The sequence below is a fragment of the Pimephales promelas genome, chromosome 3 (genome assembly GCF_988280905.1).
Source record: "Pimephales promelas chromosome 3, fPimPro1.hap1.1, whole genome shotgun sequence".
Lineage (NCBI taxonomy): Eukaryota > Metazoa > Chordata > Actinopteri > Cypriniformes > Leuciscidae > Pimephales > Pimephales promelas.
In genome coordinates, this window is record NC_142771.1 from 40470579 (window position 1) to 40614262 (window position 143684).

The 143684-nt window shown below is 39.5% G+C and overlaps 8 protein-coding genes and 1 long non-coding RNA gene across 15 annotated transcripts in view; 4 read left to right on the plus strand and 5 right to left on the minus strand.

Moving 5' to 3' along the window:
• Positions 1-13906: 13906 nt before the first annotated feature.
• cenpx (centromere protein X) lies at positions 13907-21156 on the minus strand. 3 transcript variants are annotated; one of them, XM_039667201.2, is made up of 5 exons: positions 21019-21156; positions 20817-20868; positions 19836-19889; positions 19657-19745; positions 13907-14072 (listed from the first exon to the last, which is right to left on the minus strand). In XM_039667201.2, the coding sequence occupies exons 1-5, from the start codon at positions 21052-21054 to the stop codon at positions 14058-14060; spliced, it is 246 nt and encodes an 81-aa protein (XP_039523135.2). In that variant the 5' UTR covers positions 21055-21156; the 3' UTR covers positions 13907-14057. The 3 variants fall into 3 exon arrangements, with proteins under 3 accessions (XP_039523135.2, XP_088985037.1, XP_088985036.1); XM_089128911.1 differs by having other exon boundaries at positions 19836-19901; XM_089128910.1 differs by having other exon boundaries at positions 19836-19916.
• A 1474-nt stretch (positions 21157-22630) lies between these two features.
• LOC120476224 (uncharacterized) lies at positions 22631-26965 on the minus strand. Of its 2 annotated transcripts, none has more exons than XM_039667200.2 (5): positions 26889-26965; positions 26627-26713; positions 26008-26103; positions 24068-24214; positions 22631-22932 (listed from the first exon to the last, which is right to left on the minus strand). In XM_039667200.2, exons 2-5 carry the CDS (start codon positions 26696-26698, stop codon positions 22879-22881), a joined length of 369 nt encoding a protein of 122 aa, XP_039523134.1. In that variant the 5' UTR covers positions 26699-26713; positions 26889-26965; the 3' UTR covers positions 22631-22878. The 2 variants fall into 2 exon arrangements, with proteins under 2 accessions (XP_039523134.1, XP_039523133.2); XM_039667199.2 differs by having other exon boundaries at positions 22631-22900; positions 26889-26959.
• A 110-nt stretch (positions 26966-27075) lies between these two features.
• Positions 27076-54740, minus strand: tmc6a (transmembrane channel-like 6a). The gene is made up of 20 exons (XM_039667183.2): positions 54612-54740; positions 52690-52807; positions 52458-52595; positions 48985-49128; positions 47052-47160; positions 46847-46934; positions 44824-45075; positions 44521-44687; positions 44293-44437; positions 39021-39188; positions 38235-38383; positions 36605-36686; positions 35658-35764; positions 35493-35588; positions 35333-35408; positions 29676-29809; positions 29283-29459; positions 29126-29204; positions 28915-28984; positions 27076-27823 (listed from the first exon to the last, which is right to left on the minus strand). Exons 2-20 carry the CDS (start codon positions 52787-52789, stop codon positions 27777-27779), a joined length of 2328 nt encoding a protein of 775 aa, XP_039523117.2. The 5' UTR covers positions 52790-52807; positions 54612-54740; the 3' UTR covers positions 27076-27776.
• A 9131-nt stretch (positions 54741-63871) lies between these two features.
• On the plus strand, positions 63872-74782 carry syngr2a (synaptogyrin 2a). The gene is made up of 4 exons (XM_039667198.2): positions 63872-64090; positions 65819-66056; positions 68324-68457; positions 72843-74782. The coding sequence occupies exons 1-4, from the start codon at positions 63992-63994 to the stop codon at positions 73035-73037; spliced, it is 666 nt and encodes a 221-aa protein (XP_039523132.2). The 5' UTR covers positions 63872-63991; the 3' UTR covers positions 73038-74782.
• Positions 74783-76090: 1308 nt separating this feature from the next.
• cant1a (calcium activated nucleotidase 1a) lies at positions 76091-87668 on the plus strand. Of its 3 annotated transcripts, none has more exons than XM_039667196.2 (5): positions 76102-76232; positions 77705-77898; positions 79995-80650; positions 86004-86207; positions 86921-87668. In XM_039667196.2, the coding sequence occupies exons 3-5, from the start codon at positions 80017-80019 to the stop codon at positions 87289-87291; spliced, it is 1209 nt and encodes a 402-aa protein (XP_039523130.1). In that variant the 5' UTR covers positions 76102-76232; positions 77705-77898; positions 79995-80016; the 3' UTR covers positions 87292-87668. The 3 variants fall into 3 exon arrangements, with proteins under 3 accessions (XP_039523128.1, XP_039523130.1, XP_088985028.1); XM_089128902.1 differs by having other exon boundaries at positions 77705-77854; XM_039667194.2 differs by lacking the exon at positions 77705-77898 and having other exon boundaries at positions 76091-76232.
• A 2871-nt stretch (positions 87669-90539) lies between these two features.
• On the minus strand, positions 90540-95140 carry LOC120476215 (galectin-3-binding protein A). Its single transcript, XM_089128904.1, has 5 exons — positions 95008-95140; positions 94533-94739; positions 94316-94447; positions 93968-94229; positions 90540-91786 (listed from the first exon to the last, which is right to left on the minus strand). Exons 1-5 carry the CDS (start codon positions 95078-95080, stop codon positions 90727-90729), a joined length of 1734 nt encoding a protein of 577 aa, XP_088985030.1. The 5' UTR covers positions 95081-95140; the 3' UTR covers positions 90540-90726.
• Positions 95141-104147: 9007 nt separating this feature from the next.
• Positions 104148-111689, plus strand: LOC148982096 (uncharacterized). The gene is made up of 4 exons (XM_089128886.1): positions 104148-104319; positions 104415-104468; positions 104586-104702; positions 106511-111689. The coding sequence occupies exons 1-4, from the start codon at positions 104262-104264 to the stop codon at positions 111673-111675; spliced, it is 5394 nt and encodes a 1797-aa protein (XP_088985012.1). The 5' UTR covers positions 104148-104261; the 3' UTR covers positions 111676-111689.
• A 14631-nt stretch (positions 111690-126320) lies between these two features.
• Positions 126321-132571, plus strand: LOC120476218 (galectin-3-binding protein A). 2 transcript variants are annotated; one of them, XM_039667188.2, is made up of 6 exons: positions 126321-126479; positions 126633-126779; positions 129987-130193; positions 130690-130821; positions 130910-131171; positions 131316-132571. In XM_039667188.2, the coding sequence occupies exons 2-6, from the start codon at positions 126707-126709 to the stop codon at positions 132355-132357; spliced, it is 1716 nt and encodes a 571-aa protein (XP_039523122.2). In that variant the 5' UTR covers positions 126321-126479; positions 126633-126706; the 3' UTR covers positions 132358-132571. The 2 variants fall into 2 exon arrangements, with proteins under 2 accessions (XP_039523122.2, XP_039523124.2); XM_039667190.2 differs by having other exon boundaries at positions 126328-126479; positions 126706-126779.
• A 10670-nt stretch (positions 132572-143241) lies between these two features.
• The window catches only part of LOC148982097 (uncharacterized), a 2458-nt gene continuing 2015 nt past the window's right edge, over positions 143242-143684 (minus strand). The window contains exon 2 of the long non-coding RNA XR_016155227.1: positions 143242-143684. This exon is cut by the window's right edge and continues 1083 nt beyond it. This is a non-coding gene — a long non-coding RNA (uncharacterized LOC148982097).

Genomic DNA, 143684 nt, shown 5'->3' on the forward strand with positions numbered 1-143684 from the left:
AAATCTTTATATCCAATACACTTTAATAACACAACAGGTGTACATACTAACCACAATAAGGCAAAACATTAGTCACTAATATTAATGTAGAGCATTCACGTGTCCAGTATTACACATCTTTTTGTGAAATAAGTTTATGATCACCATTTTATATAAAAAGCCATTTGGCGGGAGTGTGTTTCAGCTCAGCAGGCAGATAAATTTGTCGCAAGGAAAATCTCTGCTTCAAATAAAACACCTGTGAGTGGTCCAGTAAAAACAGCGAATCCCATCCTCAGTTGGTGTCTCGTATATATGATCATGGCAGTCTAAACTGAGTAAAACGTTTGCACTGGCCTCCTTTAGGCTGACCAAGGACAGTTCATGTCAATCTAAATGTATAAAGCACCATAAAAGTATATAAAAATGCTATATTCCAAGTCTTTGTGTAATGAACAGATCAAAAAGAATTGGTATGCACTGAAAATCTTGCAATTCTCAAATCAAATTGTGATGTTTAATGACAAGAACCAATGGCATTTGACCCTATCATTTTGTTGTCCATTTCAGAGCTTCAGCAGTGAAAGATGTAGAGTATATCTGATTAAAGGATTAGTTCACTTTTGAAAAAACTTTTGCTGATAATTTACTCACCCCCATGTCATCCAAGATGTCCATGTCTTTCTTTCCTCAGTTGAAAAGAAATTTAGGTTTTTGATGAAAACATTCCAGGATTTTTCTCCATATAATGGACTTCAATGGGAACCGGATGGTTCAAGTATGAAAAGACGGTTAAAAACTGTTTCAGATGCAGCTTCAAATGTCGTTAAACGACACCAGACGATGAATAAGGGTCTTATCATGCGAAACGATCGGTTATTTCAAAACTTATTCCAAAAATGTAACTTTTATAAGGACAAATGCTAGTCTTGCTCTATTCTGTGAGGCGCGTTTGCAACGTCACGTAATACGTAATTACGTTCAAAAGGTCACGGGCGACGTAGCCGAAAGTACAGAGTCAGTGTTTACAAGTTGAACGCATAGGTTGAACGTGCAAACTTACTCAAACACCGTTTACAAAAAAAGGAATTAAAAGGAAAAAAAACGATGTCGGACGATTTTGATTCTGTACTTCCGGCTACGTCGCCCGTGACCTTTTGAACGTAATTACGCATTACGTGACGTTACAAACGCGCCTCAGAGAATATAGCAAGACTAACATTTGTCCTTAGAAAAGTTACATTTTTGGAATAAGTTTTGAAATAACCGATCGTTTCGCATGATAAGACCCTTATTCATCGTCAGGTGTCGTTTAAAGACATTTGAAGCTGCATCTGAAACAGTTTTTAACCGTCTTTTGATACTTGAACCATCCGGTTCCCATTGAAGTCCATTATATGGAGAAAAATCCTGGAATGTTTTCATCAAAAACCTACATTTCTTTTCGACTGAGGAAAGAAAGACATGGACATCTTGGATGACATGGGGGTGAGTAAATTATCAGCAAAAGTTTTTTCAAAAGTGAACTAATCCTTTAACTCTTATGTATTTGTTTTACGAGTGAATTAAAAACATTTCTGAATCATTTGGAGAGTTTACCGAGACTTGGGATCAGTACCAGAATCAACCACTCAAATCGTCGATTCCCATCCCTAGTGAATTAAGGCTTCAATTTTGGTCATAGTGAGGCATTGTGGTTTGACCTCATATCTGGGTGACCTTTTCCTCCAGAATTCCTCATTTACCAACTGCGATGCATCACCTAACAAAAATACTATGAATGCAGGAAACAGTTCCAATCCAACACTTTCTCAAACAATGCAGCGGTAACCTTTGCTCTAATGGATGAGGTCTAACTATGGTGTGACGCCATACTGTGTTCACCACAAGCTCCCTGCGGGCTCCTAAAGAGATTTCAGTCATTAGTTGCTACTTTTCAAATATCACCAGGCCGTCGCCCTTTCATGATCTGGAGCACATGACATTATGATGCACTAGGTCTACTAAGCTTTGGACAAGTACATACAGGGCCTCTACAGTGGTGTTTTCAACCTTTGAAGGGCCTAAAAATAGAGTGCTCTGCTAACCTCCAGTCAAATCACTTCTAATTTGGGTTACCCGTCGCCCCAGTCACTCCTAACCTTCTGACGTCACTCAAGTCAATGCAGCTCTTTATTTTTAGAGGCCTTCGCAAAACTAATTGAAAGACGGGCACTCACAGGCTGGTGTTATGTAAGGGGATTACCTTGTTACTGCATGTGCCTCGGGCGTCTATTGGGACTTGCTCAGTGGTTACTAGCAAAGGAAAGGGCAGAGTGCCTCCAGAAATAGCCCAGTCTACAGCTTAATTGTTCATCTTTTTTCCCCTCCTCAGCTGCAAGCCAAGGTCGGTGACCCCATCATCCACCTCGCTTGTTCCGGAAGAGTCTTTTCCGCCCCCAATGGCTTCAAGAGTACCAGCCAATAGGTAGAGCACAGCAGAGGTCCGACCTCAGCCCCAGACAAACAGCCAAGCGCCAAAAGCACTTAGCAGTGATCCCAGCAAAGTGCCCTACTGTCAGAAGCTGCCAGGTATGTTCTTATTAGCACAAACACAGAGCCCGAGGCTCCCCATTGAAGCCGAGCCAGTCTTCGGAGGAAGGCCCCTCAGAGGCCAGGTCATACAGGCTTGCTCGTTGCCCCAGGTCAGGTCACAAAGGCAAACAGTGAACTATAGAAGATTTTATGTAGGTCTTTCCAAATTCATGAGATTTTCTCATCTTCGGTCATACTGTGTTCCACACTCTGTTCTCTTGGTCCGGACCAAAACTGCATCCGAAATCTTCCCTACTATACAGTAGGTGAAAACCAGAATGTCATGTCAGAATTCAAAGAACTCAGAAAAGAGTAGGGAAAAATTACCCAGATGAGCTACTTCTTCTGATGAGACACATAAGATGAACACTTTACTAGCGCATCATGCCGCGGAAGAGGATTTGTGAATGACAGTGAAGCACTGGTCCTGTACGTCACATGATAATGACAACATGGTGGATGTAGTACTTCCAGATACAATATGCAGGATTTTTGCAGTAAAATATCCAAAAACCACTAGGCCAATGTTATATATTTTGTTTAGTTGATTACTTACAATATCGCAAATGTTTCCAACTATTTGTAAATCGTGAGAAAATTGCGATTTTAACCAAGGAAACGGGGCGTGTGAGCAGGGGTGAGGAGTCGCCAGTCAATGACGTCATATCAGCGTTACCCCGGTTTCCGCCAGGTTTGACCTCGAACTGCAATAGTAACCATGGCGACAGAAGTGGACAACTGGGTCGGTTATGCCCGTTATGCGTTCTCAACAGCGTGAGCGTCCCTAGCAGGGTTTTGTTCAAACATTATGGACCATGGCAAGCAAACTTTGAGACAAAAAGAGGACTAAAACGAAGATCAACATCTTTCGAGATGCCGAGAGCTCCACGTCCGCGACTAACTTCGACTTGACAGAGACGTAAGACGTGGGGTGTTACTTGAGCAATCAGGTGAGCAAATCAATGTATATAAAACTAATTAATGTTATGTTGTTCAACATGATGAAAAGTTAGAATATGATCTGTATGTTATTCTCTAATGTTAATCTATCTTAGTCTCATAAAGCCAACAAACAACCTAACTAACTGTTAAAAACATCAGTGTATTCACTCATCCATAAAAGATCCCTCAGCTTGACGACAAGATCCATAATTCCGCTTAATGTGGAATATACGTCATTAATATACGCCTTTGTTATTGTAAGAGGTTAGCGACCCCTGGTGGCGAAACAATCTTGCATATTGAACCTTTAATCAAAATAAGTGCCTACTCAAGAGATTATGCGATTTCTGATGCATCCTTAGTCCTGGTTAGTATACACACTGTCATTTTTTACATCGAATCTAATGAACTGCTTTTATGACGTATATTTTGCAACGGAACTTGTCAATCATTCAAAACAATCCCCATGTTATCATATGCTTGTACATGGTATGTGATGGAGCTGATAACTCGTGAAGAGCTTATAAAATGTGTAGAGGAGTCAAAACAGGGGCAGGGATTCCTCCATCACACACACAAACCAAGATCTGCTGCGAGGAGACATGGCTCTGGTATGCTTGAGATTCTTTTTAGGGTCACATCTTGTGACATTATATCCTGTTTTTGGTTCATTTAGATGTCTTTGGTCTGTGTTCGTGTTGTGTTCAATTTTCACCAGGGTTGAATTTATTCCATCCTAACCTGTCAAGTGTGAACGCACCCTAAATTATGCAAAACTGAACACATGACCTGCCAATAAAGAAAGCAATTGTAGAATTCAATTTTGTCTTATTTTATTTGATTGATTTGCTTCTGATTGATTCTGCGAGAGTGAGGGTGGGGCCTCGATTTCACCGCTTTACTTCCTGCTCGCTACTGCGCGTGCTGGTCCCAAGATCGCTTCTGCGCAGACTCAAGTCCCAAGATGTCAGCGCCATATCATGATACTGGCGGCCTCACTTATGACCAATGGAAGAGAGCGAAGGGGCGTCGTCCATCTTTTTTTTACAGTCTATGGTCAAGACAGAGACCGGAAGATGGTCTGAATGATTCAAACAGTGTAAATATGCTTTTCTTTGGAGTAAATGAATCCAGGTTTCACATCAGTGTCACATGAACCTCCACAGCATGGATCCAAAGATACGACAGCACATAGCGAAGCATATGCACTACAGAACGTATCCACGGTATAGACCTTATTCAGAGCAGCGCCATGACAGGTATGAAAGTGAGGCTGTGAGGGATAGACTTACCGTGTTTCCAATGGCATCCGCTGTAAAAAGCTGAATAAAGCGGCTAGATTACTTACAATTTTCCACAGCTTACATTGTCGGGAGTTTTTTGTCAACTGACATTTCTTGGAAAGATATTTTTCCAGTGTTTCATGAGCAAAACAATCCAAAAACACATTAAATAACAGTACAGCCCATTGAAGAGATGCATGACTATCCCTCACAGCCTCGCTTTCATTCTCATTAAAAATCAAAGATGGCGCTGCCATGAATAAGGCGTATTGTAAAACTCGAGACGAGACCAAATCAAGTCTGAGAACAAATGCACAGGAGTTCCTGAAAATATGGTCTTGGCACAGACTCAAGACTGAGTCCTGTCTCAAAAACTACAACACTGTCAATAGTGTTAGTGCTAAATGCAGTGCAGTCTCATTCCAAGACGTCATAACTGACGTCTTGGGACGCGTTTTGACCATACGTCAACATCCGCCTTTTTAGGGTACCCTTAAACGTCGGTTAGATGACGTTATCAGATCCTAACCCTACCCCAGACCTAAACCTACCCCTAAACCTACCCCGTCACCTAACTGACGTTAAAGGTAACGTAATACGTAATGCCCCAACATGACATCATGACTTTTGCGCAGCATGACTTTCGAGTCAAGTGCCGTGTTATCTCTACGCATTTCTACATCTCTACGAGCTATCCACGTGTATGCGTGTATGTCTACGCCATTAACGTCCGAGTGATTCCGCGTGTCTGTACACGGCGTCAAATGTCCGCGCGAAACGAAGCAAAATGTAGATCTACATCTCTTTTTTTCCCTAGGATGGTAAGGGAACAGTCATAAATGCCATTAACCCCAGTGACGGTTGGGTTTAGGGATGGGGTTGACGTAAGTCATATATTTATACAGTAATGTAATGTTAAGTCAACGGCGTTCATAAACACGCTGAAAAGCGATTATGCGTCTTGATAGCGCGCCAAAAATGGAAATACGAATTGGCGTGTCATACACGCGCTACTTCATGAGATCAGTCAGGACGGCCCGGGATTGTCATGTAACCGACGTTTAAGGGTACCCTAAAAAGGCGGATGTTGACGTATGGTCAAAAGACGTCCCAAGACGTCAGTTATATGACTTCTTGGGATGAGACTGTGTTACTAAATGCAAAGAAAATGACCGATTGTTTCGCTAGATAAGACCCTATTCCTCAGCTGGCTTCATGCAGAGCCCTTTTGAAACTGCATTGATTTGGACTTCAACGATTTGGTTACCATTGAAGTCCATTGTGTGGAGAAAAATCCTGAAATGTTTTCCTCAAAAAAACGTAATTTCTTTTCGGTAACACTTTATTTCGATAGTCCACTTTAAACATTCTATTAACTATAAGTAATTTTCGACTGTCTACTACAGCCTACTCTAATGAAAGTTAGACATGTAGTTGAAAAGTTACTTATAGTTAGGATGTCTAAAGTGACTATCGAAATAAAGTGTAACCTTCTTTTCCACTGAAGAAAGAAAGACATGAACATCTTGGATGGCATTGGGGTGAGTAAATTTTTTAGGAGATTTTAATTCTAAGGTGAACTACTCCTTTAATGTTTTACTCAACTACAGATACCGCTTTAACGAAACCTTTTCTTCTATTGTAACTGCATTACTGTAAATTAAAGGGGAACTCCGGCGAACAATGAACCTTTGGTCTAATAAAACATCGGTACCTAGTCGACTGTTCTCTGAGATTTGTTTTCATGATAATCGAATGTAAAGAGTTTTATCTCTAAAAACTGTTTAGCGTATAATGCTAGTAATGGGGGCATTGACTAAGTAAAAAGAAATCGCTAGTTTATACCACTAACAAGGCTCAAAATAGCCCCACACTCACACAGTAACATGATAAGGCTCCATACATGCAAAATGAAGCATTGAGAACTTTGTAAGTGTACAGACCGTTTAATAAGAAGATACTTTATGAAGACAGTTCACTTCGCGCATACAGACAGGAGCCACCTTAAGAGCCATCTTACAGTTCAGAAGTTCGTTGAACTTCATAGAGTTCTGATCACTCAGCACGACGTTCGTGGTTTGACTTATCGAGACTATTTTTTAAGATGGCTCCTGTCTGTATACGCGAAATGAACCGTCTTCATAAAATATCTTCTTATTAAACGGTCTGTACACTTACAAAGTTCTCAATGCTTCGTTTTGCATGTATGGAGCCTCATTATGTTACTGCGTTAGTGTGGGGCTATTTTGAGCCTTGTTAGTGGTATAAACTAGCGATTTCTTTTTACTTAGTCAATGCCCCCATTACTAGCATTATACGCTAAACAGTTTTTAGAGATAAAACTCTTTACATTCGATTGTCATGAAAACAAAACTCAGAGAACGGTTGACTATTTACCGATGTTTTATTAGATCAAAGGTTCATTGTTCGCCGGAGTTCTCCTTTAAGTTCTCGCTTTAAGAAATGTAAGGGAGGAGTTGAATTTTTTGGTTTTTTAGTAGTCAACAGCACCACAAATGGAACCTGCATCTGTCCAACTATTCCAGTCGATAATGTTTTTGCCAGAAGTGACAAAACGATCAAGATGTTCTCTGTGTTATGTTTTTAATGAGATTTACGCATATATCCAAGGGAAACTTTTGGGTGAAATCCCATGGAGCTACTGTAGAAGATTGATCTCCCGACAAGTCAGAATGCCACGCCGCTGTAACTCCTGCGTCCATAACATCATATCTAATTCACTGCTCACAAACCACAGACCTGAATACTAACTTATGTGTAGACCCATCCAAGCTCTACTGCCGAATTGGAGACGGATCAGTCTCTGTCTCGCTCAGAGCTTCTCCAAAGAGTCTGACACTCCCAGTCTTTAATGTAGGATCAAGAAAAGCTTTCAGTCATTACTCTTTTCAACCCACCCCTCCATTCTTGTCTTAACTACTTTCAAATGTTTAATAATGCTGCCTTCAGAGGTAATTTGTTCCACTAAGATGCACAGAGTTGCATTGATCATATATGCCACTAAAACGGACTGGCTACAATTTGGTTCTCTCAATAGACACATGCCATGAAGATGTGGAAAGTGATCAATTTCGATGAATTCAGTGCCTTCATAACATTAAGCAATCAACATTACCAAGACTGCAGATGAGTGGTACTGAACAAAAATCTGTAACGGAATCAGAAATTTGTTTTTAATCCAGCATAATTAACAGTCTTTTAGAATAATCAGTTGTTTGAATTGACTCCCAATGACTCATATAAGTAAGCAAAGCTGTTCTTGAAAGACAGAACCACCCAAGGTAATTAAACTAAGATGTTTTTGCTATTAAATGGAGCTTTTTTTCCACAAATTGTAAATAAGCTATATACGCATGTACTGATGGATCTCTTTAATGATTTCCAGTGTAAGTATTTTTCATCCGAGGTAAAAAGTAGTTTTTTTCTCTGACACGTTTGGACAAACCTAAAAAAAAAAAAAGGTTAATTCTAAGTTCATGGGAATAATGAATGCAAGATAGGTCAAATAAGGGCAATTATGCTCTTAGTGAGATATAATTCCGATAAAAAAAATAGGTAAAAAAAATAATAATTACGGTAGGTAACAATCATCATCATTATCATCATCATCAAAGCTTTATTAAGGACACACATGGTCCAACCACAAACAGGTACAAAACATAAAGTAACATGCAAATACAAAAGAAGAAAAAAAAAAAAAAGGATACAATGTCACAGGTTTACATATAGGCTAAAACGCCAACGGCTCCACATACTAGAGGAGTACATGACTGAACTTAGGGCCGGATACGTCAACGTTGAAATTATGCTGTTTGCAGAGTCTGATAACCTGCACATACATCTGTACATGATTGGGCAAAGCAGCAGAACAGGTGGGTACGCCAACACTGACAAACAATTGACGTATGGCTAAGCCACGCCCCCAAACGTGATGAGCCAATCACAGTCGGACATTCTCTGCTTCCACGGATTGCAGTTAGTCGGTTTTCATTCGTTTTTTTCGTGTCATTTTAAGTTTAAAATGGTCAAACGGTATGTATGGGGTACATGCAACTTGGAAACTAGTTTCCCAAGCCACATCTCAACCATAGACAGTAAAAGAAATGGACAGAGCGATCACATTGGAACTCCATTGAGGCGATTGAAGCCCGTTTTTGGCGATTTTTTAGCACTTCCGTCCCTGACGCGCAGACTCAAACAGAGCTTGACTACGTAATGTGACGAGAGCAACCCGTCTGTCTTCTAGTGCAGTGGCATGAGAAATCTGAATCATTCCCTTCCGAAACATGCAGAGGCGAAGAGTGTGAGTAGGAGCTGTCCATGAGCTAGGAGAAGGAGACAATTTTGCTAGGTGTTCTGATTAATTATTTTGTCATTTTGCCTCCACGTTTCCCTGATTGCGTGCGAGCTTCTTCTCATGTCCATACGGTAATCTCTCTACTGTGCGACAGAGAGTCGTGTGGGTATGACGCAATCGTTAGCCTACTTTCACTAAAACTGCTTCTACGGGGCCATAACATAAGCTACAAGGTAATGGAGCATTTTATACATTGTCGTGTTTCTTTAGAAACAAATAAAGGGCAAATGGAGTCTTCAAACGCCTCAGATGTAAAGTTATTCGCTGTCAAAGTGACGCCAAAATGAATGGGAGTCAATGGGAATGCTAACGCAAGTGAAGTTCTGCTACAAGATGGCAGCTCCCGCGAGGCTTCAACTTCCGGTCGATGGATTACCCCCTTGATCTCAACCGAGATATGTGTCTGCGCTGGATTAAGTTATGTGGTAGACGACAACAGCAACTAAACGTGGTTAAATCAAACAAGAATGTCTACATCTGACAAGAAAGTCAACAACGTATTTGAACGTTATCTTTAAAATCTTTCGGTCTCCAAAAATCACCAATTGCCTCCTGTGCAGACTGATCTCATGAAGTAGCGCGTGTATGCCACGCCAATTGCCACGCCACGCGTATTTCCATTTTTGGCGTGCTATCAAGACGCATAATCGCCTTTCAGCGTGTTTATGAACGCCGTTGACTTAACGTTATATAAATATATGACTTACCTCAACCCCGTCCCTAAACCTAACCGTCACTGGGGTTAATGGCATTTATGACTGGAGATTTGACTGCGTGTACAGACACGCGGAATGACGCGGACGTTAATGGCGTAGACATACACGCATACACGCGGATAGCTCGAAATGCGTAGAGATAACACGCCACCTGACTCGAAAGTGGCGTGTATGTTTACGCAAAAGTCATGATGTCATGTTGTACTGTGAAATGTCAGCTGCCATAGCGCCTGTTCCCGAATGTTGACACTTTTTCCGAATAAGTGGAGGGGGCGTGGCTTAGCCATAGGTCAATTGACTTGATAATGAACACATGACTCCGTCATGGCACCTTAAGCCGTAGCCTCGTTCCATAAGCTATTGAGCTTCTGCATGCTGCTCTTTCTGTAGCGCCGCCACAAATGGCCAGCATACATCGGAGTGCAGTATGCATATGCACTAAAAAGTGGCATCTTTACAGCTCCAGGGCACATACAAAATTTGCGAATCAAAGTATTAGCTTGTGCATACATCATACGACACTGTCTATAAATATCCCTATCATCAGACAGATCCTCAGTTATATAATGTCTCAGAAATTTAACCTCACCGCATACCTTCAGGTTAATACCAGACAGAGAAAATTCAGGAAATAACAGTTTCCTGTCCTCCTTACTCCTAACAATCATAACATTACTGTTCTCCGCATTATATTTAATGTCAAAATTAGGGTTGGGTATCGAGAATCAAGTATCGATTGGAACCGAGACTAACTTTTAGTTTTTCCCGGAATCGTTCAAAAGTTAAAATTTCGATTCCTAGTTTCGATATTCACAGTCCGCCGAGCGGAAGAAGAAACCGCTGAACAACACCAACGAAGAAGCGTCTACCGGAAGTGTTGGCATAACCACGCGAGTCGAACATGAGTAGCTTATGTCGTCGGTCCAAAGTGTGGCTTCACTTTTCTAAAAATAAAGAAATCTCGGCAAAATGCAAAATTTGTGACAAAAGGAGTATTTTTACAGAAGGAGTATTTCCTTCAGAAAGGCCGTTGGTTAGCAAGGTTAGCTAAACTTTTTTGACCCTGCCTCTTAAAAGAATCGGAATCGAGAATCGTTAGGAACCGGAATCGAAACAAGGAATCGGAATCAGAATCGTTCAAATTCAAACGATACCCAACCCTAGTCAAAATCGGAGCCAGATCCTCATAACTGTTGAAGGCCAGCACTATATGGACTGAAGATAACCAACCAACATGAAGTGGTTGAGGATAGTGTTACTGACCATACAAACAGTTCCACAGCTGTTTGGCAATTTCGATAAATCATCCGTATAAACATTAAAGAGAAAGGGGGACAGAATGCTTCCATGTCTGACTCCATTGCATACATTAAATGGAACAGACACAAAATTACGCCATTTCACATGCATTGACTGATGAGCGTCCCAAAAAGCCAAAATTCTCACTAGGAATTCGGAAACTCCTCTATTGAGTAACTAATAATTGCCCATGATTTACACGATCAAAGAGGCATTAATAAAACGTACAATTTGTAGAATTATGCCTTTTGTAAATCTAGAATCTAAAGTCTCTTGAACACACAGTACATGTCTCCAGAAGTTTATCCACCACAAAGCGGCTGCCTCACTATGCCCAACATGCAAACCTCGTGTATTATATTACACAATATTGATATTCATTTATTTTGGATGGCTTTTGCTCATTTAAAGCTACAGGTGTAATTATAGATATCCACAATAAAGGCTAGATGTCTCGTCCGCGCTTCTCGCCAATGGAGGTCGACGTCTGCACCGGGCGGCCATCTTGCCACAGGCAGCTCGCAACGCTCACTCAAAACATTGTGTTTTAATGGTGCGTGTACTTTCTAACTAACCATAACTTGCTCAATTTTCTACCGATTTTCAAACGGTTTGGTTTGTTATAAACGTCAGCGATAAAAAGGACTTTGGCTTCACTCAGCTATCATGACACCCCTGACAACCACTCTTAGCAACGTAAACATTTGTTTGTTCTCATTGATATTGTTCATTGAAGCTTATAGAGTACTACAGAACTGTGAGAGATCGAATAAGTGAGTGTATCTGCATTTAGAGTAGAGATGCATTTTCCTTCAGGTCGGTCCTATATTTGTAATAAAAATCTGCTTGAATGTTCGCTGCAATACCTTGTCCTTTTAACAGGGGTTTTCCGTGCCCTGACATTTGTCATTTGTATATTGCTTTTCAATGTTCACAAGTTATAGTCCTCTCAATAAAAAAGTCCTCACTACTGACTGACTCATAAAGACAGTCTTTGTCTCCATCTAATGGAGAAATACTGTAACTTCTGTTAGACTGATCTCATGAAATGGCGTGTGTATGACACGCCAATTCGTATTTCCATTTTTGGCGTGCTATTAACACGCATAATCTCTTTTCAGCGTGTTTATGAACGCCGTTGACGTAACGTTACATTACTGTATATACAATGACCTACCCCAACCCCGTCACTGGGGTTAATAGCATTTATGAGTCTTCCCCTCCCAGATAGCAAACTGACATTGAATCAACGTGGAAATATGACATCGAAACGTTGATCTGACATTGTTTTGCTCATCGAATTAACGTTGAACCAACGTCAGACGCGTCATTCTTTCAAAACTAACGGAAAATCAACTTGAAATCAACGCGTTGTTTCAACGTTATGAAAGCAAACCAATTTTCGATTTTCATTTAGCTTTGAAGAATGCCGCGTCTGACGTTGGTTCAACGTTAATTCGATGAGCAAAATCAACGTTGCTTCAATGTCATGAGAGACGTCGTTTCCACGTTGATTCAATGTCGGTTTGCTGTCTGGGCTACCATCCTAGGAAAAAAAAAATATCGCTCCCCAGCTGTAGATTTACATTTTGCTTCGTTTCGCTCGGAGATTGAACGGCGTGTACATACACGCGGAATCACTCGGACATTTCACGGCGTAGACATGCATAGATAGCTCAAAATGCGTATAGATAACACGGCACTTGACTTGAAAGTGGCGTGTATGTTTACGCAAAAGTCATGATGCCATGTTGATCAGGGACTATTTTTTTTAAGGAAGGCTTTTATAATAATTTTACTTAATGAAATTTAAATTTATATATATATATATATATATATTATAAAACCAAGGTACTCCAGCTAGTGGTGTATTCACGACAACTGTGCTACTTACATAGCTGAACATAACTAGAAAAAAAGTATATTCACTAAAGAAATGGATTTTTTCACACCTGTAAACCACAATTATGAAATATCCCAGTATTTTGAGCCTTTCCATTAATATAGAAACCCCAATGTAAGCAAACAGGCTTGTATCCAACATAAAAGTAATATTTTGTTGCTGTTGTCCTTAACTACAGGATCTAACAAAATCCAACATGTTGATCTTTCCTTGTGCTCTGCTTACCCAACAACAAACCCATGCCAAGCAAACCCCTCATTCACTACTGGAAACTCTCTGGCGGCAGGTTAGCGCAATTATCAGAGCAACACGATGAAAGACCGGGAGCCCCCTTGAGCGACTCGACGTCTTGTTTATTTACCCTCAAAATTACACCCCTCTCTTCCTGTGTCATGTTCCTCGGTTCCAATTTGTTTTGTTATGCTTCCACTAAAACTGAACAACTATGCGTGTGGTCGCCATAATTTTAACAGGCTGACACTCTCTCTCCACACACACACACACACATTCCGGCCCGTTGCCCTCTCACCCCTGTGACACCTTTAACCGCAGCACTATGCAGGACAGCGAGGGGAAGGACGGGAACTTCAAAGTGGCCGGAGGGGGTGCTTCTTTTTCCTGCCACTTGTCATCATCTAAGGGTCTTTGCTGCCTCCCTTATTACTTTAATCAATTCCAACTGCTTGGAGAGGCTTTGATGGGGGCCGGAGCAGAGCATGCTGGGAGCACCTGCCGCTGAGCGGAGCACAGGTGGCCCACAGAGACTCCAGACCATAATAAAAGCGCTGTTACCCAGCGATTCATGCACAGAAATAAACCGCTAAACAATATCAACGTTTAACAGATTGAAGCATTTTATTAGTCATACATGTAATACATACACACAGTCAAAATAATTCTGTAAATATGCAAAAGTGAAGTCCAGGATGAGTGTTTAGCAGAACTGGGTTGCGTCGCCATCTGCTGGTGTCTCCACAGCGAGACTAGAAGTCAAGGAGCTGCAAAGGAAAATGAGACGTGCTCAGAAATCATGATAGTTTTGCTAGTATGTAACACACAAAATGAAGCAATATGACAGATTGAGGGGATTTTAAGGTTTAGGAAAAGCACAGAAACACGGACAACTGTCCAGAACTGTGATGTTTTTAAAAGTACGATTTTAAGAAAGTCAGCTTTTAGAGAAACAACTGTCCATTGTTTGTTCAATAATTCAATATTAATGACGTGAATATACAGGACGGGTTTTGAAAACATTACAATTGTTTTCTGTTTTTGAAAGAAGTCTCTGCTGCTCACCAAGGCTGATATTTTTTAATCAAAACTCCAGTGAAAAAGTAATAGTGAATTAATATATTTTTTTATGTGAACATATAGCTAAATGTAATGTATCGCTGTGATCGAAGCTGAGTTTTCAGCATCATTACGCCAGTCTTCAGTGTCACATGATCCTTCAGAAATCCTTATATTATGATCAAGAAACATTGTTTATCAGGTGAAATATGTTTTTTATAGCTTAACAATTATGTGGAAACAATGATACCATTCAAACATTTGTGGAAAGATTTAAAAAAAAGAGAATTTAATACTTGTATGCATTAAGCTGCCTTTCCACTGCACGCGACATTTGCATACGATTGTCGCATTTCGCCCCCTAGTGTCAGTCGCACGCAACTTTGCAATTGTTCGTGAAGCAACCGTTACCCTCGGACAGTGGCGTAGACAGGGGAGGGGCCATGGGGGCACTGGCCCCTCCTGAAAACTGATTGGCCCCCCAGTGTGCCCCCACCCTTCTACTTGTCTGTCGCTCAAAAATTAAAATCATAATCTTTCAGTTTGTAGTACAATCCGCGTCACGATGCTCCTCAACGAAGATCAAGAATAGAGAGCCAATTGGTTTCCAACTGAAAAAAGTACACAGTAAGTTGCTCTATTTTATACAGCTTAAGTTACTTTTTTCGATTAGCGAGTTGTTGCAGTGCAAGAGTTTGGTCCCGTCTAGAGCCCGACCGATAAAGGATTTTGAAGGGCGATACAGATACAAATATTTTTGGGTTTTAAAATCCGATATATCGGCCGATATTTTATTTATTTACTTTTTTATTTTTTAAACTGGACATGATAAGTCACAATTTTTGTCATGCTTATTTGAGTTAAGAGAACTGATGGGGATGTTCTTTTAATTGTTATTCAAGCAATGTATGTATCGTGACCAACTCAACGAGTGTTGTCAATAGGGACGGTGTAGAGTGCCCTCTGGTGGACAAACTATACAACTCCAACACTCAAGACATGGTTCAAGTGTGTTTCGTCCGTTTTTATTTTATTTTTGAAATATTCATTTATCGGCCATTATAACTGCCGATACCGATAGTGTGGAAAATGCCTAATATCGGCCGATAATATCGGTCTGCCGATATATCGGTCTGGCTCTAGTACCGTCCGTCTTTCAGTGTTAGGAGTGCGACCAGACTCGATGTACCGGTATTCTCTTAGAGCAGACGAAGATGCTAATCATTACATTTATTATGCTCCTGTCCTGAGGCTGAATGTAACAAGGTTCTCCGTCACTACGACGGATTTACGTTAATTTCTGCGAGTCTATGACGGCAGACGGATACCCATCAATTGCAGGGTTCCCGTCTGTCCTTATGTCTTAAATTACCTTTTCATAATTTTAAGGCCGTAAATAGACTTTCATTTCTCAAACAGTGGGATAAATGTCTTAATTTTAGTTTGAATAGGTCTTAAATTAAATGGTAACTAAACCCCTGGTCAGAGCCTGACTCCACCCACTGGCTATATTTGAAAATGCTGAAAAAGTGGGCAGACCCCAGCGGAGATTGAGGGGACAAAATAGATGCTAAAACACTCTATCCTGATCGTTTTCAATACTCGCAATTCCAATTCCTGACTCGCTACAGTGGTTTTGACGACACAAGATGTTTTTTATACTGCCAAGGGCGTAGCTCGCGTGGTGAGATAAAACCTGCGTACGTCACGAAGTGCAGAACATCCAATAGGAAAATTCAACTGCAGTAGCCACCGTTCAACCCGAATAGGGCAGCACTAACACGTTTTTACACTATATATTGTAGAAATAGAACACTTTATAAACAAATGTCAAAAAAGTTACTCGAATCAATGACTAAAGATCCATTCTTACAGATCATTAACTAAAAAAAAAGTTGGTTTAGACTTTAGTCACTCTTTAAGGAAAGACGATGTGTATTCACCCTGGAGTGGAGCGAAAGCACGTTTCTCTCTCCACTCAAAGCATTCTGTAATCACTTCGCTCTGGTCCACTCCGGTTTTTCAATTCCCGCTCACGGGAAAAAGTGCTCCATGTTCACTCAATTAATCTTAGTTTTTGAGAAGTGCATGTCAGACTAAAGCTCGTTTGCTGCGGTGCGGTCCCATGATAGAAAACAGAACGCGGATCAATATTGGTAGTTTCTCACCAAGTACGCAAACTTCGGACTTGCCAAGTTCGACTCGGGAGAATGAATTCCCGAGGACGAGAGGCTCTTGCCTTCTGGCAGAAGGTTCAGAATGAACCGTTACAAATACTCTTTCATACCGAACTACATCAAAATTTGAAATCAAAATTTTTAGATCTGTACGAGGAGGAATGAGAAGTGTGCAATAACTTGGTGTTCTGCTTGTTGTTTTAGTATTGTATGTTATTTTATTTCATTTATTCTTTAGTTTTTCATTATATGTGTCTTGAGTGTGTGTGTAGTCTACATGTACGTCTTTAGTTGGTATTTGTTTTACTATGTGTATTATTGTTTCTAATGGCAGCTACTACTTTGCACCACGCACTTTGAGTCCATGACAAATTTCCCCTATGCTTGCAGACATTTCTCTCTTCCAAATGCACAATCATCTGTTTTCTCATCCACAACTGCCTTTTCCAACTGGAAAAAAGCCTTGTGTAAGGAGAGGGGCTTTAAAGCTCACTCTAAATCAGAGCACCATCATAATGCAATGTATGCATGGAAGCAGCACCAGCATGTTGTTAAAACTAAATCTTGCTAAAGTCTTACTAAATCTTACTACAGTAAATATTAGATTACTAAATCTTACTAAATATTAGATTCCATCAACAGAAAATCAGTTGTATATCAAAACAATTGCTGATGTTCTTCTACTGACAGCCACACAGAATATTTCTCAGAGAGGCCATAGAGAGTCTGAGGACTCAAACAACAAAGGGAACTTCATTGCCATTTTGGAAGAGATAGCCAAACATGATCCTCTTATAAAGAAGCGAATGAGTGCTTATGGGATTTCTAAATACACTAGCCGTGGGATTCAAAACGAAATATTGGAATGCTTGGCAGAGATGGTACAGACTGAAATAATCAAAGAAGTTAAAGAAAGTGAAGTGTTCAGTGTCATCGCTGATGAAACAAAAGATCTAGGGAAAAAGGAGCAGGTGTCTCTGGTTTTAAGATATTATTACAATGGCACTGTACATGAAAGTTTTTTAAAGAGCCTAGATGCAGCAGGGTTAAGCAGCATGATAATCAAGTGCCTTGAAAAGTATGGCCTCGAATATCGGACCAATCTAGTGGGGCAGGGTTATGATGGTGCTGCCGTTATGAGTGGGAGACACTCAGGTGTTTCCAAAAGGATCCAAGATGTGGCAAAATATGCCTTTTACGTACACTGCACTGCCCACTGTTTAAATCTAGTACTTGTAGACAGTGTTAAGTCTGTACCTGAAGCAGATACATTCTTTGCAGTTCTTCAGAGGCTTTACACTTTCATATCTGGCTCATATGTACATAAAAGGTGGCTTGAAATTCAGCAGGACATGTACAGTGGCCAACTTTAAAAATTAAGTGACACAAGGTGGGCGTGTAGGTATTCAGCCTGTCGCAATTTGACAGATAGGCTCCCTGCTGTATTTCGTCTTCTTCGGGAGATTATTTGTGACAGTAGTGGGGATCGCTCAGTGGAAGCACGAGGCTTACTAGCACAACTTGATCTAACATTTATCGGGCTTTTGGCAACCTTCAACACAATACAATACTTGGCCAGTCAAAATTTTTGTCCGATATGCTCCAGTCACCTTCAGTGGATTTGGGAACAGCTGTTAATTTGGTTGAAGCATTGCTCGACACACTGCAGCAGTACAGGGATGTTTTTTTGAGAAAATGTGGAAAGAGGTGGAGGAAATGGCTGTAAAGTGCCAATATTATTGTTTGATATATTATTTTAATGCTTTCTGACCCCAAGACTCAAACTAATCCCTGCAATCTCCATCTGTGATCCTTGAAGAGTCTTTGGCCACTCAAACTGTCCTCCTCACCGTCCATTAAGGCAATATAGACACACATCCTCTTCCTGGCAGATTCCTAACATCTTTAGTTGATTTGAACTTCTTAATAATTGCCCTGATGGTCAAAGCGGGGATTTTCAATTATTGAGATATTTTCTTACAGCCACTTTGTATTTTGTGAAGCTCAACAATCTTTTGCTGCACATCAGAACCATATTCTCTGGTTTTACTTATTGTGATGGATGATCAGTGTCGGGCAAGTTACTTTTAAAAAGTTATTAGTTAAAGTTACTAGTTACTTCTTCCAAAAACTAACTAAATTAGTTACTCAGTTACAAATGTTAAAAGCAACTAGTTACTTAAGAAAGTAACTATTGCGTAAAATTCAATTTTAAATGCTCAAATGTGACCCCACCTCTACCCCTCTTTAACTGAACTTAAAATACATGTGTATGTTCAATTATTTATGATAAATCAGAATTTTATAATGAAATGTACACTTAATACAATACATTACTAACAGAAACATGAAACATTGTACACACATCTATCGTTATTCCCATCACTGTGGATGATTAAGGGGATTTGGCATTTGTGTTTCCTCATATTTAAACTTGTAAAACAAGAAGTCATGACTGGACGATTTCATGTTCCAAGTCCCCCTAGTGTGTTAAAGAAGGTAAACATTAACGGGAATATACATCACAGATACTTAACTCATAAAAAAAAATCTAGTGGTGCCAATAATTGTGGCCAATGCGTTTTGGAGAAAAACATTGATTTCATAACATGATTTCATATTTTCATAACGTGATTTCCCCACTTCGCTTTTTGCTATTTTTTTTAGAATGAAAGATCAATCATCTTTTATCCTTAAGTGTTTTTTCTTTAATTGCTAAAGCTCTTTTTACACACAAACTAAACAACATTAAGCATTGTTTGGTAATTGGTTGATCTAAACTGGTATTATCTAATTGTGTAGTTAAAATTTAACAGCTGACAGATATTCAACATAATTCATCTGTGAGAGTCTAATATCCACTGATTTAATAACTCATAATGTATTACCATTTTCTAAACTAGCAAATAAAATGTTTTACTGTGAGAATGAGGTCTGAATAAAGTCTGGTTTGAGTGTAAATCAGGAGACTATGAGCTTTGTAACTCTGCAGATTGTATACAGGCACAAACAGATCCACGACACACACTGAAGGAAAACATTAAAGAGCATCATACGGCCCCTTTAAAAATAACAACAGATATCTCAAACACAAGTAAAAACAGACAAAACTCACCAATTGTGGCAGAATCTTCTCAAAGTGCTCAATATCGACGGTGTCACAGTCTTCATTGCTGGCCTGTTTAACAGCTCTGCGCGTCGCCTCTGTGACACACACACACACACACACCGTCCTCCCATTAATACTGGGCGAAACCAAACCACACAGTATCCGTGAAAGTTAAAGTCTCTCACCTTCAACAAACACCTTCAGCATCTCCGTCACGAGGATGACAGCATCACTACTGACTGAAAGAAAACCTTCATGACCCAACGCTGACATGAGAACAAGTAGCTGCAATGTGTCTGTCTGTATCCGACTCCTCACACACACACCAAAACCAGTTCAGTGAAAGTGAACTGGAACCGGCTGCAAGTGATCACACTGCTTTCGGAGATTTCACAAATACACCAAAATGACCAGAGAAACTGAACTCAGAACACTTCCTGAGAGTTTATTTATATAAACGCCTCATTCCAACACAGAATTAAAGAACAATAGTAAAAAAGGTTATTACGGTCTGCAATACGTCTATAGGACGTTTCCTGTCAGATGTCAAATAGACGTTTAGAAGATGTCTTTAAGATGTAACAATTTAGAATGTATGTTAAACTGACATCTTCTAAACATCTATTTAACATCTGACAGGAAACGACCTATAGATGTCTTGCAGATGAGCAAACACTCTTAAAAATACGTCTTCCGGATGTAAACATCACATCTTGTGCTATCTTGCGTCTTTAAGATGTCAGTTTTACTGTATTCTAAATCACAAACATCTTAAAGACATCTTCTAAACGTCTATTTGACATCTGACAGGAAACGTCCTAAGGACGTGTTGCAGATAAGAAAAAAAATAAAAATAAAATACTTCTTCCAGATGTGAACAGGCACATCAAATATACGTCACTGATGTACGTGTGCTGTCAGATGTTCAGCTGGGAACACTAAAGGTTTGGTTTTTGTTTCATTTTCGTATTAATGTAAGTAGCACTCCAGGCCACAATCAAAATTAAGAACAATAATGATGCGTTTCGTTATGACAGGTTTTCTAATCAAAAGACGACGAGGAAGAAAGAAACAAAACTTAATTTGACGTGCAGGGACGTTTTAAACGCATAACGTCAACAGCTTCTCTCATTTCACCACATTGACAGGTGAACCCCGTTTCTCACCTTTGGTTTTGTCCTCCTTAAAAGAGCGAGTCAACAGTTTGGCAATAGTCTCCTAAAACAGAGGGATACATAGGAATCAATGCAAAGCCGTGGCGTCATGGAAAACGCTCGTGACCTAAATGTGTTCGACTTGCTATTGTATTATGAGATGTATGTTAACGACCCGAAGACGTAAATAGATAAATGTGTCGTTGAAATATACCTTTTTAAACGCGATTTCATTTCCCGCGTTTGCCATTCTTCCCCGCTGTCGTCATCAAGGCTCGGGAACGTCACTGGTGGAATCGGCTTCTTCTTCGTTTGCTGGATGGTGTATGTAAATGAGGCGGTTGCCCTCTAGCGCACAAGCACAGCACCAAATCACACAACGTTTATACTATTTGATGGGGAATTTTGGTTTAAATATCAGCTTACTTAAAATCAAATGTTATCCAACTCTGCTGCTGCATTTGTAAGCCTGGTGAATATTGACATTGTCATCCTGAAATTTGGCCATGATTTCATTTTCGTTTATCATTCTAATTTTTCCCCATCATGGTATATCCATAGACATCATAGTCTATATGATACATCAGTCTCTATATGATATCTATAGACCATTTCACAAGATGTAAACAACACTGGTCCAGAAGCACTTCCTGTTTCAGTTTGTAACTGTTTTCTTTATTTCACATGTAAAGAAAACATCTTAAAGATGTTTGTTTAACTTTTTGATTCAGTTTTAAATGTTCTGTAGGTTGTATTTTATCCCAGCATGTATGTAGTGTTAAAAAACTGAAACAGGAAGTGCTTCTGGACCAGTGTTGTTTACATCTTGTGAAATGGTCTATGGGTATATCCATAAACGTTTGAAGGCCACGTTCATTCTTACACGATTAAGACATGAAAATCCATCAATTAGGGTAAGTGTTGGAATAACTTTTGTATTTATTTTACTTGTTCAAAATGACACAAGCTATGGAAACGCTTTTGTGTTTTGACAGGAATGTCATGAATTTAAGGGGATAGTTCACTTTGAAAATAATTTTTGATACGTTTTATACATCAAGGGCATCCAAGATGTAGGTGTCTTTGTTTCCACAGTATTTTCAATTTTGATATTTTTAGGTCAAACTGTGATTTTATGAATGTTTAAGATTTGGTTTGTTTTGCACCAATTGCACACACACACACACCCATCTTACTCTAGGTGGCACTATAATATGAAATATGGCGATAAGCAATGTAATTTTTCCTCAGAACAGGCTCTACAAAATACCCATGTCATTCCACCTCTAGTTTTTTTTACTGCCATTCTGCCTAGAAACACACGCAAGCCTATGTCTTTGTTTTCGTTTTTAGGGGGAAACGTGCAAGAGTAAATACTTTATCAACTAAATATGAAAACATCTTTATTTACATAAGCAAACGATAACTGGGCTAAGCAAGGTGATGCCCCTAAAAACCTTTTAACAGGCTTTTCAATAATTATTTATGTGAGAATAACATTATCTGAAGAGGATACTTTAATACAAACTGAAACGAAATGCTCCCACTGGTAGAATACATTTTTTAACTGCAAAGACTGAGCTAAGATTAACAATCCCATTTTAAGTCATTTTAATCTTCACAAATTCAGAGGAAATTGCCATAAAAAAAGACTTTTCACAGAAGCACTCATATGTATCAAAATAATTATGACACTGTTCTAAATTATTATAGTTCCCATTATTATCACATTCAAACTCGAATTAAAATCTCACTGCGTTGTAAAAGCTGAAAATAACCCTCAAGTCTATATAGGTATATCTTTCTCAACAAAAAGACACCAGAACTGCTCTGAGGACACATTTATTCAACATCTCAGGCATACATAAAAAGGCCATTTTCCAGACAAAATCAAACAGTATAAAATTAAACTCGTATAATGAACGTATAAAATTAAACTCTTTACATTGAATTACAGAAACATTTAGTTCACATTTCTTCCAGTATAAGTGCAAATCAGTCCTTCAATCAGTGCTTATATTCCTCTTCTAGTTCACACACAGGTCTGGCTGAACGGATCGGTGTTGAGGAGTCTTTAACTGCATGTCAAACCGGTTCTGCACAAACACATACTTAAGTAACTTGATTCCTGCCGAGTCAATTTCACAAATGATTACAAAGAAACAGCAAGTAACACATTGAACTAAATGAGACATTTTAAAGTCTGAAATAGTATTTTCTTGTTTTATTTACTTGACTTTTCAGTGGTCTCTACTACTTGGAAATAACAACAATCCCTTTGTTATTTATCCATTTTTTTCCCCTTTCATCTCAATGGCAGTTGCAGAAATATGTGCTATGAAATCTGCTCATGGCTACTCAGAGATGTACAATTCTGCTGCTAGGTTGATTTGAGCCAATCACCTGAACATAAAATGTCATGTGACCAGGGGTGTGGCTAGTGTGTGCGGCGGGAACTATAGAATTCCACAATAAAGGCTAGATGTCTCGTCCGCGCTGCTGGCCAATGGAGATCGACGTCCGCACCTGGCGGCCATCTTGTCACAGGCAGCTCGCTCACTCATGACATTGTGTTTTAGTGTTATGACACTGCATAATTATGAATAATAAGTGTATAAATAAATAATCATCCAAAATTATAGCCACGGTAATAATGTCTGTAAGAAACCAAACCATTTGTAAATCCGTCAAGATTTCAACGAGATAAGAGTGTTTGTGTTCTCAGCTTGCCTGTGACAAGATGGCCGCCAGTGATGACGATAGAAACTCCGCCGTAAGACATCCTTTATTGTGGATATCTATGGGGGGAATGGCCCATAACAATCTCTCCTGATCGTCCCCGCAATCTCCACCAATTTTCTACCCCATACCATAATTTCTTCTGATGGTTCCCAATGCAATAAACTGTACAGGGGTTGACGTAGCCTACTGTACTGACCTAGTTAACGTTGTGATGCCACTGCATGGGACTACAGATTCATGACAACACGAATAAACCCAAAGAGTCCTGAACCCTTACTTTTACAGCTCAAATAACGGGCAACTGCCGTTGAGATGAATGGATGTTATTGTATTGGGAAGCTGGTGTCCCTACATGCTAAGCTAGCTTAATTAGCAGGCTTCCTTTTGTCAACCTGATTAATCAGAAATACCATTTTTAGCTGGTGATGGATATGGTCCAACTAACCGAGCCAATCTGGACCGTAATGGAGGTCTAATCAAGTAGTCTACGCCCCCATGCAACAAACAGTATTTTGACTCACTTTTGGCGTAACAATTTTGTTGATCAATATCGGAAAACCTCCCAGTTTTGGTGACTCGTCGGCTTCGGCTGCTTCAGCTTCCTCTGAGGACGAATACATCACAAAGCCCACACCCTTCGGCCATCCTGAAGACATGTCAATCGTGATCTGTTCATTGAGAAAAGTATGCAAACACATTTAAACATTACACTAAAGATACAAGATAATGAAGAGAAGGGTGGCAAAGTATTCTACACACTAAAAAAAAAAGCTGTGTTAAAAACACAATTTTGAGCCATGTACTGGGTCAAAAACGGACAAGGTCCGACATTACATAAAGCGCACCGTGCAGGAGATTCTGTCAAATATACTGAATTTAATAATATTTTGGAGAACACAACCATAAAACAGAGATGATATCGGACACAGAACAAAGGAAACTCATGGCTTAAAGTCCCCCTGTGGTGAAAATAAAGCTTTTATTGTATATATGTCTATGTGGCGTTATTAATACGCTTTAAGACAACCCATTGCTGAGTATTTTCTGCTTAAAACTGCAGTGAACCAAAGACAGTCTCAAAAACACGGTAAATCGCTGGTGTTTCTGACGTCACACATTTCATTGTAACCAATCAGATCAACGTGTGATCGTCCACCAGTGGATCTCTGAGCTGACTGAGTGAGTGGAGGCGAGGCTCATTTGCATATTCATAAAACCGCGCATACTAAATGAAGCAAGGGTGTCGAGTTACACACAAGATATTTTAAGGCACGAAGACATTTGATTAAAGGAAGAAACAGAAAATAGACGTGACGGACTAATTAACAATCAAGGAAAACAACTACGAACTCAGGAAAAGAGAGCAGTGAAACGAAACCAAAAGTGAACATGAACGTTACACTAGGTTGTTTTGACGCAACTGGATGGGTTGAATGTTTGACCCAATACTGAGTTCAGCTAGTGTTTTTTTTTTTTTTTTTTTTTTTTAACTCAACTATAAAACTCCGCTAGTTTTCTGAAGACAATTAATTTGGTCTGTTTTTGCTAAAGCAACAACCCAGCTAACAGGGAACGTTCCCAGAACATTCACTAACGTTCTTTAAAAGTTGTGTAAATGTTAGGACAAAACGTTATTAAAATAATGTTTTCGGAACGTTCATATAACGTTATTAACGTTCTTGTAACGTTGAGAGAAAACGTTCTTAGAACAACGTTCTTGGAACGTCTTTATCACGTTATTTGTATTTGATGAACGTTCTCATTACGTTGATAAAAAACGTTCTTAGAACAACGTTATCGGAACGTCTTTATCACGTTATTTGTGTTTGATAAACGTTCTCATAACGTTCCAGCAACATTATGCTAACCTTAGGATAACGTTCTAACAACATTATGCTAACGTTCCAGCAACGTTCTGCAAACATTAAGACACCGTTCCAGCAACGTTCTGCAAACATTAAGACACCGTTCCAGCAACGTTAAGCAAACTGGACATTTCCACGTTTTTAGAACATTTTAAATTAACGTTCCCACAACCAAAATGGAACGTTAGAAAAACGTTCTCAGAACCTAACTTTGTTAGCTGGGAAGAACCAATCTACCGAATGAGACTAACGCACAGGCAGACCCGAACCAGGGAGAGGCAGATCTAAATGCAGGGAGACTTTAATGATATAAATTATGATGGTAACAGTGTTTTGTAACTATTTCCATGCCCGGAAAGTCTCTAAATGTCGCTAGATGATGTAATTCGCCGCTTTTTGGACACACAGATGGGAATAATGAGGACTAGTCATCAACAAACAAGACAACTAAAATCAGGGGCACACGCTACAACAAAGTCCAACGCACATACTGTATAATAGAGACAAGTTGTTTAGAGTTTGTGGGGGTGTACGTATGCACATTTGGCCATGTAACATATCAGGTCTGTTAAAAGTGCCCGATTATAAGTACTTACATCAGATTCTATAATTGTCCCGAACTTTTGAAAGTAGGTGTGAAGATCATCTTTGGTCACGTGTGGATTCAGATCTGTAACAACAATCCCATGGTCCTGTGAGGAAAGGTGGAAAAGATGGTATCAATCAAATTGCATGGCCTACTTTCATCCATTTGCAAAATCACGTATAGCATTATTTAAGCATCTCAGGTAAAATCTTAAACTTGCACTCCAAAAAGACTGAAAGTCAATGACAGTTTAAGACGTTGTAAGCCATTGTTTATGGAATGGCACTCAGATAATATCCATTTAACCCGAAATTGATCAATGCTTTGGCCGTCCTAACATATCACACCTATCTGTGCAGCCTTCAACTGCAAAACAAATGTGATTGCGGTCCGTTTCTTTGTTTTATTTGTATAAGACAACGCTGAGTCTTGTTGTTTTGTGAGTTATTTATGCCTAGTTTACTACTGTTGAGTTAATTATAGGATTAACAGGCATTTTAATAGACATTTATTTAACATTATTGAGTGTCACTCTAAATTTTAATGTGGTAAATGTCCTCATAAAGGTAAAAATGGCTCTGAAAATCCTTTTTTTATTATTTAATTTTTTTTTCAGTTCTTCAGCTTACCCATTCTCCAGATTTTAGAAATTCCTTGTATTCTTCTGGAAGGCGGATGTATACGCGTTTTCTGGATTCCATTATTAAACTCTATATCTATACAGAATGAATACAGTACAATACCATTTTTAAGCTTATTAACAGATGAATCATGAAATTATTTAAAATAAAAACAGCAGAATTAACCAAATTAATAACATATGCAGAAAATGTAAAAAGTAGTGGGAAAGGGCTAAATTACGAGAGGAAAATAAACTCACACTGCACATACCTGTATACGCTCCTCAGATGCCTGAACACCTTTCAAAGTAGCTTATCAGAGTAGCTGTTTGCAAAGCTTTTTATAAGGAGGATGTCAGAGATGTAACTTGAGAAACTCCTCCCACATAACTTCTGAGCATGTGACAATTCTTCAGAATTTAGTCAAAACTTCCTCTACAGTGTAGGTTTACTACATACTACCGCATTCTATACATCACAATGTCCTCAGTTTTCGTGAAAATGAAATATAGCAACAACAACAAAAAAAAGAGATGTAGATGGAATGCCACATTTGACCAATCAGACACACGTATTCCAGAAAGTCATGTGATAAACAAGAATAGTAATCAGTAATTCATAAATAATTTCCATTTACAGATATGTTGCATTTATTGATTGACCTCCAAAAGGCGGTCTCAATACACCAAGTAAATCTCAATACACCAAAATCTATTTAAAATACATTTATTTCATGCTAAATATACTTCAAATAACAAATATCACTTAAGACCAAAAGTACAATTGCAGGGCATTTAAATTAGGCACATAAATATGTTAGCGTATCTGTAGTATACTTAGCACACTTTTTAGTATATTGTTTTTTACTACATTGTATTCATAGCCTGTCTGAAAAAGTTCTCCAAATTATTAAAAATTATCATTACATTTTCAACCACACAAAAAAAAATAGATATAGAACTGACAAAAACATTTCCATAAGCAAACATTTCCATGTAGTGGCACTATTAAATATCAGTGTCATTTGCTAACTCCAAAATGCAGCGGTAATCTGATTTCCTTCTATATAAGCTGCACCAGTTTTTCAGGTTTTATGTTTGGTTTATTGGTGGGGGGTTACAATGTACTCTTCCAAATTCTTTTCTGTAGAATCCAGCCTTCATTGGTAATACAAGTAATCAGCAGGTGATAGGGTCATTGAAACACCTGTTCACAAGGAGGAAATCAACCGCAAGAAAAGTTGTGGAATTTGTCTTCATGTGTCAAACATGCACAGTAAAATCTACAGAGGTAAATGAACTCTGATCAGAGAACATTTGGTCCATTGAGAATGAGACTGAATCAGAGTTAAAATTAATGAAATACTTGGGAGTTGTTCACTTTTGAAAAAAACTTTGCTGATAATTTACTCACCCCCATGTCAGCCAAGATGTCCATGTCATTCTTTCTTCAGTCGAAAAGAAATTAAGGTTTTTGATGAAAACATTCCAGGATTTTTCTCCATATAAAGGACTTCAATGGGAACCAAACGGTTCAAGGTCCAAAAGACAGTTTCAGTACAAACTGAAAACTGTTCAAAGGGCTTTAAACGATTCCAGACGATGAATAAGGGTCTTATCAAGCGAAACGATCGCTCATTTTAAAAATAAATAAAAAAACGTTTAAGTTTTATAAGCACAAATGGTCGCCTTGCTCTGTTCTGTGATGCACGTTCGTGACTCTCCTGTTCAAACTCGTTTATCAAAATGAACAAATATTTTTTCGTGTCATTTGGTTCATTCAACGTACGAAACGAACAAATTGACTCAGAAAAAGATTCATTCATTTTGATGAACGAGTTTGAACAGGAGAGTCACGAACGCGCATCACAGAATAGAACAAGGCGAGCATTTGAGCTTATAAAACTTAAACTTTGTTATTTATTTATTAAATGAGTGATCGTTTCGCTTGATAAGACCCTTATTCATCGTCTGGAATCGTTTAAAGCCCTTTGAACAGTTTGCAGTTTGCAGTGAAACTGTCTTTTGGACCTTGAACCGTTTGGTTCCCATTGAAGTCCATTATATGGAGAAAAATCCTGGAATGTTTTCATCAAAAACCTTCATTTCTTTTCGACTGAAGAAAGAAAGACATGGACATCTTCAATGACATGGGGGTGAGTAAATTATCAGCAAATTTTTTTTTCAAAAGTGAACTACTCCTTTAATTGATTAATTAAGTGATGATTGGGCATTAATGATGAACACCAAGCAGAATAAGAAAAAAATTTGATTTAAAAGGAAGGACTGAAAGCTCACCTTTCTGATGAGCAATTGCCTCATTGAGGGCCTGTAGTTTAGCTATGAGGAACTTCTTATCTTCACCCTCCTAAGAAGACAGAAGAGATGTTAGCAAGAAATCATTAGGCTGTGAAAACCCTAACCCCAAAAACATTATATTCAGTTCACAAAATATTCCCATAATATTTACTCTTAAAATGTACTTTTCCACAAGGGTCATTATACTCACATGGTCTATCTGTTTTTGTAACCTTCCAATGTTTAACTTCTGGCCATCTAAAACTTGCATGTGAATGTATATAAGGGTTCTGGAAAGAGATGGAGATGGCAGGTTAAAAAAAATGACCAAATCTCACCCAGTAGTCCCATAAGCAAGGAAAACTCACAGGAACAGGCCTGCAAAAATGAAGAGGAACAAAGGGTTGTCCACCAAGTGAATATATGCCCTGCCGAGCCAGTACAAACTGGAATTCGAGTTCCCCAGCTCGATGAACCAATGCTTGGCTAAGAGGAGCATGTTGTGGAAGCTCCTGAAGGGCCCACAATGTAAGGAGGGCTTGATCCTAAGAAAACAGATCAATCACACAAAACACACTGTCTCTAATGTCTCTTTATTATTGAAATCAATTGCTTTGTGTTCAGGACATATGGCATGAATGATGCAAGCGAATTCTAAATTAAATTAGTTTTTGCTTAAAACAAGAAAAAATTCCCGCCAATTTATTGAAAGTGATAGTTTTTTTTCAGTGAAGAGTGAATGTAATTCTGAAGAGACAAACCTCCACATTGTATATATGACACACATAAGGGCTCCAATGAAGGAGGGTAAAAACAGGAGGCTGACGAAGAGAGTGCTCATCTGAGTGGCCCCCCAGTGTTTCCTTGGTGCTTGGAAGTTCTTCATCAAACTTGTCTATAAAGGAGGTGACACATGCCATTACTGTAACTGACAGAAGATATCCTAACAGAATCAAACATATCTAATAAATGATTACACAAGTTAGTTTCTACATTGCAGGAAAGGGAATAGTTTAACCAAAATATGACACTGCAATTGCAACTCTGTATTGTTCCCCCCTTATTTTCTTTCTTCAGTGAAACACAAAATGAAATGCTTATCAGTATGTCTGAGCTACGCTTTTCCATATTTCGAAATTGGATGTTGAAATGTTCAAGATTATTTATTACACAAAGGTATAACAGCCTGTCACTGGGGCAGTACCCTTGAAGGGACAACTTTGTATCTTATCAAACTCTAATTATTAGTGTCTAAACGATCTGAAGAGAAAACGCAAAAGTGGCGTTGCATTATCACATTTTATTCTGCATTTAGACGAGCGTTATGGGTGGGAAATCCACGTGCATATGGTGAAGCAAAAGTGTGAGAAATTCGATGTAGTATGCACTCCAGGCAGCTAGGTGGCGATGTAAAGCACTGCCACACAACAACACCAAGTCCGTGTGCCTGCGTACAACCTTCACTGTCAAGCAGACTTTTGCGTTTTTTCACCGTTTACACGGGAACGCGACAGTGGAGCGTTTTTAAGATTTCCACTCTGGAGGGTGGTTTCACTTTTTTGCGTTTTCAAAAACGCCGTCACCATGTAAACGGAAGGCACATCCGATAAAATATTTTTACATTTTCACCCGCGAGCGTTCTCGTGTACACAAAGCCGGGTATTTAGCAAAACTAATATTTTCACCCTCTCCGTTTTCAAAAATAACATCGTTTACACACCCCCATAAATACACCATCGAGCGCCATCATAACTATGCCAAACCTATTGGCGGCAGTGTAGGGGTTAAGGATAAAGCCATTTAAGCCAATCAGAATCCTCAGAAACGACAAGAGAGAACTGTTTCTCCCAGTTCACACGACAACACATAACCGGCGTTTTCAGAAATCTCCACGTTGGCCGGAGTTTTTAGAAATAATCGTTTTCAGTGATAAAAACTGTCTTTTCGTGTAAATGAGAGGGCAAAATGCAGAGAAATATCTGCGTTTTCCCATCAGGTAAACGGGGCCTGAGTGTCATGATCCCGGCCTGTGTTTGCTGTCCCTTGTTTGTTGCCATAGTTACCCTAGTAGGTTTCCATAGTAACTAATCACTTACACCTGTTCCTCATCAGCCCCTCCTTACCTTGCGTGTATTTAAACCCCAGTATTGCTCATAACCTGTCTGGTGATGGATGTATCATGTATCAACTTGGATGTATCATGTGTGTTTGTTTTAGTTCTGGTTGTTCTTTGGCTGGTCTCATGTTTTCCGCCTGGATTTACTCGTTATTTTGAGAAATAAACCCTTAAATTGCATCTGAATCCAACATGGTGAATCCACCATTTTCTAAAATAGCCATGTTACATTTTATACCTTAGAGTATTAATATGTACGCTTAAGCCAAGGTTCCCAATGAACCAATATCACAATTGATTGATTATAATTAATAATTGCACAAAAAATATCTTTGTCTTTGTAAAAAAAACGTCAGAATATTGATAGGAATAAAACTGTAAAGTCTGGTGTATGTAAGTGAAGTGAAGTGGAGATTTGTTATAGGGAGACTCGCCTGCTTAGCCTGGGAAAACCCAGACAACTTCCGGCAAATTTAGATTTGCTCTGAAAGTTAGTCTGGCAAAGAGCTCATTCAAGCCCATTTCCAATCCGTTGAACAATCCTTTACACGTCGTTGAACAATCCAATCCTTTACACGATGACGACAGTGCTGGGATTTTGAAGCAGAGTTTGTAGCCTACATTACAAAGATGGACAAAGATGGGCCCAACAAGTTTCTCCCTCAAGTGGTCCAGTAGCAAAAGACTAGTGTGGAGACCCTGTCCTAGTGATGTTACATATGACATTGAAGCTTCAAAGCGCAAATTGAGTTCGAAATGCAATTTCTCATAAAGCTCTGTGCCGGAGCCGGTATTGTTTTTAGAGAAAAACGAGATCAACGAAAAACGTAGCCTCACTGTCTTTCCAGTCGCGTGAATGTGTCCACTACTCTACGGGTTTTTAGTTTAAAGGTACATTATGCAGGATTTTTGCAGTAAAATATCCAAAAACCACTAGGCCAGTGTTATATATTTTGTTTAGTTGATTACTTACAACCCCGGAACCTCCGATTCAGGAGGAACAGTGCGGTTTTCGTCCGGTCCGTGGAACACTGGACCAGCTCTATACTCTCTACAGGGTCCTGGAGGGTTCATGGGAGTTTGCCCAACCAGTCCACATGTGTTTTGTGGATTTGGAGAAGGCATTCGACTGTGTGCCCCGAGGCGGCCTGTGGAGGGTGCTCCGGGAATATGGGGTCCGGGGTCCTTTGCTAAGGGCTGTCCGGTCCCTGTATGACCGGAGCAGGAGCTTGGTCTGCATTGCCGGTAATAAGTCAGACTTCTTCCCGGTGCATGTTGGACTCCGGCAGGGCTGCCCTTTGTCGCCGGCTCTGTTCATAATTTTTATGTACAGAATTTCTAGGCGCAGCCAGGGGCCGGAGGGTGTCAGGCTTGGGGACCACACGATTTCGTCTCTGCTCTTTGCCGATGATGTTGTCGTGTTGGCCCCTTCACACCAGGACCTTCAGCATGCACTGGGACGGTTTGCAGCCGAGTGTGAAGCGGCTGGGATGAAAATCAGCACCTCCAAATCTGAGGCCATGGTCCTCAGCCGGAAAAGGGTGGCTTGCTCACTTCAGGTTGGTGGAGAAATCCTTCCTCAAGTGGAGGAGTTTAAGTATCTTGGGGTTTTGTTCATGAGTGAGAGAAGGATGGAACGGGAAATTGACAGGCGTATCGGTGCAGCTTCAGCAGTAAAGCGGTCGATGTACCGGTCTGTTGTGGTGAAGAAGGAGCTGAGCCGTAAGGCAAAGCTCTCGATTTACCGGTCAATCTACGTTCCTACTCTCACCTATGGTCATGAGCTTTGGGTCATGAGCGAAAGGACAAGATCCCGGATACAGTCGGCCGAAATTAGCTTTCTCCGCAGGGTGGCTGGGCGATCCCTTAGAGAGTAGCTCAGAGTAGAGCCGCTGCTCCTCCACATCGAGAGGGGTCAGCTGAGGTGGCTCGGGCATCTGTTCCGGATGCCTCCTGGACGCCTATCTGGGGAGGTGTTCCAGGCACGTCCCACTGGGCGGAGGCCCCGGGGAAGACCTAGGACACACTGGAGAGACTATGTCTCCCGGCTGGCCTGGGAACGCCTCGGTATCCCCCCAGAAGAGCTGGAGGAAGTGTCTAGGGAGAGGGAAGTCTGGGCATCTCTGCTTAGACTGCTGCCCCCGCGACCCGGCCCCGGATGAGCGGAATAAGATGGATGGATGGATTACTTACAATATCCCAAATGTTTCCAACTATTTGTAAATCGTGAGAAAATTGCGATTTTTAACCAAGGAAACGGGGCATGTGAGCAGGGGTGAGGAGTCGCCAGTCAATGACGTCATATCAGCGTTATCCCCGGTTTCCGCCAGGTTTGACCTCGTACTGCAATAGTAACCATGGCGACAGACGTGGACAACTGGGTCGGTAATGCCCGTTATGCCTAGAAGGACGCTCAACAAATGTTGTTGTTGTTCAAACATTATGGACCATGGCAAGCAGACTTTGAGACAAAAAGAGGACTAAAACGAAGATCAACATCTTTCCAGATGCCGAGAGCTCCACGTCCGCGACTAACTTCGACTTGACAGAGACGTGAGTGTTGCATGTTACCTCAGCAATCAGGTGAGCATATCACCTGTATATAAAACTAATTCATGTTATATAGTTCAACATGATGAAAAGTTAGAATATGATCTGTATGTTATTCATGTTAATCTATCTTAGTCTCATAAAACACACAACCTAACTAACAACATTCAACACACTCAAATGCCGTTTAGTGTGATAGTGAAACTGTTAGAGCAAGTGAAGCAGCGCTGCGTTACCTCAAGTTTAATTCCTGTAATAAACTGACCTGTGTGAGTATTAATTCAGCACTTGTGTGTAATTCGGCAGAACGAAATGTCCTTATTTTTTTAACTTATATCCGCAGGACTCGCGTTGCGTGTGGCGCTGGTATACGTCTAGCAATCGCGTCCTGCTTTATACTACAGTCATGTTAAAAACATCAGTGTATTATTCACTCATCCATAAAAGATCCCTCAGCTTGACGACAAGATCCATAATTCCGCTTAATGTGGAATATACAGGGGTTGGACAAAAAAACTGAAACACCTGGTTTTACTACACAATAATTTGTTAGAATGGTGAGGGCCTCATTTTGCATCCAAATACAGCACCAATTGACAGAAAGAAGTCCTTCACAGTGACCAGAGGGATTATGAGCCGTTCCTCTTCCAGAACAGTGTCCAGGTCACCATATGATGCTGGTGGACTCGCTCATCCAAAACACCTCAATAATATTCAGATCTGGTGACTGTCAGACCATGGGAGATGTTCAACGTCACTTTCATCTTCATCAAACCCTTCTGTCACAAGTCTTGCTGTGTGTGTTGGTGCATGATCATACTGATACACGGTTTGAGCATCAGGTGCTCATGATCCTCCAGAAGGGTTTGGTAGTCCTCGGCAGTGTCGTGTCCATCAAATACAATCAGGATTGTCATGATATTGGAGCTCAAACCATCACTGATCCACCCGTGCTTCACTCTGAAGATTGGCCGCCAGGCATATAGATGTGAAACCTCCAACATTGGCCAGTGTTTCAGTTTCATTGTCCAACCCCTGTACGTCATCAATATATGCCTTTGTTATTGTAAGAGGTTAGCAACCCCTGGTGGCGAATCAGCCCCTCAGTTATTTGTTTGAATTACAGATTTGCACATTTAGCTCCAGTTGTGCTCACTGTCGTTTAGCAATCGAAAACAAAATTGTAAAAATCCCATTCTCGCAAAGAGTAGGGGTGAACAAGCAGGAAGAGATTTAGGATGAGGAAGAGCAGGTGTGGAGAATGTTGTCAATGCTGACTCTGCTTTAGGGTTTTTCCCTTTTCCTCAGAGATGACAGTGTGTGTGATGTGGAGAAACTCCTCCGGACCAACATGAAGACACGATGCTGAAGCAGAATCAATCTCTCTCACTGACCGTGATTCTGCAGTCGCACAACTCTTCTGACTGTACATGCTTTTCATTCAGAGTTTTGAACTGCAACCTTTTTGGCTTTTGCAAGTGGTGAATTTATAGGCATTCGATAGGCCTACTATTCAATATTCACTACAATACTTTACTTGCAGTGGATTACTCCACTTGTGCACTCGGGTTAATGGCTACTATACATTTGACCTGACTAGGCTCTTCTCCTTTTTCTACTTTCAATATAATATAATGTTATAAAAAAACGACTGAACGAATGACACACGGATTCAATTCAGCCTATCATCTCCTTTTGTGTTTCACTAAAGAGGGGGGGGGGGGGGGACTAAAATACTAAGATGATCTTGACCTTTTTGAAGTAGAACAAGAGGAACAGTTTCACAATTTGTACTGCAGGCAACAGGGGTGAAAACAGCACACCAAACCTAGAGAAAGAGAGCACAGACAAGACGATAGTGTCAAGGCATCAGGACACAATGTAATGTTTCTTCATGAGAAGGTGACCGTACCACACAAGCGTTTGACCATAGATGAGCTCCAGAACATCTCGTGCAATATCAAACTCCAGTTTCCTGCTTCTCAGGGAGAAGTTTCTAACACAAAACCTGAAGGGGCAGAAAGAGTCAATAAACCTGGCTAAACATCATACGGGATCACGTTATATGGGAACTTACCCCCACAGAAACTCTGCAAAGATGATGTGCACAACTGCAACTATTAGATCCATTAAAACCAAACGATAAAGCTCTTGACCAACAAATGTCTCCCAGCACAGCAAGTCCTGCACACAAACAATCCTGCTTTATTTCATATTCAACTAATAAGCACATATCTAAAATATGTTTTTTATTATTATTAAATGTTCTAAATTATCATTCATTCTCATAAACCCCACTGTAATTTTTTTATTTATGGGAAAAAAAACTGGCAGCTGTGGTTACCAGAGTTTTCCTGTTTAAAATACGAGGAGCAACATTTTAGCTTTTACAGACATTTAACCGTATATAATTTACATTTTACAGTATTAAACCGTATTTCATTATATGATATGTTCATTTACTGACCATTGTAATACATTGACAGCCAACAATCACAGCATTGATCACATGATCAATCAAAGCTCCACTGTAAAAAATAATCCTGTAAAAAAAACTGTAAACTACTGGCAGCTGTGGATGCTAGCATTATACCGTAATTATACGGTCTGTTACTGTTTTTGTGTTAGAGCATCTGTTAAGTTGAAGTTTAATACTGTAGCTGTAGCTGACATTACAGTATTTAGCTGTTAGTTTCAAAAACAGTAACAATTTACATTTTTCACTGTAAATTATACAATGATTTTTTTTTTCACTTCTAAAAACTGTAAATTTAACGCTATTTTACAGTAAAATTACATGAAACGTACCATTACATATATATCACAGATATTTACTGTATATAGTAAGGAAACTTTCTGTTAACCAATTAACAGTTTTTCACTGTAGCATTTTACCGTAAAAATCACAATCAATTTTTACACTGAGGATTGGCTACTTGATCAATATTGCTTTGTATGATTTTGCCGAAAAACAACATTACTGGATTTTTAAAAGAGGTCTTCAGGCTTCATGATTTTGGTCACCTTTTTGGCTTTATTCCTTTCATCAATTTGGAGCCAATAGTGACACAGCATAATAAAAATGCAACCCTTCAACAACAGGTTCCTGTGAAAGAAGAAACCGAAAGGTTGTTAATGAACACTCAGATATTTGATTCTGATAATAACAACTTTGAACTTTTGTGAACTGAACAAATATGTTATTTGACATCGGTTTAGATATTAACATACTTAAATGACAAATAAGTAAGTCAAAAATATTTTGAGATTTTAAAGCGAGATTTTACCGAAATCTAGTTTCAAATGCAAGATTCTTACACGAAATCTCTGTATTCATGCATTTAAATGATAAAGTATTACATATTTTAGCAACATAATGGTAACACAAACTACAACAAACATAAGCACATTTTTTGGCACAACTGCTTATGTAGAAAATGCAGATTCAATTTTATATAGGCTAGTAAATTAAATATCTTAAATGTTTGGTTGTATGACTTTCTCGCTTATTAAACATACAAATAGCCTAGCCCCAGTGTTAAATTAACACTGAGAGTGTGAATTGTATAAACTCTGAGCAGAGTGTTAAATAAACACTGAAGCAGTGTTAAAGTTAATGAGATAATTAGGTGAATAATTGAGTGATGATTGAGCATTATTGAAGACACCTGATGATAACAAGCAGAATATCGGAAGGAGAAAAAAATTTAATTTTTAAGTCACCTTTATGTGATCAGTGTTTGGTTTATTTGGGCTTTTGACCCTTAAATCATTAACTTTAGATTTTGTTTGGCTGCTGTATGTGACTTATAACAGCTAGAAGAACAAATAGAAAATGTGATTTGATGGTGTTGGTTGTGTTCTAACATAATCATTAATTGACCTGAATTGCTCATCAAGAACATAAATTCTGAGTTAAATTTACCTTATGGATTTTAGCAGCATAGTCATTTTAGAACATACCATTTTTAGCCTTTTCAATGAAATCCAAACGATCAAATAAAAAATCCAAATAATATTTTACATAGGCACACACAGACATCAAGAATTAGCGTATGAATCTCAGCAATGGTGACAAACATATCACCTCTGAACATAAGCTCATTATTTATTCACACAGCAATGCATGATGGGAGCCATGAATGCGTTTTGATTGGTGGCACCCAGAATGCACTCCAATATGCTTTATAAGTCACCATTGTTGAGACTCATAGGCTAATAATTTTTGTCTGTTTGTCTTAAAAAATGTAAAATATTGTATATGAGAAACTTTTAAGAAATGTATTGTAAATGTTAAAAATAGAGATTCCGCTTGTTGAGATCATTAACTTTAACACTACTTCAGTGTTCATTTAACACTCTGCTCAGAGTTTATACAATTCACACTTTTACGTGTTAATTTAACACTGGGGATTTTGCTGTGTAATGTGTCTAAAAGGTTTGGAGTAATTTTCAAGATAAGAGTCACGCAAGACAGCATTACAATGTCACACTAGAGTGAGCAGCAAATATAAAGAGATTTAAAGGCAATCAAATGAAGCATGTTAAAGTTGCTTCCTGCTGCACTGAAAGGAAACGCTCATAGCTCACAGACAGGAAGTGAATAAATAGTTAGTGAAAGAATGATAAGCAAATAAGTAATTGCTTCCCTGACCTTACAATGGACACGTAAATGCGAACACTTGGGGAGTTGTAATCTTCCCCTCTCGATAAAGTGTCGAAGAAACCAGGCAGTAGTTGACTGAGGCACGACACGATCAAAGGCAGGACCAGCAAACGGACTGGGTCATTTTCCTGAACAGACTTGATAAAGACATGCACACCCAATATATCAGATAAAGTATTCAAACACAATATGGCATTTCATATATCAAGCCCATTCTAAGGAAATGCCATTTCAGACTGAACATTTTAGTTTTAAACGTCACAGCATGGGGTTTAGCAAAGAATTCAGAAATGCTTATAGCATTTTAGAGGGGAAATCTGTGAGCATTTCAATGACATTAAAGTTTTCTAAATAACCCATAAAAATGTCACTTGGTGAATGAAGACATTTCTGCAGATTTACATTTATAATTTAAAGAGTTTTATTTTATGACTTATTTTGCATTTCACACTGAACAGAGAACTTTATCAATTGTAGTAAATGGGATTCTTTCTTGAGAATGAGCGCAGAATTTCTGTCAAATTTGCAAAGGCTAAACTAAAACACCCCAAAAACAAGTTGCGTATCAGTAAGGCGTGATATCCCAATGATATCTGAAGAAAACAGTTACCTAGAGAATACAGATGAAGGACCAATGTAATGAAGCAGCAAAAATAACTGGTGTGTGAGGTGAACAGGATGTGACTTGTCTTTTCCGCCATTATTTGTGTGAATTAATAAGCATTAAGTTTCCTGTTTGCCTCCCTGTTGTATATTCGAAACTATGACCCTTACCAATAGTTGGACCTTCTCAATGTAAGGGGGGAGGTAGTAAACAGCCACCATGCAGACACCAATGCAAAGTAGGCAAATGAACCATACGATTAAGTGTACACTCAACCAGCCCAACGTTGAATACAAGTTCCTCTTCTGTTTTCCGCAGCCGAGCTCTGACAGCATTTCCTAAGACACAAAAATTCAGCAGAGTGACTCAAATATATGGTAAGGGTCAACAAATTAGTATGCATTGATAAAGCTGAAGTGTGAATTATGCACCACTGGTGTTTCCAAACAGACCTGTCAAACCTGTCTATCATTATTTGGACAAACACGTTGTCCTGCTTCAGACTTTCCATCAGTGGTTTTGCTGATGACGCCAAGTTAACAGTGTTGATTGTGCTACAGTGTTTTAACTTTCACAAAGTCTTGTGCAATGGGCTCAGAGGAAGTATTTTCCATTAAAAAAATGACAATAGCACTTTATACTGGTCCGTAATAAATGAATAACTACACAGGAACTAATGAGTAACACAATATTAACATTCTTACTATCAAGAAACCCTGATTAATGAATAAATAACTAATAGCACTCTGCTGAATCAAAAAACACACATTTTTATTGGAAACCAAAACCACACAACACTAAAACCAGCATAAGATTGTTGGTGGTTTTTGGAACATCTGACGTGGTTTCTGGGTGGATAAAGTAGCTGACCAGACTGAGACATAGGGAGACCTTAAACCTAATCCTAAAAGCCTAAGGCCGTGTGTCCACAAAAGCATTTTTCCACGCGCCTGGCGTATGTTTTCAATTGTTTTCAATGGGAGCGCCGCGTTTTTTAAACGCCATGAGCGTACCGAGGCGCTAAGCCTTTTTTTTTCGATGAAGCGCAGAGCGCCCAGCGTTTTTACTGGTCGCTGGGAATTGAAAAATGTTCAACTTTGGATAAAACGCAGCGCTCATCACTGTCACTTTTTACCCAGCCGTCCAATCACAGTGGAGGAGGGGCGGGACTAATACCACACCGACCAACTGTCAACATTCAAACTGCTGCGGATATTCTGTATCATAGCAACGAAACGTCTCAACTGAAAAAAAAAAACGCTGCGCTGCCAAAACGCTCTCAAGCGCCCAAAGCACGGCATCTTCAGCAGAGCCTCTTCAGCAGAGCGTCTAGCGTTTTCAGCTGGCTAAAAACGCTTTGGTGGACACACGGCCTAACCCCAAAAGCTCCGTAATTTCCCTCCGTCACTGTAAAGAGCACAAATAATTCAAGGTACACTCCATTGAAAACCTCATTGGTTCTTGCGACTCAAACGTGCTGTGTAACATGAGAGTAATCTTCATTGGTTCTCAAAAGTCAAGTGAACATGCTTGTGCTTACGTTTCTCATATCTGATTTGTGTGATGACGAATGTTTATATGTAAATAAAAGTCTGTTTCAAGTCTTGACTTGATCAGAGACTTGATCTGTTCATCATATAAAGCAATCAAGTCTCTTCAGAAATTTGTATAGACTAAGGCCCTGTTTACACGAGAACGCTCGCGGGTGAAAACGTAAAAAATTGTATTTTATCGGATGTGCCTTTCGTTTACACGGCGACGGCGTTTTTGAGGCTTAAAAACACAAAAAAAGTGAAACCACCCTCCAGAGTGGAAATCTTAAAAACGCTCCACCGCCGCGTTCCCGCGTAAACGGTAAAAACGCAAAAGTCTGCTTGACAGTGAAGGTTGTACGCAGGCGCGTGGACTTGGTGTTGTTGTAGTATGCAATCCTAGCCGCCTGGAGTGCATACTAAATTGAATTTCACACACTTTTGCGTCAACCTTTTGCACGCGGCTTTCCCACTCAAAACGCTCGTCTAAACGCAGAATAAAAAGTGACGAAGCAACGCCACTTTTGCGTTTTCTCTTCAGAATCGTTTCCGTGTAAACATAGCCTAAACTACTCGATTCATGTGGATTCATTTTACAATTTCTTTTTTGACGAGTCAAATTTGTAATTGCATGGACTGTCAATGGAGGGATAGATATATTTCAGATTTAATAAAAAATATATTGATCTGTGTTCCGGAGATTAAAAAAAAAGTTTTACGGGTTTGGAACGACATGAGGATGAGTAAATGACGACAGAATTTTACTGACTCTTTAAGGATACATATGAACTATTCTGAGGAACTAATCAGTCCCTCCAGGATTTCACGATTTTTTTTTTTGTGATTTTTGCGATCAAAATGACTGATTTTGTGGTGATAATTTCCAAAAATTTGTAAAAAAATTTGCGATTTATATATAACATTTACCATAATAGTATTCAGTCCTTCCAGAAAAACGCAGAGTTTTTATGTGATTGTTGCGGGCAAAAATTGATTGATTACGCGGCCCGTTTTCTTTAAAAATGCGATGGAATATGCGGGATATTTATGAAATTTTATGAAATGAAATTGCAGGAATTTGCAAAAATTGAGGGAACTTGCAAAAATTGCGGTTTGATGAAAAAGAGAAAAAAAGTGATTCCCCCAACATCCTGTTCTCACTAGGCTAATGTAAGTGTCATTTCTTATTACTTCCTTTGATAAGCAAGCATTCTACATCATAGAAAGTGCTGGGAATATTTAATTTCTCATCTTGTTTTATTTCAGACTGTAACGAGTGTAAATAAGGTGTGGCCCCTTTAAGAGCTGCGCGCTCCCTGTTGAACTCTCTGCAGTGTTATATGTGCGCCTCGAACACCCCATGTGTGTGGGTAATTTCTGTTTGATGCTACTTCTTTTATCTTATGTTGTTTATTAAGTAACGATGTGACGGTAGAACGTGTGACAGACAGTTATACGAGTTAGATTTGTGAGATGTCAATCGCCTCCGTGAGTCTGTCTGGCGTCGCGTAATTGCGTCACTTCATAACGTTCCCATGGAAACAGGGAGAAATGGCTGCTCTTGTGTGAAGAAAATGCAGCATTTTTCAACTTTCTGCTAAGATACATGTGACTTTTTTTGCAACAAAAATGCGAGGATTATGAAATCATGCAAACCCCGCATATTTTGCACGGAAATCGGCAATTTATGCGACGAAAGTGCGACGTATTTGAAAAAATGCGGCCCCCGCATAAATATGCAGATTTGGCTGATTTTGCATTGAATTCAGCGATCGCATAATCGCGTTTTTCTGGAGGGACTGACTAATATGCAGCAAAATCCCCAGATTTAAATGAACTCTGCTAAGAGAACATTTGGTACCTTTTGGAGTCAAAGTTAATGAGATTAATTAAGTGATGATTGCGCATCAATGATGAACACCTGCTGTCAACAAGCAGAATCACTGAAGGAAAGAGAAACAACGAGAACAGAAAAAAGAGAAACACAAGAACTACAACTGACTTCCAGCCACAGCCTTTGATGAAATCAACTAAAGACAAAAAACGAACTTGAATCTCTCAAGATCTCTCAGCAAGATCTCAGCAGAGCATCACCAGCTTCACGTATTACTAACCAGACTGACTTTAATTCTGTCAGATGTCTACAGAAATTCTTATTTTGGAATTAACAGAGGTTTAGATGTTGACTATTTATTGAAAATGTTTGGTCACCATTATGGTGACCAGTTTTTCCTTTAGTTGGGCAGTTCATGAGTGGTTATTGTAACAGTTTTTACATATAACATGGTAAATATTAACTATAAGGAACAAATAAGCATCTTCTAGGGGTAGATTAGGTAAAAAGTTGTGCCTTCAATATTACTTCCCCAGTAATAAGCTGTTGTACCCCTAAATAGGGTTGGGTATCGAGAATCGAGTATCGATTGTAGGGCTGGGTATTGAGACAAATTTCACAATTCGATTCGATTTCGATTCACAAGCTTGCAATTCGATTCGATTCGATTCAATATCGATTATTTTGGATATCAGTTACAATAAATGGCAATTTTTCTCAAGGGAATCAAATCTCTTAAATGCTGTAAACTATGGTCTATAGTCTAGTTGTAGCCAATAGGCTTCATTAGCCTAATATGAAGGTAATAATGAACTGTTTTGTAGCTATACAAACACTTAAATTACACTTTTATTTATTTTTATAATAAGAAGATTATATGAAATATAAACATTTAAATGGTGGCTGTCATAAAAACTTGCCAGATTTATTCAAATATGCATTAAATATTGAAGAACACTAACGAGTGTGGACTAACGAGTTTATGTGGGTTTTCTGAGGTAAATATGACGATACATGACATTGATTACAAGCTGTTTAACTGACGTCTTTCCACGGTTGAAACGCAGTTTGAGCGAATCAATGTGACATGATACGAATTTCGATAAGTTGTACTCTATCTTTAACACACTTTCAGATGCTCATTCATGTTTATTTGGCGCTGTGACTGATATTATTAAGCCGGAAGAGAGATCAGCGCTGCTGCTTCTCCAGAGCGATCTCACGCCACAGCGCCAAAACGCTATTTATGTTTTTGAATTTCTAAAGAAAATGGACGTAATTTGAAAATTGAGACTTTGTTTCATATCAATAGTAAAAAAGGACAAAGATTATTGCGATTTGTTGGATGCGCGCAGCCGCGATACAATGTCTCATTCATTCAAATGAAACAGGATGACTAATCGATTCTTGAGATTTAAGAATCGATATCGGTTTGTAAAAATAAGAATCGATTAATATCGAGAAATCGATATTTATTACCCAGCCCTAATCGATTGGAACCGGGACTAACTTTTCGTTTTCCCGGAATCGTTCAAAAGTTAAAATTTCGATTCCTAGTTTCGATATTCACAGTCCGCCGAGTGGAAGAAGAAACCGCTGGACAACACCAACGAAGAAGCGTCTACCGGAAGTGTTGGCATAACCGCGCGACTCGAACATGAGTACCTTACGTCGGCGGTCCAAAGTGTGGCTTCACTTTTCTAAAAATTAACGAAATCTCGGCAAAATGCAAAATTTGTGACAAGTATTTGTGACAGAAGAAGTATTTCCTTCAGAAAGACCGTTGGTTAACAAGGTTAGTTAAACTTTTTTGACCCTGCCTCTTAAAAGAATCGAAATCGAGAACCGTTAGGAACCGGAATCGAAACAAGGAATCGGAATCGGAATCAGAATCGTTCAAATTCAAACGCTACCCAACCCTACCCCTAAAGGTATGATTTTGCACATTTATAATTTTCTGACAGTGCAGAATAGAACATGTCTTCAAATATCCCAACATTTGTGTATGACATAATGTAATTTAATCATTGCTGTGGAGGATAAAGTAGATTTAACATGAGTCATATTTCCACAAACCTTCAGCTGAGTGCATATGTTCACCTTCTGCATTTTAACAGATCTTTTCCTGCAGACTTTAAAATCCCAAGAGCAGAAAACCTTTAAAGATAGGTTACCAGTAGTCCTGAATGTGCAGAAACTCTTTTCGAATGATTTGGACATCCTGAAAGGAAAAAGAATATCTGGTTTAATCGAGCTAATGATGTGAAAATGAATTAAAACGATGAGTACGGAAAATAGACAAACCTGTAAACAAGCAATACACATGTAACAAACATGCCTGTTCCAATAGTAAAAATATATGCCAGGGGTATGTTGTAATTGTGAGGACATGTTTTAGTTTGAGCTTGGCAATCTCCAATTGTGGCGTTGGTATAGTGGCCATAAAACATCACAGAGTCTGTGAGAATACCCTGTTGAGGAACAGAAAACAATCGCATTTGGTAAGTAATAATAAGCAGGGCATTTAGATGTCCTTTCCCCTTGACAATGAATCATCTATACCAGAAAGAATCCACTGTAAAGAACTTTGTTTTTATTTATCCTCACCGTGCCAGTAAGCATCCAGAAGTAAGTGGGTTTATCTTCTGACGGTAGAGGTGGATTTGAGATTTGTGGCAGGACCAGGAAAGGGCCGTTGACGAGGAAGAAGAGGATGTTGTAGAGTAACAGTCTTCTGAGGAAGATGAAATAGGACAGGATCCCGGTGCCAAAGCGAGCGCTGATTTTTTTAAGCACTTTCTGCCAAAGCTGAAAGGATTTCTGCAGTGACAGTCTACCTAACCAGCAACCAGACAAAACCTATCAAAGAGAAGTGCAGGCAGGTTTTCAATATTCAACCTCCAAAAATATACATTTAAAATGTTTAAAAATGTCATTTATATACAAATTTGTGCCCCCCTTTCATTGTTAAAGCATTGAAGATATAAAATCTGTCTTATTCAGAGACAACTGAAGAGTGACTTTGCCTTGTTGTTAAAATATATTGATTGATAGTTAATTTAGTTTTTTTTACATACATATTTATACACTGTAAAAAAAATATTTTCAAGATTTGTTATCACAACCTATTTTCTTTTGTCAAATCAACTTTATAATAATTTATTTAGTTGAGATAACTTATTATTTTGAGTTTCTGATGATTAAATTAATCTCCTTTATTGTATTAACTCACTTTTTTCCAGTTCAATCAACTTAAAATTTTAAGACAACCCAGGTTACTTACTTTTTTAAGTTAAACCAACAATATTTTTTTACAGTGTAGTAATCACAACATTTTTTCTTTTGTCAAATCAACTTAAATTATTTATTTAGTTCAGATAACATATAATTTTGAGTTTCTGATGATTAAATCATTCTCCTTTATTGCATTAACTCACTTTTTCCAGTTCAATGAACTTAAAATTTTAAGGCAACCAGGTTACTTACTTTTTTTAAGTTAAACCATCAATTTTTTTTACAATGTACATATACATATGTATATTAGGCCTGTGCAAGGATTAATTGCGATGAATCGCATCCAAAATAAAAGTTTGTGTTTACATAATATATTTGTGTGAGCTGTGTAATTATTTTGTATAAATACACACATATGCCTATATTTAAGAAACTGTGTAATTAGTATATATATATATATATATATATATATATGAAGAGTTCAGATGCAAAAGCCTCTAAGTGCCATTTAAATTTTTCTTCTAAAATGATCATTTTATCAAGCTTGTATATTTAAGTTCAGTGATTTCACTTAAATTGCAATGAGGATTACCTATTAATTGTCATTTAAGTGAAATTACTAAACTTGAATATACTGTATAAGCTTGATAAAAATTATCATTTTAGAAGAAAATTTCCAATGGCACTTAGAGGCTTTTGCATCTGAACTCTTCATATATACACACACACAGTATTTACTTGCAAATAATTCTTAAATATACATGATTGCATATGTATTTATATATACAAAATAATTATACACAGCACACACACACACACATATTATGTAAACACAAACTTTTATTTTGGGTGCAATTAATCGCAATTAATATTTGGACAGCCCTAATATATATATCATTATTTATTTTATTTTATTTTTTACTAAACATCATTTGTATTTGTCTTTAGTATATCCTTTTCATTTAGTTTCTAGTTAGTTAATTTCCTTAAATTAACTATTTTACATAACAATGTACTAAAAACAGAAACGTTTTTCCTTCGCGTTTTTCGTCAAAACGATCCCCGTTCACACTGATCCGTGGAAACTAAATAAAACACTGTATTATTCGTGCCAGGCCAGTAGTTGATGATGTCACTTTGTAAAGAAACACTATGCGCCTATAGACTGAACACGTAACACACATGTGCATGACACCACGCTTTTTACAAATGCATGTTTTTGTAGTTCACACAGAGATAATAGCGGTATCGGTCAGAATGCAAAGTATTTCCATGCCTCCGTGTACACTCATCACATGTCATCAGCAAGTTTCAAATCATGTTAATTTAAACACTGTTTATGGAAATTACCAGATGTAATAGATATAAATAAATGTGTTACTGTGCAAAAAGTCACCTTCAGGAAACAAGCTTTAAACTGATGGCAGCACGGGGCTCTGTTTTCAGAGAGAGGCTGTTCAAGCTCCCAGCCGAAGCATAAAGCTCTGAAAAGACACATTTAGATAAGGTCAAACAGAGACTTGTACAAAGAAATGAACAATTTTCACACAAAGAATAAATTATTGTTTCTATCAAATTCAGTACTATAATGAATTCTGTACCTGATCTCACGCTTTTCAGAGACACTAAGAGGCATTTCACGCAACAGACGTACACATTCTCCAGCAGGCAAATCTTGTAGTTTATTCAGCAGCTCCTCATTTTGGGTGACTAGGACCAGGACACAGAAACAAAGTCGGTGTCATTTTACCAATGTCCACTTTAATGTGAATAAACTTGAAACATTTGCACATTTTCCTCTCTCTTTCTTGTTGCTATACAAAGTTCTGTCATGAAACTCAAGATGGCGCAGGCTGGTCGCTCCTTAACTCAATCTGCTTGGAATCACATCATTCTCTATAGGGCACAGCCGATTGGTTACTGCTGTATGAGCAGCCAATGAGCTTGCTGAATAACAGCAGTCAGCATTTGCTGTAGAAATGCAGCACGCTTTCAGAAACCCTCCACCTTCCCCAGCTCCACCTGTATAGATCTACTCCTGGATTTGTCCATTGCCATGTCAAACAATGAGAGAGTTGTCATGACAGAACTTATACACTCACCTAAAGGATTATTAGGAACACCATACTAACACTGTGTTTGACCCCCTTTCGCCTTCAGAACTGCCTTAATTCTACGTGACATTGATTCAACAAGGTGCTGAAAGCATTCTTTAGAAATGTTGGCCCATATTGATAGGATAGCATCTTGTAGTTGATGGAGATTTGTGGGATGCACATCCAGGGCACGAAGCTCCCGTTCCACCACATCCCAAAGATGCTCTATTGGGTTGAGATCTGGTGACTGTGGGGCCATTTTAGTACAGTCAACTCATTGACATGTTCAAGAAACCAATTTAAAATGATTCGAGCTTTGTGACATGGAGCATTATCCTGCTGGAAGTAGCCATCAGAGGATGGGGACATGGTGGCCATAAAGGGATGGACATGGTCAGAAACAATGCTCAGGTCGTGGCATTTAAACGATGCCCAATTGGCACTAAGGGGCCTAAAGTGTGCCAAGAAAACATCCCCCACACCATTACATCATCACCACCACCAGCCTGCACAGTGGTAACAAGGCATGATGGATCATGTTCTCATTCTGTTTATGCCAAATTCTGACTCTACCATCTGAATGTCTCAACAGAAATCGAGACTCATCAGACCAGGCAACATTTTTCCAGTCTTCAACTGTCCAATTTTGGTGAGCTCTTGCAAATTGTTGCCTCTTTTTCCTATTTGTAGTGGAGATGAGTGGTACCCGGTGGGGTCTTCTGCTGTTGTAGCCCATCCGCCTCAAGGTTGTGTGTGTTGTGGCTCCACAAATGCTTTGCTGCATACCTCGGTTGTAACGAGTGGTTATTTCAGTCAAAGTTGCTCTTCTATCAGCTTGAATCAGTCGGCCCATTCTCCTCTGACCTCTAGCATCAACAAGGCATTTTCGCCCACAGGACTGCCACATACTGGATGTGTTTCCCTTTTCACACCATTCTTTGTAAACCCTAGAAATGGTTGTGTGTGAAAATCCCAGTAACTGAGATCAGATTGTGAAATACTCAGACCGGCCCGTCTCGCACCAGCAACCATGCCACGCTCAAAACTGCTTAAATTACCTTTCTTTCCCATTCTGACATTCAGTTTGAACTTCAGGAGATTGTCTTGACCAGGACAATGCACACCCCTAAATTCATTGAAGCAACTGCCATGTGATTGGTTGATTAGATAATTGCATTATGAGACATTGAACAGGTTTTCATAATAATCCTTTAGGCGAGTGTATATAAGAGTGACAATTGCAGAGGTTTCGTACGAGTCGTCTTTCCAGTTCAGTAACATTAAACTTTTTCACTGGGGTCGAAGTTCTGAAAGTTATAGTGTTTTGCATCGGATCAAATTATTCTATCTTAAAAGATCAAGGAAAGGTGATTCCTCGTGATATGAGCCCTGTTTGATTTTAAAAGATCGGCTTTGTGAGTGTTTAACTGCTGCAAACCGTCATGAGCGCAGTCCTTCCGCCCTCTAAACACATGCAGGTTTGCGGCGCTGGAAGTGCTGGGGACAGGGTTAGGCACTTGTCTTCTTCTCGTTTTGGTGGATCGGCTCTGGTTCTGGGAGAGCACAGCGGTCTGATTCCATCCTGAGAAAAGACACTGTACACTTACTAACTGTGGAAGCTTGTTTCCGTCACAGAATAAAACATTTAAAAAGATAACTGCGACCTTTTATCTCACAATTGCGTGATATAAAGTCGCAATTACGTGTAATAAAGTCAGAATTGCGGGAAATGAATGAGCAATTCTAACTTGTTTTCTCGCAATTTTATGGTGCAATTCTGGTTTTATAACATGCATCTGCAACTTTAAAGCACACAATTTTGACTTTATAAATCCCAATTTCGCGAGATATAAACATGCAATTCTGAGAAAAAAAATCGAGTATGTTTCTCGCAATTGCAAGTTTGTGTCTTTATATCACGCAATTTTATATCACAGAATTTTGGGTCCCACTTTATATTAAGTGGCTTTAAGTACTATGTAATTACATTGAAATTAATAATTTGATACAATGGACTTATTGTGTACATACATGTTTTTACATTGTACTTATATTTTAAAATTCCAACATGTAATTACAGCTATAATTAAGTTATGTAATTACATTTGTAATTACACAGTTGACCCTCCCCTCACACCTTAACCTACCCTTAAACCAACCCATACCACCACACCTGTCCCTAACCTTACCCATAGCACACCTCAATAGCAGCAAATGTGTTTTAAAATACAACAGGAACACAATATTACAATGTACTTATTGTTCAATGTAAGTACATAGTACTTAAAGCCACTTAATATAAAGTGGGACCGAATTTTGTTATAAGAACGTACTCTAAATATTCAGTGTTGGTTCTGGGAACGTGAAAAATGTCCAGTTTTCTTGACGTTAGAGGAACGTGTTTTAAAAGGTCTAATGTTCCTCAAACATTCATTAAACATTATTTTCAAATAAAAATTCAACATGATAGTGATGTTGATTTCTAACATTCCAAGAACATAAAAATGTCCAGATTCCTGAATGCTACTGCACAGCAAAAACTCAAGAGTGTTGAAGTGTTAAAATTTGAGTGTTAAATAAACACTGAAGAGCGTTAAAGTTAATGTGATATTTAAGTTATTGGTTGAGTGATGATTGAGCATTATTGAAGACACCTGATGATAACAAGCAGAATCACTGAAGAAGAAAACTTAAAGGGGGGGTTGACTGCGATTTCACTTTTTTTATTTTAAATAGTGTGTAATGTTGCTGTTGATGCATGAACAGTATCTGCAAAGTTGCAGCGCTGAAAGTTCAATGTAAGCAGAGATATCGTCTTTTTAAAATCAGGAAGTATATTACCTACAAAAACGACTCGATTGGGACTACAACGGGTTTTAGACGCCACTAACCCACACATTTACATCAACCCTCCCTCCGGAAAATGTAGAAAAGGGCATGCGCATATTTCAGCAGCTCCAGCTCGTCGAGTGTGTTGTTCATCCAGCAGTCAGGTCTTCTGTGTTTCGGGCTTCCCACGGACGCTATATTTCGTCAACAATGGATACAATTTATGTTTGATTATGATCCTGAAAATGACGATCGTAATCTAGCTCTCTGTGCTGCGCATTTTACGGAAGACAGCTTCCAGAATCTCCACGAGTTCAACACCGGATTCAACAAGAAACTGTTACTAAAACATGACGCAGTTTCAACTTTAAAACCAGAGGCAGCAGTTGTTGGGCCACAACCTGTAAGTAGGCTAAGACTTCATCATTTTAAATGTATTTGCATGTATAATTTCAGATGTGATGTTTTAGTTTTGTCAAATGCCAGCGCTGGCTTTATATCCACTTAGTTATGCTATTTTGTGTCTACGACAAATGCGTACAAACATTTTGGACCTGAATTTGTATATACTCATTTTATAAATGTATTGTTCATGTATATATACTTTATCATCACTTTGTGATGTAAGAACAGGTTCGTTATGTGTGGGTGATGAAAGGAGACGCAGGGTCGGAGAATACTGGGACTCGTGCACTTTTATTTACACTCTTTTTACAGCGCGATATCGCGCTCAAATATAGTTAACTCAGAATATCAAAGGCAAAAATAAATAATAGGTGATAATACTCTTCCCACTGAACACAGCTTTGCCGAACACGGTTGCAGTGAAAACTCTTCCCGCTGAATACAGCTTTCAAATGTCACGCGTTCGGTAACAGAACTCCATAGGATACATGCACGAGCTGCCAGTCTCTCTCTCAAACTGTTGTCCGCACGGCCCGCTTAAATGCGCTCTCCTCACGCCAATCACTGAAATCACAGACAGGTGTTTGTCATTTGAACTTGGCCCACTTATTCACCGCTCGGCTCCGTCCGTCCCCGCTCTCCCACAGTCCCACTACAGGACCTGTACATCTGGACCGGAGCGCAGGCACATTTTGCCCGTAAAGGTAATGGGCGTTAACCTTCCGGACAACGTGAGCGACAGTTTAGCCAATCACAACACACCGGCCCAAACTAACCAATCTGAGCCCACTGCCTGTTTCTGAGGGAGTGGTTTCATAGACTCATAGGTTTCATAGACTTATATTGCACCCCATAAACACAATCATGCAAAGAAAAAAAGCAGTCAAACCCCCCTTTAAATTTTAGTCACCATTATGGTGATCAGTGTTTGGTGTAGTTGGGCAGTTGACCTTTCTTTATATGTTTAACTTTACATTTTGTTTGGCTGCTGTACTTGAGTTATGACAGCCACATGAACTAAGAGAAAAGGTGATCTGATGGTGTTGGTTATGTTATAATATAATCATTATCTCACAATCATATGACCTGAATCACTGAACTCAAGTAGTCCTAATCTCTGATTAGAATGTATATTGGTCATTACAGAATCAAATTGATTTAACCGTATAAGTTCCAGGTTGTGCAATATAAACGATTTCTTAAAAGTTGTTCTGATAAAAAAGACATATAGATTGAGTGTATGAATCTCCACAATGGTGACAAAAAGAATATTCGATTAGGAAAATGAGATTCGTAAGACAATTTAGATCATAATTTATTCATATATATGATGGGAGCTATGAATGAGTTTTGATTTGTGGCACGCACTGCAACATGCTTTATTATTGTCACCATTGTTGAGAATCACAGGCTGATTATTGATATCTGTGTGTCCAAAACAATTCAATTTTTAATGACTTTTGATCAGAACAACTTTAAAGAAATCTTTTGGATTATATAAAAAAAAATGGGATTTTATGTAAAATGAGCCTATTTCCAAAAAAAAGTGGAATATCCCTTTAAGTAGTAAGTTTATTATGTTTTGTAGTAAAACAGCCATGGTTTGTGAATATGATATTTTGAATATTTAAAATGAATTAAAGTTCTTTGGGAAAGCGTATGGAGGCATTTTCTCACTGATAGAGCGACTGGGCATGGAGGACAGGACCTTCTGTGTTGAAGAGGACCAGCTGTTCCTCTGCAGGGTATTTGTGTGTTTGGGCTCATGGTAATGCTGTGCCTCTAGGTCTTCTCCATCCCCATGAGTCAGATCAACTGCAAGACAAAAACATTTAGTTAATACTTCCCTCCAGCCTTTTATGAATGGGATTTACACCAGGCGGTCTGTATGGTGTGTGTGTGTGCCCACATCTCACTGATCGGTGTGATCTCCCAACAGCTTCCAGCTCAATCATGTCTTTATCTTCATATCCGCTGGGAATCGTCTCCATGATCAGGGATGTAGCCATCCTGACTGTCTATAAGATCTGTGTGCATCAGAGCAGAAACTTAGAAAAAATCTTCCTTATTAAAGGGATAGTTCACACAAAAATGAAAATTAGCCCATGATTTACTCGACCTGAAGTCATCCTGTGTGTTTATGACTTTCTTCTTTCAATCTGCCGGAAGCTAGTTATTTTAGTCGATAAAGTTTTAAATATGGATATTTTTTCTATCCACTTTTATGATGGAGAGATGCACTTTTATGACGGAGAGATGCACTTTTATGATGGACAAATGCACTTTTATGATGGATAGATACTCTTTCATGTGAGATGGATGCACTTTTTTGATGGATAGATGCACTTTTATGATGGATAGATGCATTTTTATGATGGATAGATACACTTTTATGGACTTCAAAACAGAAACAGCCATTCACTGCCATTATAAAGCTTAAAAAAGAGCCAGGACATTTTTTTAATATAACTATAATTGTATTCGTCTGAAAGTAGGATGTCATAAACACATGGGATGACTTAATCCTAGTCATGGTGAGTAAATCATTGGCTGATTTTGCTTTTTGTGTGAACTATCCATTTAAGGTGTAATATTTGCATGGGATATATTTCCCAGACCCTTTCTTAATTAATTAAACTACATTGATAAAGCAAAAAAAATAAATACAAATAATAATAAAAAATAAAAATAAATACACAAGCTTTTATAACTGTTACATATATGGTCTATCTCCATTGTCTCTTAGTGTTTTCCTGGTAACTCTCTTATTAAGTTCCTTTTGTTTGCTCTGTGTATTTAGACTCTGTGCACTCCCTTATAATTGTTCTTGTTCGTCTTCGTGCCCGTTTTCACTACACATTACGTAAAAACAACATGCCGGTAATAACTGCTCCTCCAGATATTTTTAATAATTGAGCATTCATTATGTTTGACTATAAGAAATGTTTCTCATTGTAGGCTATTGAATGGACACTTAGTTTATTAAAACGTAAATGCATGTTTTGTATGTACTTGCAGACAAGGCTCGACATTAAATGATTAGTTCACTTAAAAATTCAAATTCTGTCATTTACTCAAGTTGTTTCAAACCTGTATGAGTTTCTTACTTACGGCCGAGCACAAAACAAGATGTTTTGAGGAAGGTAACCAGACATCAGTTGGAAAATGAGTGAGTAAATTATGACAGAATTTTAATTTTTAAGTGATCTACAGTATAACACCCATCAAATGCATGTGGAACTCCTTATAGCCACTTTGGCGGGTTTCATTTCATATATAATATAGGCATGCATGTTTGTATAATGCCAAATTATGAGGTATTATATATAGTACAGCGCAAACAAGTTAACATCAGGCAGATAATATTAACAACAATAATATTATAACATTAACAAAATAAAAGTCCTCTTAATTATACACAGAACTACACTTTCTGAACACACTTCACTTTTAAATACGGAACATTGTAATAATGTCAAATTAAAAGTTTTACTTTAAAGTACAGTACATTTTAACTCATATTTTAAGTATATTGATACTAATAAACTAATCTTTTGACATTAGTATATTTTAGTTTAAATGCTTGTAAGTTTAAGTGGGTCAAACAGCACTCTAAAGTTCAAATAATTCCATTTAATGTCAATTTAAACTACAATAAATGTTCATTTAATTACAACTGACATGCAATAAATGTCTGAAAACATTTTGCACTGTAAATTATTTCTGTAACATATTTTTGCTCAAGAACTAATTCAGTTTGTCCATCAAACCACTTAATCTGCTCACTCAACAACACTCCTCATATAGCAACAATTATGATATGAGACTCACCTTAACAGCTGCTGCTATACGGAGTCTCAAATGCAGTCTAAAGAAAATATACGCAGCAAAAAGTTTGCATGCGTATTAAAGAAAATGAGCGGCTTGTTCTGGGAGTGAGCAGAAACACTTCACGGTTGACAGAATACATAGAGAGTGACAAACCACAGACAGCCTGCAAGAGGAACAAACACGAGCGGACTTTTTTTCTACCAGCTTCACACTCATGCAAAGACAAAAATACATCCCTTTATGTATGAATCATCAAAATAAATCGTTTAGCGGTATATTTTTAAATATATAGAATAATATATTTTGCATATATTAATGCAATTAACACAATAATAATAATATATTGTGCATCAATATATTACAATATATTGAATAATATATAAGGAATTGGTGATTTTCATATATTGAAAAATATCTCAATATATTGAGATGAAAAATATAAATATATAAATATATCATATAATACGTCATTTTATAATCAGTCATTTACTTTATAATACATAGATGTGATAAGATATGGTACTGCATGTCTATAAATATATTGCAGTATACTCACATGATACACACAAGGGTGTAACTTTGATTTAAGAAGTGGGGGGGACACAAAATGGGGGAAAATGTTTTTGATTTGAACCCCATTTTCTGGATGTACGTACATTTAGGGACTCTGGTGATACAAAAACCAGGAAATAATTTGATTATAATAATAAATTCTGACAAAAAGAATAGTAGGCTATATATATATATATAAGAAAAATATGTCTTACTATCTTTATTGTTTATAAGGGCCGAACACCAAGACTTTAGAGAATCATTTTATAAAGTCAAAATGTTAGCCATTAATGTTTTGTGTATAAATAAAAAGGTAAATAATGTGAGCGTCAATTTCCACTGTAATGTAGTGCCTATTTAAAATAATTGTTTAATCTGTTTATGAATGAAGGCCAGTATCACTGATAGCAAATGTCTTGATGAAAATGGCCCGCTTTATTTAGTCAATAACAGTTAGTATTTTTTTTTTCTTTTCCCTTCGCTCTTTGGTTAACTTTAATGACAGAGAGAATTAGAGGCAGCTGTCACTTTAAGATCTGCCGCTGCTGACAGGATCTCATTCTCTCACTACTCTTTACTTTCATTTAAGGTTTTATTTAGCTCATTTAAGGCTGTTCTTGTGAGGATACTCGACAAAGCGGACATTTTGGCATGCATGTGTGTTTTGGTTCGTTCAAGCAGCGAAATAGAACTTGATACTGGCGCGCGTCTTTCTGTGCGTTGTGTGTTTGTATCAGGAGGACATTCACTGGCAGCGCGTTCTCTTTTGTCTTGTCGCACGTAAATGTTTTAAACAGTGTTGTAGTCGAGACCACCTCACTCGAGTCCGAGTCGACATTGAGACTAGAGAGAGTCGAGTCCGAGTCAAGACCGAGTCCATAGAGAGTCGAGTCCGAGTCGAGTCCGAGACCAGAGACGGTCGAGTCCGAGTCGAGACCGAGACCAGAGAGAGTCGAGTCCAAGTCGAGTCCGAGACCAGAGACGGTCGAGTCCGAGTCGAGACCGAGACCAGAGAGAGTCGAGTCCGAGTCAAGACCGAGTCCATAGAGAGTCGAGTCCGAGTCGAGTCCGAGACCAGAGACGGTCGAGTCCGAGTCGAGACCGAGACCAGAGAGAGTCGAGTCCGAGTCGAGTCCGAGACCAGAGACGGTCGAGTCCGAGTCGAGACCGAGTCCATAGAGAGTCGAGTCCGAGACCAGAGACAGTCGAGTCCGAGTTGACACCGAGACCAGAGAGAGTCGAGTCCGAGTCAAGACCGAGTCCATAGAGAGTCGAGTCCGAGTCGAGTCCGAGACCAGAGACGGTCGAGACCGAGACCAGAGAGAGTCGAGTCCGAGTCAAGACCGAGTCCATAGAGAGTCGAGTCCGAGTCGAGTCCGAGACCAGAGACGGTCGAGTCCGAGTCGAGACAGAGACCAGTGAGAGTCGAGTCCGAGTCAAGACCGAGTCCATAGAGAGTCGAGTCCGAGTCGAGTCCGAGACCAGAGACGGTCGAGTCCGAGTCGAGACCGAGACCAGAGAGAGTCGAGTCCGAGTCAAGACCGAGTCCATAGAGAGTCGAGTCCGAGTCGAGTCCGAGACCAGAGACGGTCGAGTCCGAGTCGAGACAGAGACCAGAGAGAGTCGAGTCCGAGTCAAGACCGAGTCCATAGAGAGTCGAGTCCGAGTCGAGTCCGAGACCAGAGACGGTCGAGTCCGAGTCGAGACCGAGACCAGAGAGAGTCGAGTCCGAGTCAAGATCGAGTCCATAGAGAGTCGAGTCCGAGTCGAGTCCGAGACCAGAGACGGTCGAGTCCGAGTCGAGACAGAGACCAGAGAGAGTCGAGTCCGAGTCAAGACCGAGTCCATAGAGAGTCGAGTCCGAGTCGAGTCCGAGACCAGAGACGGTCGAGTCCGAGTCGAGACCGAGACCAGAGAGAGTCGAGTCCGAGTCAAGACCGAGTCCATAGAGAGTCGAGTCCGAGTCGAGTCCGAGACCAGAGACGGTCGAGTCCGAGTCGAGACCGAGACCAGAGAGAGTCGAGTCCGAGTCAAGATCGAGTCCATAGAGAGTCGAGTCCGAGTCGAGTCCGAGACCAGAGACGGTCGAGTCCGAGTCGAGACCGAGACCAGAGAGAGTCGAGTCCGAGTCAAGACCGAGTCCATAGAGAGTCGAGTCCGAGACCAGAGACGGTCGAGTCCGAGTCGAGACCGAGACCAGAGAGAGTCGAGTCCGAGTCAAGACCGAGTCCATAGAGAGTCGAGTCCGAGTCGAGTCCGAGACCAGAGACGGTCGAGTCCGAGTCGAGACCGAGACCAGAGAGAGTCGAGTCCGAGTCCATAGAGAGTCGAGTCCGAGTCGAGTCCGAGACCAGAGACGGTCGAGTCCGAGTCGAGACCGAGACCAGAGAGAGTCGAGTCCGAGTCAAGACCGAGTCCATAGAGAGTCGAGTCTGAGTCGAGTCCGAGACTAGAGACGGTCGAGTCCGAGTCGACACCGAGACCAGAGAGAGTCGAGTCTGAGTCAAGACCGAGTCCATAGAGAGTCGAGTCCGAGTCGAGTCCGAGACCAGAGACGGTCGAGTCCGAGTCGAGACCGAGACCAGAGACGGTCGAGTCCGAGTCGAGACCGAGACCAATGAGGGTTGATTACCTAATTTACTTTTATTTACTTTGAGAAATCCTTTTTTTTTTTACTGAATTTACTTAGAGTTTAAAAAATATGATCAGTTTAGGGTAAAAAGGCCACATAGTAGGTGTTATTAAAAGTAATTTTATTACAATTTGTCATGCGCAGTTGCGCACTAGAAAATCACCAATCACTGGGCGTGTCAATCAATTTAAAGAAATATTTTATTAACATACATTAATAATCATGAAAAATATTTTTAATTGAACTCGAGTGGACTCGGGAATAATTCCGAGTCCTAAAATAAAAAATGTTCGAGTACGAGTCAATTCCGAGTCCAAATGGACACGAGTCCATGACAAGACCAAGACCATTAAAATATGGTCTCGAGACCGAGTCCGAGACGAGTCCGAGTCTCGAGTACTACAACACTGGTTTTAAAAGCATTTAAACCATGGGGACACAAACAGGCTCTGAGAACCATAACTGATTCCTCCATAGAGGGGCTATTGGCACCGCACACTTGCTTACTCTGATCCATTTGATGACCTGTAGTAACATCGTGACCATGATCACAAATCATTGTTGATAAGGATGACCCTGGATGTTTCTGTTCTACATATTCGTTTTCCCTCACCCTTTTCGCAATATCTGTTTTATCGTCTCCGTGCTTGTCTGACAGTGTCGCGTATTTTTAAAATTGATTGACAGGCCTGGCTAAACGACAATTCAAATACTTTTATGTAGTCAAACATCCATCCACATGATGGCGCACTAGTTCTTCTTTGCAAACTTAGGGGTTGTTTTTTTGTGGAGCGAGCAACTGAGTAAATAAATGCGGAGGCAACCGTGCTCATGCTTATATCCCATTGCACGTAAAAGCGCGGATTCGCTCTCTCACTTAAAAAAAGTCAGAACGGTCATAGAGTTCTTTTAAATGCTGCAATTTTGTTAAATGCCCAACATTGTTTAAAATAATTCGGGTGTTCTCGGGTCCATTTGGAAAATGCATATTTATTTTAAGTTACCCGAGACCCGAGGCCACTAATACAGAACCCGACCCGTGTCCGGAGTTTTGGACCCGAACCCGATCGGGTCTCGGGTCGGACCTCGGGTTTTTGGATCCAAGCCCAGATAGCAAACTGACATTGAATCAACATGGAAATATGACATAGAAACAAGGTTGATCTGACATTGTTTTGCTCATCGAATTAACGTTGAACCAACGTCAGACGCGTCATTCTTTCAAAACTAACGGAAAATCAACTTGAAATCAACGCATTGTTTCAACGTTATGAAAGCAAACCAATTTTCGATTTTCATTTAGCTTTGAAGAATGCCGCGTCTGACGTTGGTTCAACGTTAATTCGATGAGCAAAATCAACGTTGTTTCAATGTCACGAGAGACGTCGTTTCCACGTTGATTCAATGTCAGTTTGCTGTCTGGGAGTGGACCCGTGAAGACCTCTAATTTGAATGCCCACGACATAAGTGCTTTTTTTCAAATGTCTGAGATCTAGAATAGATCTGAGGTCGCCGTCCTTCTTCGGAACGAGGAAGTAGCAGCTGTGAAAGCCTGACTCACTTTGTGACACAGTCAGGGACTGGTTCCACAGCCCCTTTTTCTCACAGTTTCGACACTTCGTGTGAAGGACGTGTGCCACTTCGCTCTATAGAGTTGTTTTGACCACAGCTAAAAATTGCGGTGGTCTGTGCGCGAACGGTAGTGAGTAGGCCTGTTTTATTACACTCAGCAGCCCAGGCCGTGCCCTTCAAAGCCAGAGGTCGGATGATGTCTGTCAGTGTTGTAGTACTCGAGACTCGGACTCGTCTCGGACTCGGTCTCGAGACCATATTTTAATGGTCTTGGTCTTGTCATGGACTCGTGTCCATTTGGACTCGGAATTGACTCGTACTCGAACATTTTTTTTTTTAGGACTCTGAATTATTCCCGAGTCCACTCGTGTTCAATTCAAAATATTTTTCATGATTATTAATGTATGTGAATAAAATATTTCTTTAAATTGATTGACACGCCCAGTGATTGGTGATTTTCTAGTGCGCAACTGCGCATGACAAATTGTAATAAAATTACTTTTAACACCACCTACTATGTGGCCTTTTTACCCTAAACTGATCATATTTTTTAAACTCTAAGTAAATTCAGTAAAAAAAAAAAAAAAAAAAAAAAGGATTTCTCTAAGTAAATAAAAGTAAATTAGGTAATCAACCCTCACTGGTCTCGGTCTCGACTCGGACTCGACCGTCTCTGGTCTCGGACTCGACTCGGACTCGACTCTCTATGGACTCGGTGTCGACTCGGACTCGAGTGAGATGGTCTCGACTACAACACTGATGTCTGGGGACGTGTCGCTTTGTGATAGGGACTCATAAACTCACCCAGGCGTTTTGTGTAAGTAATGCTCTGGAGACAGCGTTTGTGTACGGTGGTGTGTTTTTTACACTGGCCACACCACTCATATTCGTCATACTTGCAGCTTGAGCTGGAGGGTGAATAGACACAGTAGAAATAGTGTTCGGGAGCAGGGGTGCGTACTTTATAGTGGGCGCCTACCTGCTTTCATTATTTTTGAGCGGCGGATTGCTGCTGAGTGACCTTTAGCCGCCTACACGCTCACTCAATGAATGGATGATCTGACAGGATTAACGTTACGTTACCTCGGGTGAGTGGCCTGACTTCTACACCTACCTTATAGAGAAACCGATCGTAAAGAGAAACTGAGGGCTTATAAATCTTTAGATGTCTATTTGGTCCTGTACAAGACTTGTGTGTACGATCCGCAGTTCTGCTGAGCCAGCGCCGAGACCACGACAATGTAAAGAGTGACGATTACGTTACAGTGCGATTTTAATGATGTGAATATTTTCTAGAAATAAAAGTTCCAGATACATCATATTCATTTTTCATCAATTCTTGCACCAAACAACACAACAAGATGACATTTAATAATAGTCACAATTATTTAAGCTCCTTATTATGTAGCCGAATCTGTGCTGGTTTGCATTGGCCGCCTCCAGTTTTCACTTTGTTTTGCCTCCAGCTAGCGCCGCGCCGTGATAGCTTACGCCACGCCCATCCTGGCGGGCTCTGATTTGCCAAGGCGCGGGGCGACCCAATTGGCTTGTACGCCTGTGCTGCCTTACCATAGATTTTTGCATTAAAATATCCCAAAATCACAAGGCCAGTGTTATATATTTAGATATGATGATAACTCACAATATTTCAAATGTTTCAAACAATGTTTAAATCGCGAGAAAATTTAGATTTTAACCAAGGAAACGGGGCGCATGAGCAGGGGTGAGCTGGGAGTCGCCAGTCAATCGCGTCATATTCGCTTACCTCGGTTTCCGCTCGTACTAAGTGTAGTCCTGGACAAATGCGGTAGTTGTAGTTGTGCGTTAGCGTCTATCAAGCAACAAACGTCAGCTTGTTTCGCACATTTGTTATGGAATGGAGCACAATTATTCTTTTCATTTATTCTGGGAATGTGAACTGTTGGCTGTAAAGGGGGTCACACACCGGACGAGAAGCGCCGCGCCACATCTAGGACAACTCCACAGCATCGCACACCGGACGCGCACTTTCTCATCAGTGTATGGCCAGCAATTTTGTTATGTTTAATGACAGGAAATGAAGATAATGTCTGTTCTATGTTATGATTGTACTGTACAATTAAATACAATCGTTGCAGAGTCTGCATTCTGAAAACTTTACCTCAGATCATCCGTTCACTGAATGAATTGAGAATCTCACCTGAAAATTCTAATAACATCAGCAATTGTCATTCAAGCAGCTGATTTCTGTAAATGACTGCAAAACTAAATGCATATTGCAGCATAGGGCGAAGTCAGGATCCATTAGCAACGATTTGAGACAAAAATAATAAAAATTTTATATAAAACTATGTAAATGGCGCTCTGTGGCGCGGCAGGATTTTGAACACGGTCCTGAGACGTTGCTGGGCGCCGCGGACAGACGCCGAATGGCGCTGCCGGTATGTGTAACGTTACACTTATAGATAATAATGTGTTCGAATTTTAAAGATGTGGCACGACGCGGCGCTGCAGCTTCTCGTCCGGTGTGCGACCCCCTTAACGTTAATTTTGTGAAACTGTAGCTGTGGTTACTTACACGACATGAAAAGATGTGTCAAATGTACATTAAATAGATTTTTTATTTTTATAAAGTTACCAAGGAGGACCAGCCACGTCAACGACCTTGCAAGAGACCTGCCCCTTCAAACCCTCTCCACCATAGCTTCGTCCAGTGATAAAATTTCAGTTTAATGAAAAACAAGCATGTCATTAAACGCAACGTTTATAGAAATCGAACTTTACCTCATCCATGACAACTAATTTTCGATTCCCGTCTGACTGATTTATCCACGGTGGAGTTGAAAACAACAGTTCCCATCATTCCGCGTTCCTCCACGGCGTCATCAAGCAAAGCCGTTGTTGTTGTTTTGAATTTAGCGCCCTCTAGCGGCATCTAAATCTTAGGTATTGCAGCTTTAAATGCCTTTGCCACAGAGCATCCAATGACCTAAGTCAACCTTAGGGCTGTGTCTCACCTTCACTGTGGGAACTAATTGCATGAGTTGAGTAATGTAAGTGTATTTTCTAATGTTGCAACCATTGCCTGTATTACTAACATCTGCATTGAGGCTAAATTAAAACATGTATTTTGCTGTTATTTTTAAAAGTGATGCATAACAATATTGCATTACTCCCTAAAAAAGTAAATAATTGCATTACATTACTTCTGCGTTATTTGTTCAGTAAAAAGATCATTATGTCCAAGTGAAGTCCCCATAAAACATGAAAACACAGCACAATGCTTCGACTGAAAAGAGTGCTTCTGCTCTATTTCTTTAAAACTATACTGCCATTTTTGATGCCATTAGTTTTTTATATTATATAGTAATTTATTTAAATACAAATCTGTAACTGTGGCTGAAGTGTCCAAATTTCATCCCCAAAATGGAAATCCAGTCATCATATCATTCCAGCCTGCAAAACTTTTTTTTAATTTATTTTACTCTATGGGACAGTAAAGTATATTTTTAAAAATGCCTCAACATAAACAGGGGTGTTCTTCAAAATGCCTTCTTTTGAGATCCACTAGGAAAAAAAAAACAGGTTTGGAAAATATGAGGGTAAATAAATGATGATTTAATAATTTTTGGGTGAACTACCTTTTAGTTACAGTAAAACTAAAGTATAATACTGCCATCTAGGGGGCTATGTTCACTAATACTTGTACATCCTGTAGTTTTGAAAGATGAATTAAAATGAGAAAAAAAACCAACAATAAAAAAAGTCTTAGGGTGTTTAAAGTGAACATTGTAAAGTATGATAAAAGTGTCTGTGAATATAAGTGACTACAGATTGAGTCCACGTGGTCCTCCTTCAAACAATACTTCTTCAGTTAGACAACAGAGAGCTGTGTAAACTATAGAGGGCAACCCTTGTGTGTAGAGTGATGAAACATCAGGCCTACGCCCGAACAAACAGCAGAACAACACTGGAAAACTCCTACAGTAGCCTACACTCATAAATATTTAAGCTGTTCATGCCATATGTCAAATAGATAGATAGATAGATAGATAGATAGATAGATAGATAGATAGATAGATAGATAGATAGATAGATAGATAGATAGATAGATAGATAGATAGATAGATAGATAGATAGATAGCAGAGTCTGCAGGATGTTGTGTGTCACATTGGGGAAAGATGCCCCAGGGGTAAGATGAACCACCCCCCACCTTTCATTTTTTTCCCTAAAACCACAGATGAAACAAAGCCTCATCTCAGCACTTTTAATGGTCAGCTATTTTTAATTTTGTTATTTTATCTGAATAACATTTGTGAGATTTAATCAGTCAAAACAGTGATGACTTATGTTGAATACCATAGATAGATAGATAGATAGATAGATAGATAGATAGATAGATAGATAGATAGATAGATAGATAGATAGATAGATAGATAGATAGATAGATAGATAGATAGATAGAAAGAATAACTGACTGCCTGCCTGTGGGAAAGTTAGCATTGACGTGACGTGTACTTCCTTGAAGGGCGGTGCACTACTTTCAGGAAACAAGTGTGAAAGTAATTTTTGTAATATCACGCTGGACAGTTTGCCGAATCTGTCGGCAATAACTAGACGTGCTAGAGTCTCAGTAAAGCGGTCATGGAGTCGAGTGCTTACGGGGCTTCGTTGGCCGGTGGGGCCTTTGATTTCTGGAGCTTTATAAAGCAACCGCAGACTATCGCCAGGCTGATCAGTTGGGTGAGATCAGAGTCGTCGGTAGCTAATCGAGCTAGTGCTTCTGCTATATGAAAGTTTGTCAAATTAACGTTACTACTGCTGCTAGCCTCAGACTGCGATGTAGTTTAACAGTGTTTGTTCGCAAAAAACTGTCATAACAGGACTGACCATATGGCAGCAGATTGAGAGTTTGTTGTTGTGGTTTGCCTCGTCATGTGACTCGACAACACGGATAAAGTTATATCGAGATGTCATGTCAACATTAGCATGAGCTCTATAACGTTACTTGTACGCAGCTAGTTTCTTTCTTTCTTTCTTTCTTTCTTTCTTTCTTTCTTTCTTTCTTTCTTTCTTTCTTTCTTTCTTTCTTTCTTTCTTTCTTTCTTTCTTTCAAAACAAAACAATTTAGTAACTAACGTTACACATTTATTTAGTCATCACAACCAGTGTTGCTGTAATCTAAACTGTATTTAAATACTTTTCCGTTGAAAAAAATAAGGGATTACTGTTGATATTTATGTAGTTTAATTCCAGTTACTTCTGATGTCATTAAGTTAATGTAGAGCAATATTCTAGCAACCCTTTCCCAGATAGCACAAGTCTATTTGATGTGATTTTTACATCTGGAAGACGTATTGAGGTTGAAATAATAAGAGAGTAATACGTACAGTAATCTAAATGCTTTTTTGAAGATGTAATTAATTCGTTTTTGGGAGTGAAGTACTCAACACTGATCATTACATCTCACAGTGGCCCCCAATAGCATTGCGACATTCTTGCCACACTTAAAGTGCATGAATGCCAGTGCATTTTAAATATTGCTTTGAAAGTCACCGTGAAATCAAAATTGAAAATTCGTATTTGTCTATGGAATATTAGGGGCTTTCGCAACAGGTAATTATGGGAACTTTGTTATAGGAACTAGCCCACATGGTGGTTCCCCACAAACTATCCCGTAGCAATGTTTCCCTGGTTGCATTCACAGTGCTTAACTCGCCTGTATTAGTCAGCGACTTGTACCAATCTACCCAAATAATAGTAAATGCATTATTGTACAATATACTCTTCACAAGTTGGAATCTGTAAGATTTTTAATTCTCATTTTTCATTTATTTGGTCAAAAATACAGTAAAAACTGTACTATTATTACAATTTAACATCTATTTATTCCGGTGATCAAAAGCTGTATTTTCAGCATGTTTACCCCAGTCTTCATGATTCTTCATGATAAGAATTAATATGAATATGCTGATTTCTGGCTCAAGAAATATTTCTTCTTATTATAAGATAATTCTGTGGAAATCATAATGCAGAATTATTTTATTTTTTCAACCATCCAATCAATTCTTGATGGACAGATTGAAGTCCCGCCCCACATTTGCTCCAGAATCAGTTTCACTCGGATATAAAAGGGGAATAAAGACTAGTGAAACTCCTGTTTTATGAGAAAGATGGTACAAGCACACTTTTCATGCTAAATATTTCACAAAAATGAGCTTATATTTTAATAGTTACATCTTTAGGCAGAAAGAACTGTAGATGGCCAAATGCTGGCATTACTGGCATACTTCTGCTTTTGCTGTATGGTAATGTACTCTATTGTGTGCTTTTTTTAAATAACCAAAGTAAACATCTTGTGAGACCGCCATGCCTTCACACATACAGTGTTGTTCTCCGTGAACTTCTGTTATCTCTCAATAGCAGTTTCTTCGGTGTGCTGATCTGACGTTGTCCTTCTTTCGCCCGCAGCTCTTCTCCGTAGTGGTGTTCGCCACCATCCTCTCTGAAGGATACATCAATGAGACGACTCACGTGGAAACTAAATGCATGTTCGATGGGAATGACAGTGCTTGCAGCTATGGGATTGCTATCGGGATTTTAGCTTTCCTGGCATGTGTTGTCTTTATTATTCTGGATGCCCTCTTCCACCAGATAAGCAATGCCAAAGAGAGGAAATACATTGTCTTGGTTGATCTTGTTTTCTCTGGTAAGAAACTAGTACAGGGTTTTTTTTTTTTAAGAGCCACATATTTGCTTCGATCTAAAACCAAGTGAGCTTGCAAGCCAAGTTCACACCGCCAGCGACCTGAATTCTTTCATTTTCATTGAGCGAGCCGGTGTCGATAACCATTGCCAAGCATATGTGGGCGACACGGCAAAGTCAAGAGAAGTGCAACTTGATGAAGAACAACAGAGCTCAAGCAATCCCATGTACACTACCAGTCAAAGGTTTGGGGTCGGGGAGATTTTTAATGCGTCGTCTGCTCACCAAGGCTGCATTTATTTGATTAAAAATACAAAATAACAGTAATATTGTGAAATATCATGACAATTTAAATGAGCTGTTTTCTATAGTAAAGTGAAATGTATTAATGTGATCAAAGCTGAATTTCAGCATCATTACGCCAGTCCAGAAAACTTTATTTACACTTTATTTCAGGATTCTTTAAATAGAAAGTTCAAGAGTACAGCATTTATCCGAAGAAAGATAGAGATATTGTAACATTGAATTCTAAGGTTCAAAAGTTTTATTTAATTTTTTTTGTGCGGAAAGAAATAAAACAAATCAATACTTTTATAAATCAAGGATGAATTAAATTGATCAAAAGTGACTGGAAAGACATTTGTAATGTTTCAAAAACATGATATTTCAGATAAATGCTGTTCAATTCATCAAATAATCCTGATAAAAACTGTTGTCAACATTGATAATAATACTAATAAATGTTTCTTGAGCATCAAATCATCATATTAGAGTGATTTCTGAAGGGTGATGTGACACTGAGGAATATGCAGCTTTGATCACAGGAATAAATGATATTTTCAATTAGAAAACAGTTATTTTGTCATAATATCTAGGGCTGTCGAACGATTAATCGCGATTAATCGCATCCAAAATAAAAGTTTGTGTTTACAAAATATATGTGGGTGTACTGTGTATAATTATTTTATACATACAAATACACACACATGCTTGTATATATTTAAGAAATAGTTCCATGTATATACTGTATATAGATTTATATATAATTTATATTATATATAAATATAAAAATTTTATATATAAATACATTTTTTTTTCTTAAATATACGTGCACGTGTGTGTATTTATATATATAAAATAATTATACACAGTACACCCACATATATTATGTAAACACAAACTTTTATTTTGGATGCGATTAATCGTTCGACAGCCCTATTAACAACATTACTTTTTTTTTTTCTTTTTTTTTTTTTAATCAAATGCAGCTTTTGTGAGCAGAAGAGACTAACCCCAAACTTTTGACTGGTGATGTCCATCCAAATAGCCGTGTGCCGGACACAGATGGATGGTGTTACGGCAACACATTTTTCCTTCAGATTTCTAGCAGCATAACCATTGATTTAATGTCATAATAGCCATATTTTTGTTCCTTGTGTACGCTTGTCCTTAAAACATCTCAATTCTTTCATCGTTTACTGATACCGCATGACAGTTTTGTGTGTCGTCGAAAGACAATAATGAAATCTGAGAGGTTTCTGTCCACAAAATTAAAACTTTAAAGATTCACAATATCATAAAGGCGTTCTCAAACTAATCTATATGAATCAAGTGGTTTAATCCAAGTCTTGTGGAGAGATGTGATCGATTTATGTGACGAACCGGTTTAATTTAGGGGTCATGTCGTTCCAAACCTATCAAGACTTTGTCTTCGAAACACTAATTTAGATTTTTATTTTTATATTCTAAACCAACCTAAACTTCGAAGTTGATGGAAAACGAATCCATATGAATCAAGTGGTTAATTCTAAGTCTTGTGAAAAGAAATGGAAAGTGAGTGTTTATTTGACTATCACTTTTTAGGATCAACGCACGCACATAGAGCACATCAAACATGGACGCTCAAACATGTTCGTCATGCCCCGAAACAATCCTCATTATTTCTCGCGCAGTTTTTTGTCATGTTTGATGCGCTCTTGGATTAAACCGCTTGATTCATATGACTTAGTTTACAATGTCTTGAACTATTTGATGCGTCAAAGTTTTAGTTGCATGGACTTTTTCAATGGATGGACAAAAACCGTGTGAAAAAAAAAAAATATATCCATTTGCTGTATGTTTTGAAGATGAATGAAAGACTTAAAAGAAAGTCTTTGAAAGACATTAAAGACTTATGTTTGGAATGACGTGAGGATGAGAAATTGATTGCAGAATTGAATTTTTTTTGGTAGAATTTAATGACCAAAAGTTTCTCTCTGTTCTCTCTTCAGGCGTGTGGACGTTCCTGTGGTTTGTGTGTTTCTGCAACCTAGCCAACAAGTGGTCTAAAAGCACAAAAACCGGCGTCCCAGCTGATGCAGCTCGAGCGGTGGTGGCCTTTTCCTTCTTCTCCACGTTCAGCTGGGTGAGCACATCTACTTTATTAAAGGGTTAGTTCACCCAAAAATGAAAATTCTGTCAGTATTTACTCACCCTCATGTTGTTCCAACCCTGTAAGACCTTCGTTCATCTTCGCAACACAAATTAAGATATTTAAGATATTAAGATCGCTCCTGCATACTAGTCCATAGGCTACTTGAGGGAATGACTCTTGCTGTCCCCGAAAAGTCATTAAAGACATCGTTAAAATAGTCCAAGTGACTACAGGGGCTCAATCTTAAGTTTATCAAATGACGAGAACACTTTCCTGCGCAAAAAAAACATCAAAAATAACGACTTTATTTCAACTATTCACTTCCTTCTCCATGAGCCTGTAAGTCAGTTAATGTAGTGTGATTGCGTAGAGCTACGTCACACGTAGGCTCACTATTGGCCGACGCTGGTCATGTGTGTGTGATGCGTGTGACGTACAATAACAGAAGCTTACGCTATTAAACTAGTAACCTGACTCGCGCAGAGGGAGAAATAAACGAATAGTTGAAATAAAGTAGTTATTTTTGTTGTTTTTTTGCGCACAAAAAGTGTTCTCGTCGTTTGATAAACTTAAGATTGAGCCCCTGTAGTCACTTGGACTATTTTAACGATGTCTTTAATGACTTTTCGGGGACAGCAAGAGCCAGTCCCTCAAGAAGCCTATGGACTGTATGCTGGAGCGATCTTAATATCTTAAATATCTTAATTTGTGTTCCGAAGATGAACGAAGGTCTTACGGGGTTGGAACAACTTGAGGGTGAGTAAATACTGACAGAATTTTCATTTTTGGGTGAACTAACCCTTTAATGCTGCAACACGCCGAGCGAACGTTAAAGAACTAGCGGCGACGGAAGCTGACTGTGTTGTCGAATCTTGTTGGTTACGTCTCGGCCATAAAACTGTCTCTCTCTTGAATCCACCACAGAAGTGAGTCAAACTGCAGTTCATCAACTGGCCACTAGAGACAGGCTCCAAAAGAGACTCAATCCCATAGACCCTCATGTTAAAATGCCTAACTTTACAGCTGAGAAAAATGTTTTTTCAGCCTGGTGCAAAAAGTGGTTTTGCCATATAAAGCTAATTTTGCCCTTCATAAAAACTGTGAGGGGGATGAATTTTAAATTAAATTGAGCCTTAAAATTTTGGATAATTAAGGGCGTGGCCACTTGAGTGACGGGTGGATTGCTGCTGATATCACTACTAGCCGTTTGCCTGCTGTCTGTTAGCAGCTAATCCGGCTCTTTAGCGTCACGTCACCTTAGCTAATCCGCATCGCTGCCCATTTTCGTTTATCCGTGCCTCCAAGATGCTTCCGGTCCACTTTGGGCTTCAAAAATGCTCTTCAGAAACTTACGGGTGACGTCACGCACACTACATCAATATTAAATATGTATTATAAACATAGGCTGTAAACATATATTTTTTCAGCTGTAAAGTTTTAACATGGGGTGTTTATGAGATTGACTCTCTTTTTGGAGCCTGTCTCTAGTGGCCAGTCAATGAATTGCAGTTTAGGGGGCCTATCATGCACCCGACGCAAGTGTTTTTTTCTAGTTTCGACGATTTTAATTTTCATGTCCTATAGACAAATAGTCAAAATGCGTCGCGATAACACGCCATTTGACTCGAAATTGGCGTGTATGTTTACGCAAAAGTCATGATGTCATGTTGATCAAACAGAAATTACCCGCACACATGGGGTGTTCGAGGCGCACATATAACACTGCAGACAACTCAACAGGGAGCGCGCAGCTCTTAAAGGGGCCACACCTTATTTACACTCATTACAGTCTGAAATAAAACAATATGAGAAATTAAATATTCACTTTCTATGATGTAGAATGCTTGCTTATCAAAGGAAGTAATAAGAAATGACTCTTTACGTTAACGTAGTAGCCTAGTGAGAACAGGGTGTTGGGGGAATCACCTTTTTTTTCTCTTTTTCAGTTTTTGCAAGTTCCTGCAATTTTTGCAAGTTCCCGCAATTTCATCGCATAAAATTGCATAAATATCCCGCATATTCCATCGCATTTTTAAGAAAACGGGCCGCGTAATCAAGGATTTTTGCCCGCAACAATCACAAAAAGACTTTTTTCTGGAAGGACTGGTAATATGTGCGTGTAGGCGGGTCCACAACGCGTGTACACTCTGCTTACTACACACACAGGGAACTGATTGCACACAAATATTACAAATAAAATCAAAGGATAACAACGTGAGGCTTGTCCCGTAGATGGTCTGCACTCTTTAATCCTCGAGCACGTTCAGATCCGTTTCCTCTTCAGTCTTTCCGCTTGCAAATTCCTCCATGTAAATAGCGAATCCGTCATGGCGCGAGCACAACTGGCGAATGGGACTTTCGACTCTGATTGGTTTATTGCACGTTGCGCCCGAAACACACCCATTACTCATTAAGAGAATAGGGACGACCATAGATATGTATATAAAGGCTAGATGTGTTACGGCGGAGTTTCCATCGTCATCACCGGCGGCCATCTTGTCACAGACAAGCTGATGTAAGATGAGTGGTCAGCACGAACACAAATACTCTTATCTCGTGGAAATCTTGACGGATTTACAAACGGTTTGGTTTCTTACAAACGTTATTAACGTGGCTATAATTATCTGGATGATTATTTATTTATACACTTTTTATTCTTAAGTATGCAGAACATAACTACATCTTTGACGTTTATAACAAACCAAACCGTTTGAAAATCGGTAGAAAATTGAGCAAGTTATGGTCATTTAAATAGTACATGCACCATTAACACAATGTTACGAGTGAGCGAGCTGCCTGTGACAAGATGGCCGCCAGGTGCAGACGTCGACCTCCATTGGCCAGCATCGTGGACGACATATCTAGCCTTTATATAGATTAGAGCCAGACCGATATATCGGCAGGCCGATATTATCGGCCGATATTAGGCGTTTTCCAAACTATCGGTATCGGCAGTTATAATGGCCGATAAATGAATATTTCAAAAATAAAATAAAAACGGACGAAACACGCTTGAACCATGTCATGAGTGTTAGAGTTGTATAGTTTGTCCACCAGAGGGCACTCTACACGGTTGAGTTGGGCACGATACATACATTGCTTGAATAACAATTAAAAGAACGTCCCCATCAGTTCTCTCAACTCAAATATAGTGCTGTAGCGGCGCGTCGATGATTCGACGTCAAAATTTCGTCGACTTCATATTTTTGCGTCGACGCTTCTTTATTTATTTATTTTTTGCATGTTCCCGGCGGTACAGCTTGCCACACACACGTGGGAGACCGAAACATTGCAGAATAGAGGACGAAAACAAGTGAATGTGCTATCCATTAAATGAATCACACACAATAAACAAACCCTTAAGAAAAAAAACTTCGCAATTTAGACGCGCAAACTGGGTGCCGGTGTGGTGAGACGTACAAGCTCGGGCAGATTCGGCTTGAAGCGGTTCGCCGGGCGCGCTGTGACAAAAAAAGGCGTACACAAAGCCAGCCACAGTCTTCCTGGTCTTGCGCACCTAACGGGTCATTTTTGCCGTGCGCACATTCGTGCTCGTGCGGACGTGTTGAGTATAAACAAGGCTTTACTCCGTGTCAGCACGCGCTCTGATCAGTAGGTGAACTCCGCCTCCGCCTCCGTTTCCCTCCTCAGCTGATATTAATATTTAAACATTCTCTATGATAAAAAATGTTTGTAAAAAATATTTTAATAACACGGTTTTGGCGGTTGTAGAGTTATGATGGTGTTCAAATACATAACATTAGACTAACGTTACCCAGCTTATAGTATCTTGATTCAGTATGCTAGTATTTATTTGAGATATTGTTTTTTTTTATTAATTGAGCAGCAGAAAAAATATTCTTTATATTAGTTGTCCAATTAGTCATTAGATTAGTCGACTTATCGATAAAATAATCGCCCAACTAATCGTTTAGTTATTAATCGTTTACCCCAGCCCTACTCAAATAAGCATGACAAAATTTGTGACTATGATGTCCAGTTTAAATAAATAAATAAATAAAATATCGGCCGATATATCGGAATATCGGATTTTTAAAACCCAAAAATATTTGTATCGGTATCGGCCTTCAAAATCCTTTATCGGTCGGGCTCTAATATAGATATCTATGGGGACGACCCTTTAAGACCCTGCACCGGGAGCGCCGACCATTTGTCTCATTATACTTGCAAAAGTGGATTCGCACACGCCCTAAGTGCACTTACGCCATACACTTATCGTTAAAATAAGGGGCCTACGCCACTTCCTTGTTGGATTCGAGAGAAAGAGAGACTGGAAGGTTTAGACGTCCTGTTGCTGCCTGAGGGCCTCACTGTACATTTGATTAACTGAAACAAACCGATCCTTCTTTCTCTAGGGAATTCTTACTGTGTTCGCGTTTCGACGCTACCGCCAAGGGTTGGCGGATGTTGGCCTCGGCTACAACGATCCCGTCAGTGACCACACGTCCCCGTACCCCTCCGCCTATGCCGGAGCTCCAGAGGGTTACCAGCAGTCCCCGTTCGCCCCCGCCCCCGCGGGAGAGAGCGCCTATCAGCCGCCAGCTTACTGAGCGCATTTTAACACGTCTCAAAGGCTCACCGCTGTGGACGCGTTCACACGCTCCGCATCGTTCTTTGCTTTTCCATAAGAGTTTAAATTGTGACCTGGGATTGACACTTGGTGTGCTTTGCAAGTGTGTGTTTTCATGTTTGAAAAAGTTATTTATTTTTTATTTAGATTGGATGCGAATGCTAAACTTAACCGTGAGTGCAAACAATCTTTGCACAATTTTTTTTTTCTCCCCCAAATTTGATTCTGACAAATAAGATTCTACACCAGCTGGCATTTTTACAGTCGCGTAATACACAATCACATAATCTTTACCATAACTCCTTAAAGGAGTAGTTCGCTTTTGAAAAAAACTTGCTGATAATTTACTCACCCCCATGTCATCCAAGATGTCCATGTCTTTCTTTCTTCAGTCGAAAAGAAATTAAGGTTTTTGATGAAAACATTCCAGGATTTTTCTCCATATAATGGACTTCAATGGGAACCAAACGGTTCAAGGTCTAAATGAGAGTTTCAGTGCAGCTTCAAAGGGCTTTAAACGATTCCAGACGATGAATAATGGTCTTATCAAGCGAAACGATCGCTCATTTAATAAATAAATAACAAAGTTTAAGTTTTATAAGCTCAAACGTGAAAAGTCAAGTCACAGAATTGAGCAAGGCGAGCATTTGAGCTTATAAAACTTAAACTTTTTTATTTATTTATTAAATGAGCGAATCGTTCTGCTTGATAAGACCCTTATTCATCGTCTGGAATCGTTTAAAGCCCTTTGAACAGTTTGCATTGAAATTGTCTTTTGGAGCTTGAACCGTTTGGTTCCCATTGAAGTCCATTATGTGGAATGTTTTCATCAAAAACCTTAATTTCTTTTCGACTGAAGAAAGAAAGACATGGACATCTTGGATGACATGGGGGTGAGTAAATTATCAGCAAAAGTTGTTTTCAAAAGTGAACTACTCTTTAAAGGTGTGTTTGTTTCCATACCGTATTTAAACAACTGAAAGTGAACAGACTCTGTGCCAAAATGCATTACCACAATGAAGTAATTCCTTAAAAACAGCGTTGCCATACACCATACATCACATTTGTTGAAAGGTATGCACTAAATCTATTGCCAAATGGCTTCATTAACTGAGGATGTTGAGGCTGTCAGGCTCATCGAGGCTGGAATAGAATAGTTAGATTGATGTTGTGAGGTAGGAAGTGATAAACTACTGTAAACGACGCGTGCTTTAATTTTTATTTGTGACAGACTATAGGCTTTGTGTGGATAAGCCTTGTTTTTGTAAACTGTAAGCACCTGAGTTTTGAAGTGTTAAACAATCATAAGATGTAATATTGTTGATGACTTCTAGCAGTTTGCCTTCAAATGTGCTCTTAATGTCAGGCCAAATTCACTGCAAAATTTCTACCTCTTCCTATTGAAATTGTGCCTTGTTTTGAAATTAATAGCTAGGAATTGAAATCTGTTGACTGTTTTAGAATGATTTTGTTTTTACGGTTCTCTTCATTTTCCTAAAATTAACAAAGAAAAACTAGAATTGATCTGAAATCTCTCTGTGTTTTGCCTAAGGTAGTGATATTTCCTTTATTTTTATTTTCACAGTTCTGTCATAGCACATAATTTTGTCTTCCTGTTGATTTCCTTTGCAACTGTTTTTGTAACAGCAGTTATTGCCACATTCTCTCTTTTTTTTTGTAAGGAAATGCTGCACAATAAACAGTTGATTCTTTCTGTTAACAAATGTCAAAGACTTGAGTTGTGTCCCAAATGAAGCACTTATACACTGTGCACCAACTGTGTATACATTTTAATTAGTTTTATTTTGTCTTTCAACATTGGAGTCTGATGCCCCTCCCCATGTTTAATGTATATCTAAATATGTTAATTATTGGGGCATTTTCCCTCATATTACCCTACAATGTATTCCATGTCTGTAAAATGAATGAGCATTCACTTTTTTGTTATGTTAAAGGAGAAGTTCACTTTAAAAAAAAACAAAAAACTTTTGCTGATAATTTACTCTCCCCCATGTCATCCAAGATGTCCATGTCTTTCTTTCTTCAATCGAAAAGAAATTAAGGTTTTTGATGAAAACATTCCAGGATTTTCTCCATATAATGGACTTCAATGGGAACCAAACGGTTCAAGGTCAAAATGAGAGTTTCAGTGCAGCTTCAAAGGGCTTTAAACGATTCCAGACGATGAATAAGGGTCTTATCTAGCGAAACGATCGCTCATTTAAAAAATAAATTAAAAAGTTTAAGTTTTATAAGCACAAGACTATCCTCACCTTGCGCTGTACTGTAACGAGCGTCCGTGACTCTCCTGTTTGAACTCGTTCACAAAGTGAACAAATCTTTTTTTGAGTCATGACTTGAAGGGTCCTAGATAAGACCCTTATTCATTGTCTGGTGTCGTTTAAAGCCCTTTGAAGCTGCACTGAAACTCTCATTTGGACCTTGAACCGTTTGGTTCAAGTCCATTATATGGAGAAAATCCTGGAATGTTTTCATCAAAAACCTTAATTTCTTTTCGACCGAAGAAAGAAAGACATCTTGGATAACATGGGGGTGAGTAAATTATCAGCAAAAGTTTTTTGTTTTTATAAAAGTAAACTACTCCTTTAAGACTAAAGTTTCACAACTAAAATCTAAATATTAAATATGCATTTATCAGAGAGGTCTCAATCTCAAACAAACTACTCTATTCGATGATCCATGTTATTCAAGTAGATGCCTTAAGTTGCATTAATGAATGAATTTCCACAAAATTCATGAAAATACATTCAGGTAAATAATACTGTAGTCGTTTATTGTAAATCAATCATATTAGAGTTTATGATTGCGCTGAATAAAGAAAGCCATAGGCTACACAGTTTGTAATTAGGGCGTACTTTTTATTACACTCCTGGCACCTTATTTTACTGTTTACATAATTCAACGTGTGGTTTAAACTGAAAGAATTGCTAAAAATTCAAATGTCTCGTTCTCTTTCAAGCATTTATGCGTAAAATGTACGCAAGTATGAGCGGAAAGAGCTGGTTCGAGGCGAGCGCGCCCCCGAATGCGGAAGTGCACGGGTCGCGCGCACTGCTGAATGGACCCGTGAGGAACGAGAGTTCACGAGTCGCGATTTAAACTGATCATCAAGTCCATTCACTGGGTCATTTCGAGCCTTATCTTCCACTCTAGAGTAAGTAAACACGTTCAGCTTTAGAGTAAGACAACACGACTGTGTTCATGGAGAAGCTCGGTTTAAATCTAGACATTGCACTGTATTGTGGGCCAAACAAACATTGACTTTGTGAGTTAAAATGCAAATGAATTAAAATAGAGAAATACCTTAACTGTAAATGTCGTTTGAAAGCCAATTCTTTAAAGGCAATGTTTTCCCATATGAACATGTGAGATAGCTGTAAATGTTGGGATAGCTCTTGTTAAATGTTTTGTAACTACTTGTAGAACAGATATTTGACCGAACAGGTGAGTAAATTTAATTGTATAATAATAATAATGTGTTTTATCTTTGTTTAATAAATGTCAGATTGATTCAGGCAGATAAGCAGGACCTCTGATTGGTCGAGCAGTTGTTTACATCACGTGATTAAAGATTTTGCCAGTTCAACTGCTCTATTGAATTTTAACTACTTGGTTGTATTATTAAATCTATAAATAGCTACTTGTTTGTAATTTTGTTTTGTTAAAATACATAATTAGCTCACGCACACTGTACAAATCCTAGTCCTTGACAAGCTTTCATTCTTAAACTGATAAAACTGCATCTATTTGTCGTTTTATTCGACGTTACTGCTGAATATCCAGGGTAAGAGCTGTCTTAGTTGGACAGAATCAAAACAAATAATGAAATTAAAAATTATATGTTGCTGAATGTCTGAACTCTCCATTACATACATCTATCTTATTTTCAATTTTGGCACACAACCATAACACATAAAACATACACGTAAAATAATGTATTTAAAACATTAAGAACACACAATGTGTGAGAAATAAGTTGAACACATGCCATCTGATGCAGAGTTCATTGGCCGAGTTACATTTGATCTTTAATTAAATCGATTGCTATTTGTGGACTAAGACCAACAAGAGAGTCACGGTCAGTCATCAAATAATGGGAAACTAAATGCAATACAAATCAATATTTTGCAGTTTTGTTGAACCCTTATCTTTGTGATGAGATATGCAAAATGCGGTCATTGCCAAAGGTTTAGAAAAGCAAAGAGTGTTTTGAACTTGCCCAGTATTGAACGAGAATTGATTACATTAATAATCTCTGTAATTTTAACTATAGCTACCCACAAAGTTTATTTTTTTAATGAAATTATTTAGTATATGAAGGGACACTTCATTTGAACAATTGTGCAATAATTGTAATTAAAAAAAAATTGTATATAATATTTATATATAAATATTAAGAGAAGTAGGTTTTTTTTAGACTTTCAGTTGATAAATATTAACATTTCAGATAAACAACTTGTTAACAGACTAGATTCCTCAGGTATGGTCCTTTGTGGTCTGTATTACTGGGGTGATGCACGTTACAAACTTATAATTATAAATAAGACCACGGCTGCTGCTAACAATTATTTCAAAGTGAGAATTGTGGCAAACTTTATTTAAACTGCCTCACTGGTTTCACATCAGAGCTGTGGTGTATCCCGCTGCACCTGTTTTCATCCTGTTTGCCTACCGTCCGTTCGCCAAGCCACTCCTTACCTCCACGTCAACATTGCTCATTTCCTAAGCAAAGTGTTTCCGTGGCCTCAGTGGATCCTGTCAGAGTTTGACAAGCTGGTGAGTGTCTGCTGCTTTGGGTCCCAAAAATGGTTGTGTCTTAGGTAGGACTGTTTTATAACTTGCTTGTATTTTTTGTTATTGATGCAATCGTCTGTTTTTAAACCATTAAGCTTAGAAAAAATAGCTTTTTGAGAATCTACCGGATTATATTTGTTGTTTAGAAACTTTAATGTAATTGCGGGAGAGATTGAAATAGCCAACCTTTACTTCTGTTGTGTCAAAGAATAAAGTGGCTAAGACTGACAGTTAAAGGTAGCAATTGAGAAGAAGCAGGGTTGCTAAACAGGTTTGTCACAGAGGAGGGGTAAGAGGATTAAAAACTAACACTAAACACCAGTTTCTTGTTTATTTAGTTGTATTATTCAGTAACGTGATGTAGTTGAGTGTGACGGAAAAAACGTCGAGGGTCTCTACAAAATTTAAAGGAAACACATTTAAATTGCTTGTAATGTACTTTCAGCTTTTGTTATCACATAAAAAACCCCAATAGGGAGATCTTGCACCAGCCTGAAGGGGTTTATTCTGTGATAACAATCGACTGGATGTACATTATCCCGATTATTACACGGCTAATTGCCACATAGTAATTAATTAGCCATCAAATATTGACTTTGAGTTGAGATTTTTTTTATTAGCTCTTTAAACACAAAGCCTCTGTGAAGAAAGCAGTTGCTAGCAAGCGGACACTTAAGGGATACGGTATACAGTCATAGCACTTATTACACAGCCTTTCGTCACATAAATAATTATGGAGATAAGAGATATTGATTTGAGATTAAACGGTTTTACCATCATACCTGTTTGTTATCGTATAATCCATTACAGTGTACAAAACAATCGTCACAAAATGGCAGCGGCTGCATTTGTATGAAAAAGATTGAGTCTGTGATAACTGGATGACATAATTAATTAACTGTACACAAAATATTGATTTGAGTTTTAATGTTTTATTAGCTCACCAAACTCAAAACTCCCACGAGGAAAAAATGTTTCTTCCAAACGTATAGCACCGATTTCAGTAACCCGGATGAGCCTGTGTTATCAGTTTTTACCAGGAAATAACATACCGCTGGATGGAGCGATTGACCAATCAGAATCAAGTATTCCACAGAGCCGTGCAATAATGGTACATGTACATCTTGACTGATCGCTTGGTCCACCATAAACGTAGCTTAACCCTGATGACTCAATGATTGGCCTACTCTGATCTGATTGGACAGATGTCTCAATGATTGGTCTACTCTGATCTGATTGGTCTGATGACTCAATGATTGGTCTACTCTGATCTGATTGGTCTGATGACTCAATGATTGGTCTACTCTGATCTGATTGGTCTGATGACTCAATGATTGGTCTACTCTGATCTGATTGGTCTGATGAGTCAATGATTGGTCTACTCTGCTCTGATTAGTCAGATGACTCAATGATTGGTGTGCTCTGATTGGTCAGATGATTTTGGCACGATCTGTTTGACGTAGGGTGTTGTGGGGATTCGTAAACGACAACAGGCATTGGGACGCAAGATTCGATTGTATTATCTCGTATAGTGTGTCATAGTGGGCGACAACGTGCGTCGCGTCTGTGATGCTTTACGACATCACGACAAAAAGACTAGCATGTTTAATTTTTTTTATGGTCGCCCACGACAGTTCTGTCACATGTATGAGGTTGACCAATAGGAGCACAGAAGCTTTTCCGTACACAACTTTCAAAAATGGCGAAACGAAAGAGAGACGATGGTGCCAACGTTAAAACTAAAAGTAAAAATATATAAGAAAAGTACATTTTACCTCAAGTTCTCTTTGGAGGATTGACAGCCCATACTGTCCCCTTCGAGCAATCCAGGAACGTGTCCATTGTCGGGTTTTCTTTCTTTTTTTTTTTTTTTTTCTGAACACTGGACAGCACTCATCGCCTCATCCATTGTTTGTTTACGTTCGTTTCCGGAAGTCACTCGCTACTAGTTTCGCCTTCTCGATGACATCACGCGCACCGTTAAAGACGGCAGGAAGCAACGTGTAATCTGACATGTGTCTTGTCCACGACACGACAAGATTTTAGGAGTCAAAATCGCGTAATCTGACACCCGAATTGACCCGTCATATTGACCCGAACTTTACTCTGTTTTCCTGTGTAGGTGTGGCTGCCGTCCCTCCCTAATGCCAGTTTCTCCAGGCTATGCACTTCTTAACCATAATGAGTCTATGAACTCTCTGCGCATCTCTGTTGGAGGGCTCCCGATGCTGGCTTCCATGACCAACACCACAGACCCCCGCTTCCGCATCAAATGGAGAGCCATTGTGGTGGTAGCATCAGCGCTAACCCTCGTCCTCCTCATCTACATGCAGCTTTTGCCCTTTCACCCCCATCCTAGATATGGCTCAAAGTTAAACCATCATGAGGTGAGAGCAGAGGACCGCTACAATGACACGTACCCCCTCAGTCCACCAGAGCGCACAGCCCAGGGCACGCGCTACCGGATAGGGGTCATTGCCGACCTGGACACAAACTCGCTCAGTGACAAGAAGCTGACCTGGTTTAGCTACATGCTAAAGGGTCACCTCCTGGTGTCGGAGAGTGGAGATACGGTGGCTGTCGAATGGGATCAGGAAAGGGTGGTCTTGGAAAGCCACCTGGCAGAGAAGGGTCGGGGCATGGAGCTCTCCGAATTAGTGGTGTTTAATGGCAAACTGTACAGCGTGGATGATCGTACGGGTGTAGTATATAACATTGAAGGACTTAAGGCGGTGCCCTGGGTTATACTTCCAGATGGGGATGGCTATGTTTCAAAAGGTTAGTACTTCTATTGTACCTTTTTTTTCAACCAAAATGGTGCTGTTACTGGGACCTCTCAGATCCATCCAGAGTGTCCACAGACTTGAGAGCATTGAGAATGGATGCACCATGTCACAAAGCTCGAATTTGTGGGATGCACATCCAGGGCACGAAGCTCCTGTTCCCCCACATTCCAAAGATGCTCCATTGGGTTGAGATCTGGTGACTGTGGGGCCATTTTAGTACAGTCAACTCATTGACATGTTCAAGAAACCAATTTGAAATGATTCGAGCTTTGTGACATGGTGCATTATGGTGGAACTCTTAATCTGCCCCCAAACAAACATGCATTGCTGTCTTTGTTTGAATCAAATTTTGAGGAAATAAATTAGTGCCCCTATTATGCTATTTTAAAGGTTTCAAATTTTATTTTGGAGTCTCCTACAATAGGTTTACATGCCTTCAAGGTCTGATTGGTCAAATGACCGAGCCTAATGTGATTGGTGTACTCTGCTCTGATTGGTCAGATAACTCAATGATTGGTGTACTCTGCTCTGATTGGTCAGATGACTCAATGATTGGTCTACTCTGCTCTGGTTGGGCAGATGACTCAGTAGAGCAGTGTTTCCCAACCCTGTTCCTGGCAGCACACCAACACTGCGCGTATTCTTTGTCTCCCTAATCAAACACACCTGATTCAACCAAGCGTGCCTCACAAGCCCTCAAAAGTGAAGCCAAAACGTCTCGATCGCCCCCCTGTGGCCGGTCCTAGTATAGCTCATAACCCCCGCCTCCCCATGTTATTCAATGGGACGCGAGACCAACTAAACAATTAAATTACACTTCACATATCCTTTTTCAAAAGATACTTTCTGTCATTTGCTGTAGTTTCTATCACGTTGATGTAATTTCAAGTGTTCGTTTTTAAAATAAGTTTGTTTTTAGTTAGTTATGTGATGATAAAATAATGGTGCTCCGACATCATGATTGACAGCTGTGATTGACAGGTTATCTGTGCGAGGTAGTCACTGAAGCACCAGCCGACTTTTTTAATAATGTTGATTATGTGGTTATAGTAGTTGTATTTACCTTATTTTAACGAGGTTCTGCAATCAACAGACATCATTGGAGAAGAACGAAACAGACAGAGGACACTTAATGAAAGTGCGGGCGTGTGCTTGCGTTTGATTCAGCGAGAATGAGGGCGCGGCCTTGATTTCGGGGCTTTACTTCCTGCTCAAAACTGCGCATGACTGGTCCCAAAACACGCATGTGCGCAGACTCAAGTCCAAGATGTCAGCGTCATATCGAGACACTGGCGGCTTCAGTTTACTCTGATGGAAAAGAGCGAAGGGGCGTCGTCCATCTTTTTTTACAGTAAAATGGTAAATGGTAAATGGACTGCATTTATATAGCGCTTTCATAGACCCAATGGCCACCAAAGCGCTTTACAATTTGCCTCACATTCACCCAATTATACACCCATTCATACACCGACAGCGACGGCAGCCATACAAGGCTGCCATCCAGCTCGTCGGGAGCAGCTGGGGTTAGGTGTCTTGCTCATGGACACCTCGACACTTGGTCAGGTGGAACCGGGGATTGAACCACCAACCTTTCGGTTTGTAGACAACCTACATGAACCACTGAGCCACTGCCGCCCCAGTCTATGGATTCAACTCATCAGCTCATTAACCCATCTGATTATGAGCTGATGAGTTGAATCAGGTGTGTTTGACAAAGAATACGCGCAGTGTTAGTGTGCCGCCAGGAACAGGGTTGGGAAACACTGCAATAGAGAATCACAGTCCCGCCCACAGCCCGAGAGAGCGTTGGTGCCGGAAGTAAATTTCCCATTCATTTCTCCCATTGACATTTTGTAAAATCCATATCTAAAAAGTATTAGAGCATGTCTCAACATATCATTTCGAGTGAAAAAATTAAGAGAAAATCCCAAAAAAGTCAGGGGTACAAGCCTGTGTACATATTTTCATTTCCGAGTAAAGGAACTACTCATCCCATAAACCAGCACGCCTAACTAAAGTCGACTGAAGCCACCGTAAAAGAGCCTTTTGAGCGACTTCCAAATCTGAATCTTTTTCCTCTAGTGAATTTTATATAGTGAATTTGCAGGGAAACTCCTTTACCTCGATTTACTGAAGCAAACACATTTGCAGCTGCACATGCTAAAACACTGAGTTTCTAGCTCGCTCATAGACTGTGCTGCGGCAACTGCACATCCAATGGCGCGGAGGCATCTCAGAGGTGCGACCAATGAACTTAGCCCTACGTCATTACACGATCTTCAGTCTGTCACGTACCTTTGCGGGGTTTCAGACACGTGACACGACTTCCACCAATCAGATGCATCACTGTGGGATTGTGGGATTATTCAGGATTGTGGGTAATGAAGTACTTATCCAATACATCGAGAATAAAAGGCATTTATCATAAAACAAGGTTAGTGCCCCATGAACTTTTGGCGTTTATATGAGCATATACAATCGCTTAGTACAGCCGTAGCTGGTTTTAAATCTACCATGTATGGTAACGTTTTTATGGCTTATATCTCAAATGTCAATGGAGAAATTGTATTGAATTTTTACTTCCAGCACCGGCTGTGGGCAGGACTGTGATGCTCTATGATTGATGTACTCTGCTCTGATTGATCAGATGACTCAACGATTGGTGTACTCTGCTCTGATTGGTCAGATGACTCAATGATTGGTCTACTCTGATCTGATTGGTCAGATGACTCACTAGCTGCGTTTACATGGACCCTTGTAATCGGATTGACGGCTCAATCGGACTAAAAAACCTTCACGTAAACACCATTGAGCTCGATCCGACTAGAATTTCGATGGGATTGAAAGGGGTGGTTTACTCCTTTTGTAATCCGAGCGAGAGAACATGTAAACACCTGATTGGATTGAAAACCGAAACTAAAAGGACTGCGCATGTGGAATGACGTTGAAATAGCGTAATGACGTGCTGTTCTTCCTGTTGAATAAAGTGTCATATAAATGACTGTTCCGTTATTAAAAAATTCCCATTTCACTCCATGTCTGTGAAGTGAAGCAGGACAACGTCCCACCAGTGCTTGTTTTACATTCTCATCCACACACGACTTTTGGGCGCGGGGTTTTACTGCGTGATAAATACAATCAGCACGGCAAAACGGTTCATGCTCATCGTCTCCAAATCATGACCAGAGACGGATAAAAAATAATTCTGTTGTTTAAAACAAATACCGAACCAATAGGGGAAAATAGTTATGCTTATGCGTGAACAGTGGCATATTCGTGCAGTGTGCGCATGTCAAAGAATCAATTCCGATTTGAATCTTGTGACATATAAGCGCGCACATCAACCCGATCACTTGATTTATCATTCATGTAAACACCTTGATCGGATTCATCAATCGAATAGATTTCATTCCGATTATGTCCATGTAAACGTAGCTAGTGATTGGTTTACTCTGCTCTGATTGCTCAGATGACTCAATGATTGGTGTACTCTGCTCTGATTGGTCCGATGACTCAATGATTTGGTCTACTCTGTTCTAATTGTTTAAGCAGTCCAGTTTATTGTAATTGGTCAACCATTTACAGCGCATGTCAACAACCAAACAGCCATTACCATATCTAAATTTCCTCAGCAATCGCACACACAGTGATCCGAACAGTAACAAAGTTCCTTTTCATTTGGAAGTGCATCAAAGTGGGTTTACTTTCGCAGTGCAGAAAACAGCATGTTCTTGACATGTCAACAGCATAAACCAAACTCTTCCAGCCTTAGCTACAACTACAGTGTTAAAGGGTAGGTCAAAGTAGACCTTGTCTGTGGCCAGCCAGTGAAGAATATAATCACTGGTGACTCCTTTCAGGCAGTTCAGAATCAGTACTGTCTTGTGAATGAGACATTAACTTATTTTATTGTGCACTTTGATCTTTGAAACTTTGCAGACCTTTGACATACACAAATAATTAAATTACACACACCACATGAAAGGTACATTCCAAAAAAAGCATAATCGGGGCATTTTAATTTACCACCTTTAAATGTACCACTCCTTTAGTGTAATGGTCAGAAACTACTGAAATACACTCGCCTAAAGGATTATTAGGAACACCTGTTTGACCCCCTTTCACCTTCAGAACTGCCTTAATTCTGTGGCATTGATTCAACAAGGTGCTGAAAGCATTCTTTAGAAATGTTGGCCCATATTGATAGGATAGCATCTTGCAGTTGATGGAGATTTGTGGGATGCACATCCAGGGCACGAAGCTCCCGTTCCACCACATCCCAAAGATCCTCTATTGGGTTGAGATCTGGTGACTGTGGGGCCATTTTAGTACAGTCAACTCATCGTCATGTTCAAGAAACCAATTTGAAATGATTCGAGCTTTGTGATATGCTGCATTATCCTGCTGGAAGTAGCCATCAGAGGATGGGGACATGGTGGCCATAAAGGGATGGACATGGTCAGAAACAATGCTCAGGTAGGCCGTGGCATTTAAACGATACCCAATTGGCACTAAGGGGCCTAAAGTGTGCCAAGAAAACATCCCCCACACCATTACACCACCACCACCAGCCTGCACAGTGGGAACAAGGCATGATGATCCATGTTCTCATTCTGTTTACGCCAAATTCTGACTCAGAGAAATCGAGACTCATCAGACCAGGCAACATTTTTCCAGTCTTCAACCGTCCAATTTTGGTGAGATCTTGCAAATTGTAGCCTCTTATTCCTATTTTTTAGGGGAGATGAGTGGTACCCGGTGGGGTCTTCTGCTGTTGTAGCCCATCCGCCTCAAGGTTGTGTGTGTTGTGGCTTCACAAGTGCTTTGCTGCATACCTCGGTTGTAACGAGTGGTTATTTCAGTCAAAGTTGCTCTTCTATCAGCTTGAATCAGTCGGCCCATTCTCCTCTGACCTCTAGTATCAACAAGGCATTTTCGCCCACAGGACTGCCACATACTGGATGTTTTTCCCTTTTCACACCATTTTTTGTAAACCCTAGAAATGGTTGTGCGTGAAAATCCCAGTAACTGAGCAGATTGTGAAATACTCAGACACCAACAACCATGCCACGCTCAAAATTGCTTAAATCACCTTTCTTTCCCATTCTGACATTCAGTTTGGAGTTCAGGAGATTGTCTTGACCAGGACCACACCCCTAAATGCATTGAAGCAACTGCCATGTGATTGGTTGATTAGATAATTGCATTAATGAGAAATTGAACAGGTGTTCCTAATAATCCTTTAGGTGAGTGCATATGTAAAATAATTAATCAAATTCAAAGCAATCAATTTACATGATATCTGATTTCAGTTGTGGTTTCTTCTTTGGCATTCTCTTACACAGGGTTTAAGGCAGAGTGGCTTGCAGTGAAGGACGAGCATCTGTATGTGGGGGGTTTGGGGAAGGAGTGGACCACCACCGATGGAGAAGTGCTGAATGAAAATCCCGAGTGGGTCAAAGTGGTGGGAATCCACGGAGATGTACAGCACCACAACTGGGTTCCTAAGTACAACTCTCTCCGCAGAGCTGCTGGCATCAGTCCGCCTGGTGAGCGGTAGACATTCACTCACATGCAGTGTGTGTTTGTAGCGAGCAGTCAATATTGTTATGCTTGGTATTTTAAAAAATCATCAATAATGAGTGTAGTCCAGTGTAAAACATTTATTAAATTAGGAATGTTGTTAAATAAATGATATTTAGCCAAATTGGCAAAAAGCCACTTCCCTGTTCACTTTCCACTCTGGCTCAGTCTGTGAGACGTCATTTTTTCCATCAGTAATGTCCGCACAGCTCGATTTTTGTGTCAGAGTGGACAATTTATCACTTTTGAAAGCTTCTTTAAAGCAATGTGTACTGTATAAAGCACCATATAAGTAAAGATTGTAAACTAAGGTCCTCTGGGAACGTTTCCATCCATGCTTATTGTCAATTGAGTGGGGATGTTTAAATTAATTAACCAATCAGTAATACTCTTGATCAGCTTTACCAAACGTAGATGTTTTTCCATTAAGAAATGAACATTGTTATTATGTTTTGATTGATATTGTGAAGCTGCTTTGATGCAATCTATATTGTGAAATGTGCTGTATGTACTTGTTGTGAATCCTTTATTTTTCTGGAAAATAGGCTTAATTTTCCTTATGGAAAATGTGAAAAATGAATAATTTTAGGGTAAAAGATTCCCAAGTACTTACAGTAGTCTCTTAGATTAAATGCTTCAATGCCAGTCCTTGCTCATTTCCTCTCTGTGGTCATCTCAGGGTACCTCATACACGAGTCTGCAGCATGGAGCGACACATTGCAGCGCTGGTTCTTCTTGCCGAGGCGTGCCAGCAGCGAGCGCTACGACGAGACGGCAGATGAGCGTCGCGGCACCAACCTAATGCTCAGCTGCTCCCCAGACTTCCAGGACATTAAAGTGAGAAACGTTGGCCCCCTGAACCCTACACACGGCTTTTCGTCCTTCAAGTTTGTCCCCAACACAGACGACCAGATTATTGTTGCCTTGAAGTCTGAGGAGGATGCTGGGAAAATTGCCTCTTACATTGTGGCATTCACCCTGGATGGCCGAATCTTGCTTCCTGAAACTAAGATTGGAGATGTGAAGTATGAAGGACTCGAATTCATTTAGTGTGAAAGGGATTATCTGGAAGTAAATATGTGCCAAGTACTGGTAAATACCTTTTGTCTAGATGATGGACATCTAGATTGGTTGAAATAGTTCAGTGGCGTTCGAATAATGCCAACTAACTATTGGCAGACATTAAAATGTGGTTGTGGTTATAGAGGAGACTGAAGAAATTAGGACATGTTGACTCTTTAATTGTTTTGAGAGACTTATCTGAGCCTTCATCAAGAGTTTTTTCTTTCTTTGGGTTTTTTTTTTCACTACCATTTTCAGCAACGACCTATAGTGGTTTCACGCCAGTACTGTACTTACAGTGTAATGAATGTAACTGAATGACGTGATAGACTATAGTGTATGTATAAAACAGTTTACTCCACACACATTATTGGTGGTAGCCATGTGGTATTGTGAATGGGTTTTTTTTAATGGTGCACTGTTTTTTTTTACTTTATTGATCAATATGTTAATAATTTCAGCTACTTTAAAAAACAAACTGATCCGTCACAATTTAATTATGAATGTTCTTTTTCATTAATACGCCACAGCTATTTATTTGTTGTTGCTGTTTTTTTTCTTCCTGAAAACAACAGATTGCAGGTTTTTAAGAAAGCTATTAGTGCACCTGGATTTTGTTTAATGTCAAAATGCTGTCCCAGTCAACATTTCTATGTGGGTTTTTGATGGGCTGTCACTTGGGCCCTGCTTGGGCAACACAAATGGGTCCCATGTGGAGCTGATGGACAAATGTATATGCCCATGTATGTTATCCCATATGGGCACATGATGGGTCCATTGTGGCTCTAACCCAGCTAACATAATTTTGTTATAAAAACGTTCTCTAAATATTCAGTGTTGGTTCTGGGAACGTGAAAAATGTCCAGTTTTCTTGACGTTAGAGGAACGTGTTTTAAAAGGTATAATGTTCCTCAAACGTTCTTTAAACGTTATTTTCAATTAAAAGTTCAACATGATAGTGATGTTGATTTCTAACATTCCAAGAACATAAAAATGTCCAGTTTCCTGAACGTTACTACACAGCAAAGACTCAAGAGTGTTAAAGTGTTAAACTTTGATTGTTAAACACTCAAGAATGTTAAAGTTAATGTGCTAATTAAGTTATTGATCGAGTGATGATTGAGCATTGTTGAAAAAACCTGATAATAACAAGCAGAATCACTGAAGAAGAAAACTCTAATTTTAGTTACCATTATGGAGATCAGTGTTTGCTTTAGTTAAACATGTAAAGTCCAACTACCCAATTAAACCTAACACTGATCTCCATAATGGTGACTAAAATTTGAGAAAATATTTTTCACGTTCCAAGAACCAACTCTGAATATTTAGAGAACGTTCTTATAACAAAAGTTCTCTTGTCCATTTAGATGTTCATTAAATGGGCTCACTTGGGTCGCAAATGGGTGCTAATAATGGGGCTGAGCTGGGCTACACACAAAACCCAACACATGGGTGATCACACTGACTGAACCTACAAATGGCTCCATTATGGTTTATAATGGGATCACAGTGGGTAAAAAGTGTGCCCCATTTATTTTATAAATACATTTTTAAAGAGCCCCTATCATAGCATTTGAAATGTTCCTATTTTTGTTTTGGGATTTCTCAAAAACAGTTTAACCTGCATGCAAGCATAAAAAACACTTTATTTGTCTTATAATATGCATTTATTTTTAACTGATTTGCTGAACGAATCCCAAATGATTCGTTCGAGGATTCATTTTCCCAAACACCTCCTTTGAGTGACGCGAATCTATGGCGATTGGTGAAAATGACCCAATCAGTTGTTATTGGTAAACCGTAGGCAGAGACTGTCGGCAACGGAACGCCCATAACCAGGATTATAGCTTGTCAAGTGTTGAAAATTGTACATATTGTTTGAACAAACGTGTCAGAAAAAGTGCACTTTCCACACGGTCCCTTACTCGCGTCTCCGTCAAGAGCAAGCTTTCCCGGCGAAACTCACATTGCGAATCCACATTTGAATTCATGTATGTTTTTGAATGATTCGTCATTAAAATGATGAGAACACAAGGTTCGGGCTATACTGTTGTAGTATCGTTGCAAAAATGAACTCTGACCACTGATTCTTCACATGCTCGTCCCTGGGCAATGAAAACAAGTGGCTGAACTGACTTTGCAATGTAGAACACAGCGTCTTCTCGACATGATGCGATTCAGCTGAAGTTTTTGAATCATATTAAAAGTTTACACTCCCGTCTGCGCACAGTTGTTGGGAGCGGCCAATGAGCTAATTTTTCTTATCTACGTCACGATGTAACAGCTAATGACTCGTTTTAAAAAACAATTCATTTCATAGACTTAGAGTCGACTCTCTCTTTTGAAAGACATTAACTTTATATACGGTGCACTTTCAGATATAAATCTTTGCAGGATGTTTTCATTCCCTTAGAGCTATATTACACACTATATGAACTGTCATTTTCAAAAATCCAAGGGTTAGGGTTATCTTTAAAGATTCTAGTTAGAACACTATCAATGAACAGTTCAAATATAAAATTGAGTTAAATATAGCTAAGATGAAAAAAACATAAAAACAGCGCACCTTTTCCAATTCTTGAACACCGGAGCAAAACTCCAGTGGACATTGAATTACCTCACCATCAGTTAATTTAGCAGAAGCTTCTTTTAATCTTGCTGGGTAGTTTTGCGTTATTTGCACTAATTAATCACTGATAAATTTCCATAGATGAACATTTTATGGAAAGAATTTAACATACTCTGTTTGAAGAATTTCAGGGCACTCGAATTATAGTGGTGGGCTGCTCATCAGAGTGGTGCATGACTTGATAATCTGATATTCAATTTTTTTATTGTCACAATTGCAATGCTATCGAAGAAATATTTTTATTTTAAAGCCTTTTCAAAGCAAAGGTGGTTGTTTGTGGTTAAATTGAAATTAGTGAATGGTTATCCTTTCTCCTTTGTATCCACAAGAAAGATGACCAACATAGTGCTGCAGGAATGAGTGTACTTTGAGAGTTTTACATTGACAGTTTATTTTGATAATCCATTGCATGCATCATTAAAAGCCTTAAAATGAATACTTTGGGCCTGGCTGAGAGTGGATCTTGATCAGATCAGATTTGTCTGACCATGATATTGAAAGATCTCTGGTAATTTATTCCAACCAAATTGCAACTTCTGTTCAACGTTGAAGTCCAATGTCTTGATGTTACATTGACATTAAAGAGGAACGACACTGACAAAGATAATGTTCGTTAAATATTTTTATTTTGGAAGTTCATTTTTATTGCTAAAATAAGTCAAGAGTAAAATTAACAAACATTTGTAGAATGATTCCCATGAATTATAAAAAGAGACTTGATCGAATTTCATAGATTCAGTTAAACTAGATTCGAATGAACTGAAATGCATGTAGGTCACTATATACTCTATATACTAGATATACTCTGGACGCACTGCAAATCTAAAACTGTAGTTATCAGGACAGGGGTTAGGCAGGCCCATACTGCTGTTGGTTGGAATCATTGCCATGCTGTTTTTAAATTCTTGAACATGAAAGACGTTGTTTTGATTTTTACAGGTGAGAATCAACCTGTTGTTGAAGCGAATGGTGTTGGCGTAACGGTTCTGATTACCACTTGCGAGGAACCTTGCGACAGGAAAAGATGTACATGACACACCATAGTTAGAGCAGTCCCGGGCATTACGAAAAACCTGGGCTTGCCACTGGACCGTCTGATCTTTGTAAAGAGCACTAGGGTGTGCACGAGTGGAGAAGATAGGAACTTGGTTTCTGATCTGGTTGCCATACCTGTCATATCCATACTCGTTGTAGGGCTGGTAATTGATTTTTGGGGTTGTGTCATTGATAAATACACTCCACTCTTTAGCAGTGTAGATTCTGGGTAGATAATGATTACTCATGTTATCCATTTTATTCCTGATCGTAGAGAAAGGCAGAGCATTGAACTGAAAACCTCTGAGCAGACCAGTTAGGTACAGTTTCTCATGATTCTGATGGAGAACACTTGAGGAAAACTGCATTTCATACAGTTTATCCACTGGGATCAGGAGGAAGCGGATGTGATTCAGGAGGCTGGCCTGTTGTTCTGAACTAATCTCATCACTTTTATCTTGGATCCATCTCTCCAGAGCTTCAAGAAGTAAAGCTTCATCCTTCACAACCAGGTCTGAGCGCTGCAGCAGAGCGTCCATCATGTGAAAGGAGATGGTGCTCCACAACGGAGAGTTTATGAGGAACTCACAGTTCCAGGAAAGATACTGAAGGACATTCTCCTGCAGAACAAGGTCACCTGTGCGGACGCCATACTCGTACATTGATACCTGTGTCCGGAAGGTGTTGTCTTCTGGAAGGAGTGAAGTGAAGACCCTGCCAACATCCTCCATGAGAGTCTTCACTCCGAAGATAAATGACAGCTGATGGAGACATTGAGCCGATGTGATGGAAACATCAATCTGACGTGTGTACAAATACCTGAGAAAAACAGTTCAGACACTGTAAGCATCTTTCATCCATAATATATTCAGTAGATTTATGATATGCAAACAGCAAAATCCCCAGTGTTAAATAAACACTGCTCAGTCCACACTCAGAGTTAAGAGTAACACTGAAGCAGTGTTAAGGTTAATGAGATAGTTAAGTGATTAATTTAGTGATGATTTTGAGCATTATTGAAGAAACCTGATGATAACAAGCAGAATCACTGAAGGAGGAAAATCGCAAAGTCACCATTATGGTGATCAGTGTTTTATTTAGTTGGGCTCTTGAACCTTACATGTTTAACTTTAGATTTTGTTTGGCTGCTGTAACTGAGTTATAACAACTAGATGAACAAAGAGAAAAGGTGCTCGAATGGTGTTGGTTTTAACAATCATATTTTGACCTGTTTTAAAAGGCATAATGTTCCTCAAACGTTCATTAAACGTGATTTTCGATTAAAAATTCGATATGATAGTAATGTTGATTTCTAACATTCCAAGAACATAAAAATGTCCAGTTTCCTGAATGTTACTTCACAGCAAAAACTCAAGAGTGTTAAAGACTCAAGAGTGTTAAAGTGTTAAAATTTGAGTGTTAAATAAACACTGAAGAGTGTTAAAGTTAATGTTATTGATTGAGTGACTGAGCATTATTGAAGACACTTGATGAAAACAAGCAGAATCACTGAAGGAGAAAACTCAACTTTTAGTCACCATTATGGAGATCAGTGTTTGTTTGAGTTGGGCAGTTGACCTTTTCAAGTTTATCTTTAGAGTTTGTTTGGCTGCTGTACATGAGTTATGACAGCCAGATGAACAAAGAGGAAAAGTGATCTGATGGTGTTGGTTTTGTTATAACGTAATCATTATTTCACAATCATATGACCTGAATCACTAAATTTAAGTAGTATTAATCTTTGTTTTGAATGTGTAATGGTCATTACAGAATCAAAGGGATTTAACAGTATAAAACCCAGTTTTTATCATTTCTTTAAAGTTGTTCTGATCAAAAGTCACTGAAAATTGATTTTTTTTGGGATACACAGATATCAATAATTAACCTGTGATTCTCAAAAATGATGACAATAATAAAGCATGTTGTAGTGTATTCTGGGTGCCACCAATCAAAACTCATTCATAGCTCCAATCATACATTGTGGTATGAATAAATTATGATCTAAATTGTCTTACGAATCTCATTTTCCTAATCAAATATTTCTGTCACCATTGTGGAGATTCATACACTGAATCTATATGTCTATGTGTGCCTGAAAGAAATATTTTTTTTAATCAGAACCACTTTTAAGAAATCATTTAGATTATATTGAACCTGGAACTTATACGGTTAAATCACTTTGATTATGAACAATATATTAGGTATACCTAATATATATTAGATTAGGACTACTTGATTTCAGAGATTCATATTGTATGATTGTGAATAAATGATTATGTTATAACATAACCAACACCATCAGATCACCTTTTTTCTTTGTTCATCTGTCATAACTCATGTATGGCAGCCAAATAAAATCTAAAGTTAAACATGTAAAGGTCAACTGCCCAACTAAACCGAACACTGATCTCCATAATGGTGACTAAAATTTGAGTTTTCTTCTTCAGTGATTCTGCTTGTTATCATCAGGTGTCTTCACTAATGCTCAATCATCACTCAATCAATAACTTAAATAGCACATTAACTTTAACACTCTTCAGTGTTTATTTAACACTCAAATTTTAACACATTAACACTCTTGAGTCTTTAACACTCTTGAGTTTTTCCTGTGTAGTAACATTCAAGAAACTGGATATTTCTTGGAATATTGTTCTTGGAATGTTAGAAATCAACATCACTATCATGTTGAATTTTTAATTGAAAATTACGTTTAAAGACCGTTTTAGGAACATTATACCTTTTAAAACACGTTCCTCTGATGTCAAGAAAACTGGACATTTTTCACGTTCCCAGAACCAACACTGAATATTTAGAGAACGTTCTTATAACAAAATTTCCACCAACTTCCACACTGCTTCAGTGTTACTTATTATATCATAAACTCATATAAACACTGAGTAGTGTTAATTTAACATTGGGGATTTTGCTGTGCTCAATATTCTCGATGAATCGAGACACTTTGATTGAGCAAGGAATTGAAGTGATCTTAAGAAAATGTACCTGAGAAAAGCAGAGACATGAGGGTGGCACGTCTGGCTGACATCCAGTGTGAGGTTCCTGGACTCATTTGTTATGTTTAGTTCTGGATAAATCATGAGGATAAAACGGTGCACACAAAACTGCAACTCTGCCTCTTCACTGACGTCTTGTACATTAATGATGAAATCACAACCATCTCCACTTTTAAACAGAAGACCAAGATCATCAGACAAACCCAGACTGTTATCCACAGAGAACTGACGATTGCTGGTTATGTTTTTACCTGCAAGAAAACATAATAAAATTTGATTGAAACAACAGAAATACAAGTGGACAACTACAAATATATCTAGTAGTTGAAATTATTACCAGCCTCACAGATCACTCCCGCATCTTCTTTATGTGTGCAGTCACTAACACCCCAGCCTTTGAAGCTGCATTCAGACAATGAGCTTTCTGAACCTTTACAGTTCATGTCATCCAGCCAGACTGGACCAGAGCCTGGAAAAATCAATAGAATTGTGGTTTAAAAAATTAGACAATTATTGTTATGGGCTAACAATAAATTGGACTGAGGATCACATACCTTCCCCATATTGCCCTCCAGACGAAACTGAGATTGCCCCAGGGAAACCCATCTGCCGACACACCACTTGTGCTTCGGCCACGTCCCATCCGTCATCACAAACTGTTCCCCACTGTCCATCATGATAGATCTCCACACGACCAGAAGAAGGAAGCTTCCCCACCAATCTCACTCTTCCCTCCTGTGTTGTCTGCTTTGGTCTGTAACCTTCACCCAGCACCAAAAGATTAAAAGGTTAATATATTTTACAAAAAAAAACTGCTCAGAAAGTCAATCAAATTTGTTGTTCAACCTCAGTTAACTGTGCATTTGTTGTAACAGGACAGACATATTTGGTTGTAAAATTCCAATAGACCAATAAATGCTGTAGATTACATTTAACGTAAAAAATACATTGCAATATGTTTTTTTTAACTCATGAAAATCTATACAAATATGCAAACAATATATAACTATGAAAGAAAGGTTTACTAACCAAACGGCGTCCGACGTTGAGCTGAAACATGAAGAAACAGCAGAGGCAACAGAAGATACATGACTCTTCTCATGCTGAAAATATTGCAAACAGCAGAGACAGGAACACAATTCTCATCTGAATGGGAAACAAAACGTCTTGCCTTTCCTTAAATAAGCCCCAAATCAGGTCAAATATTATGAAACTTGGATCAGACGCTGTGTAATCACTTTCGAGGGCTACCATAAGTTTCATTTCATGAAAAGAACACATTTAAGTTTCATTACTGCAAAACGTGAATTTAAACAAGAAATGTCTGTCAGCACAGCACTATCTCACGACCAATTCGTGCGAATTCGACGCATGATTAAAAAGTTTACGATTTGTCTAAACCCACGTGATGGTTAGGTTTAGGGGTGGGGTAAGGGGTAGGTCATTCGTACGAATTCATACAAATTGGCCAATTCGTAAAATCTGTCCGATTTAGCAAAATTTTATTAATTCGTACGAGTGAGGTCGTATGAATTGTTACGAATTAGCCACTTTTTAATCATTCGTCGAATTCGTACGACTTGGTCGTGAGATCGGGTTGGTCAGCATAGTCTGGCCATGCAGTGCGAGTGAGACCAGTCCAACTAAATTCACACAATACAGAAAGGAAGTTAGAATTAAGTTATTTTAATTCGTTTGTCCCAGTCACAGCCGTCATCACTTATGCTCAGGGACACCCCCAGCTCTTTGTTGCCAAGCTAATTCTGTTAGAAAGCCTGTTCACTGTAGCTCTAGCAAAAGGCGGTTGTGCTTGATTGTGATTTGAAACTTGATCAGCAAGTAAACTTAGGGTACTCTGAGGACGATGACAGAGTTCAAGGTGGCCAAAAAAGTACCATTGCTGTGTAGATAACTTCCAAATAGTAGTGTGTTTCTCATTCCAGATTACATGACAAAAGTTGTAGTTAAGTCCGAGTTCAAGTCAACTTTATTGTCAATCAAACCATGCAATACTCAGCCGACTGAAATTGTGCTTCTCCCATACTCCAATGTGCAATATTAAAACAAAATTGAACACCTACTAAACATACGGCTAAACAAGTTCAGATAGATATAACACATAGGCAGATCCACACTGCATATGGCCTACCGTAAGCATACAGTTTCCAGACTATCACAGAGTTTCAAAATATAGTCGGGTTACTTTCACTGTCGTGCAATATGACAAAGTGCAAGTAGCAGCATGAAGATACATAAATATTGTATACTTTTTACATTTTTGTGCAAAGGGATATGAGGCTTGGAGCCAGAGGGGCTTAAGTGGTATTTTGAGCGAATATGAGTTTTTTTTTAAAATCAAAATAAAGGTCTCGATGAGCTCTATCCAATGGTATTTACATATTTTTTTTATTTGAAAATGTTTTAGAACATGTTCATTGTGTTAATATGCCATATATTTTTTACTTAAATACTCATTCATGTAAGTATGCCTGTGGTTGCAATGTTTGTGGTTTAAGGTTAATAATACAAGTCAAAATTTTGTTTTGTCTCTCCTGTAAAGTTTGTTAAAAGCCACTTACGCCCCTCTGGCTCCAAGCCCTGTGCATATGAGTATTTTGCAGGCATTTGACTATGCCTTTTCCACAGTTCACAGGACTTAGTGTGTATGGATTATGAGTGGAGGGAGGGGTGTTATAATCCAGTTTTCATGAGTGAGTTGAGCAGTCTGATGGCTTGTAGAAAAAAAACTATTGCTGAGTCTGGTAGTCCTGCAACACATACTGCTGTAGCGCTAGACAGACGGTAGGAGGGTGAACAGTTTATGTGTGGGGTCTTTAATGATGTTGATGGCGGGATGGGTATATGTCCTCGATGGATGTTGGGCTGATCTGGTGATCTTCTCAGTTGACCTCACCACCCTCTGTAGAGCTTTCCGGTCAGCAACAGCAGCTACCACACCAAACTGATAACCTGTTGGGGAGGATACTCTCAATGGCACCCCTGTAAAAAGTATTGAGTGCCAATGAGGGCAGTTGGGTTGGCTCTTCTCTTCTCATCCTGCGTAAGAAGTGGAGTCGTTGTAGAGCTTTCTTAACAACGAAGATGGTGTTAGACCATGACAGGTCATCAGTGATATCCACCCTCAGGAACTTGATGCTTTTCACTGAATCTACAGCGCTGCCATTGACGGTGAGGGGTGTGTGTGGCCTATCATTTTTCCTTAACTCCACTCTTATTTCCTTTGTCGAAAAATTGTTAGTGTCACACAAATTGATGAGTTGGTATACCTCATCTCTGTATGCTGAGTCGTCGTCGTTGCCGATGAGACCCACCACTGTTGTGTCATCTGCAAACTTGATGATGTGGTTTGAGTTGTATCTGGTACAAGTGTAAACAGCAGTGGACTCAACACACATCCTTGAGGGACCCCAGTGTTCATGATGGTGGTCTGCGAAGAGTTGTTGCCAACTCTTACTGTTTTTGGTCTGTTGGTGAGAAAGTGTAGTAGCCAGTTGCAAAGTGGGGTACTAATGAGTTTGTTCACCAAGTGTTGTTGGATAACTGTATTGAAGGCAGAGCTAAAGTCAATAAACAGCATCCGCACACAGCTGTTTTTGTTCTCCAGATGAGCCAGACTGAGATGAAGTGCTGTCACTATGGCATCATCAGTGGAGCGCTTGGGACGGTGTGCAAATTGGAAAGGGTCAAATGTGGCTGGATGTTATGTGAGCCTTGACCAGCCTTTCAAGGCACTTCATCGTAATAGACGTGAGTGCTATACGCCTTATTCACGGCAGCGCCATCTTTGATTTTTAATGAGAATGAAAGCGAGGCTGTGAGGGATAGTCATGCATCTCTTCAATGGGCTGTACTGTTATTTATTGTGTTTTCGGATTGTTCTGCTTATAAAACACTGGAAAAATATCTTTCCAAAAAATGTCAGTTGACAAAAAACTCCCGACAATGTAAGCTGTGGATAAAGTAATCTAGCCGCTTTATTCAGCTTTTTACAGCGGATGCCATTGGAAACACGGTACGTCTATCCCTCACAGCCTCACTTTCATACCTGTCATGGCGCTGCTCTGAATAAGGTCTATAGGCCGATAATCATTCAGTGTTGTGACTGGTGATTTTTTTGGTGGCGGTATGATAATAGTGGCTTTGAAGCATTCTGGTATGATGGCTTTGCTCAGAGAGATATTAAAGATATCTGTGAGAACATCTGTAAGTGAGTTAGCACAGTCTCTAAGCACCCGCCCAGGTATATTATCAAGACCAGCAGCCTTGGGATTCACCTTTCGTGGAGTCCCAATTAGAAATCCATTACAAAACACTTTTAAAGCAATATAATCAGACTACTTTTAGATGTTTTCAATAACACAATGCAAAAACCTGATGAAGGAATTACATGGCCTCGTTAAGAAATGTGACTATGGAGAGCTAACTGATGAACTATGTCACATTGGAACATGCACTTGACTTTTCTACACTGGAAGAGAGTGGCGGTTGTTGTCCATCTTTTTTTACAGTCTGTGTTCTGAACAAAGAAATATTACAGTCACAAAAGACTTGTTATGTTCGGCAACTATTTATTTCGCACCGACACAATGAGTTGTTCTTACCGGCCCCACAAACACTCAGCAGAATAGGTAAGCAGTTTTAGTAAGTACAACAACTTGTTATGTCAGTGCGAAATAAACAGTTATGGAAATGTAGAAATTAAAATTAAAGCTCCAATCTCCTCCTGAAAATCCGGAAAGGTCTGTTGGTGCCTCATTGACTATTTTGCTCAGTCACATGAGATGGAGTTGAAGAGGTTGGTGTTTATGACCTATACTGCATCCAGTCGCATCCAGCCACCTGGGGGCGATCAAAACACTTTGGTTTCACCTTTCAGGACTTGTGTGGCACACTTGGGCAGCATCTGAAATCGCATACATCAGTACTGTACAGTAGGACGAAAAAACAGAATGTTACAAAAGAAGTATTCCTGTGTCAGGGACACATTGGTGTCTCGCAGTAAATTCGAACCTGGGTCTCTCACACCAAAGGCATGTGTCTTATCCACTGCCACCCCATATCATCCAGGAATATCCACCCTTAATCATCTCCACCCTGTATCATTCTTTCAATGTTAGACTTAGCAGAAATTAAGCAGACAGTCAACTAATACTATAGACCATTTTGCAAGATGTAAACAAAACTGGCCCAGAAGCACCTCCTGTTTAGGTTTTTTTAACACTACATAAAAGCTGGGACAAAATACAACCAAAAGAACATATGGAATGTATAAAAAATATAAAAAATGTTCTTTACATGTGAAATAAAGAAAACAGTTACAAACTGAAACAGGAAGTGCTTCTGGACCAGTGTTGTTTACATCTTGCAAATGGACATGTTGCAACATTACCTGTATAATAGTCAGCAGAATGTGTAAAGGAGATCATCTGTGTTAGATCTGTCCCCATCTGTGACCACCAAGTGTTAGCCATTTTTCTAACACGAACCTTAGCCCAAGACGTGCTGACAGACAGTTCTTGTTTGAATGCAAATGATGCACTAATGAAATTTACCAAATTGAGTATTTTTCATGAAATGAAACTTATGGTGGCCTTTAAATGTGATTACACAGCGTTTTAGTTGCGTTTAGTGATAGTTTGCCATTATTTAAAGGTCAAGCAAGATGTTTTGTAACTCTGAGAATTGTGTTCTGGTCTCTGCTGTTTGCAATATTTCCAGCAATTGAAGAATCTGCATTGTTTATTTGTTTGACCTTGCATTAAAACAAAATTCACAAAAATCGAACCTTTCATTAAAGTAAATCATTTATAAGTGGGGTCATTTTCTGTCCCTGGTTTAATTTCGCATGGCTTCAGTCGTTGAATCACGAGTATGCCATTTTGATCAGGGGAATGTGTTTTAACCCTCTGAGGACCAAGGTGTTTTTGGGGTCCTGACATTTGTACTTTTTTCAACTGCTTATAAACATATTAAAGGCATAGGTGAAATGACACTATATTTAGCAGAAACAGGGCTAACAAAAATCGTGGTATGATATTTTTGCCATATCGCCCACCCCTACTCAGCTAGGACAGGGCTGGACTCTTTAGCTGGGATAGGGCTTGGCTCGGTCAACTTCCCATCAACTTCAGTGGGGACATAGCTTTACTCTGGCAACTTTCCATCAGCCTCAGCTGGGATAGGGCTGGACTCTTTAGCTGGGATAGGGCTGGGGCCTCATGCATAAAACTTTGCGTAGATTTCATCATTAAAGTGTGCGTACGCACATAAGGCAGAATTTGCATACGCACAAAAGTTTTCAGATTTATAAAACCGGTCGTCAAATGCCTTTACAATGTTCTGCATTTAGTTTCTTGTATATATTTTATAGTTTTCACGTGATTTTATATATTGATTTATTGATTGGTTTGTTAAATACACACAATATTGCTGTGCTGCTATTATTGTATTATGTTTTATGCAGTTTCTCTTCAGTTTTAAACCATAAACGCATGCAGTCCACTCAGAGAAACATCTGAAAATCTCTTTTTTTCATGCTTAAGAGCAATAAAAAATAAATAAAAAAATCCTGACTGAGGTTATCATCATGCATGAAAGGGTAACATATCAAATTTGTACCAATTGTTACAATAATATTGTTCAATTGTGTTAAATGTGTTTGAAAGATCTAATAAAGGGCAGTATCTTTATAAATGTATCAGATTATAGTTTTTTTCCATTAAACCAGGGGTCTGGATCAACCAACTCTTAATTAAAACTTGAATTTGAAACATTTCCAACAGCTGAATTGAGTTAGTTAAATCAACTGAGTTAAGCGCGTGTACCACGACTTTGAATAAGCATGATCAATGGAGCACAGAAATTACTTTTTTTCACCATGGCAACAGCACCCCAAAAAAAAAAGACGTCTGCATGCAGAGTCTATAAGTAAATATATTTCCTAATCATTATTATATTATTAGTTGAAAACTGACAGAATAAGTTAATAAACAAATACTAATTTTCATGGTATCACACAGGCAAAAAAATTTAAAAAGGACATGGCAGCAACTAAAAATGAACTATAAAAACATATTTTAATCAGTTCAATCTTTAAGCATAAAAGGTTAATGGGTGTCTACATGACATTACAAACATTTGAAATATGAAATAAATATCATCCAGTGTCTATTTCAATGTGCAGCAGCAGCTTTTTCCATAGTGTAATGCTCTTTTCATACAATCCAACATGTAACATTTCTTAAATAGGGTAAAGAAATTAACATTTGACTTCTTCTCAGCCAACAGAAAGAAGGCAGAGGCTTCCAAAATGGGGAGAGGAAGAGAAGATATCCACAATACTAATTACTGGAAGAATATTAAAAATCAACAGCAAATATAACTGCAAGCAGTGATTGCGGGGCCAAGCACCTTTTGCACACCACACACCCCAAATGCACATCCAACACAACCCCACATGCACAATCAACACCCCACACGCACACACATCACCACACATTGGGATTAAATGGCTTAAATGAAACGCATGGTATATTTAATAAAAAATACTAGTACAATACTTAACAGTATGATAAAGAAATTGAAATGACATCTTAACAAAACTTAAAGTTGCCCCACATGGGACTTGAACCCACTACCTCTGGGTCTGAAGCCTAGCATTCATCTCATTACACCACAGGTAAATTGTGTTTTTACTAAGATAAAGAAGGCATTTTGCCTTGTTTGGATACATGATTTATTTAAAATTTTATAATCAAACTTCTCAGGTACCTTCAGGCCATGCTAATGACAATCCATACCAAATTTAGTGAAGAAATTTCAAATAGTATAAAAGATATTGCAAATTATGACAAAATTCAAAATGGCGGACACGTGGTAAATCCCATCATGGCAAAATCGATATCCACTGATTCGGCATGATCCAAGGAATCCATAAATACCACAATTATGGTTTTCTGAGAAACTGTTCAAAAGTTATTGGCCAAAATAGCAATTTTGCATATCTCAGGACCCGTAGGTGGCGCTGTTCCAAAATTTGGCATGGCACATCAGAACATGCTTCCGATGAAGTGTACCAATTTTCGTTTCGATTGATCAAAGTTTGGCCGAGATACTTGGAGGAGTAATATTTAAAGGAGGAGTAGCAAAAAAACTGAGAACTGACCATTTCAAAATGGCCACTACTGTAATGGGCGGGGTCTTAATGTATAGTATTGGTTATGATCAGCATGATGAGTGGAATCAGGTGTACTAAGTTTCATGTCTCTAGAGCAAAGCGTTCAAAAGTTGTAACCATTTCAATGTTGAATTTTTGAACTGGTGGTGGCGCTATAGAGTTGGGCCTAGAGGGTCAAAAATTGGTCCAATTACTATTCATTAGTGTGCCAAATTTCATAATTTTCCTACTTACGGTTCATAGGGATGCCATAGACTTCCATTTATGGAATAATAGTAAGAAGAAAACCAACAGATACAATAGGTGCCTCAGCACCTTTGGTGCTTGGCCCCTAACAAGAATAACTGTTGCTTTTTTTTTGTTGGAAATAAAGATAGTAGTCTATATAGGGTAGATGGTTGATTGATGGTTTTGACAGCTGTTTTACGACAGGATACGACCATGTATAGGGTTTTATGACAGGGGATGCCATATATGGGGTTTTTATGACCTTTTGGCCCTGCTTGCTTCCAGGGGTGATTATCATGTTTGTTATCTGCTTTGAGTAACTATTTGTTTTCAGGGAAAGTTTTTATTATTTAGGATAATATCCACAGAACGCTGAAACTATGAACATGAAGAGGTCTGACACGTTATATGATTTTCAGCTGGCACTGTTGCACATTGTCTGTTGGGCGAGAATGACACAAATGAGTTTAAAGAAATAACATTGATTAGGCGATCGTTATATCTGGATAGTCACAGAATCTTTAATCTTTCTGAGCAGTTGAAATGTCACAAATAGTTTTTAATAAATGAAAAGCATTGTGCTTGAATAAAACACACAATACTATTCGTCAAGTTCAACACAAGCACAATTTGTCAAGTTCAACACATGTTTAAATTTACTTTAAAATACTTGATGAATTGTATTTCATTAATCACTATTTAATAAATTCATCAAGTTCAACACATTTTTAAATTTACTTTAAAATACTTGATAAATTGTATTTCATTTAATCACTATTTAAGAAATTAGTCAAGTTCAACACATATTTAAATCTACTTTAAAATACTTGATAAATTGTATTTTATTTAATCACTATTTAATAAATTAAATGAAATACAATTTCTCAAGTATTTTTAAGTAAATTTAAATGTGTTAAACTTGATGAATTAGATGTTAAATGACCAACTATAAGCATTTTAAACTAATACACCACATTATACTGTATTAAACCGATAAACAAAATAGTGAATAATAGTTTATATTGTTTGAAATAAGATGTTAAATTATCAAGTATTTTAATCTAATACACCACAATATACGATCTTACACAGATAAATAAAACAAATTAGTGAATAATAGTTCATATTATTTCAATTAAAATGTTGAATTATCAAGTATAAAAAAAGTAATACATCACAATATATGGGGTTATACATTTAAAGAAAACATAAAATAGTAAAAAATAGCTTGTAATAAAATTTTAAATAAGATATTTAATTATGCAAAATGTACCGTACACAGTCAAAAGGGAATAATAGTTGATATTATACAAAAAAAGCTGTTAAATTATCAAGTATTTTAATCTAATACACATCAAAATAGTTTTACACCGTTAAATACAACATAAAATAGTGAACAATAGTTGATATTGTTGAATGTGAAGTTTAGCAGCAAAGTGGAAATATTTGCATGACTATCTAACATTTACAGATGGAGAATATACCTGTGAAATATAAGTTTTGCATCCAGTAAAACATGCCTCAAACATATAGGCTAAAACAGCACAGCTACTTGCTGGGATGGATCGATTTAATCAATAATGACGTCTAGGGCTGCTTAAGAAACGCGTGCACACGCAATTATCCAAACTAGATAAACCTGGATCAAATTAGTGGGATTGCATGAACTGAAATGAACTTTTATGTAACCACTTTAACCCCAATTCATTTGTTAGGTTCATTCAAGTCAGGTGTTGGAGATTAATGCCTGTTTTTTTAGCGTCTTTTATAAGACAGGTCTAAGGTGATGGTAATCTGAAAAGTCTTAGCTTGAGATTTGATTTAGAAAGTTATGGTGATTTTTTAATCTGTAATCAAGATGGCAGTTTGTAACTTTATGTTATTAGTATTTATGGGTTATCAACTGGTGCTCAATGGTAAAGTTTTTTTTTTCACCTTAGTGCAGTGTTTCAAAAGTTAAATGCATATGTAACAATGTTATATTTTTTTTAACCTTGCATCTTGTTTTCAGGTTTTGCTTCTCCATATGGGCGTCATTTCTACCAGACTGGTATTAAGCAATCATGTGGGTAATTCTGATGTGGTTGTTAACATTATGCCCTTTTGTTTGCACAAATGTGTACTTAAGGTTGAGGCCTGATGACTTCTAGTATTAAACTTCATGATGCCTCTTGTTTTCCAGGTGGCTCCTGGTCTTTTCCTTGTGGGATCAAACGAATTCCAACATGGCCGGTGATGAAGTCTAATATGGCAGTTGTGCGCCCTTTGCAGAAAGCATCTAAGCTAACTGTCCAAAAAGGTGAGTTGTGCTGAGGCTATGAGGTTGACCTAGACCATTTTTAGCTGATTCCAACCTTATTTTTCAAACTACTTTTTTATTTTCAATAAATAAAAAATAAAAATAAATAAATACAATCAGTAAATTATATATTTATAAAACCCCGTATACTTTACTCAACCTAAACAATAAAAACAAGTTTAAATGGGTACAATTTTCTTTTATGACATTGTTCTTGTTTAAAACACACGCATGTGAATTCTGTGCATTTTGGGCACTTAAATCCTATATATATATATTTTTTTTTTATCAAATGTGCTTTCACTTTAACCCTCTGAGACCTAAAGGTATTTTTACAAAAAATTTTCCGTCTGGTGTCATTTACTAAAAAAGCTTGTAAAATATCAACCCTTTGGTGCACAGACAATTGACACACCTCTATTTTTTCAGGACAAATTGAACTTTCAGCATATTTGTGTTACATTGATGTCACCTGAATGTAAAATAAGTTATGGGACCATAAAGACAAATGAAAAAATAAATCGGAAATGAAATCACTCAAATATTTATTGAAATCACACACAAATAAATAAAAGCTAAGCAATTTTCCTCTGGAAAATAGTTTGTTCATGTCTTTGGAGTACTGGAGCACAGGAATAAACATTATAACTTGTACAGAACAAAAACTATTGACATTTTTCCAAAAGAAGTCCAGGCGTTTGGGGCCTCATGAAATTCACTGGTGCCAAAACAGTTCCTATCAGCAATCACACAGAGGCCCACATCACAGGTTTTGCATTTCTATTTTATTTATTCTTTTATTTATTATGTTCTTTTTATTCTTTTATAATACATTTATACTACTATGATAATTTTTTACAGTAAATAAATAAATGGCACTTCAGCTGGGTCTATCCTGGTAATCTAGTTCCTCATCTGTCAAAAAGCTCTGTTCTCCTGAAAATCCTTCATCCTGCAATGCACCAAAATAGACCAGCGCTTTATTTACGTCCATTTCGCTGTGTTTCTCTGTGAATCGCGCGTCTCCGTGCGTCTCTCTATCTCTCTACACTATATCAGCGCTTGGTTCATGCGTAATGACGCACACCAATGTTTACAACGGATCAGCCTGTAATTGGTCAAAAACCATCACGTGAAAACATCACGTGATATCCAGAATGGCCGCTAGCATCGAGCTAGCGGCAAAAATGACGGATTATTTATGAATTATGGACTTCAAGAGTATCAAAGTTGGACATAAATCATTGGATTTATTGCTGAAATCCTCTGAAAGGAAGCACAAGTTCCAGGCTGGATAGAAAACCTTCTGTAAAGGCTAGAAAGACCCGAAAGACACCCCCGTGATGGCTAGCTCGTTAGCTTTCTGCTGGAAAAAACGGTAAGAAAATCGATAAATCTGTCATCGAGTTATGTAAACATTTATCGGAGGTGACGTGTGGCGTCGTCGACGATGCCGTCGGGCTGTGAGAGTTAATTGAGAGGGAGCAGAGCAGGAAAAATCACGTGCTGCTCCAGATGTGAACGCACTCATTGATTAACATGCAAGCCGAAAAATGTGGCGCTCTGTGCTCGAAGTGTAAATAAGGGGTGAAGCGGCTGTAATTCACAAGGTTTCCTAAATGTGCATTTCATGTGCACATGTGACGCTGATGTTGTGTGATGTTAGTCATGCTCTGCCTGAGTACATTTGACCGCCATATGTCAAACTGATCGGTCGATCTCGTGAAAATCGTCCGGTTCCGGTCAGGTGGTGGTCAATCAGTGCATCTCTAACTATAGCTCTTTATTTTTGCCCCAATTTTTTGTAGGCGTTGATGGGAAGGTGCAGCAATTCAGATCTCTCCCTGCCAAGGTTGAGGGGAAGTTGATGGAATCCAGGCCTGTCCCAGCTAAAAAGTCCAGCAATGTCCCAGCTGTGGTTGATTGGAAGTTGACCAAGTCCCGCCATGTCCCAGCTAAAGAATCCAGCCATCTCCCAGCTGAGGTTGATAGGAAGTTGACCAAGTCCAGTCCTGTCCCAGCTGAGGTTGATTGGAAGTTGACCAAGTCCCGCCATGTCCCAGCTGTGGTTGATTGGAAGTTGACCAAGTCCTGCCATGTCCCAGCTAAAGAATCCAGCCATCTCCCAGCCGAGGTTGATAGGAAGTTGACCAAGTCCAGTCCTGTCCCAGCTGAGGTTGATTGGAAGTTGACCAAGTGCAGCCGTGTCCCAGCTGAGGTTGATTGGAAGTTGACCAAGTCCCGCCATGTCCCAGCTGTGGTTGATTGGAAGTTGACCAAGTCCCGCCATGTCCCAGCTAAAGAATCCAGCCATCTCCCAGCTGAGGTTGATGGGAAGTTGACCAAGTCCAGTCCTGTCCCAGCTGAGGTTGATTGGAAGTTGACCAAGTCCAGCCGTGTCCCAGCTGTGGTTGATGGGAAGTTGACCAGGCCCAGCCCTGTCCCAGCTAAAGAGTCCAGCCCTGTCCCAGCTGTGGTGGATGGGAAGTTGACCAGGCCCAGCCCTGTCCCAGCTAAAGAGTTCAGCCCTGTCCCAGCTGTGGTTGATGGGAAGTTGACAAAGTCCAGCCATCTCCCAGCTAAAGAATCCAGCCTTCGCCCAGCTGAGGCTGATGGGAAGTTGACGGAGTCCAGTCCTCTCCCAGCTAAAGAATCCAGCCCTGTCCCATCTGAGGCTAATGGGAAGTTGACGGAGTCCAGCCCTCTCCCAGCTAAAGAATCCAGCCCTGTCCAAGCTGAGGTTGATGGGAAGTTGACAGACTCCAGCCATGTCCCAGCTAAAGAATCCAGCCTTCTCTCAGCTGAGGTTGATGGGAAGTTGTCCGAGTCCAGCCCTGTCCCAACTAAAGAGTCCAGCCCTGTCCCAGCTGAGGTTGATGGGAAGTCGTCCGAGTCCAGCCCTGTCCCAGCTAAAGAATCCAGCCCTGTCCCAGCTGAGGTTGATGGGAAGTTGACCGAGTCCAGCCATGTCCCAGCTAAAGAATCCAGCCCTGTCCCAACTGAGGTTGATGGGAAGTTGTCCGAGTCCAGCCCTGTCCCAGCTGAGGTTGATGGAAAGTTGACCGAGTCCAGCCATGTCCCAGCTAAAGAGTCCAGCCCTGTCCCATCTGAGGTTGATGTGAAGTTGACCGAGTCCAGCCATGTCCCAGCTAAAGAATCCAGCCTTCTCTCAGCTGAGGTTGATGGGAAGTTGTCTGAGTCCAGCCCTGTCCCAGCTAAAGAATCCAGCCCTGTCCCAGCTGAGGTTGATGGGAAGTTGACCGAGTCCAGCCATGTCCCAGCTAAAGAATCCAGCCCTGTCCCAACTGAGGTTGATACGAAGTTGTCCGAGTCTAGCCCTGTCCCAGCTGAGGTTGATGGGAACTTGACTGAGTCCAGCCATGTCCCAGCTAAAGAGTCCAGCCCTGTCCCAGCTGAGGTTGATGGGAAGTTGACCGAGTCCAGCCATGTCCCAGCTAAAGAATCCAGCCTTCTCTCAGCTGAGGTTGATGGGAAGTTGTCCGAGTCCAGCCCTGTCCCAGCTGAGGTTGATGGGAAGTTGACAGACTCCAGCCCTGTCCCAGCTAAAGAGTCCAGTCATGTGTCTTCTGAGGTTGATGGAAAGTTGTCCAGCCCTGTCCCAGCTAAAGAATCCAGCCCTGTCTTAGCTGAGGTTGATGGGAAGTTTTCTGAGTCCAGCCCTGTCCCAGCTAAAGAATCCAGCCCTGTCCCAACTGAGGTTGATGGGATGTTGCCCGATGCCAGCCCTGTCCCAACTGAGGTTGATGGGATGTTGCCCGATGCCAGCCCTGTCCCAGCGAAGGAGTCCAGTCATGTCCCAACTGAGGTTGATGTGAAGTTGGCCGAGTCCAGCCATGTCCCAGCTAAAGAATCCAGCCCTGTCCCAACTGAGGTTGATGGGAAGTTGGCCAAGTCCAGCAATGTCCCAGCTAAAGAATCCAGCCTTCTCTCAGCTGAAGTTGATGTGAAGTTAGAGTCCAGCCCTGTCCCAGCTGAGGTAGATGGGAAGTTGTCCGAGTCCAGCCCCGTCCCAGCTAAAGAGTCCAGCCATGTCCCAGCTGAGGTTGATGGGAAGTTGACCGAGTCCACCCCTGTCCCAGCTAAAGAGCCCAGCCCTGTCCCAGCTGAGGTTGATGGGAAGTTGACCGAGTCCAGCCCTGTCCCAGCTGAGGTTGATGGAAAGTTGGCCGAGTCCAGCCATGTCCCAGCTAAAGAATCCAGCCTTCTCTCAGCTGAGGTTGATGGGAAGTTGTCCGAGTCCAGCCTTGTCCCAGCTAAAGAGGCTGATGGGAAGTTGTCCGAGTCCAGCCTTGTCCCAGCTAAAGAGTCCAGCCCTGTCCCAGCTGAAGTTGATGGGAAGTTGACTAAGTCCAGCCCTGTCCCAGCTAAAGAATCCAGCCCTGTCCCTGCTGAGGTTGATGGGAAGTTGTCCGAGTCCAGCCCTGCCCCAGCTAAAGAGGCTGATGGGAAGTTGACCGAGTCCAGCCCTGTCCTAGCTAAAGAATCCAGCCTTCTCTCAGCTGAGGTTGATGGGAAGTTGCCTGATTCCAGCCCTGTCCCAGCTAAAGAATCCAGCCCTGTCCCAGCTGAGGTTGATGGGAAGTTGTCCGAGTCCAGCCCTGCCCCAGCTAAAGAGGCTGATGGGAAGTTGACCGAGTCCAGCCCTGTCCCAGCTGAAGTTGATGGGAAGTTGCCCGATTCCAGCCCTGTCCCAGCTAAAGAGGCTGATGGGAAGTTGTCCGAGTCCAGCCCTGTCCCAGCTAAAGAGGCTGATGGGAAGTTGTCCGAGTCCAGCCCTGTCCCAGCTGAGGTTGATGGGAAGTTGACAGACTCCAGCCCTGTCCCAGCTAAAGAATTCAGCCTTCTCTCAGCTGAGGTTGATGGGAAGTTGCCCGATTCCAGCCCTGTCCCAGCTAAAGAATCCAGCCCTGTCCCAGCTGAGGTTGATGGGAAGTTGTCTGTGTCCAGCCCTGTCCCAGCTAAAGAATCCAGCCCTGTCCCAGCTGAGGCTGATGGGAAGTTGTCCGAGTCCAGCCCTGTCCCAGCTGAGGTTGATGGGAAGTTGTCTGAGTCCAGCCCTGTCCCAGCTAAAGAATCCAGCCCTGTCCCAGCTGAGGCTGATGGGAAGTTGTCCGAGTCCAGCCCTGTCCCAGCTGAGGTTGAGGGGAAGTTGATCGAATCCAGCTCTCTCCCAACTAAAGAGTCCAGCCCTGTCCCAGCTGAGGTTGATGGGAAAATGTCAGAGTCCAGCCCTGTCCCAGCTGAGGTTGTTGGGAAGTTGACCGACTCCAGCCATGTCCCAGCTAAAGAATCCAGCCTTCTCTCAGCTGAGGTTGATAAGAAGTTGTCCGAGTCCAGCCCTGTCCCAGCTAAAGAGTCCAGTCATGTGTCTTCTAAAGTTGATGGGAAGTTGTCAGAGTCCAGCCCTGTCCCAGCTAACGAATCCAGCCCTGTCCCAGCTAACGAATCCAGCCATGTCCCAGCTAACGAATCCAGCCTTCTCCCAGTTGAGGCTGATGGGAAGTTGACAGATTCCAGCCATGTCTCAGCTAAAGAATCCAGCCCTGTCCCAGCTGAAGTTGATGGGAATTTGACTGATTCCAGCCATGTCTCAGCTAAAGAATCCAGCCCTGTCCTGGCTGAAGTTGATGAGAAGTTGCCCGATTCCAGCCCTGTCCCAGCTAAAGAGTCCAGTCATGTGTCTTCTGAGGTTGATGGGAAGTTGTCAGAATCCAGCCATGTCCCAGCTAACGAATCCAGCCATGTCCCAGCTAACGAATCCAGCCTTCTCCCAGCTAATGAATCCAGCCTTCTCCCAGTTGAGGCTGATGGGAAGTTGACTGATTCCAGCCATGTCTCAGCTAAAGAATCCAGCCCTGTCCCAGCTGAAGTTGATGGGAATTTGACTGATTCCAGCCATGTCTCAGCTAAAGAATCCAGCCCTGTCCCAGCTGAAGTTGATGGGAATTTGACCGATTCCAGCCATGTCTCAGCTAAAGAATCCAGCCCTGTCCCAGCTGAGGTTGATGGGAAGTTGTCCGAGTCCAGCCCTGTCCCGGCTGAAGTTGATGAGAAGTTGCCCGATTCCAGCCCTGTCCCAGCTAAAGAGTCCAGTCATGTGTCTTCTGAGGTTGATGGGAAGTTGTCAGAATCCAGCCATGTCCCAGCTAACGAATCCAGCCATGTCCCAGCTAACGAATCTAGCTTTCTCCCAGCTAATGAATCCAGCCTTCTCCCAGTTGAGGCTGATGGGAAGTTGACTGATTCCAGCCATGTCTCAGCTAAAGAATCCAGCCCTGTCCCAGCTGAAGTTGATGGGAATTTGACTGATTCCAGCCATGTCTCAGCTAAAGAATCCAGCCCTGTCCCAGCTGAAGTTGATGGGAAGTTGACCGAGTCCAGCCATGTCTCAGCTAAAGAATGCATCTATGTCCCCTCTGAAGTTGATGGGAAGTTGACCGAGTCCAGCTCTGTCCCAGCTGAGGTTGATGGGAAGTTGACCGAGTCCAGCCATGTCTCAGCTAAAGAATGCATCTATGTCCCCTCTGAAGTTGATGGGAAGTTGACCGAGTCCAGCTCTGTCCCAGCTGAGGTTGATGGGAAGTTGACCGAGTCCAGCCATGTCTCAGCTAAAGAATGCATCTATGTCCCCTCTGAAGTTGATGGGAAGTTGACCGAGTCCAGCTCTGTCCCAGCTGAGGTTGATGGGAAGTTGACCGAGTCCAGCCATGTCCCAGCTAAAGACTCCAGATTTGTCCCTGCTGAGGTTTGTGGCAAGTTTTTGGAGTCCATTCCTGTCCCAGCAGAGGTGGATGGGAAGTTGACCAAGTCCATCCCTGTCTCAGCTAAAGAGTGCAGCCATGTCCCCGCTGAGGTTGATGGGGAGATGACTGTGTGCATATGCTCTAAAGTCTCAAACAGATCTAGTCCATATCTAAATATGCCACTTTCTGATCTTGTTTTTAGTCAATAAAACGTTATTTCTCAGTGCTGCTTCTTTTATCAGTCTGCTTTAGAACATGTTATGGAAATTGTGTTAAACAGTTCCAATAAAGTGATTCATGCCTCTTAAATGACCAAGTTTAATTTTTGTATTCCTTAATCTCTATTCTAAGGGTGAATTTCCATGACTTTTCTTTTTAATAATTGACAATATTAGTGATGCTCATTTCTTGAGAAACTGTTTATTTCACCTAAAAGGTTGAGAGTGTGAGTTAACACTAGTGATGGGAAGTCTGGTTTCCGCAAACCTGTTCAAATAAACGCTTCACCAGTTCTTTTACGTTCTCACGTAATGATGCCAATTCTATAATCCCATTGGATACAAAATGCTTTAAATTAAAGGCATTTGTAATCATAACTTCAGTTAAATAATAGTGCTCATTGTCATAATTATCTTGTATAAGTTTCTTTTATGTTTTGCAAACAAACCCTGTAGCCTTCAGGTGATGTGCAAACGTTGATGTTTAAACTACCTTAAAGATATAGTGTGTAAATGGTCTTCATCATTTTGTTTATTAAATAAACTTGCAGTACATTTCACTGAATTCTGCGGGCTCATGTATGACCTCATCATCAGTTGGCTGAAAAAGTAAGTTCTGTTTAGATACTGCTATCACACATCTGCAGTAGCTCCCGCTCATCGGTACTCTGTATCGAATGTTTCCGAAACAGTTCTTGGTTCTGTACTGGTGGTTCAAGAACTGCAACAACCAGTTCTTGACTCGAGAACTGTAGCATAGGCCTGTGTGCTGAGTGCATAGCTGTCAACATTGAACATTTTTCTCCGTTGCTTTGGTGCATTTCTCACATCACTATTTACATACAACAGACATATACTGTAAATCATTCATGCACATCTCTTCTCATCAGTGAAAGCTGAGGTTCACCTGTGAGAAATTGTTCAATTTAGGATAAAAAAGTTTTTTTTTTTTAAGATAATTTTGACCCACTAGTTCAACATTTTTGTATGTGATGACTCAAGCAATGAAATGAGGACTATTAGTTTTATATGGAATGACTATTCAGCATTCACAAGTTAATTTGGACTGATATGACATAAGCATACGATAATGCTATAAAACAGCAGAGAGTTGTATGAAAGAAATTGATGCATGTCCAAAAGCATTTGCAATTTGTTGGAAGGAATGAGAAACTGCTACTATGATGTGCAAAAATGACTAAATGTTGTGGAGGTTGAACTAACTGTTGAGCAAATGTAAATAGTGATGTGAGAAATGCACCAAAGCGACTGAGAAAAACTGTAAAAATAAAGCACTAACCATAAAAGTCTTAAGAGTTTATAATTAGCATACATAGAGAGAAAGAGACAGGGTGTCATTTAAAAAAATATCATAGAGAATGTTTAAATACTCTAATATCAGCTTACGAGGGAAACCGACGGGCTTTGGGGAAACGGAGGGGGAGTTAGTGGTGCTTAGTGGTAAAGCCTTTATACTCGACGCGTCCGCACAAGCGCTGCAAAAATGACGTGTTGGGTGCACAAGACCGGCAAGACCTCATTTCGCATGGCTGTGTAGGCTCCCGTTTTTATTGTGACAGCGCGCGCAGCTAGCCGCATTCGAGGATGAACGACTTCAAGCCGAATCTGTCCGAGCTTATATGTCTCACACAGTCAGAGCTAAAAATATGGGATATTTTACGGGAAAATACTAAAACAGCAAGACAGCTGGAAATTAGCTAAAATACGTGAGAAACCCGGAAAAAACGAGAGGGTTGACAGCTATGGCTGAACAAAACAGCATGTTTAATATGTTATGTTTCAACGCGTTATAAACATTTAATAAGCAGTGCACTATTCAAAGCTTGGCAAGAGTTTACATCAAAGATTTACATGAAATTACTTAGAAATTAAATGAGCTATTCGATTTATGACTGTCACTGACGTTACAACGCTACCCCTTGTATAATGTCAAGTGGGTAAACAGTTTCCGTTATAAATTGTTTCAATGGTGGCAGTAAAATTTCAATTTTGAAGAGAAAACATTGTGAATACCCCGGATCGACTGCCCATGTCTGGTGCCGTACGGTTTACACAGATTTCCTGGGCGAGTACAAAACGCAGACGTTCGCGTATAACAGGGGTTCTCAACTCCAGTCCTCGCGACCCACTGCTCTGCATATTGTGTATAGCCGTTTCTCAATACCAAGCTTTAGGCACGCTTTAGGCAACAATAAAACGAAATTTGCTACAACTCTGCATCTTTTCGTCAACAATAAAACGAAATATGTTATAAAACTTATGTTATAAATATATAAAAGGTTATAAAAATATGTTATAACAAAAAAAACAACATCGCCTATTAGCCTGGCCATGTGGTTCAGACAACGCGATTCTCTTCACTGCATATATTTATAACAAAATGAACATGATCTTTTTGTTTTCATTTAAAAAATATGAAACATTGATTTTTATTGACATTTATCAAACAGAAACAGGGTTAGCCCCTATGTCATTTTATTTTATTGTTCATATAGTGAAGATAATATATAAAAAAGTTTATTTTTTATAAATAAACTATAGTTTATAGTTAGAAGATATAGTTATAGAAGATAGTTCATCTTTATAAATAACTATTTGAGATTTAAACAACCACATTCTTGCCTGAAACACTCATAAAATTACATTTCATGACTCAATAATAGTAGTATTTTAATATTGCGTGGATTTTCTCCTCTCCTATTGACACTTGCTGGTTGGTGCGAGGTGCATTCTGGGTTACCTGGCTATCTCAAGTCCACACAAGTCACCGATGCATCCTCGGTAAACGGGGCGGATCAAGAACACATCCGGGGATTTGAAGTGGACTTGGCTACACTGTAATGAATTGCTGTAAAAATTACAGCAATATTTTACAGCCGCTGGCTGTTTTCTAATAATACAGCATTTTGCTGTAAACTGCAATGCATTCTGGGGCCGCGTGGCGGGTTTGATTCAAAATACAGAATATTGCTGTAAATTTTAAATCGACATCGGTCGTGTCGTCGACTTTCGGATAGCGGCAAGAGGAGTGATTCTCAACTGGTAAGTGACTTATTTCAGTTTCTTATGTTGTGTTACTCGTAGACTATGAAGGTAATGTTATATTCGCGGTTCATATTGGTTACCGAGGATCACGCATCCTCCGTACGGGGCGCGTGGGAGACTTGCGCGGGGCTTCAGCAGCCCAGACGCGGGTAGTATTTCACACATTCCCCGGGATCTATGGGCTCCTATGTTAAGAAGAATTACATGCTTTTCTGACAACAGTCGGTATTCACACGAGCTTCGTGTTGATCAGCACACTTCGCCGTGATTATTTTATGGTGTAAATCAAATCAAAATCAAGTAATCTGTTAAAATGGGCGCCGAAATGAAAAAAAAAAAAAAAAAAAAACAGATTATAAATGTTGCTGTGTCGTAACGTTATGTATAATATTCCAGTGTGAAAATCCCTTATATTTCAGAACGAATATAAGCTATATATCCTATATATTTTAGCTATAACGTTAGCCTAAGTTACTCTCTGTGTGTAATTTGCTTATTTGTTTTCATACTTCCTTTGTTAATTTTATTTAAAAGAAAGACTTGTTGCACTCTGAATACTACATTTAAAATGCTGAAACATAAAAATGGTATAGTAAAAAATAAACTATTGTCACATGTGGTATTGTTTTAGGAGACACTTTGACAAGAGGACACTGGAAGGCCAAGTTGTGTGTGAGGAGAGCATTCAGCCCAGCTTCCTGTCTGGCTACTGTTCACTGCATATTATTACATATTCAATCAGGAGAAGCCAGCCTGCACCTTGGAGTTCATTTAAAGGTAATTATTGCATTCTTAACAACCTCAGTACATTTTACACATGTACTCAATATCTGCCTTTTGATATATTGTCTATTGACTTAAAGGGATAGTTCACTTTGAAATTAATTTTTGATATGTTTTAGTTCACCTCAAGGGCATCCAAGATGTAGGTGTCTTTGTTTCCACAGTATTTTCAATTTTGACATTTTTAGGTCGAACCATTCTTGTCTTCAGTCATATGGTCTATGGTCACCACCTCAAAGAGCATGCACAGAGAAGTCCAAATTAAACATGATTTAATGACTCGTAAATGTAAGTACACATTATGGCCTAAGACAAACGGAAGTGATCTCTCGCGCGTATACGTCACTCGTCTCGTACGTCATTCGTTTTCTCAGACAAACCGCTCGTTTCGTGTCTTAGGCCATCAATGTAGCTTGTGTCAAAATGATTTATGGCCCCCTTAATTTATGATTTTTACAGGTATGACAGGATAAGAGAATGGGGATGGGTTTATGACTATTAGGTGTTTTGTGACCGTGGGTGTTTCCGGTGTGTTTATGATGTGTGTTTATGACACCCCAATCTGCTCTGAGTGCCTGTTTTCAGGGGAAGTTTTTTTATTATTATTATATCAGGATAATGTTCACAGAACACTGAAATTATGAACAGAGAATCCGCCGATATGATTTACGGATGGATCAGTGATGTCTGTGGGAGAAAATGAAAAAGAGTTTAAGGATAAACTTAAATAAGATGTTAAGTTTATTAAATATTTCTAAAGTAAGTTTTATACATTAAACTTAATAAGGAGGTATTTGTGCGTCTATCTGGATAGTCACAGAATCTTAAATCTTTCTGAGCAGATGAAATGTCACAAATAGTTTTTAATAAATAAAAAGCATTGTGCTTGAATAAAACACAGAAATAGTCAAGTCAAGTCACATTTATTTATATAGAGCTTTTCACAATACAGATTGTATCAAAGCAGCTTCACAGTGATAACATGAAAGTAGTACAACACAGATCAATAATATTGTTAAATATTAAATAACCCCAACTAAGCAAGCCAAAAGCAAGGCGACAGTGGCAAGGAACCAAAACTCCATCAGATTGGATGGAGAAAAAACCTTGGGAGAACCCAGGCTCAGTCGGGGGCCAGTTCTCCTCTGGCTTACATTCATATTGTTTATATATACATATTAAATATAAATATTGTTTATGTATAAAACGGCGCCATAACATATCGCAGGCGTTAAGTCGTCTCTTCACAGGCGTTGGTCCTCTCATCACAGGCGTTGGGGCATCCGAAATCCCCTTGAGAGACTGGAGACAAAACTGGACCTGATGAACGCCATTTTTCTCGGGACAAGCGTCCCGAGATAACGAAAATAGTCCAGAGTGAACAAAATAGTGATTAAATGAAATAGAATTTTTCAAGTATTTTAAAGTAAATTTAAACATGTTGAACTGTTGCAGATTCTTAAGTCTTGTCGAGCAAGAAATGTCACAAATATTTTTTTAAGAAATGAAAATCATTTGTGCTTGAATAAAACACATAAATGAAACGATATGTTGAATTGACTATAAGCATTTTAATCGTGCCTGACACAGATGGATAAAACATAGTGAATAATAGTGTGTATTATTTAAAATAAGATGTTAAATTATCAAGTATTTTGAATTAGTTTTATACATGTTTGAAGTGTACCTACCATTGATGAAATTAGGAGGTCTTTTGGCGCTGGTTAAAATCACTGATCCTTGAATTTCTGAGCAGAAGAGATGTTTGCTCTCTGTTGGCTAAATTCGAAAATGAAGATTGCTTCTATAATGGCTGGGACCCGGGGCCGCCCCTTTCTCTCTGTGTAGCTGCTATGTGTTAGCGTTTACAGTTTGTTTCAGGAAACACCAAGCAATTAAAGGGGAAATGAAACAATCAAAAAAGTTTACATAATTTACAAGATGGATTTCTACTATAATCAAAAATTATATAAGAATCATGACAAATGTAAACATATAAAAGAAAAAAAGAAAAAAAACGTTATATCTTTTGCCACCAGGGCGCCGCCATTGTGCAGTATTCTAACATGTGACATCACAGGGTTGGTTGGCTTCAGTTTAACAGGCTCTGGGCAGTGAAAATTGTGACATCAATCTGTGTTTACACCAGTGTTTTGACCGCGAACGACTAATGTTAAGTACAGTCTTTAGACAAAAAGTCGCCGACTAATGTTATATGTTGACAAACTGCACATAGAAACATTGTTCACGATGTCTGCCATCATATTCCCGTCTCGTTTTTTGAAATGCCCGCTTTTTGAATTGAAGTGTCAATGAAGACATTCTTTAATAGGTAGGTGGACAATCACTGGGCAATAATGCTGAAGAAAATCTTACCTTCACCATTTAATAGCAATATAGGACGAGACTGATGCTTGTAGCATCTTTTTCTTTAGGAATATAGACTCCACCTGCTCTGCGCCATGCTCTAGGTACATATTTTCCCATGCCACTTTCATCAATTTCCACTGAATTCGCAGAACTCCTGAAGAACTCCTATATACTCTGATGATGATGAAGCCCTTGCCTTTCTCACACCCTGCTCTACCTCTTTCCACTTAGGTGCACAGACCTCCATTTGTTATTTTGATGGGTTAAAGAGATAGTTCACCCAAAAATGAAAATTAAGTCATTAATTACTCACCCCCATGCTGTACCATCCCCGTAAGACCTTTGTTCATCTTCGGAACACAAATAAAACTCGAAACTTGACCGCCCAGAAAGTCATTGAAGATAATGTTTAAATATTCCATGTGACTACAGTGGCTCAACTATAAGTTTATCAAGCGACTAGAATACTTTTGTGCGGAAAAACAAACACAAACAACAACTTTTTTTGACTATTCCTTTTCTTCCTTGTAGGCCTGTGACAAGAGTTCAAGAGATTTCCACGACGCATGTGCAAGAACTGCGTTCTTCTTCTTCTTGTTCAGTGCGATGATGGGAAAAATGTGTTTCATCAATGCATCCAACTTAATGTGCTCTGCATCCCCAACGTCTACATAAGAAAAACTACACATTGTATGTCTTTTTCTGGGGGGAACTCTGCACTCAATTGGATAGACCTACAACCAACCAGGGCAACGCAGTAAGTGACGTATGTTGAGCTACGCATGTCAACAGAACTCAACTGCAGGCATGCTGGAAGTAGAAATAATGAGTGTTGCTTCTTTTACTTGGTCCTCCATGAGTGTCACCAAAGGAGAAACCACCGAGGCCACAGTGTTTTCATTGCGTCCCATCTTCTTAGTGACCATCGGAGCCAGCTGATAAATTAAATGTTTGCCGAATCCCGTAGGAAGGACGGCAAACACATCTTTCCGATCGACAAATGGAGTATGGCTGCCTCAAACGCTGTGACTTGGATCTAGGCTCCACTCCGGGGTCTAGGGTGCTTGCTTCTTAGTTTGCGCAATGACCTCACACAGAACAGGCATTTGCTATTATGGCAAGTGGGTATAGTGTACCCACAGCGTCTCTACTCAGCTCGAGTTCCCTTGAAAGGGAACGTCTTAGGTTACGACTGTAAAAAGCTGCACTTGAACACACCGAGAGAACAGCTAGAATGTGCGTTATGCGTCTGCGTGTAATGAGCAAACTGTCTATTTCTGCAGATATATTAGTCTATATTCGTCATTCAAAAAGGAAAACCGACACTGCCAGCTGCAGATACACATAACGTAAACAAAGCAGCGCGTGCTTACCTTTTTGAATATCAATCCTCCTGAACACTTTCTTTATTCCACTCCACTCATGTTAATATTGAAATATTCACCAAGGAAAACTCAGGTAAGAAGACGTAACATAAAAACAGCCTTCTGTCTTTACCGTTTTGACTCATTTGCTTGCTTTTGCGTTTATTCTCGTGCACTGACTCTTTCACTAAGCTGAACAGCCAATCAGAGTTCTTTCTTTCCCCAACGGCCCGACGCCGATTCAACATGTCGAATCGCGCAAAACAAAGACGACGAGGACTATTTTCCGCCAACGGCACGGAACTGTGCGTATCAGAGGAAACTTAGTCGGCCTACGCAAAAAATCTGCCAGACGGCCGACCGTCGGCTTGGTGTGTTCCGGGCTTAAGGTTCCTACTAGTGTTGTTAGAACTACAGTTCTCCAGGCTTTCTGTCCTCCCCCATTTCAGTTGTGTCAGACCAGGAGAAACTTAATCTACTCTTCCCGGTTAGGGCTTTAGACGCTTATGTCCACAGAGCTGCGCAGTAGAGGAAATCAGGACAGCTATTTGTGTGTTTTGGGCCACCCAGGAAAGGGTGTCCCGCATCTAAACAGAAAACGGGCAAGTGGGTGGTCGAGGCTATCTCACTTGCTTACGAGTCGACTGGTCAGCCTTCACTTTTAATAATAATAATAAACTTTATTTTATATAGAGGCTTTAAAAGCAGCTTCTCAAAGCGCTGTACATAAAATCATAATTCAACGGAATAGTTCACAAATAAAAGTGAATAAAAACAAAAGCACAAAAAAATAATAATGCAAATAGCTGTAAAATGATCACAAAGAGACATCAGCAATCAAATGCAAGTTTAAAAAAATGCCAAGAGTCTGTGCTTCTTTTAGGCCAGATTCACATATAGCGCCTAAAAACGCGTAGAAAACGCTGGGCGCGCCGCATTCTCCATTTTCCAAAGCACCAGGGCGGTTGCGCTTCAGTTGGTTCTTGTCACATGACCTATTGTGTGCGTATGGTGCGCTTGCGGTATTCTGAAAAGTTGAGATGATTGACGCGGCGCGGACGCGCATGGAAAAAACGAGCGCGTCGCACCGCGACCACATTGCTTCCATTATGAGCGCACATACCGCGCACATACATTTGAAATAACGAACTTGAGCATTCAAAAGACGCGATATGTGAACCGGCCCTTAATGTTCCAAAGAGTTTTCGAGCATAAACAGAAAAAGCCGTCACCCATAGATTTCAGATGTGTTCGTGGAACAGGCTAAAGTCGGATTACACTGTATTCAGCACAAACTCTGCTACAATAATATGTCAGCAGCATGTATGTAAAAGTTTGTAGTTTTGAGATAATGACGTTTGTGCGTGGTTTGTGAAAAACAAGATTGTTACTGAAATAAGGTCATAAAACCCATACTGATTATTTCTTCACAAGTCTTTCACAAAGCCTAGAGAGTATTTGCTCCAAAACTATGTGAAAATCTTCCTAACTGCTCATTCAGATAAGACAATAAAGTTTTTTAAAATTTGCATGATGTGTTTTGGGGAAGATAGCTTTATGCAAGGAGGCATTAACCACCCATTAATATTACTGCTTTTCACACCTGAGAAAGACAAAGACCATGATCTTATTAGGTGTGATGGGGGCCTATATCATTATAAGAAGCCTTGCACAAAGAATGAGATTTAAAAAAGAATGGATTTTATATTGTTTGGATTTATTTACGACACAACATAATCCAAAGATACACAACAAAGGACAAATCTAAAGACAGAGGCTCGTTTGACGCCGCGTCTCGTTCCCTATCAGGGAACTAGGGTTACATACGTAACCGAGATGTTTCCCATTATACAGGTGATTACAACAGGATCCTGCTTGGAGACAGGTGTTTTATGACCCTATTCCCTAACCCAAATCCCAGACCAGTTACAATGCCACTCTAGCAAGGACAAGGGCACACAATGAAGTGAACGTTAGCCAACTAAAGGGAAGATTTCAGTGTCTGAAAAGTCTGACAGGGCCTGTGACATTGTTGCATGTGCCATATTACACAACATTAAACATTAAATGTTTAATAAAAGACAAAACAAAAATGCTTAGTTCTTTGAGTTTTAATTGTTTGTAAAGAAAAGTCAGTGATCAAGTCATCTTTTGCCTGCAAGAAAAGATATTATGCAAGGTCAGCAATAGTACTCTGTGTGAAATAATATATAAGCAACTCATCTCTAGTGCCAGTTTTTTCTTTAATTTGTCAAGTTTTTTCCCCCCAAATACTCTATTTTCTAAGGGTAGGGCGTAGTGGGTTGGGTAAACCTGTCAACACATGCCCATGCAACAAAAATGAAAAGGAAAACTACAACACTGGCCACCTCTGTGTAACTGCGTAATGCAGACTCTTCTGTAGATGTGGACTCCTGCAACTCATAAAAAGCATTCAGAAAAAAATAGGTAGCCTACACAAGTTTAAATGAAGTAAAGATATTTATGCACTTACAGATACTTTCTCCAAAAGACAGTTATCTGAGAGGGTTTCTTCTCTGTCCTGTGAATTGGGGAAAAATGGGCATTACAGAGTGTTGTACTTTCTTCCATTTTGATGTAAAGTTATAAAAAGTCCCTGCACATGCTTCAGCCTACACTTGCTTGGGAACAGGTAAAAGTGTTGGTGTATTGTTTAAAACTGCACAAAAGAGGAAAACACAATTTCATTACAATGAAGTACCTGGGGGGAAATGTGATCAATAACTCAACATATTTTTTTTTACATTAACTACATAGTTTCACACACTTTCACAATTCAAAGCAATTCATTACTACTCAAGGTTTAACAGTTGAAATGACTTTACCAGTCATATTTTACAGTGTACAAAGATAATTGAAATTTCGTTTACCTGCAGTGAAGGTGTTGCTGCTCCTGGCCTCTGGCTGTGGGTCTGAGGAAGAGCTGAACCCAAGGATGCCCTCCACAATAGGTTCATATTCAACCCAAGGGCCAGCTCAGCCTTTTTCTTGGTTGCTTTTATAAACAGGCAAACAGTTATTAACCGTTTAAAAGAGAATATAATATAATTAGTACAAATATATATAATTACATTTATGTAAAATAATCTAGTACTTCACTTTTACTTGTTCTAGTAGTGGGTGGTGACTGACATTTCAATGAACAAAGTTATTCATTATTTAGAAATTATTAAAATCCAAAAATATATACTTTAATGACATGTAACATGATCACTACAAAGTTAATTTGTCTGCTACTTTTTGCCAGACCTCTCTCCTGGCTTTTGCACACTTTGAGGTGTTCCCTGGTGTTTTAATTAAGTTTTAAAATCATAATGATTGGTCAACACGCAAAAATGGCTGGCCACTTCTTGTCATCCACAATCCAAAGATCGCCAGATATTGCGTAGGGATCCGGGAAGATCTCACCATTGCTGAGAGTAAGTTTTTTAATGTAATCGCCACGGTCGGAGGTAGGCTACTAAGGCTTCCCGCATAATCCATCGTCAAATCTTTGATTTACAGTAAAGTATCATTATACAGTATGTGTGCAGTTATGATATGTTGCAGGTCGTAAACTAATAAGGTTAACTTATATAAAAGCAAATTCGGCTCTATAGAGGCTATTACATTACTAACTAGTCTAACATGATAATTCATACATGCACAGTGTCCGGATTTTGATTCGTAAACAGTTGGACGTTTTACATAATGAATATGAAACACAAACAAACAGACCCAACTCTGAAATTGCAGTTTATAACTGAGTCAAAAAGAAATTACAAACAATGCATAATCTACGTTAATTACTATGTTCTTTTACAGAACTCTGCATGACAGATAGCGTTTTTTGCCCCCTGAATGCGCGCATCCGGTATTGTTTGTATACAGGAAACCCGTGTATGGGCCCCAGATCTGTGTGCAGACATCACTAAATAATAACTCTTGTTTGCAAACTATAGCACTAACCTATCCCATGACGCTCCTCGACTGATAAAGCATGACTACGTCAGACTTCGTACTTCCGCTCTATTTCAGTTCGCTTCTGTACTCAGTCTGAGACATCGACATCAGTTCTCTTACGAGAGGTTCTCTCGTATTGCATAAGTTTAGCTTACGCTATGGGAAAGATTCATCTTCTCTTGAAGTTTACCCTTTCAAGTTTCCCCCTGCTGATGCTAGGAGGACTTCGCGTGCTCAGGTTTCAGCGGGATCTTAGGTGGCCCACGTGGAGGGTGCGGCCTGCTACGGTTGGCTGAGCTTGATCTAGTGCGGCAGCCCTGTCGCTGCGAAGAATGGCTGGACTGTCTGAGCTGAGCTGGGCGCTGTGCGGTGGCTCGTGCAGGCGGCTGGTCATGTGAGCGAGCGTGGCGAGGCAGGAACAAATTCATGGCTTGCGACATTTTCTGTACCTCAGAAAAGTGGTCAACGATCCCGTTCACTGCTGGGCCGAAGAGACCAGTGTGGGAGAGAAAACAGATCGCTCAGACTCTCTAATGTCAGCCAGCGTCAGCTAAATGTGCCTCTCTGTAACAGTCAACGAGGCCATGCATCTTCCCAGGGCCTGAGCCACAGACTTAGTAGTGCGAAGGGAGAGATCCGTCGCACTCCTCATGTCTGTAACGGCAGCTGGGTCCCGGCCTTTCTCGTCCCATTCACGCAGGAGATCAGCTTATACGATCTGCGAGACAGCCATTGAGTGCAGGGCGGAAGCTGCTTGTCCGGTGGCGGCGAAGGGGCGACCGACAAGAGCAGATGCGGTCCTGCAGCCTTTAGATGGCAGGGCACACTTTGAGCCCCATCTTGTGGAGGGTGGGCAAAGGTGTGCAGCAACTGTTTCCTTGACCTTTGGTATGGAGCTGAATCCTTTCTTGGCGGCGCCGTCCACTTGGGAGAGCGACGTGGACACAGAGGATTGAAGCCTTGCGGAGAAAGGAGCATTCCATGATTTAGCAAGCTTAGCATGCAGCTCTGGGAGGAAGGGTGCAGGTCTGGTAGCGGGCGCTTGATGGGGGCGACTTTGGAGCGTTGCGAGCTCGACCACTCCTCACTATCGGAAGCCAGGATTGAACAGCTGTCTTCTGCAGCGGGTCCTTACGACTCATCCTCAGACTCGACGGCAGGGCGGGCCGTAGCCGGTGGCTGCGCATCGGTGAGAAGGGGCGAGGGCGAGGCTCGAGTGAGGGAATCCGGAATCCGGTGGTCTTTGAGACCGGCGCTTTTTCTTTTTGCTCGGTCCAGTAAAGGGTGGTGAGACAACTTCATCATGAAATGCTTCGAGTCGAGCCCGCCGGGTCGACATTGGAAGCTACCTTGCAGTGCACACATCCTCCCAAAGAGAGGGCAAGAGCAGTGTGTTCCTGGCCCAGGTAGAGAGTGCAAATAATGTGGCGGTCTCCGACACTGAGCTTGGCTCTGCATGAGCCGCAAGTAGAACGAGACACCTTTAAAAAGACACTCGTGCTCTTTTAGATGCTCTCTTATTTCTGGCAATTGAAGAAATTAGGACAAAAGTATTGTAATTTTCCTATGCTGTGTAATTTAATGCAAAATACTTTTAGGTTACATTTACAGGCTAGGTCTACATGGATTTTAAAGGTGCCATCTGTAAAAATTGAGGTTAAAATATCCCAAAAATGAGCTACACGCATCAAAAGAATGAGAAGAAATAAGGTTGATGATGTCATTACAAAAATGACAAGTTTTAGTGCTGCCGAGATATTAACCTGAATTAGCATGCTAAATTACTAGCCCCGGCCCGGCAGGTGTCGTAATACCACTTTCGGCCATGGGAGGCGGTATGCGGGCAGGCAACATTACCACCAGCCAAACTGCAACAGACGAGAGTAAGTCGGCGGCTTGTGTGTACCAGAGTCCGTCATTCTCTGTGTACTGGAACCTGATGTCAGTCGTGTGGAAAATACAGCCCACTACTACATTTCAGTTCAGGGAAGAGTTCAAAAAAATGATTGGTCGATATTATGCATGAGGAATACATTTTGGTAAGTTGTAACATACTGTATCTTTCAACAGTGTTCGTGTTCTTTTACCATTAGCTAGTAGAGATGATCGGTTCACGTGCGTTAGGGATCTGTCGTGTAAAGCGCCAATACTGTATTTATTGTTTGAATTGCGTACTAAAATTAACAGAATCTGAGCTGACATCGGTCTCCGTGTCCTTTTCTGTGCATGACAAAATTGATGTGTGTGGCGTGAGAGTGTGTGAAAAGTGTTGTGAGAGTTGGCAGCTCTGAAAGACGCTAGCTTGGTCCACATCAGGGAATGCTGTCTGTCAAATTAATTCAAACTAATGATAAAAATGTAATATGAACAAAACGAATATCATAAAACTAGAAATAATAGCCTGGGCTTTAATTTTCCGAAATGCGTCGAAATGCACCGACTTGTCTATGAGACGGCCTTTATAATTTAGTATTGAGATGTTGTTCATTTAGTCTCTAATCTGTAAAAATCTTCAAATGCTCCTCGTGAAACTGCGGTCTTCTTTTTTAACCTTTTACTATCGTGTCAATTGATTTGATTAATATGCACGAGGGAGACAGAGCAACACAGCGCTCGCCCGTGTTGTTTGAAGACATGTGAGTGCGCGTGGCCATGGAGGTATTTCTGGTATTTTCTATACTGCCCCCATCTGGTATGGAATATGTTGTATGATTTGATTTTAAATGCCAGAGGGCACCTTTAAGTCATAGGAATAATTAAATAAATTAATATTATAAAAAAAATTGTTTGATATCCTAAAACACCAGACATTGTGCCCAGGGCCCTCTGAATTCTTAATCCGCCCCTGGCTATTCTTATCCCTGACGCAATCCCCTCTGGGAGTTAAGGCAGAGTTTCTCCCCCAATCATTCTCTTAGTTTTGTTTTCCTTGCTAGAGCACCAACTGTGTTTCAACATGTTTTTTATCTACTCGTTGAGACATTTGTCCTTGAAAAGAGGTAAAAGCATCCACATATGGTAAAAGGAAGTAGGATGGCTTATGATCATGCACATTTGTTTACCCAATCAATTGTTAAAGTGTTCTATATCAAATGAATATGCATAACAAGAAGAGTTTATAAACTGTGTGTCTTCTGACCAATATTCTTTAATGAAGAAGGAGATACCATTTTGTGTTTGTATCATTCTTCCCAAGTTGGACTGCATGAAAAGGATCTGAAGCAGCACGGACGGAACAACAGAGCAAAGGTTGTGTGAAATGATTAACTAAAGAATACATTTTTCTGATACTAACCTTAGACAGATACCTGACAGATAGTTATTGTATAAATGCATATTTGCAGTACTAAAACTTCAAATACTAAGTACTACGTTTCAAAATATTTGTATCCTTATATAAAGGAAAGGCAAGACGTTTTGTTACTCACTCAGCTGAGAATTGTGTTCCTGTCTCTGCTGCCTGCAATATTTCCAGCATGAGAAGAATCATGCACTTTCTGTTGCCTCTGCTGTTTCTTCCTGTTTCAGCACAACGTTGGACGCCATTTGGTTAGTAAACCTTTTCTTTCATTAATATCATAAATATTAGAATAAAAGTGTTTAAGAATAAAAGTGTAGTTTCTAATACTGTTTATATACAGCCTTACTTCAGTCAACAAGCGTATAAAATTGGGTCGGTAAACTTATATTTATAAATGTAACATTTGGTCAAAAGTATAAATACATTTAAAATTTTAGATCATCCCAACCAACCCAGCCAGCACAGCCACGTGGGCCCCACATGGCTGTGCTGGCTGGGAAAGTGTAAATCTTTAAGAGAGAAACTGATGGTCTCAACACTGAATATTTTAATTCATAAATGTATGTATCTTATACCACAGTATAATAGAAAAACTACAATACCAAAATAAATCCAAGGTGATTTTGTGATAATTATTACAGAAATTACAGGTTAAATTTATATATATATATATATATATATACGGTATATTTGTAAAGAATGATTAGCTGGATAAAGTTGAGTTTAAAAGATATTTATGTATTTATGTAACCTTATTCCTAATATGAAACATCTGGTAACAACCACACTTTATCCCATGGGATAACTTTACCATTTAATAAAGAGTTCCTATAAGATCTAAGTATAAGAATTTACATTGTCACAGTTCTGCACTTCATCTCCCATCAATCTCCCACTTCCCACCTGCTCATGTTCATGATCACAGTGCTTCTGCTTTGCCTGGACTAAGACTAGGATTTTTTTGAGGCCCACACCACAGCGTTCCTCGGCCTGCCGTGCCATACATCCTTCCCCGACCGATCATTGAGTGTTTTCTTCCACACAGCACCAAATGCGGAGATGAAGGCATGACAGCCCGGTGTGGGACCTCAGGAGAATTTCTAGGCTTTTATTGAGTGTGTGTTGGCCAGCATTCAGTCCCCGTTCAACATCGGTCATCCCAGCGACGGCGAACTCGACGACATTCCAGAGCCTCGTCCCAATATGGCCACCATTCCAGAGCCTCGTCCATAGATGGCCGCCATTCCAGAGCCTCGTCCAAAGATGGCCGCCATTCCAGAGCCTCGTCCCAAGAAAGCCGCCGTTCCAGAGTCTCGTCCCATCATGGTCACCGTTCCAGAGTCTCATTCTGTCATGGCTGCCTTTCGAGAGCCCTCTCCCAAGAGGGCCACTGTCGTGCATGAGCCCTTGTCCAAGATGGCCGCCGCTGCGCCTGAGCCCTTGTCCACGATGGCCGCTGCTGCACCTTAGCCCTCATCCACAACGACCGCCGCGACTGAGCCTCCAGTCTGGGTCCTCATGCTCAGTCCTGAGGGCATTTCAGTCTCTGTTATCAGCCCGAGTCCTGAGGTGACTCAATTTTCTGTCCTCGTCCAGAGCCCAGAAGTGGCTCCAGTCTCCATCCTTGTTCAGAGTCCAATGGGGGCTTCAGTCTCTGTCCCCATCCAGAATCCATTTGTGCGACGCCCGGAGCTCCTCAAGATATTCTTTGGGGCCGGGTGGGGGGGGCGATGCTATTTAATCCTAACCCTAAATCAGACCTAAATCTACCCGTGTCTACTGAATCTACTGTCGCTAAAGGTAAACACAGCTACCAGGGAACGTTCTTAGAACATTGACTAACATTCCCTATTTGGTTAATGTTTTAAAGAAATGTTCAAAGAATGTTTTAAGGATGTTTTCTCATTTCAAATAATGTTTCTATAAGGTTAAGTGTAAACTAAGATATAACATTTTAACTGTAACATTTTGAGGATGTTTTGGGAAAGCTGTTGAGATAAAAGATTATACAATGTTCCATAATAACAAAGGAGGAACATTATCAAATCAACGTTCGCAAAATTTTTTGAGGATATCATAGGGCTGGGCAATATATCGCATGACATTGTTATGCGCATCTCTTCATTAAAGCCTTGATTGCGATGTAATGTGTAATGTTACAAGAATGTTATCTTACACAGTGTTAAATAACTCTCCTGGGAGTTTATTTGACTCCACAATCAAAGAGTTAAAGTGTTCAAATATAAGTGTTAAATGAACACTGAAGACTGCTAAAATTAATTAGATAATTATGTCATTAATTGTGTGATGATTGACCATTATTGAAGACACCTGATGTTAACAAGCAGAATCACTAATGGAGAAAATCAAATTTTAAGTTATCATTATGGTGATCAGTGTTTGCTTTAGTTGGGCTCTTGACCCTTGAATTATTAACTTTAGATTTTGTTTGACTGTTAGAATTGAGTTGTAACTCCCACATGAACAAATAGAATGGTGTTCAGGTGGTGATGGTTATGTTTAGCCGTAATCATCAATTGACTTGAATCACAAAACATCATTTACATTTAGCAGATGCTTTTTACCAAAGTGACTTACTACAGAGGACTCATTTAGATAATTTGGTTAACCTTGTTGATTACAGCTGCCTGTTGATTCTACAGCATACAATTTGTAGCATTTTCTTTAGAATCCTAAATATTATTAATATTTCTGTTCAAAAGACTTAGATTTTTTTATTAAGTCACATCAAGATTCAGCCTGTGAATCTCAACAATGGTGACGCTAATAAACCATATTGCAGTGCATTCTGGGTGCCACCAATCAAAACTCATTCATTGCTCCCATCATGTATTGCAGTATGAATAAATTATGATATGAACTGTCCTTTTCCTAATTAAATATTTCATTTGTCACCATTGTTGAGATTCATACACTCCTGCTTAATGTCTGTTTGAACTTACACATTTTTTAAATTATTTTATCAGAACAAGTTTTATGAAATCCTTTGGAATATATTGAAAATTCTGGCTCTTATGCTGTAGAATCACTGTGATGCTGCAATCGACAATATAAATATAAGTCAGAGATTAGGCTCTAAATTAGTTTTGTGATTCAGGTAAAATTATGATTATGTCAAAACATAACCAACAACTTCTGATCACATTTTCTCTTTGTTCATCTGGCAGTTACAACTCAGTTACAACAGGATCCTAGATCACCATCTAACTGACGTTAAAGGGTACTCTAAAACGTTGGATGTTGACGTATGGTAAAAAGCGTCAGTTAGTTGACGTCTTGGGATGAGAATGTGTTGCCCTGGCTACCTGAACCAGCACCGTCCTGGAGGCTTTTTGAAAAGAGTGTGAATGGCTCTATTGTTTGTTTCCAGTAATTTTTTGTGAGCATGTTTTTCAGTAAAATATATTAATCTTTAAATCTGTTGCTGGATGAAGATCGCCATGCAAAGCAGCCAACACATGAGGGCAGCATCAGATTGGTGGGGGATCTTCCTTCTTCTGGTCGTGTGGAGGTCTATCATGATGGACAGTGGGGAACAGTTTGTGATGACGGATGGGACATGGCCGAAGCACAAGTGGTGTGTCGTCAGATGGGTTTCCCTGGGGCAATCTCAGTTAAGCCTGGAGGACAATATGGGGAAGGTATGTGATCCTCAGTCCATTTTATTGTTACACATTATGATAATTGTCAACAAATTCAGTCTTTGTCCTTTCTGGAGGACTTAACTCCACACTTTTCTGAGACACATGACATGAAGAGATCAGATGTTGTTTTGGTTCAATAACATGTACATCTCTTCCTCTGTGAAGAACGACCTCTATGCTTAGAGCTCCACCAAGTGGTTATATTATCAAACTTGAAGGAGCAATTCACATTTGAGACCACGTGATCTAAAACAGCTTTGAAGTTTTGTGTAATTAATGATTAATTAACAGTTTTTACTACAGCCATCTGTCTCAGCTTCTTTTCTTCACTACCTTCACTACCTTTAGTGAATATGCCAGCATCAGCAACCATGTCTTCAGTGTTGCAGTATTTCAAATATATGACTCCATTTGCAATCTGCCCTTCAATGCAGTAGTACAATAATTGTCTATTTTTAATTTTTTTTACTCCAAATTCTATCTATTTTTCAAGGTTCTGGTCCAATTTGGTTGGATGACATGAACTGTAAAGGTTCAGAAAGCTCATTGTCTGAATGCAGCTTCAAAGGCTGGGGTGTTAGTGACTGCACACATAAAGAAGATGCAGGAGTGATCTGCGAGACTGGTAAAAAAATGGCTACAAGAGAAATATTTGCAGTTGTGCACATCTATTATTTAGATAATTGTAATCAGTTTTATTATTTTCTTTGCAGGTAAAAACATAACCAGCAATCGTCAGTTCTCTGTGGATAACAGTCTGGGTTTGTCTGATGATCTTGGTCTACTGTTTGACAGTGGAGATGGTTGTGATTTCAACATTAATGTACAAGACCTCAGTGAAGAGGGAGAGTTGCAGTTTTGTGTGCACCGTTTGATCCTCATGATTTATCCAGAACTAAACATAACAAATGAGTCCAGGAACCTCACATTGGATGTCAGCCAGACGTGCCACCCTCATGTCTCTGCTTTTCTTAGGTACATTTCTTGAGATCAATTCAATTTGTAGCTCAATCCACTTATCAATTCATCAAGAATGTTGATTTGAATAGTGTATATCATAAATCTACTGAATATATTATGGATGATAGATGCTTACAGTGTCTGAATTATTTTTCTCAGGTATTTGTACACACGTCAGATTGATGTTTCCATCACATCGGCTCAATGTCTCCATCAGCTGTCATTTATCTTCGGAGTGAAGACTCTTATGGAGGATGTTGGCAGGGTCTTCACTTCACTCCTTCCAGAAGACAACACCTTCCGGACACAGGTATCAATGTACGAGTATGGCGTCCGCACAGGTGACCTTGTTCTGCAGGAGAATGTCCTTCAGTATCTTTCCTGGAACTGTGAGTTCCTCATAAACTCTCCGTTATGGAGCACCATCTCCTTTTACATGATGGACGCTCTGCTGCAGCGCTCAGACCTGGTTGTGGAGGATGAAGCTTTACTTCTTGAAGCACTGGAGAGATGGATCCAAGACAAAAGTGATGAGATTAGTTCAGAACAACAGGCCAGCCTCCTGAATCACATCCGCTTCCTCCTGATCCCAGTGGATAAACTGTATGAAATGCAGTTTTCCTCAAGTGTTCTCCATCAGAATCATGAGAAACTGTACCTAACTGGTCTGCTCAGAGGTTTTCAGTTCAATGCTCTGCCTTTCTCTAAGATCAGGAATACAATGGATAACATGAGTAATGATTATCTGCCCAGAATCTACACTGCTGATGAGTGGAGTGTATGTTTCAATGACACAACCAACAATTACTCGTACAACAGGAATCACTACAACTATGGCCAAAATAACAGAATCCAATCCTTCTCCACTCGTGCACATCCTAGTGCTCTTTACAAAGATCAGAGGGTCCAGTGGCAAGCCCAGGTTTTTCTGAGTATTCAGGAATGCTATAACTATGGTGTTTCATGTACATCTTTTCCTGTCGCAAGGTTCCTTGCAAGTGGTAATCAGAACCGTTACGCCAACACCATTCGCTTCAACAACAGGTTGATTCTCACCTGTAAAAATCAAAACAATGTCTTTCATGTCCAAGAATTCAAAAATGACATGGCAGTGATTCAAAACAACAGCAGTATGGGCCTGCCTAACCCCTGTCCTGATGACTACAGTTTTAGATTTGTAGTGCGTCCAGTGTATATCTGACTGCAGTTACATTTTGGCTACTGTAGTTTCCTAAAGGCATTTTCAGTCTGATTAATTCCATTAGATTCAATCAAGTCTCTTTTTTAAAATGCCTGTCATTATAATCTTGAATTATATTTCTTAAACGATTGACTTGATTTTAAAGTTTTCATTTAATTGTTTTAGCAATGAAAATGCTTTGCAAGTGCTCTGAAAAATAAATATTTTTCTTTCATCTCTGTTAGTTTGATTCTCTTTATTGCTCGCATGTTTTTCTGACCCAGCTCTGGTCCACACAGCCCATTTTCCCACGGCCAACATGCCACAAAAAATGATGGTCCTGGAGTGGCACAGATCTGGATTAAAGACAAGAGCCACACATGGGCCACATGACCCGAGTCTCAGCCAATCACAATCACTACAATCACTAACCAATCACCCATAACTGGCCTGGAATATCTTTTAATGTTGGAACCGACTCAAAGGTTTAGGTAAACCAGAAACCCCGAAACGTAGCCTTATTTACACACACAAAATAAAGTTAATGACTGTCAGCTACGCCTGCCAAATTAAAACAATGAAATGACCTAATTTGCAAAAAAATAAAAAATAAATAAATGAAAAATTACAGAAAGTCTTTAAACATTTTACAGTAAAACAGTTAATTAACAGGTATTTCTGAAATTATACCAACAAAAGCAGTTAAACACGTGTGAATTTTCATAACTATCTCAGCAACATGCATCATAACATCAATGTTTTCTGGCCCGTCTGGACTGAAGCACAGGCGCTACTCTTCAGCACAATGGGTGACCCACAAAACTCTGACAACAGAAACCCTTTAAAGTCAGCATGAAACGGAAATTGAGATTGTCATTTTTCCTTGTTGTGACATATACGGCTTCTGAAATTAGGAAAAAATGTAGGGCAGGGCTTGATTTCGTCCTTCAGGAATTTATTGGGTTGTTGGAGTTTGGGCGTTGCAAACAAAATGGAGGCAATTTTGAATGTGATTCTCTGAGAGGTGGTGCACAGATAGCTGCACCCTCATCGGATCTAGCCACTCCCTTGCGCCATTCCACGTGACCGAAAGAGAAGAGAGGTCATTTCGATGGGGGAGGGAAGGGTACTGTAAGAAAAATTACGTGGACGTCGAAGATCTCAAAAATGAAGTTTATTTACAGCTTAGCAGTGGCAAGGCACACGAAGCACCTTGGGTTCACCGGCGTCAGAATGAACCCCGAACATTCAAATCTTCAACCTTTTATCCTGTTACTGTCCTCTTCATGTAAATGAAGTTGCTCTTGTCGTAACAGCTGTGTTCTGTCTTTGATCTTCTTTCAAATAAGAACGGCCAAATGTTTAAAGCAATACGGCCAAATGTTTAAGGTGATAACATCTCTTTGAAGCCCCCTAATCAAGATGGTTCTTGAATACCTGCTGTCCTTCCCACGCTATAGGTGATGAACCTGACTGTGATACTTTTAAGATTGTAAGGAATTGATTCTATGATAAATAAGCTCTTTTAAGTGAAGGAACCTTTCAATATAATCTATATTGGAGTGGAAGTTGGATCGGAGCAGACTATAATTTCTTACAATCCCCCCTATGATGCTCTTGGCCACAAGTAGCATCACATCCACTCCCTTTTCCTAAATAACACCTCCCTTTCCTGGTGGGCAGGTGCCCAGTGGCGGTGCCCCCCTATGGCCATCGGAGAAGTCTTACCCGTCATAGGAATGACACCTCATGCACACTGGTTACAGCTCTACTTCACTTGAGCAGACTTATCATAGTTTTTGTTAAGATTTTTTTTTTTTTTGAAAAATATTTGGGTTTGAGAGAGGTAATCAAGAACCATCACATCCAACGGGAACGTCCAATATTGATCATAGAATTATCTTCAACCTGACGTTTCAACATGGAACACATACAACATAACCTAACGCACTTACCGATAATAAGAATGATACATACACAAACAGCAGTTTTAAAGGTTACATCTCAAAGTAAACCAGTATAGGCAATAGCCAAGTCTCCATCATGCATTTGTTTTTGTCAACACTTTTTTTTTTTTTCTTCACAATGTGTATCAGTGATGTTAGCATTTTGTTTTAGCTTTGATAACTCAAACAATGTGTGTGTGTGGTTTTTCATTTTCTCAGTGTGGACATCCTTTATCCACATGTGTGCATCCACTTGACAACAATATATCTAATGCAAATGAGTATGCATATACTTGTCTCTTCATGTTCAGTCTTTGTGCTTTTCTTAGAGTGGGTCTGTCCTCTGCACACTTGTTTTCCATCTATGTGCAAAGACTGCTGTCCGTAGTCTCTGAAATGGTTTGATCTCTTCTCGTTTCTTTTCTCATTGTCCATTCTTTTTCACATGGACCATAAGTTCTTCTAGAAGAAGCAGTCACTGGTGTGTTCGAGTCTGTGCCTCTTCATCAGTTCCATCCATCCCATGGTGGGTCTCAGGGTTTCTAGGTCTCTTAGGCCTGGAGTTCTGGATCTTGCATGTCTGGAAATCTCTGTAGGCTACTCTGTTCTTTTCTTGAGAGAATCCCCTGGCTCCACTGGTTCTACTTCCTTCTCGTCCTTCAAACGACCATGTCATCTTTTTTCCGGAGGTTACACGTTTCAGGCAAACATCTTGATGCTTATATCTGAAACAATGACCAAAAGAAGAGGTTGCCCCCCCTTTCCCCCACAATCATCTTTTCACATTCAAACATCAAAGTCACAGAAGTTTAATCTCAAAACATTAAACATCGGTAATATTTAAAACAAAAAAATATATATATTCCTAAACATAATGTCATTAAAACATTTGTTATAAATTACAACTACATAAAGAATCACCCCCCTTTTGATAGTAAACCCTTTTCTAAAACGTGTTACTATCATAAACCTAATTCTAATTTGCATCAGCATCTGCTTGAGACTGAGCTACAGTCCTGTTGCTCATGCGGTGATACGTTGGACAAGGTGTGAACCACTTCTTTATTTCCTTTCAACAGTGCCAACTGGGTTTCTAAATTGCGTATTTTCTTAAGCAAACCATGATAGCTCATCTTTCTTTTGTGTGACAAGTGACACCTTCTTACCTTGTGCCCCATCAGTCCACAAGCAAAACAAACAACTTCCTGATCTTCCTTTCTTTTCTCCAAACAGTGCCTTGCAATGTGACCATCCTTTCCACATGCATAGCAAATAATAACACCTTCTGAATTTATTCTTGCAAATCTCCTTGGTCTATGATGGAAACCATTAGACCACGTAGTAGAACATTCTCTCCCGCCAACGGCAGCAACTGGATGTCTAGATTTGACAGTTTTCATTTGACTATTTGCATTAGCATTATTGTTGTAAAACTGTGTCATTTTACCAATGATGTCACTGTATTCAGAGAGTGGAGTCACAAGCATTGTGACAGCAGACCGGGTGAGTGGGTCACATTTGTTAATCAAGGCAGTCTTGAAACTGACATCATTCTTAGTAATGTCAGGATTGCCACTGAAAGTTTTAAACATCTCCAATAATCGTTCTGAAAATGCGGCTGGATGCTCCCCTTTCCTCATGCGCATCTCAGATATTCTATCCCAATTAACTGACATCACACCTAAGACTTCAAGCAGTGCCTTTTTCCTCTCTGACTTATTAGCCTTTCTGTCCTTTACATTCTGAGTTAAGGCTCCAGACAAAGTGTCAGGCAAGCACAATCTTAACACAACACACACCTCACCATCTGTTAAATTGTACACTTCAGCATATTCCTCCAAGTTTTTCAGAAAATCTAATGGATCTTGTTTGGCAGGATCAAATTTACCAATATTCTTGATCATAGATTCTAATTCAGTTGGATTAAACCCTCGGACTATGGTAGAGGTCATTGGTTCTTCTCTTCCTTCACTAGCATGCATAGTCGTCGTAGTATGTACAGGTGCCATGGGAAATCTGACTGTACAGTCTGAGTATTGGCTATTGCATGTCTGAGAATCTTTTTCCCAACCCTCAGCTCTGTCTTCCTGCAAATCTGGCAAATCTGGCATTTCTGGAACTGGGTTACACAATCTGACACCTAACAATGTCTTACTATGGTTTTTCTCAGTTGTGTCACTCTTTATCATGAACTGACAAGCCGCCTTTGCTTCCTCCAAATTTTTGGACAATGTTTCCACAGATGATTTAAGCATACTATTGTTAGTTCTAAGAAGTGCGATCTCATTCTGCATCTTTACCTTTTCTTCTTTCCATATCGTTTCACTAGCCAGGTAATTTTTTGTAGAAATTACCCCAACACTGAGTCGCTCATTTTCAGCCTCTAACTCATCTACTCTCCTCCTAGTTACTTTGTATGAAGCAAAAAGAGCTTGAAGCGCATTAGCAATTTTCCCATTTTTGTTCTTAGGCATTTTGGGATCATTTTCCAACTTAGAGATGGCCCACTTGTACGGATTATCAACAACATTCTCTATTCCATCAAACATTCCCTGTGTACCGTGTTTAGCAACGTATTTCACAATCATTTCTTCCATTTTCAAAATGTGTTATCGGACTTTACAGTAGGCTATCTCGTGATCTAATAGTTATTCCCAACATCTGATATAATCACAACACGTTATCCAGTTCCTTTAGCATATTCGTTAGTCTAATTATTCACAGCTCCAGTAGCCTACTTCGGACGCAAATGAACAAGATAGCCACACTACCTGAGGCTTAACTTAACCATGGCCACAGTCTTTTTAAACCATAAATTTCACTGGACAAAACAGTTTAAAAAAAATAACACTGCACAGTACGTCGGTCAAAACCACACTACGTCGGGTTTTATGTTATTTTCTTAAAACAGCTGACTTATCCATAGAACTTTGGGCTTAAACAATATTTATAAAATTTAAAACACTGCCACACGTCGGGCAAAACCACACTGCTTCAGGTTTTTTGTTTTAAATTTCACACAGCCACGGTGTCAGACTCACTAATCTACTATACAAAACACAATCGTTGTGAAATAATTCTGTGACCACACTTCGTCGGATCTATTCAATTACTTTAGAATTTTTTCAGAATTATTACGACTTCACAATCGGTTTCAAGTAGGCTGCATACACTTTTGTTTCGGATACTTTAGAAACAACTGATCAAATATAATCCTGCCACCACACTACTTAGGGTTTATTCACTTACTTTAGAATCTTAACAGAATTATAAGAGGCCAACACCAAGTTTCAGTTACTTTAGAAACTTTACACTTAAGCACTTTGTTTCAATTACTTTAGAAACAACAATTCCAAAACAACTCTGCCGCCACACTGCTTCGGGCTGATTCAATTCCGTTAGAATCTTAAACAAAATCGTACAGAATAGGCTTAACAATTCCTCCTGCTAAGACTGAATAAACCAAATTCTCTTCTGTCCTTAAATTTTCCTTTTCTAGATTTTTTTAAACAAGGGGTTTTCTGACAAAACAGCACTTAAATGAAAGAAAACAGCTTTTTTCTTACCTTTTCCCCGCTTTTTGTTGGAAACCTCCTGGAAGGGTGGCTCGCCAATGTAAGAAAAATTACGTGGACGTCGAAGATCTCAAAAATGAAGTTTATTTACAGCTTAGCAGTGGCAAGGTACACGAAGCACCTTGGGTTCACCGGCGTCAGAATGAACCCCGAACATTCAAATCTTCAACCTTTTATCCTGTTACTGTCCTCTTCATGTAAATGAAGTTGCTCTTGTCGTAACAGCTGTGTTCTGTCTTTGATCTTCTTTCAAATAAGAACGGCCAAATGTTTAAAGCAATACGGCCAAATGTTTAAGGTGATAACATCTCTTTGAAGCCCCCTAATCAAGATGGTTCTTGAATACCTGCTGTCCTTCCCACGCTATAGGTGATGAACCTGACTGTGATACTTTTAAGATTGTAAGGAATTGATTCTATGATAAATAAGCTCTTTTAAGTGAAGGAACCTTTCAATATAATCTATATTGGAGTGGAAGTTGGATCGGAGCAGACTATAATTTCTTACAATCCCCCCTATGATGCTCTTGGCCACAAGTAGCATCACATCCACTCCCTTTTCCTAAATAACACCTCCCTTTCCTGGTGGGCAGGTGCCCAGTGGCGGTGCCCCCCTATGGCCATCGGAGAAGTCTTACCCGTCATAGGAATGACACCTCATGCACACTGGTTACAGCTCTACTTCACTTGAGCAGACTTATCATAGTTTTTGTTAAGATTTTTTTTTTTTTTGAAAAATATTTGGGTTTGAGAGAGGTAATCAAGAACCATCACATCCAACGGGAACGTCCAATATTGATCATAGAATTATCTTCAACCTGACGTTTCAACATGGAACACATACAACATAACCTAACGCACTTACCGATAATAAGAATGATACATACACAAACAGCAGTTTTAAAGGTTACATCTCAAAGTAAACCAGTATAGGCAATAGCCAAGTCTCCATCATGCATTTGTTTTTGTCAACACTTTTTTTTTTTTTCTTCACAATGTGTATCAGTGATGTTAGCATTTTGTTTTAGCTTTGATAACTCAAACAATGTGTGTGTGTGGTTTTTCATTTTCTCAGTGTGGACATCCTTTATCCACATGTGTGCATCCACTTGACAACAATATATCTAATGCAAATGAGTATGCATATACTTGTCTCTTCATGTTCAGTCTTTGTGCTTTTCTTAGAGTGGGTCTGTCCTCTGCACACTTGTTTTCCATCTATGTGCAAAGACTGCTGTCCGTAGTCTCTGAAATGGTTTGATCTCTTCTCGTTTCTTTTCTCATTGTCCATTCTTTTTCACATGGACCATAAGTTCTTCTAGAAGAAGCAGTCACTGGTGTGTTCGAGTCTGTGCCTCTTCATCAGTTCCATCCATCCCATGGTGGGTCTCAGGGTTTCTAGGTCTCTTAGGCCTGGAGTTCTGGATCTTGCATGTCTGGAAATCTCTGTAGGCTACTCTGTTCTTTTCTTGAGAGAATCCCCTGGCTCCACTGGTTCTACTTCCTTCTCGTCCTTCAAACGACCATGTCATCTTTTTTCCGGAGGTTACACGTTTCAGGCAAACATCTTGATGCTTATATCTGAAACAATGACCAAAAGAAGAGGTTGCCCCCCCTTTCCCCCACAATCATCTTTTCACATTCAAACATCAAAGTCACAGAAGTTTAATCTCAAAACATTAAACATCGGTAATATTTAAAACAAAAAAATATATATATTCCTAAACATAATGTCATTAAAACATTTGTTATAAATTACAACTACATAAAGAATCACCCCCCTTTTGATAGTAAACCCTTTTCTAAAACGTGTTACTATCATAAACCTAATTCTAATTTGCATCAGCATCTGCTTGAGACTGAGCTACAGTCCTGTTGCTCATGCGGTGATACGTTGGACAAGGTGTGAACCACTTCTTTATTTCCTTTCAACAGTGCCAACTGGGTTTCTAAATTGCGTATTTTCTTAAGCAAACCATGATAGCTCATCTTTCTTTTGTGTGACAAGTGACACCTTCTTACCTTGTGCCCCATCAGTCCACAAGCAAAACAAACAACTTCCTGATCTTCCTTTCTTTTCTCCAAACAGTGCCTTGCAATGTGACCATCCTTTCCACATGCATAGCAAATAATAACACCTTCTGAATTTATTCTTGCAAATCTCCTTGGTCTATGATGGAAACCATTAGACCACGTAGTAGAACATTCTCTCCCGCCAACGGCAGCAACTGGATGTCTAGATTTGACAGTTTTCATTTGACTATTTGCATTAGCATTATTGTTGTAAAACTGTGTCATTTTACCAATGATGTCACTGTATTCAGAGAGTGGAGTCACAAGCATTGTGACAGCAGACCGGGTGAGTGGGTCACATTTGTTAATCAAGGCAGTCTTGAAACTGACATCATTCTTAGTAATGTCAGGATTGCCACTGAAAGTTTTAAACATCTCCAATAATCGTTCTGAAAATGCGGCTGGATGCTCCCCTTTCCTCATGCGCATCTCAGATATTCTATCCCAATTAACTGACATCACACCTAAGACTTCAAGCAGTGCCTTTTTCCTCTCTGACTTATTAGCCTTTCTGTCCTTTACATTCTGAGTTAAGGCTCCAGACAAAGTGTCAGGCAAGCACAATCTTAACACAACACACACCTCACCATCTGTTAAATTGTACACTTCAGCATATTCCTCCAAGTTTTTCAGAAAATCTAATGGATCTTGTTTGGCAGGATCAAATTTACCAATATTCTTGATCATAGATTCTAATTCAGTTGGATTAAACCCTCGGACTATGGTAGAGGTCATTGGTTCTTCTCTTCCTTCACTAGCATGCATAGTCGTCGTAGTATGTACAGGTGCCATGGGAAATCTGACTGTACAGTCTGAGTATTGGCTATTGCATGTCTGAGAATCTTTTTCCCAACCCTCAGCTCTGTCTTCCTGCAAATCTGGCAAATCTGGCATTTCTGGAACTGGGTTACACAATCTGACACCTAACAATGTCTTACTATGGTTTTTCTCAGTTGTGTCACTCTTTATCATGAACTGACAAGCCGCCTTTGCTTCCTCCAAATTTTTGGACAATGTTTCCACAGATGATTTAAGCATACTATTGTTAGTTCTAAGAAGTGCGATCTCATTCTGCATCTTTACCTTTTCTTCTTTCCATATCGTTTCACTAGCCAGGTAATTTTTTGTAGAAATTACCCCAACACTGAGTCGCTCATTTTCAGCCTCTAACTCATCTACTCTCCTCCTAGTTACTTTGTATGAAGCAAAAAGAGCTTGAAGCGCATTAGCAATTTTCCCATTTTTGTTCTTAGGCATTTTGGGATCATTTTCCAACTTAGAGATGGCCCACTTGTACGGATTATCAACAACATTCTCTATTCCATCAAACATTCCCTGTGTACCGTGTTTAGCAACGTATTTCACAATCATTTCTTCCATTTTCAAAATGTGTTATCGGACTTTACAGTAGGCTATCTCGTGATCTAATAGTTATTCCCAACATCTGATATAATCACAACACGTTATCCAGTTCCTTTAGCATATTCGTTAGTCTAATTATTCACAGCTCCAGTAGCCTACTTCGGACGCAAATGAACAAGATAGCCACACTACCTGAGGCTTAACTTAACCATGGCCACAGTCTTTTTAAACCATAAATTTCACTGGACAAAACAGTTTAAAAAAAATAACACTGCACAGTACGTCGGTCAAAACCACACTACGTCGGGTTTTATGTTATTTTCTTAAAACAGCTGACTTATCCATAGAACTTTGGGCTTAAACAATATTTATAAAATTTAAAACACTGCCACACGTCGGGCAAAACCACACTGCTTCAGGTTTTTTGTTTTAAATTTCACACAGCCACGGTGTCAGACTCACTAATCTACTATACAAAACACAATCGTTGTGAAATAATTCTGTGACCACACTTCGTCGGATCTATTCAATTACTTTAGAATTTTTTCAGAATTATTACGACTTCACAATCGGTTTCAAGTAGGCTGCATACACTTTTGTTTCGGATACTTTAGAAACAACTGATCAAATATAATCCTGCCACCACACTACTTAGGGTTTATTCACTTACTTTAGAATCTTAACAGAATTATAAGAGGCCAACACCAAGTTTCAGTTACTTTAGAAACTTTACACTTAAGCACTTTGTTTCAATTACTTTAGAAACAACAATTCCAAAACAACTCTGCCGCCACACTGCTTCGGGCTGATTCAATTCCGTTAGAATCTTAAACAAAATCGTACAGAATAGGCTTAACAATTCCTCCTGCTAAGACTGAATAAACCAAATTCTCTTCTGTCCTTAAATTTTCCTTTTCTAGATTTTTTTAAACAAGGGGTTTTCTGACAAAACAGCACTTAAATGAAAGAAAACAGCTTTTTTCTTACCTTTTCCCCGCTTTTTGTTGGAAACCTCCTGGAAGGGTGGCTCGCCAATGTAAGAAAAATTACGTGGACGTCGAAGATCTCAAAAATGAAGTTTATTTACAGCTTAGCAGTGGCAAGGTACACGAAGCACCTTGGGTTCACCGGCGTCAGAATGAACCCCGAACATTCAAATCTTCAACCTTTTATCCTGTTACTGTCCTCTTCATGTAAATGAAGTTGCTCTTGTCGTAACAGCTGTGTTCTGTCTTTGATCTTCTTTCAAATAAGAACGGCCAAATGTTTAAAGCAATACGGCCAAATGTTTAAGGTGATAACATCTCTTTGAAGCCCCCTAATCAAGATGGTTCTTGAATACCTGCTGTCCTTCCCACGCTATAGGTGATGAACCTGACTGTGATACTTTTAAGATTGTAAGGAATTGATTCTATGATAAATAAGCTCTTTTAAGTGAAGGAACCTTTCAATATAATCTATATTGGAGTGGAAGTTGGATCGGAGCAGACTATAATTTCTTACAGTACTGTATTTGATTAAAGATTTTAAGGGTACATGAATTAAAAAAAAAGCGTCATATAGAACGCTATATGACAAAACGGCGCTATACTACGCACATAGCACCCGTTATCGTTAACATAACACGCGCTGTGATGGTTAGGTTTAGATGTGGGGTAGGGTAGGGTAGTCTCATATTACATTAAAGGATTTATGACGCCTTGAGTTTGCGTGAATATTAACGATAAAGGGTGCCATGTGCGTAGTATAGCGCCGTTTTGTCATATAGCGTTCTATGTGACGCTAAAGGATGAGAACGGGCTGAATATTACATACAAAAAGATGATTTGTCAAATTTGATTTCATGCCGACTTTATATCCTGACACAAAATTAAATACTAATGGATATCTAAAGATCTCTGCATCTTCATTTATTACAATCCAGACTTTATTTTTTTTTTCATATAAATGTTCTAAATGACAATTAACAGAGGATTATATGGTAATGTTTTATTGAAAATAAAACCACCATTATGCCACCATTGCCACCATTATGCTGATCAGTATGTGAGGTTACATTTATAACAACGATATACTTAGATGATTTGCGGAAATTAATTAAAATGCTGTATCCTGCTGCCAGGCCATTAGATGGGGATGAAAAATATGTAATAAGTGATGTCATCTTCTTCAGAGATTCACATTTTTGTTTTTTACATGGAGACCATTCAAAAAAATGTGCACGTTGAAACCTGTTTTAAGAAGTTTGTGTATTCAGACACACAAAGCACCATTGTAGTGTAAATGAACGGCCAAAACAAATAAAAAGTTTTACGTTTTTAGTTGAAAACAGTGTCATGTAAACAGCCCCTAAATTGGCCTCCTGATCACTTGGATTCTGTAACTGTGTTTCT

What these genes read in the sequence shown, in the direction of transcription:
- cenpx (XM_089128910.1), bottom strand. Translation starts at nt 21,054, where the DNA reads ATGGCAAACGCGGGAAATGAAATCGCGTTTAAAAAG. An exon ending in ATGAAATCGCGTTTAAAAAG is followed by an intron (nt 20,869 to 21,018) that starts GTATATTTCAAC and finishes CCTCTGTTTTAG; the next exon opens with GAGACTATTGCCAAACTGTT. An exon ending in GCTGAAGGTGTTTGTTGAAG is followed by an intron (nt 19,746 to 19,835) that starts GTGAGAGACTTT and finishes TGTGTGTCACAG; the next exon opens with AGGCGACGCGCAGAGCTGTT.
- LOC120476224 (XM_039667199.2), bottom strand. Translation starts at nt 26,698, where the DNA reads ATGGAATCCAGAAAACGCGTATACATCCGCCTTCCAGAAGAATACAAG. An exon ending in GGACAATTATAGAATCTGAT is followed by an intron (nt 24,215 to 26,007) that starts GTAAGTACTTAT and finishes CTCAATGAACAG; the next exon opens with ATCACGATTGACATGTCTTC. An exon ending in ACAAAATTGTTACGCCAAAA is followed by an intron (nt 22,901 to 24,067) that starts GTGAGTCAAAAT and finishes GTGTTTGTGCAG; the next exon opens with AACCGGTTTGACATGCAGTT.
- tmc6a (XM_039667183.2), bottom strand. Translation starts at nt 52,789, where the DNA reads ATGGCTACATCCCTGATCATGGAGACGATTCCCAGCGGATATGAAGAT. An exon ending in TCTTGTTCTACTTCAAAAAG is followed by an intron (nt 29,810 to 35,332) that starts GTCAAGATCATC and finishes CCTCCTTTATAG; the next exon opens with ACAAGTTTGATGAAGAACTT. An exon ending in ATTTTTGCAGGCCTGTTCCT is followed by an intron (nt 29,205 to 29,282) that starts GTGAGTTTTCCT and finishes ATCTCTTTCCAG; the next exon opens with AACCCTTATATACATTCACA.
- syngr2a (XM_039667198.2), top strand. Translation starts at nt 63,992, where the DNA reads ATGGAGTCGAGTGCTTACGGGGCTTCGTTGGCCGGTGGGGCCTTTGAT. An exon ending in TCGCCAGGCTGATCAGTTGG is followed by an intron (nt 64,091 to 65,818) that starts GTGAGATCAGAG and finishes TTTCGCCCGCAG; the next exon opens with CTCTTCTCCGTAGTGGTGTT. An exon ending in GGTTGATCTTGTTTTCTCTG is followed by an intron (nt 66,057 to 68,323) that starts GTAAGAAACTAG and finishes TTCTCTCTTCAG; the next exon opens with GCGTGTGGACGTTCCTGTGG.
- cant1a (XM_039667194.2), top strand. Translation starts at nt 80,017, where the DNA reads ATGCCAGTTTCTCCAGGCTATGCACTTCTTAACCATAATGAGTCTATG. An exon ending in GGATGGCTATGTTTCAAAAG is followed by an intron (nt 80,651 to 86,003) that starts GTTAGTACTTCT and finishes TCTCTTACACAG; the next exon opens with GGTTTAAGGCAGAGTGGCTT. An exon ending in TGCTGGCATCAGTCCGCCTG is followed by an intron (nt 86,208 to 86,920) that starts GTGAGCGGTAGA and finishes TGGTCATCTCAG; the next exon opens with GGTACCTCATACACGAGTCT.
- LOC120476215 (XM_089128904.1), bottom strand. Translation starts at nt 95,080, where the DNA reads ATGAGAAGAGTCATGTATCTTCTGTTGCCTCTGCTGTTTCTTCATGTT. An exon ending in TCAACGTCGGACGCCGTTTG is followed by an intron (nt 94,740 to 95,007) that starts GTTAGTAAACCT and finishes TGCTGGGTGAAG; the next exon opens with GTTACAGACCAAAGCAGACA. An exon ending in CATGTCTCTGCTTTTCTCAG is followed by an intron (nt 91,787 to 93,967) that starts GTACATTTTCTT and finishes TGTTTTTCTCAG; the next exon opens with GTATTTGTACACACGTCAGA.
- LOC148982096 (XM_089128886.1), top strand. Translation starts at nt 104,262, where the DNA reads ATGGCAGTTTGTAACTTTATGTTATTAGTATTTATGGGTTATCAACTG. An exon ending in GACTGGTATTAAGCAATCAT is followed by an intron (nt 104,469 to 104,585) that starts GTGGGTAATTCT and finishes CTTGTTTTCCAG; the next exon opens with GTGGCTCCTGGTCTTTTCCT. An exon ending in TAAGCTAACTGTCCAAAAAG is followed by an intron (nt 104,703 to 106,510) that starts GTGAGTTGTGCT and finishes AATTTTTTGTAG; the next exon opens with GCGTTGATGGGAAGGTGCAG.
- LOC120476218 (XM_039667188.2), top strand. Translation starts at nt 126,707, where the DNA reads ATGAGAAGAATCATGCACTTTCTGTTGCCTCTGCTGTTTCTTCCTGTT. An exon ending in ACAACGTTGGACGCCATTTG is followed by an intron (nt 126,780 to 129,986) that starts GTTAGTAAACCT and finishes TGCTGGATGAAG; the next exon opens with ATCGCCATGCAAAGCAGCCA. An exon ending in TGGAGGACAATATGGGGAAG is followed by an intron (nt 130,194 to 130,689) that starts GTATGTGATCCT and finishes CTATTTTTCAAG; the next exon opens with GTTCTGGTCCAATTTGGTTG.